General features: G+C 35.6%; 8 protein-coding genes, 1 long non-coding RNA gene, 2 other non-coding genes and 3 pseudogenes across 11 annotated transcripts; 7 read left to right on the top strand and 7 right to left on the bottom strand.

Moving 5' to 3' along the window:
• Nucleotides 1–21,024: 21,024 nt before the first annotated feature.
• On the bottom strand, nucleotides 21,025–26,878 carry LOC114733857 (delta(14)-sterol reductase-like). The gene is made up of 13 exons (XM_028921355.1): nucleotides 26,595–26,878; nucleotides 26,371–26,488; nucleotides 26,196–26,266; nucleotides 25,828–25,884; nucleotides 25,234–25,325; nucleotides 25,017–25,064; nucleotides 24,588–24,708; nucleotides 24,449–24,495; nucleotides 23,751–23,832; nucleotides 22,857–22,933; nucleotides 22,642–22,761; nucleotides 21,621–21,695; nucleotides 21,025–21,517 (listed from the first exon to the last, which is right to left on the bottom strand). The coding sequence occupies exons 1-13, from the start codon at nucleotides 26,640–26,642 to the stop codon at nucleotides 21,364–21,366; spliced, it is 1,110 nt and encodes a 369-aa protein (XP_028777188.1). The 5' UTR covers nucleotides 26,643–26,878; the 3' UTR covers nucleotides 21,025–21,363.
• A 1,020-nt stretch (nucleotides 26,879–27,898) lies between these two features.
• Nucleotides 27,899–30,896, bottom strand: LOC114733858 (splicing factor U2af small subunit B-like). The gene is made up of 5 exons (XM_028921356.1): nucleotides 30,506–30,896; nucleotides 30,253–30,339; nucleotides 30,081–30,162; nucleotides 28,630–28,756; nucleotides 27,899–28,531 (listed from the first exon to the last, which is right to left on the bottom strand). Exons 1-5 carry the CDS (start codon nucleotides 30,743–30,745, stop codon nucleotides 28,138–28,140), a joined length of 930 nt encoding a protein of 309 aa, XP_028777189.1. The 5' UTR covers nucleotides 30,746–30,896; the 3' UTR covers nucleotides 27,899–28,137.
• Nucleotides 30,897–32,668: 1,772 nt separating this feature from the next.
• Nucleotides 32,669–32,751, top strand: TRNAL-UAA (transfer RNA leucine (anticodon UAA)). Its single transcript has one exon. It is a non-coding gene; the product is annotated as a tRNA-Leu (tRNA).
• Nucleotides 32,752–33,509: 758 nt separating this feature from the next.
• On the bottom strand, nucleotides 33,510–38,120 carry LOC114733856 (enolase). Its single transcript, XM_028921354.1, has 17 exons — nucleotides 37,959–38,120; nucleotides 37,545–37,608; nucleotides 37,186–37,250; nucleotides 37,043–37,090; nucleotides 36,781–36,867; nucleotides 36,621–36,701; nucleotides 36,233–36,334; nucleotides 36,077–36,157; nucleotides 35,705–35,779; nucleotides 35,538–35,600; nucleotides 35,373–35,450; nucleotides 34,694–34,888; nucleotides 34,442–34,492; nucleotides 34,241–34,329; nucleotides 34,076–34,127; nucleotides 33,918–33,974; nucleotides 33,510–33,816 (listed from the first exon to the last, which is right to left on the bottom strand). The coding sequence occupies exons 1-17, from the start codon at nucleotides 38,022–38,024 to the stop codon at nucleotides 33,736–33,738; spliced, it is 1,335 nt and encodes a 444-aa protein (XP_028777187.1). The 5' UTR covers nucleotides 38,025–38,120; the 3' UTR covers nucleotides 33,510–33,735.
• A 5,076-nt stretch (nucleotides 38,121–43,196) lies between these two features.
• Nucleotides 43,197–44,406, top strand: LOC114733859 (peroxiredoxin-2E, chloroplastic-like; annotated as a pseudogene).
• Nucleotides 44,407–47,022: 2,616 nt separating this feature from the next.
• LOC114733854 (glucomannan 4-beta-mannosyltransferase 9-like) lies at nucleotides 47,023–51,934 on the bottom strand. Its single transcript, XM_028921353.1, has 9 exons — nucleotides 51,174–51,934; nucleotides 50,961–51,059; nucleotides 50,614–50,866; nucleotides 48,906–49,016; nucleotides 48,637–48,773; nucleotides 48,421–48,534; nucleotides 48,126–48,325; nucleotides 47,822–48,016; nucleotides 47,023–47,727 (listed from the first exon to the last, which is right to left on the bottom strand). The coding sequence occupies exons 1-9, from the start codon at nucleotides 51,501–51,503 to the stop codon at nucleotides 47,565–47,567; spliced, it is 1,602 nt and encodes a 533-aa protein (XP_028777186.1). The 5' UTR covers nucleotides 51,504–51,934; the 3' UTR covers nucleotides 47,023–47,564.
• A 10,907-nt stretch (nucleotides 51,935–62,841) lies between these two features.
• LOC114733860 (uncharacterized) lies at nucleotides 62,842–63,308 on the bottom strand. Its single transcript, XR_003739103.1, has 2 exons — nucleotides 63,223–63,308; nucleotides 62,842–63,134 (listed from the first exon to the last, which is right to left on the bottom strand). It is a non-coding gene; the product is annotated as an uncharacterized LOC114733860 (long non-coding RNA).
• A 10,703-nt stretch (nucleotides 63,309–74,011) lies between these two features.
• Nucleotides 74,012–76,892, top strand: LOC114733853 (uncharacterized; annotated as a pseudogene).
• An 895-nt stretch (nucleotides 76,893–77,787) lies between these two features.
• On the top strand, nucleotides 77,788–79,557 carry LOC114733851 (leucine-rich repeat receptor-like protein kinase PXC1). The gene is made up of 2 exons (XM_028921351.1): nucleotides 77,788–77,870; nucleotides 79,134–79,557. The coding sequence occupies exons 1-2, from the start codon at nucleotides 77,788–77,790 to the stop codon at nucleotides 79,555–79,557; spliced, it is 507 nt and encodes a 168-aa protein (XP_028777184.1).
• Nucleotides 79,558–79,729: 172 nt separating this feature from the next.
• On the bottom strand, nucleotides 79,730–81,606 carry LOC114733866 (cytochrome P450 76A1-like). Its single transcript, XM_028921362.1, has 3 exons — nucleotides 80,674–81,606; nucleotides 79,967–80,587; nucleotides 79,730–79,828 (listed from the first exon to the last, which is right to left on the bottom strand). Exons 1-3 carry the CDS (start codon nucleotides 81,604–81,606, stop codon nucleotides 79,730–79,732), a joined length of 1,653 nt encoding a protein of 550 aa, XP_028777195.1.
• Nucleotides 81,607–88,358: 6,752 nt separating this feature from the next.
• On the top strand, nucleotides 88,359–91,219 carry LOC114733850 (leucine-rich repeat receptor-like protein kinase PXC1). The gene is given in 3 exon segments (XM_028921350.1): nucleotides 88,359–89,047; nucleotides 89,050–89,970; nucleotides 90,220–91,219. Coding segments are annotated over 3 exon segments (2,037 nt in total). The 5' UTR covers nucleotides 88,359–88,605; the 3' UTR covers nucleotides 90,894–91,219.
• A 213-nt stretch (nucleotides 91,220–91,432) lies between these two features.
• On the bottom strand, nucleotides 91,433–95,781 carry LOC114733863 (uridylate kinase-like). Its single transcript, XM_028921361.1, is given in 9 exon segments — nucleotides 91,433–91,904; nucleotides 92,063–92,233; nucleotides 92,365–92,600; nucleotides 93,238–93,329; nucleotides 93,422–93,475; nucleotides 93,675–93,819; nucleotides 95,137–95,158; nucleotides 95,161–95,758; nucleotides 95,761–95,781. Coding segments are annotated over 9 exon segments (1,437 nt in total). The 3' UTR covers nucleotides 91,433–91,806.
• Nucleotides 95,782–98,159: 2,378 nt separating this feature from the next.
• LOC114733864 (pyruvate kinase 1, cytosolic-like) lies at nucleotides 98,160–105,027 on the top strand (annotated as a pseudogene).
• Nucleotides 105,028–107,778: 2,751 nt separating this feature from the next.
• On the top strand, nucleotides 107,779–107,851 carry TRNAR-UCU (transfer RNA arginine (anticodon UCU)). The gene has a single exon. It is a non-coding gene; the product is annotated as a tRNA-Arg (tRNA).
• The last annotated feature ends 521 nt before the right edge of the window (nucleotides 107,852–108,372 follow it).

Genomic DNA, 108,372 nt, shown 5'->3' with positions numbered 1-108,372 from the left:
GTTGCCCATTTTTGGGAGAAAATTTATGTTGCGTTTTCCGTATACAAAGTACCATTTTTATTCTAAACGTAGTTTTGATTCTAAATATAAGTTATTTATAACATATTTAATATTTATTTTTTAATTTTATTCTTATTTAATTTTATTTAAAAAAAAGAGATATGAGAATAATTTGTTAATGTAAAGAGAAAAAAACTTTGACAAGAGTAAAATTAAAAAAATTATTAATTATTTAATATATTTCTTAGTATGCAATAGTATGTTACAAGTAATTTATATTAAGAATTATAGTAGTATTACTTTAATTCTTTTATTTAAAACTCAGTTGAAAAAATAAAAATTATCTGGAAAAAAGATCACCTGGTCATATTTGTTTGAGTTGCATGATTTATAAATTATGTATTATATATATTGATTCAAAACAATGATATACGATCATATATAGAAGCTTTTTATACTATGGTTTATTATTACGAACTACTAGGATTTATTTCTCATTATTTATGATTTATCAATTTTATTCATTATCAATAGCGAGTTAGTTATCCTCTCTTCACCAACATACTAGCATTTTATCAAGCTTGATGGTGGATGCTCCCTACAGCTCATAAAATATTTAAGTTAAATTTTATCTAATGCTTTAGCATCATGCTATTTTTTAATATCCTCGCAATCATTTTTTATAAAACTCACTGTATGATGTTTGTGCAGTGGCCTTTTGCTTTTACTTTTTATCATACGACGCATTTTGTAAAAAGGAGAGCATGATCCTTTTCTATACTATAAGTATAATATTATTTAATTTTAATTCTATAAAGTATGAATTAGAAGAATAATAAATACTCTAAATGTTACTAAATATATATATGACTTATGCTTTATGATAAGAACAAAGTTCAGGGAAAAAAAGATCTTGAGATCGGGGGAATATAGTTCCTGCGTTGAATTAAAAACAAAACAAAAATTAGATATGATAATGAAACGAGGAAATAAAAAAAAAAATCATATATGGACAAAATCACTATTCATGAGGGGGTTATCTTTATTGAAGTCTGGGATAGGGTCACCACCATGTCGACTTCCAGGAAATTGATGCTCACTTTTTCTATTGGAAGGTGCGAACGGGAGAGGACAATTAGTTACTTAAAAAAAAATGAATTGTTACTATTTTAAATTAATTATATTTTTTAAGACTATTTTTATTTAAACTTTTTTGTATTTTTTATTTCCTTACAATGTAATTCATAATTTTAAATGAGTATATTTACAATTTTTTTTAATACATTTAATGATTTAATCGCCTCTGATTAATTTTCTAAGGTAGTAAGATGTGACTCTCTTAATAAAGAAATAAATGAAGTCTTCTTTTTACGCTCACAATCAGAAATGAATGCTCCTTTCATTACATGCACTTGTAAATGATTAAGTAAATATAGGATAAATGTAATTAATTTTGGATTACAAAAAGTAGTTACTTTTGTTCCATACAAATATACAACAAATGACCAGAATAAAGTGACTTCTTAATTAGAAACAAGTCAATGACACAATATAATTAAAATCATAAATTTAAATCTTTAATAAATGAGAAGAAGACGAGATAACAAAAAACATAACACCGCTCCATGACCCTGTATTTTTATATATTTAAGATCAAAAGAAAATATTTTACTGTCTCTAATCTTAAATATAGAATTTACTTGGTAGTTTTAAATTTAAGATCAAAGATAATATTCAAACATAAGAACAGGTGGCCTTCATACACTACAAAATAAATTCTACCTTCAAAACTAGAGGTAGTATTAAGAAATAAAAATAGATGACCTGCCATTTCTAAATATTTAATTCAATGAACTTTTTGAGAGAAATGGACCCCACACTAAATTATCATCCTTTCAACACGTGAAGTAGATTTTCTCTCTCTCATTTTAGTTATTTCAGTTAAATTCGTTAAACTGACATGTAAAGACAAACAACTTCGTCAACTCGAGATTTAGTGCTTGTTTGGTTTTTTTTTTAAAATAAAACACTATAAGATAAAATTTTTTATATATATTTATCTCGTAAAATATAAAATTACTTAAAACAAATTAAAATTGATAAACATTTTTTTGCCATCAATAAACACAATATTGTTACTTTTAATATTTTGCATGCTAAATACTATTTATACCATCTTCCTATAAAGTACATCCAAATGATGCTAGCCAGTAAAGCTATAATAAATCGGTTGTTTTAATTTCAAAATATATGTGTTGATATATATTACTTGTTTCTAAATACTATTGAATTTTAAAATTAGAAATATGAGTTGAGCTTCACTTTAATTCATTCTATTGAATCAAGAACGTGGCGACACGGATCAATTCCCATTCATTACTAGTGTTAGGGGAGCCGAGAAGCCAACCAATGTGTGAGTATATTTATCCAAGGTATTGAAAATCAAACCAGTCAAGACAGTGGATCAAGAGTCAGTGATTCAGATCAAAATCAACTTGGAATCAAATCAGTAATAAAAAAAATATAATTTAAATAAAATGAACAAAAAGCATTCATATTTGACTATTAAAAAACTCATTTTAACTAATGCATTAATTATTAATAAATGAAGTTGTTCAAAATTGTTAGATACGTTGATAAATTATAATTATATATATTTATCATCCTCACCTAATCTTTTTAGTGATGAGTTGTCGTCAATTGAACTTAATTAAACCATTTTTAATTTTATTGGCTACTTTATATTTTGTGAGAATTAACTGGTTGAATCTTAAACATTTATGATTAAATCTTTTTAGTGATGAATTGTCGTTAATTGAACTTAATTAAACTATTTTTAATTTTATTAGCCACTTTATATTTTGTGAGAATTAATTGGTTGAATCTTAGACATTTATGATTAAATATTGTACTTCAAATTTTTAGACACATCACTATTGAATACTCCTCCGATCCTTAATATAAGACCCATTTAACTAATTTGATTAGATTAAGGAAGTTAGGTAAGTTAGTTAATTATAAGAAAAGTGACACATTTTTCCTAAAATACCATAATCATCTTTCTTAATACCCTCTCTCCCTCTTCTACTTGATTATGGTTGAGGGAGTATCCATAGGGGTAATTTAGAGAAAAATGATAAATATGAAAAATGGGTCTTATATTTAGGACCAAAACCAACTCAAAAATTGGGTCCTATATTAAGGACCGGAGGAGTATTATTTTATTTTGTGCAAATTTTTAGGGTTTAATTGAAAACTAATGTTATAGATGAACTGGATTCAAGGGGATCAATTTTTATGATCTTAAACTTTGTTTCTCTTGGGTAAGTTAATGTAAATAAGAATTAGGGAGTTTAAGGATAGTTTTGTTATTTTAGTATTCAATTTAATACTAGGTTTTTTTTTTGGAGGTGGTGGGGCCCACTTTTAGCAATTAGAATCCGAAAGTGACGGAACTAGCGGTAGGCTAGAGGCTGCGGCTGAAGCAAAAAAAAAAGCTAAAATCAAAATGTACAGGAACAAGGTTGCAGACAAGTGTGAAGCAGAGGAATACAGGAGCACGCCCCTGATCTTTTCCTCTCCTCACAAGCCGTTGTTTCTATAGATCCTAGTCTCACAAATCATCGTCTCTCACTCTTTGACTTCTATAAGCTGCTAATGCTTTCATCGTTACTCTCAATTTTTCAATCGCACTCTCTCTGACGGTCATACTCGCCATGAGTTCCTTGCTAAAGCTTCTGTTGAAGGGTTCATGGAATAATTTTCAGGTAATTGCAGCTTGTAGCCTTTAGTTTTTACCCCTATCAATTGTTTCCCCTTTCTTCTTTTTCCCTACTCCATCATCATCTCCAGAGCTGTAAAACCAAGCGAGACTTCTTCCTCCACTCCGTTTGAAAGCAGGCTCTTTGGTGGATGAAAATGATAACCCGATAAACCGCCTAACTCAACGGTTTAGCCAGGTTATGGCCGTTTTGTGCTAAGTTAAGCCAGTTTGTACCGGGTTATAGGTCATCCGATTTAGACAAATGACTAGATTGGAGAAATGACCGATTTGCCGGTTTCCAGTTTAAACTAGCTGGTCCAGGTTTGTTTTTCAATTCCATGTATTTATCCCGGAGTATTATTTCTGGGTACCTACCCCATTCCCTTTTATTCGCCCGGGCTAAACACTTTTAATAAAAATATATTTATTCAAAAATGAAAATAACTTTAGATTTGCCTCTTGCAAATAATAGTAGTAATAAATTAGATTTCTAGACCATGTTTGGAATTGGCACACAGAGTTCATAAGTTATAAATTACAAATAAAATCAAATCACATTTTAATTTTTTATGTCTGCTGTGTTCACGCATATCATAACCTTAAATTTAATTTGACCTTGCATCTATTACGAACGACTTAATTAAGTAATGTTTTTATTTCCAGTTTCAATAATGGCTATTCACCCATGACTATGAGACATAATGTTACGTGGCCTCCTTATCCTAACGACCTAACTTATAGTTTTAACTTATAAATTTGATCATTTGCCAAAAAAGAAAAGAAAAGATTATTATCAAAACGCCGGCGGCGCCTGTGAACTGACCATGCATTTTTGCGAGCTTTATAAAGTATAATGCCGATTGCATGTAATTTTGTTGATCAAATATTTAATTTGTTACCAAAAATTGATTTTATGCGTATCTATGTGGAACCTGATATGGCATAACCGGTTAATGTTTTTTGCTATTTCATGTTGATAATATTGGCTGATGTAAGTTGAATGATGATCGATGTTCCGGTCCAAAAAAAAAAAGTTGAATGATGATCGATGAAGTAATAATAGAATATGTTTTTTTGTGAAAGAAATAGAATATACTACCTCTGATCTTAAATATAAGAGCGAATTGATTAATTTGATTAGATTGAGAAAATAATTTAAGTTAGTTATTTGTAATAAATATGTACTGTTTTTTCTAAAATATCCTTGCTAATTAAATTTATTAGTTAAAACTACAATTGTTAAAAAGACTGTCTTAAAAAATAAATAAATATGAGAGACGAAGTGAATTGAGATTTTATATTTAAGATCAAAATAAAAGTCAAACAAGATCTTATATTAAAGACCGGAGGTAGTATTTATGAACTCAGGAGTGAGGGTTAATATATGATGTAATAATTAAGATGGATACAAAACGGTTCCATAATCAAACGATATATGAATGATGTAATAATTTACTACTAGTTTTTAATATAAGAGTTCTTTTTTATATTTATCTATTTTTTAGAATAGTTCTTGTAATAACTGTATATGGTAAATATTTCATGAAATGATAGTTTTAACTAGTACACTTGATTAACAAGAATATTTCAGAGAAAATAAAATCTATTTATTAGAAACAAATCATTTAACTAGTTTTTTAATATATTTAAATTAGTCAATTAACTCCTGTTTTAAGCAGTAGAGGCAGTAATTTTGATAATTTTACTCCCATAACTCTTTGGTTTGACGTTCCAAGTAATCAGTTATCTCAATATTTAGTTTTGCTTCCGTTCTTTGAATAGATAATATTGAGGCTAGACCATTAAACGAGGAATTGCTTGCATATCACTTCACATCCGCGCTTTTTGAGTAACTCATCGTGAACAGAAAGCGCATTGCGTCAATTATTTATGAATATTCTCTCAACGAAACGTAGAGTTATATTTTGAGAAAATTATAATAAAATCCTATCTAAGAGAATTAAATATAAAAAAGTTCTTTAAAATTATCAAACTAATATGAAGTTTCAAGGGACCTTATCATAATAAATTTTATTTATTTAATTATCAAATTATCCTTATCTTTTTTTTAAAGTACGTATTAACTGAAAGTGTAATCGTTAACAACTTAAGGTGTAATGATTAACAACTATCGTGACAGATATTCATAACATTACTGACAACGCATGCATTATATTTTTGCGATGCGCTGAGAAGATGTGTTGTGAATACCTGCCGTAATAATTGTTAATCATCATACCTTAAGTTGTGAATAATTACTCTTTCAATTATCAATGTGTACTTAAAAAAAAAAAGGCAATTTGGTAATGAAGCAAATAAAATCTCTTACAATGAGATTCCTTAAAATTTCAGAATAATTTGATAATTTTAAAAGACTTTTTTATTTAATTCTCTTAGGCAGGACCTTATTACAATTTGTTCTTATTTTTTTAGTCCCTGGCAAAAAAATAGAGTTGTTTTTTAAGAAGATTTAGTCTTGGGCTTTATTTAGCGAGCCGGTATTTGGGCGTTTTCTCATGGCTTTTCATTTCTTAAAACAATGTGTGCACCCAAAAACAGGGCAGGAAACTTGATCACAAGAAAAATGCAGAAATAATGTAGGCACAACCAATTAAAAAGATATTTAGATACAAATTAAATCATAATTTTAAAAATAATTTTACAACATACAAAATAAATATGTAATAATAATTGTTTCTATTTATGTGAAAATGTTTTTTTAAAAAAAACTTATGGGGTTGCCAAACGCTCCTAAGTTTTCCTGTCCCACAGTGCAATGTTTCAGGGTGCGGATTCTTTTTGGATTACTGGAGCAGACGGAACGGATCATGTGCGATGTGATACTAACAGGGAGCAGACTTCTAAGGGCTGGTGTGCAACTATAATATTAAGGAGGTGTCTGACAATCCTCAAAAGTGCTTCTCAGAAGCACTTTTCTGCAAAACGAGACAAACTCCTCCACATATTTACTTCGTAAACTGTAAAAGCACTTCTGAAACCATGGTTTGGTTTTTATCCAAACACCCTCTAAATAGAGGTAAAACTTTTTTTAAAAAAAAATTTCAGACCATCTTTGAGTTTTTCCCCCTTCTCTTAACTTTAAAAATGTTTATTTATTTTTTAAATTTATGATTTTAATTATATTTTATTTATATTTACTGATAAATTTAAAAGTTAATATGTCGATCTACCTGTAAAATATCTCTCATGTGGATCAAACATTGTAAGTTTTTTAAGTGCAGCAGCATGCACAAACGTCCCAAAAATCATGCGAACCAAATGGACGTAATATCAATAATTTTGTGACGACTAGATACCAAGTGAGCTTCATCATGCTAAAGTGACAGACATTGGATATAAGCATTTAATATGAAAGTTCTACTCCATGCGGGAATGTTTATATGTACTTACATTCAAGGAAGCTTCATATTGTTACGTGTTTGCTGAGAGAATATTTTACAAGTAAATTTGAATTTTAATATTATTTCTGTTTTTAATTATAAAATCTTGTTTATAATTATAAAATATTTATAACTTACATTCATATTGATGATGACTATCGTGTCAGAAAATGCGTGACGTTTAATGATTAGGTTAAAACTATCCTATCATTGAAAGTTCCAACTGGTGGGACTTGTTTACACGTGTCATTTAAACCAGGAGTGAGAAATAGTCAGAGCCCACCTAACTTGATTATGGCCCGCTTCAATGTCAAGGACAGTTTGCTTGCCTTGTGGACTGTGGAGTAAAGTTTTTTTCAAAAAAAATATTGTCCCGTTTTCTGACCTTGATTGTCCCATTTTTTGACATACTAATTTTCACAATTCTCTCTCATTTAATAAATTACAATACACTATCTCTCAAATTTTCTCGCTCACCATCTATCGCTCTTTTTATAAGTAAGGGTACATTTCAAAAAATTACGCTGCATGATCACCTAATTATTTTTGACTCATTTTAACCTATATTTTAATTTATATAATTTGGTTGATTGCGACTTATAGATAAGACTGACGTTATAATCATTATCATGTCAGAGAATGTATGACATTCAATGATTAGGTTAAAATTACCCCATCATTTATGCCCAACACAGCAGCACATTGCATTTGGCATTCACACTAAAATGGAGAAGAATTGCCAGTGCCCCTAGCTTCATTACCACCCATTTTAAAATCAATAGCTATTTTGCTGGCCCTATGAAAGACAGGTTTTATTGGTTAAACAAAAAGTTACCGTACCAAGTACCAATCATGCGAGTGCGGCCTATCGGTTATCTCACTTAATCTCTTAAGTAATGGAGGTTCAAATCGTACCTTTTAGTCACGGAAAGCATTTCTTGACTAGTCGTTTATCTTTAGAAGGCCCGAATGTGTTAGTCACTATTATCAGCAGTTGATATCCTAATATGCACTATAAAACAAAGTTATTAAACTATTTTTTAGGTAATAAAAAAATAGTTATCATTAATTGTCACTACAAAAAAAAAGTAGAATTACCAGCAGAACATTTCTAGCGGTTACAGAAAACCGCTACAAATCAAAACATTTCTAACGGTTTTAAAACCAACAGCAAGAAATTCGTAGCGCTTTGACCGAAAACGATGTGGGCCCCACAATTTTCTAGCGGTGATCGATAAACCGCTAGAAAGTGATCGCCAGAATTGTTTGCGCCAAACTTCTAGCGGTTCAGGTGATGGAACCGCTAGAGAATGCAAATCGCCGTTTCATTTTCTAATGGTTAGAAAAACCGCTAGTAATTCAACAAACTTTCTAGCGGTTTTAATAGAAACCGCTAGAAATTTTTATTTTTCCTAAAGAGTTGTGACACGTGACTGAATACATGGGGTGGTGAGGTGTAACAGCTAGAAATTTCTAGTTGTTTTAATAAAACTGCTAGAAGTTTCTAGCGGTTCCTTTAAAACCGCTAGAAAATCGCGGCCTATATATACCCCCACCGCCTCATTTTCACTGTTTGGCCAATTTTGAACGGAGCTCTGCTGAATTCTCTCCACGAATTATATCTAGATCCAGTTACATACCCATATTTTCATGTAAGAATAGTAATTTATTTATCAATAATTTTTGTTTTTATTCTTTATTTTATTTATTTTATTATATTTTTTATATTAACTTTGATAGACTAGCTTAATTTAGTTAGAGTTAATAGAAATTTTTTTTTTATAGTAGGCTACTTTTTATAGAGTTAATAGAAGTAGTTTTTTTTTATGAGTTAACAGAAAATTTAGATATAGGAATATCTGTTTTCAATTAATATTATTTGATATTATTATTTAGAGTTAACAGAAATAATTATTATTTGATATGATTATTTATTTTGAATAATTGTTAATTGTAAAATATATTTTTTTAACTCCAATTGCTATTTTCTATATTATTAGGATGAGTCGTCGACCAGGGAAGGAGCTGATTGATCCTAAGAGAGCAGGATCCAGCGAGGATTGTGGTGGTGGCGGTCATGATGCTGGTGAGCTATTCCCGAGTATTCATGATTACAACCTGAACGATGAGGATATCCTGAGCTTTATAGAGCACGATGATATCCAGCAGATTGAGGAGGCTCATTTTTCAAGGGATGAACAACCCCACGGTGATGCTAGTGAGCAGGAGGAGCGAGAGGAGCAGGTTCAGGGGAATGAGAATCCCCATATTGAGTAGCGTCCTACTCCTAGACACGGACCGATTTTGAAGTGGATTTTGAAGGTAAGTATTTATTTAATTTTTTTTTAAATTTGGTAACTATTTAATTTATATAGAAATTGTTTTAATTCATTAATATATAATTAATTTCTTAATTAAATTTTGCAGACTCTGAGGGGAACAAGTCTTATAGGAGGCTGACAGCCAGAAAGCTGTCTATGATGACTAGCGGACGAGTAGTTGTGCCGCTGAATGAATTTGGCCAACCGACCAAGAAAGGTGACCAGCTTTATAACAAGTATGTGTGCTTTCTTGGTCAGCAGTGGATCATGTTCCCCATTTATGTGAAGGATTGGAAGAAAATCACTCAGGAGAAGAAGCAACAAGGTTGAAAAATGATAAAGGTAATATAAAATTATTATTTATAATTTTTTAATTTAAATAAATGAATATATATTTTGTTTTTTAATTATTTAATTGTTTGATTGTAATTTTTTACTTATTTAGTTAATTTGTTATTTATAATATTTTTAAATTATTTAAGTGAATATATATATTTTATTTAAATTATTAATTGTTTGATTATGATTTGTTATTGCTGTAATTTATTTTTATTGATATTTTGAAATTAGTTAAATGAATATATATTTTTTATTTAGATTACTTTATTTTTTGATAATAATGTGTTATTTATTTCATTAATTTATTACTTATAATATTTTTAAATAGTTGAATGAATATATATTTTTATTTAAATTACTTAATTGTTTGATTATGATTTGTTATCAATGTAATTTTTTATAATATTTTGAAATTAGTTAAATGTATATATTTTTTATTTATTTAAATTACTTAATTGTTTGATTATAATTTGTTATTTATTTCATTAATTTATTGCTTATAATAATTTTAAATTAGTTGAATGAAAATATATTTTTATTTAAATTACTTAATGGTTTGATTATGATTTGTTATTGCTGTAATTTATTTTTATTGATAATATTTTGAAATTAGTTAAATGAATATATATATTTTTTATTTAAATTACTTTATTGTTTTTTTTTTTTTTAATTACAGAGTAAATTTATACTGGGAGAGGAGTTGAAGGCAGATACAATCAAGAGACTGAGGGTTACATGGAAGAACAGGAGGGCTAACCTGTGGTAGGAGAAGAAAGGTAACGGGACGAGGCCCCTGTAGGAGATACTGGCAGATATACCTGGTGGAGTCCCGGAGCAAGACTGGTCGAGTTATGTTTATTTTAGGATGTCGGTTGACTAGATGGTATGATAATATTATATTAATTATAATTTTTTTGTCCAATTTGACTATTTTAATTTAATTTTTTACATTTTGTTTCAGGCTCTTTCTAGAGAAATACTGGGAGCATCAGGCATCAAGCAATACGTCATAGGGCTGGATCCAGGAGCTTTACTATCACCTATGATGAGATTGTAAGTACTTGAAAAGAATTTGTTAAATATGTATATGTATTTAATTTGTAATTAATAATTTCTTTCATTTCATTTATAGAGGGAAAAGACACGGCAGGAGCAGGGATGCACGCCCACTTATGGCGAGATGTGGCCGATTCTGTACAGACCTCGAGACGGGCCTGCGTCGGATGAGGTTGAGGAGATGGCGGTAAGTCATTAATCAAATATTAATATCATATCACAATATAAATATTATTTCATACTAATTAATATATTTATATTAATTTTGATAGGCGCGAATGACTCAGGTCGATGCCGAGTTGCGTGAGTCTCAGGAGTCTGTCTTGAATCCCACCGCCTCACTTATAGCGGGTCGTGGCTGAGCGCAGCACCCTGGTCGAGTTAACGGGCTTGGTCTTGGACCCACACCAACTAGATTGCCCCGCTCGGGTGGCGCTGGCCTTTATACACTACAGGGTGCTCTTAGGTGAGTACAGGAGCGAAGCAACCGGGTTCCTCATCCTCAGACAAGCTGCGACAGGAGCTCAGGGGAGAGATGGAGGCCAGGATGGAGGAGCGTGATCATCAGTTCCAGTCACAGCTTGACCAGTTGAAGGCAGCTGCTACAGCTATGCGTGATGTGGTGATCACTATCACTCCAAACATCCCGATTCCTGAGATCCCTGATGTACGCCTGCCACCAGTCCCGCCCCTGCACGATCAGCAGCCAGTCCAGCCCCAGCATGATTAGCTACCTGCCCACCCCCAGCAGAACCAGCAGGAGGATCCAGCGGCTGACGATCACGATGATGCTGCTTCTACCCCTCACTCCTGATTTTCCCTGTTTTCCTTATGTAGAATTTTATTTGGATTTGGATTTTATTATCTTATGTTTTATGTGGATATTTATTTAAATTTTATGTTTATTTGTTTACTTTTATTATTTATTTATATTTTATTTATATCAAGTATTACTTAATATATTGTTACACTATATAAAACATACTAAACATATATTCTTTTAACATTAAAATTCATTCCTGAAATATGTATTTTGATATTTAACATATCATGGAATTTTTTAAATTTTATGCATACATATACTATTGATACCTTTTAATACCTATTTATTATTTTAATATTTTTGTAAAATGTAATATAATAAATATTAATTTATTCTAACGGATATTTTGTAGCGGTTATAAACAAAAATGTTAACAATTTATAGTGGTTAATTAACCGCTAGAACATTCACCGGAAATACAAATTTCGTCCTCCCTCGGAATTGCTAGCGGTTATAAACCGTTAAAAAATATATAACCATTGTCACGGAAACTTCTAGTGGTTTTTAACCGCTAGAAAATATATAACTGCTAGGAATTGTTCCTGAATTCAAATTTCTAGCTGTTAAAACCGCTAGAAATTTCTAGGGGTTTAGAACCGCTACAAAAATTTGACCATTATGTAACCGTTGGCAGCCTCCTTTATAAGTTGAAGAACTCCATCTGAAATTCATTTTAACTTCTCTTTGAGCTTCCTATGTCATATGGTCTAAACTATTTCTTGGATTTTGCTTTCACCAATACCGCCGTAAATGGTAAGATTCAGTGTCCATGTCCTAAATGTAATTTCAAGAAGTGGCATCCCAGAGATATTGTTAGAGAACATTTGATCTTTAAGCCCTTCCCGGGAGAGTATGTATTTTGGCAACTACATGGGGAACAACCAGATATGGTTGCTGAGTCAGTTCCAATAGTTTCACGGATAGGAGTTCCAGTAGATGAAGCCGATGGCGTGAACGATGCTGTGCGTGATGCTTTTGGCATTCACGAAAGTGAGGATCCCAACAAAGATGAAGTAGAGGACCTCAACCAAAGTTTCTTAGAAACCAAATTGCTTAGAAATTTTTTGACCTCATGAGCGAAACTGACAAGCCTCTTTATTCTGGGTGCACAAAGTATTCTAAGTTGTCAATCTTAGTGAGGTTATATCATATCAAATCCTTGTGTGATATGACTGACAAGGCGATGTCCATGCTGTTGGAATTACTGGGAGATGCTTTTCGTCAGGCTGAATTCCCTCCATCTTTTTATGAAGTAAAGAAGATTATTAACAAGTTTGGGTTGAACTATAAGAAGATAGATGCATGCCCAAACGGCTGTATATTGTACTAGGGAGATGATGTAAATAAGGAGATTTGTACGAGATGTAAGACGTCTCGCTATAAGTCGGTACGGAAGGGAAAAAGCAGAAGAAGAAACCAGCCAAAATGCTCATGTGCAATTTATTATAATGTGTTACTTGTTCTATCTCTAAATATTCGATATTTGAAATTCTCAATACAATTGGTTATAATATGTTACTTGTTCAATATTTAAATATTCAATATTTGAAATTTTTAATACATTATTTCTTTAGATACTTTCCTTTGAAACTGCGGTTGCAAAGAATGTATATGTCATCAAAAATGGCTTAGCACATGAGGTGGCATGTGACTGAGGAAAATCCAGATGGCAGGTTAAGGCACTCACGAGATTCAGAGGTGTGGAAAACATTTGATGCGAAATTTCCAGACTTTGCCAGTGATCCTAGAGATGTACGTCTTGCGTTAGCAACTGATGGTTTCAATCCCTTCGGAAACATAAGCACAAGTTACAGTATCTGGCCGGTGGTGTTAATTCCATACAATTTACCACCTTCGATGTGCATGAACCAGAGCTCCTTTTTACTTTCCATGATCATTCCTGGCAAGAAAGCACCGGCAAATGATATAGACGTATACCTGCAACCGTTAATACACAAATTGATCGATCTGTGGATGAATGGTGTTGAGGCATATGACTCATATAACAAGAGACTATTCAATCTCCGTACAGCCTTAATGTGGACAATAAGTGATTTTTCTGGTTTGGGAACTTTGTCCGGCTGGAACGTGCATACTGGGTTGGCTTGTCTTAAGTGCAATTTTGATTCCGTCCCATGTCGCCTTCCACACAGTTGCAAGTGGTGCTTCATAGGACATTGACGGTTCCTCGATTCCAAGCACAGATTTAGATTGCAACAGATTCGCTTTGATAGAAAACAGGAGAAGAGAGATTCTCCTATTACTTTGTCTGGTGTGGATATTTTGCGGCGGTTAGAAGATGTTAATGTCAAGTTTGGTAAGAATGTGGATTCCAAACGACTGGGATGATGATCTTGTGGGACATCTAATGCGCAACCTATGCAATGGCGGAAGAGAAGCATATTTTTCTCTCTTTCTTATTAGAAATCTAATTTGTTATGATACAACTTGGATGTTATGCACATTGTAAAAAATATGTGCGATAATGTGCTATATACGTTGCTCAACAAAGCTGAAAAGTCTAAAGATCGTCTCGCAGCTAGAAAAGATTTACGAGCCTGGAGAATCGTGGAGAGACTTGGCCTGATGAAAATGACAAGTTTCAACCAGCTAAATTCATCTTGATGAAGCAGAACAAGGATATCTTTCTTTCGACGCTGAAGAACATAAAAGTACCAGATAGATATTCTAGTAATATCTCAAGGTGTATCGATCTGTAGGCTCGAAAGGTTACTGGGCTAAAAAGTCATGACTCCCATGTTCTTATGCAACAGTTACTTTCATTGGCCTTGAAAAACACACTTCCTTCTAATGTATCAATGGTTTTGGTGGAATTATGTTTATTTTTCAAGAAGTTGTATGCAAAGGTCTTGATAGCGGAAGAGCTTGATCAGTTGCAAAATAAAATAATTCTTACACTTTGTCACTTGGAGATTATATTTCCTCCATCATTCTTCACTGTTACGGTTCACTTGACTCTCCACCTTGTTTGAAAAGCAAAGGTTGCTAGCCTAGTTCACTATCGATGGATGTACCCTATAGAGAGGTACAATTGATTATCTTTTATCCTCGGCCACCTCTTTAAATTTCACATTATTATTTCATTTGTTCGCAATTATTAATGGAATATTAACCTACAGGTACTTGGGAAAAGTAAAATAATATGTTAGGAATAAGGCGTGGCTTGCGGGGTCAATAGCATAAGGTTATTTCAGAGATGAAGTCCTAACTTTCGGTTTAAGGTACTTTGATGACATGGAGACATCTTTTAATTGCCCGCGTCGCGTAGATGATTCTCCTCCTGGTCCTTCCACGTTAACTTTATTTCCTCCTCTTGGAAAACTAGTTAGAGGATATGAATTCTTCAGACTCACTCCTACAGAGAAACTCCAGGCACACAGACATGTTTTGATAAATTGTAGCCAAGTTGAACCCTTCATGCAGTAAGTATTATATAAACTCACTAACTTATACACTTTATATTTGTTTCTCACTGACTCTTCTAACAAATTACACTTCACTGTAGTGAGTTTAGAAGTTACCTCAGGCGGTAGCTACGGGGGCGTGCGCGATCTGCTGATATTGATAAAAGAGTCCATAAAGAGTTTCCCGATTGGTTTACACGTCAAATACGTAATGACAACAGCCCATACACAGATGAATGCAAAGCTCTTTCCCTCAGTCCGTTAGACCATGCACGAAGGTTTACTGCGTATAATGTCAACGGCTTCAAGTTCTGTACGGTTGGAAGTGATCAGGGATTGCTCACACAAAACTCTGGAGTTTGGGGGACATTCGAGACGAGATGTTATGCTAGCAGCAGTGACGGCGATATGCGCTTTGGAGGCGTCACTTACTATGGAAAGCTAATTGACATCATTGAGTTGAGTTACTAGCTTTTCACTGTAACTCTATTCAAGTGCTCCTGGGCAAATATGGCAACTTCACGGGGACTCGCTACTGACCACTTGGACATCACCTCTGTTAATTTCTCAAGACTTATTCATACGGGGGAATCTGAAGATGATGAGCCATATATTCTTGCTTCTGAAACACACCAGGTTTACTATGTTGAGGACAAGAAACATAAAGACGGGAATATGGTTGTTCACCTCAAGCCACATGATCTTTATGATGTGGGTGATGGTGACATTATTTACGACAGCGAACTCTTCCAACCCTCGAATTTTGAAAACTTCTTTCCTCATCAAGACGATAATTTGGCAATTATCAGGTATATGTTTTTTCTTAAATTATTTAAATAATTAGCTACTAATTACTAAGTTTTTCTAAATATATTATAATTCTAACATAATTTTTTTAAATATATCTTTTCAGGTAGGATGATGATCAGGAATAGCAGTTTCAAAAATTTTTATCATTCAAAAAATTTGCCTTTCATAAATAAATATGTATAAATTAAAGGGATAATTAATCCACAGCTCCTTATAGTTTCAACTAATTTTGAATTAGGTCCTTATAGTTTTTTTTCTTTTTATCAGGTCCTTATACTTTCACTTGTTTTTAATTAGGTCCTTGTATTTATTTTTCTTTTTATCAAGTCTTTATAAGTTCACCTTATTTTTAATTAAGTCCCTGAATTTTTTATTCTTTATTTTATAAATTCTAATAGTACTATTATATAAACATAAAATAGTATATATTATTTAATATTAGTTTATAAACAATAATATTCTAAAGATATTGAATTATTATAATGATTTTAATTTTTTCAGCAAAAAAAATAATTGTTCTAAAAAAATTTCCTGAATTAATTAACTTTTTTATTACATAATTATTAATTTAATTTTAATTATTAATATTTATATTTCAGTATTACTCTATTTAATTAAGCTTATATTTAATTAATAAATAAAAATTAAAACTACATGGACCTGATTAAAAATTTAGTGAAATTATAAGGACTTAATTAAAAGAAAAATAAATATAAGGACCTAATTAAAAAAAGGTAAAAGTATAAGGATCTGATAAAAAGAAAAAAAATTATAGGGACCTAATTCAAAATTCATTGAAAATATAAGGACTTGCGGATTAATTAACCCTAAATTAAAATTGGTTCAGTTTACGAAAAAGTAAAAAATGACAATTTGTAGTGGTTACATAACCGCTACAAATTGTGAAACCGCTATCATATGCTAGAAAATACAAGGCCGCCACAAAATGAATCAAAACACTGCAAAAAAAACAGCTACAAATGTCTCACTGATCTCTATAAATAGCACATCACCTCTTCATTCATTTACCCCATCTCTTTTCCTTCCTTCCCATTCTTCTTTATCATTCTCTCTTTTTTCTTACTCTCTAATATGTTGGTTTTTTTCTCTTCATTATATGGTAAGGTGATTTTTATTTTATAAGTATTAATATCTTTTATTTGTTTTTATTTATAATTTACTAACATATTTATTTCTCTTTTTCTTTCAGATTTTTCTTCTTCACATTTGTCATACCTTCCTTAACTGATTTAAACACTTCTCAACATCACAGTTTAGGCTCAATATTATAAACTATCTCACCTTTAATTCAACTATCTTATTAAATTTAATTAACTTCATTTGACACAATCACAACTTAATTACTTATTATTTATTACAAAATTCAAATGTATAACATGTAATACATTAGTAATTATACATATTAACAAAAATTCTCTAATATAATCTACTTAATGGTTTTTAAATTTATAATATTATATTTTTTAATAATCAAACATTTCAATTTATTTTTTTGGCTTGGAATAAACTTTCTAACGGTTTGAAAACCGCTAGAAAATGGAAAAAAGATGGACAAATTTCGTAAAATTTAAATATCCCCCACATTTCTAGTGGTTCATAACCACTAGAATTTTTTTGGTGCTAATTCCAAAATTTTGATTCCCGGCAAAATTTGATATCCCCCGAATTTTCTAGCGGTTATTAACCGCTAGAAAATTTTGACGCCAAAATGAAAATTTTTGTTTTCTGGCAAAATGAAATTTCACTCAGAATTTTCTAGCGGTTAATTAACCACTAGAAATTTGTCAGAGATTTCTAGCAGTTCATAACCGCTGGAAATTTGGTATCATTCTTGTTCTGCTACTTGTTTTTTCTAGTGGTTATTTTAACCGCTAGAAATTCTAGCGTTTTGACCATACTGTGTAGCGGTTCACGTAACCGCTAGAAATCCCTTTCTAGCACTTGATTTTCTAGCGATTTGTCTAACCGCTGCAAATGTTATTTGGAGCGGTTATAACGGCTAGAAAAGTTATATTTTAACCGCTATAAAATACATGTTTTTTTGTAGTGTGTTAACACAGTATATAAAAATAAATTTTTAGGAATACATTATTTATTCATCATTAAGGGTCAGGTACTGGAATATTATTTTACAGTTTATGAAATTCACAATTAAAAGAATAAAAAGTGTGTGCTCTAATTAAATAACATCATATATACATTATGTATTTTTAAAGAGCAATTTTGACAATACATAATTAGTCTACTAGTGTAATGCCGTCCTATGTCTTTTTGGATCTCAAATTTGAGGCTTGTAACAGATACAAGTGCTAGAAAGGACAATCACGAACCTCAAATTAAATTAGTTGATTGTTTGGATATCCGGTAATAAAATAAAAAAAAATGCAGACTGAACAAAAGTATTAAAAAAATTATACATTTTTCATGTCCAAATTAAAAACAATTTTTGGCATGAAAAATGTTAAAATAATAATACTAAAACTCAAACCATCTAAATGTTCTCTCACATTTCTTTACCAACTTTTTCTTACCATGATTACATTAAGGAAAAAGCATCAAGGACAAACTTTTGATTTTAATTTGAAAATATTTGTTATTATTTTTGTTAATGACTGAAGGTTGGATTTTTTTTTGACAATAAGCATAACTATATAGCTTTATTTTCATATAATCATTTGATGGCTGCTATTATTATGAGGTCAAGTTTAAATAATACAAAACTATAAAAAAATAACATAACAAGGCTAAGCCCAACAAGAAATTACTCCTCCAATCCTTAATATAAAGATCTAGTTGTTGAGTTAATTTTGGTCTTACATATAAGATATATTTTTCATATTTATCAATATTTCTTAAATTATTTCTATGAATACTCTTTCAACCATAATGAGGGAGGACATTGAGAAAGATGATTATAGTATCTTAGAAAAAACATGTCATATTTTTTGAATTAACTAACTTATTTAACTTTATTAATTTAATCAAACTAGTTAAATAGATTTTATATTAAAAGCCGAAAAAGCATAAACTATCTATGAAAAATGTGTGTAAAAGGGTAAGCCCATTTGGAGTGGACCAAACAAATAGACATGTCACTCGGCATGAGCGAGTGGTGTTAATTTTAATCGTATTGTAGCTTAATGGCATAAATACTCTTCTATAGATAAAAGATCATAAGTTTAATCCCACAGTCCCACTCATAATTTCAATTTCATTTTTTTTTAAAAATCACACGAATTGAACGGTTTGCATTAAACTTGTTAAGTGACCTGTAATGTTAACCTCGGCAACTTAACAATACTCCGCATAGATGTATTTTAGAGGCGCGATCACGATGGAGACGGAGAGTTAACGGTCTCATGCTGCGATCTTTTCATGCATCCACAGTTTGTTTATTTAATTAATCAAAATTAATTATTTAAAAGCCCAGAATGGGGAGGGCAGGGCAGGACGACCTTTGCGCTTTGGCTCAGTGATTAGTTTCTCACGTGACTGTGGTCTCGTACTTGTCATCATCCACTTCCAAAAAGACGATATTATCCAATCCGACCACTGACTCTTATCTCAATATGACAGGACTGATCCCTCTGTAGCGGTCTCTGCACAAGGCTCTCAAAATTAAAACACCCCCAACCGGCTAAACCATTCTCTTTGAATTGCTGCCACACACTTTTCTTTTTTAAGAAAATCAATTAATCAGGTGGTATAAATAATTATGAAAGAATTGAAATTAGATTTTAAAAAAAATTCTAATTATCTTAAAATCTTAATAACAAGTGAGCAGCAAAAATCAGTTATCATTATTTGTCATTAGTAACGGATTTTAGGGTAATTTTTTAGGATTTGATTGTATTTCTCCCAATAATTATCATCATTTGATTTGTATGAAATTTGGATGTTATTAACACTATTCACAGAATTGAAGAATGAGTTTTGGGGGGGGGGGGAGCACGTGGCTCTAGGAGCAATTTTTATGTTTAGGCATCATTTTCTTATAGTAATTGTTCCCAAATGAAGTTTTCAATTAAACAAAATGGGACGAGGGGGAAAAAACGGAGGGTAAATACCAATCACCTGGACAGGGGCTGTATTCTGAGAAAAATGATGGAGATTCTCTGCGTTGTGGGTGAGAGTAATTTATTTCAAGCACTTGGAAATGTGCGTCAAAGGTAAGTGATAAGGATGAAACGAATTTATCCACCCGCAAATTCCAATGAAGTCTTATCGTCTCAAACCGTCCCTCCATTTTTGTTTTCGCAGCTGTAGAGCTTCCACCTGTTAATGGACCGAACGAGATCACTCGGCACTTGACTCATTTCGCTGCCCCGCGGGGTCCACAATTGTGACGTGCACGTGCTTCTTCCCCTAATGATAATGACAATGCAGCTAAAGAATTCAAGTCACTGATCGTTCCACCAAACTATCAATCAAATATAATTAATAAATTTATTAGACCGCGCCTAATTAACTTTCCACTCTAAACTGCCCTACAAATTTGACTTGATTTTGTTTCAGTTTTTCTTTCTTTTTTTTCTTTTTTCTTTTCACAACTCTTTCTATAGATTTGGCATTGAGCTTCCACATGTGTTTTCTCCACCACACCAACCAAGACCTTCCACATGACTTTTCGGTAGATGCAGGCATAACTGAGTCAGTTGATTCTGCTTAGATGGATCCCTTTGATGCGCAAAGGCAGAGCCAAGAGGTGGACAAGGCACATGCCTCCTGCATCTTCGTTCGCAATCGTGCTCAAGATCATCACTGAGCTTATCAGACGCAGCTATGAGCTACACTACCAGCCTCACGGCCGCGAGGTAAAACGGGTATAGATACTGGTTTTCAGAGAGAGGAGTGTCCATTTTCCCAGCATACAACGAAATACGAGTATGCTTATCTTTTCCTATTATTTCTTTTCCTTTCATGCACCAGTAGATTCTTATCTGAGATCTTCAATTTAATCCGGACTTAAATAATCCTATCAAATTGGAATATGAGCCCGTTTTATGGTTGGGATGTGGAAAAAAATTGATGAAGAAAATGGGTTGAGAGAAAATTGAGGGAAGTGTAAAAACAATGTTCGCTCTTTTTATAATGGATCCAGGACAAGTAAATGCAAGCATCGAATTTCTCCAAGTTCGTATTCATGCAGAACAAGATTAAGGCTGCAAGCTCTCGGTTCTGCTCTTCCTGGCTCAATCTCAAGACATACTGATCAGGGTTAAACGAAAACAACCAATTTGATAATTTCCCTCGCTTCTCGATGAAAAAGCACCACATAATATGCGATGGCAAGTCTCTCGCAAGAGATCCATTTTCTCTTCAATCAAAATGTGATCAAGAAAGCATGGAAGCTTAAGATTCCTGACAGGGGTCTCCTATAGCCGACACATTGAAGCCCAGGTTCTTAGTATACGTAAGGCAATATCCTCCATGGAACAAGTTGACGGTATTGTGCCCATATTTCTCTATACTTCTGTGCACAACGAGCTTCATCCCTTCTCTCTCTCCAGATCAGCAGAATTAGAAGATAAATTGGATAGAAGTATGGAATTGGTGAACTGTAAAAATGAGCAAACAATAAATGCCTGGAATCCTTTTACTGATGGAAATTAGTATCCATATTTTCATATGAAAGTTCACCAACAACATCAAAGAGATCACCTTATACCACAGGGTAAGCTAAAGGAGAGAGCCAGCAGCAGATCCCCCAAGTAATTACAGTGTCTAGCAATGCCCCTTCAACAAAAAATAATTCAATGCATCAATAACTTCCTTGCAAAACAAGATCAAGAATATGGAAATTTCTCCCAACAGTTCTACCGTGACCATGACGTGATACGGTGACACGAAAAAGCATAAACTTCGACTGACAAAAAGTTCAGATTTTCTGCACAATGCCAAAAAAGTGGCATGTTCTAGTGATTGGCGATGCCTTTTTTCTTCCCTCCTCAAATTATGCTTGCCTTCTTAAAAAATTAATAAGAGTAATCATAATAAAAATAAAAGAATTAACATATGCCGACTATGTCATGACCTTGTGAAACATGGGAATGGCAAACTGAATCTATCATTTGTTTACCTTCCAATAAACCTTGCCCTTCCGAATCAGCATTCCTCTTTGCAGCTCTTTTTTTCGGATCTTGTCAAACTAAATGGTACAATCAAGCCGTATAGTCTTCACTAGCTCAATCTCCCTAGATTTTTTAATAACTTATATATATATTTTTTATGATTCTTCCGTTCACCCCTAGATGATGGATTCTCACCATAAAGTGCTATTCCTCCCGTCCTATTCATAAGGCAGAGAGAGAAATTTGTTCTATAAGTCACTTTATTAAATTTTTAGTATGAATAAACTATTTTGTCTTTTACTTATTATAGTGTATATAATTTTTTTTGAAAGTGTATATATTAAATAGGGATAAAGTTAAAAAGTTATTATATTTTAATATAGAATTAGTGCATTTTAAGTTTTTTTTTTGTTGTGCCTTATAAATAGAACCGGAAGAGTATGTGCAAATTAATATAACTTAATAACCTCTGAAAAACACAAATGCACATTGTTTCCAAACAAATTGATGATTTTTTTTAAACTACATAATTTGACAACGTAAAATATAAGGAAGAACAGGAAAATATGCTCATTTCATAATGAGAAGAAAAATATCAGATGAAATCTTACCAATAACCAGAAGCAAGCAACTTGCCTCCAATGACCTTTGGAGGCTTACCCCATATTAGAGCCTTTGGATTCTTTTTGAAATCATGTTTTTGCTTGTTAGCTCCTCGAAATACCATGTATCTATGCATTTTTATTCAACAAAGTAAATATTAATATGATCTCCATAAAGAAATGCTCATGCGCTAATAAGATATTATGGCCTATAGTTAACTTACCCAATCAGGAAGAAAAGGCAATTTGCGATAACAGCAGTGGTTGGTAGCTCCACCTTGTTCCACAAAAGCCACCATCCCTAACAGCAATAACAGATCGTTAACGCATGCAAGATCTGTGGAAGTCATATTATATAAGAAGGTACATCTATGAATAGCTGGGGTAAGTTCCTCTATCCTACCAAGACCAATATAGGCCCAAACTATTTAAGACCAGTTTAGACCATTGCTTAGTATTGGTTAATAGAGAAACATCATTTTCATAAAAGTAAATGAACGACTACACAGAGCACAAATCCAGCACGTGAAAATCTGCCCACACTGAACTTCAGAGTATAAAGAAGGCAAGAGAAGAAGTGCTCGAGCAAGTCGCCCAAGAAAATGATTTTACAACTGCTCAAACTAAATAACTTTGTTTGCCCCCAAGAATTCCGAACAGTTACAGACTATAACACACGAGTTCATAAAAATGTTAATCGGCCCTGGGAAAGGTAAATCTAAATCAAGACCTGCTATTTGAAATAGAAGCATGGCTGTCATGAGGTTACATGCAGTCACAAACTCTCCTCATGTCTTCTATTACTGTTATTTTTTGGGGGAAAAAGTTTATATGCAACCCCATACATCTGTCATCAAGTTCCCAATTAAAACATGACAAGTATATTGTTTTTACACAGAACTGTACGGCTCTCCAATTAAATTATACATGAAGAACTATACACTTATCATGTTTTAATTGGGAAACTTAATGGCAAGGGTATAAGAGCTGCATCTAACTCCAAGACTAGCTTCTTCCTTGCATTTTTCCCAGAATATAGTGAATTTTCTCCCTTTCATTGGCAAAATCTTTATTTTTCTTTTTATTCCCCATCTCAATTTATTGTTCAAGCAACTTGCCTGTATGCTGAAAGTGAAAGGAATCCACACTAGATCTCCAAAGACCAACATGAATCCCAGTCTCTCCGCAATTATGTCCCATCTGCAAAAGAAGACTCACATTATTATCAGTGAATAAGGAAGACTGAGGAAGAATGATATATAGTTGAGTAAAAACTTCCCATTTACTGGCAGAAACAATGCAGGACAAAAGAATTATGTAATGAATTGAGATTTAAGTATTTAATAACAAATCTGTGGGTGTGTGGGTGTAACATCAAAACTCTAACAAGTCGCACTACTCATGAGCCATGAGGTGTGCGACTCATTTCCTGGATTCCATGCACCACATGGGACCCATTCTAGTTTCACTTAAAAGAAACGTAACAGGAGATGTTGAAATAAACATATTACGCATAGAAGCATTTCAACAACATAAAATTCCACTGAAATGCCAGCAAAAAACATAACAAGGCATATATTAATTTGCACACATACAGACGATTACACTAGAATGAAAAAAGGCTTGAGGCAAACTATGATGCAAGTGCGTCTAATCGAACAGGAAATAATGCACATAAAATATTTCTCGTCCTACTGCAGAAGGGATGAGGTGTGGGCAGCAATTTTCTAGCCTAATAATTAAATTAACACGAAGCTCGCGATCTCTTAGCCAAGTCTTTACTGGATCTCCTAAAAATAGTAATTAATTCACTTACGTGGATGTCATGTACTCCTCATGTACAAAGTAGTCCAGAATGTATAACTGGAATATAAAGATAAGAAATTCACACATCAGATACCCGCAGTAAAGATTTTTTCATTAAAGAAAGATCGCATGCATGATTTCTGGATTACCGCACAAAATAATTGGTAAAGGATCATCGGCTGGCCCAAGGTACCATCTTGAACACTCTTTGCAAGAACTGATAAATTGATAAGAAGCCACCCCATCATTCCAGCTCTAACAAAGAAAAACCTGCAAAATATAACTCCATTAAAGGTTTGGCGACATGTTGGATTAAATTATACCCTCACAGCCATTACACTATGCCCATTACACTATGCTAAGCATGTCATATGCTTTCTTCATTGAAAAAGTCAGTCATGATGCATATTAGGATACGAAGTTAAACTTGCATGCATACTTCATTTACCAGATACCTAGATAAAAAGTAATTTCCATAATACATTAGGTAGAAATGACATACATACCACCTTGTAACTTATTAATACACGGGGGGGAATAGAAAAAAAACAAGGGGAAGTGATGAGTAGATCGCGTACTTGAGGTCAATTCCCATAAAATGAGGATTCAGCTGTATTCCAAACCACCTGTTAAATTAGAATACAAAAAAAAAAAAAAAAAAATCAAAACAAACTCAGCTGTAGCATATATGACGCAGGATTAGGGTGTTGGCTGAAAATACATGAAAAAAAAAACCTGAAACCATTCTATCTTGAGTTAATGTCAACCTAAGCATCCTCACTATTTTGCACATACCAGTCATGAATAAGATCTCCACTGATATGAGGTTTGAGAGATGAATCTTTACTGCGTGACTTGCAGCCAGCAAAACAGAGTACCAGAGTCACCTAACATGTGTAAATGGAAGAGACGAACAAAATAACTGAAAAGGAGGTAAAACACTGTAGAGAACAATAAGAATAGATGAGCAGGCATTCAAATGAGTTATCATCACACAACATTGCAGCTTGTAAAATGACATCAGGATTTTAGAAGTTTATAACTAGTCAGAGAATAACCTTGTTTTGCACCTTGGTATAACACTGAAAAGTTGGCTATAGATGTATATTCTTCACCTAATTGTTATCGTTGACATGAAGAGTTTACTAATTAACCTCCGTTAGCATTCAGCAATGCAGCATAACTACCAACATAATTTATGATAATGAGAGGATACAGCTGAATAAAATAAGCAACAGCATCTGCCTCTAAGATATAGACGCCCCACTAAAACTTCATCCTATCGAACTAATGTAGCCACGTGATATTGGAAAGGAAAATCATATCATAGTGAACCCATGACTCAGATTCCACAAGATCTTTTAAGTTGTGGCATTAAGCTTCACATACAAGAAAACTGAAGATAAAAGTTGCGGACAGCAGCTCCAGTCCTCCCTCAGATACAACCTGCAAGGATCATCAACATCATCAACATATATATATATATATATATATATATATATATAATTAAAATCCTAATTATTGTGTTTTTCCTGTGAATTCAAAATTGCTTTCAATTTGCGTGCATTATTTCTCGTTTTTAAACTTTAGATGTGCAATTTAGTTGCCATAGTTCACCATAAAAATTAATAAATAAAATCGGTGTTTGGTTCTGCAGTATTTTATTTGTCACGAAATGTTTGCTACTGCATGTAGAGGAAGACAATCGCACTGAACTGAATTAAGCAGCAGAAGGCTCACACGCAGAGAATACATACAGTAAGCGATATGAAACCCATATTGGCACTGATCCCAAGAAGTGCAACCAACAGAAGTAGCGAGAACAAACCTGGGAAACGCGAAAAACAAATTGTATATTTACTCAAGTCACTTGACTCTCTTCTGTTCGCGTAAACATTCTGATACAAGAAGCATACATTTAATAAAACTGACCATTGCAGCGGTAGTGAAGACGAGTTCCATCCGCCAAAATCACTCCAGGGACAACTTTTCCAGGCACAATGGCTCCAGCAATCGCCAAGTAAGCAAAGAATCCCACTAGCAAAGCAACCTGCTCCAGATAAAAAGGCGGGAAAAAAATGAACAGAGGGGAAATTTCACGTTATGACCAAATAATCGGAATGATGAACACTCATTTCACGAATGGAGGCACTAACGGAGTTCCAGGACGGAATTAGAGCGTGAATCAGAAAACCCAGATCCATCTCTGCCTCTCCCACTAAAATTTTTCTCAGATGCGTGGCCTGGTTGAGTTCAATATTTAGGTTAGATGCTAGGCCACTTCTATCCCTTTGCTCCTTTCAATCTTCCTCTCAGTCTCTCAGCTACTGAAGCCGCAGCTGAGATATGAATCAACAATACGCGCTCCAAACCTTTTTTCTATTTTAAATTCTCCTCTGCGCAGCGCTTTGTATTGTAGTTAAAATTCGAAGAAGTGGGGGTTAAACTGAAGGCTGTGGAATAGCCACCGGGGCATAACCGTAAATTTCGTTTAGAAAAGTTCATCACAGTGAATATGTGATCACCTCCCCACTTTAAAGGCGCAAACGTGAGAGGGGATTGTGAATTTGTTTCCAACACTTGTTAATTCTTTATGCTACTAAATTGGAATTTTAGATTCATATACCTGAATTATAATTATGGATATTAGAGGGCATTCATTGATGTACTTATAGCAGTTGTAGACTTTCCAAAATTAAATTGGAATTCAAATCCCTACCCCAAAAGTTTCGTCATTGTACCAAATACTCTATTACTAATTTCTCCAATCTCAATCGCAGTATCTCCTGTAGGGTTAAAGAGTAAAAGAGTACCAAGTTCTTTTGTTGCTAGATTGTACATCCATCTTCAGCATTTAAAAGGAAAGAAAAAGGGACTTTCGATCGAATTTTTCGACTTTTGTTTTTGGGGGAAAATTTTGGCCTGTTTTGCATATCAAAAGTTGCATGAATGTCCACCTCCATTTTCCTCATCTTTTTCCAGATAATTCTCATTCTTTCTCCATTATTCTATTAGCTCTGTAACTCAACTTCTATTCATGAGTTTTATTATTAACTACTTGTAATTTATCATGAGACACAAGAAGATTTGCATTGTCATGCAAGAAAATAATACAGAATCATCTTTTCATTTTCTCATCTCCATCTCTTCTTTGCACATTCTACTTTCCTAGTTAGTTCACTTTGCCAATACACGTTATACACTTTTCTTTTAAGACTTAATTCTGATATTTTATTCATGTCACTTAACCGCTCCCCGCTCCCCGCTCCCCGCTCCGCTTGGACGCCTTCTTTCATATCCCGGTTGCTTTATAATCAACTCCCCATACCAAAAAGCATTTCAAATTCCTTCATGCCTGCGAAACACATTTCTGACCCAAAAATAGCCTCTCCATGAAAACATCCTCCTCCTCTCCTATTCCATTTTCCTAAAAAGTTAGCCCATAATTCCAAATATGACCTTGGGGTATGAACAAAATTACTGAAAACTGAATTTTATCTATTCCATCTTGGTGCTACCACATGACTTGCAAAAATATAGATATTACAAACTATTATAACTTAAAAACTAAATGAACAATCCAAATTAGGACACACTTCAAAAACTACGCTTACTGGACGTGCAAACAGTACAGACCAGATTACATGCCACACTGACTACAGGGTCTTAATCATTCTGGCCTCAGTGACGATACTGCCACTATATTCGATGGTCATCAAATTCGCCTCCATTCTGAGTAACACCCCGTTCGTTATCATTACAGTTTCTGTTGTCCCTGTTTCCAGATTCTTCGAGTTCCTTCTCCCTGTTCCATTGCTCTATTTTAGCTCTCCTTTCCGCACTACTTTCTCTAACAGGGCTCCTGTCCCTTCCCACAGGACTTCTACTTCTATTTGTTCTTCTCCGAGGACTACGGCTCCTAGGCAACCTGCTCCTACCATGGTGGCCATGTCTGTCATAATCTCTTCTACCTGAACCACGTCCAGCATGTGAACGGTCATCATGATTGCGATGCCTTGGAGGGCTCCTGCTCCTGCTTCCCCCACGACCATTCCACCGCCTGTTTCTCCCAAATAACCGCCTTCTCAACTCCCTAAAACCAGAAAAGCAGAGAGTAAATAGATGATCAAAACAAACATGCCAGTGCCAAAAATGTTTGATAAGGAAAGCCCACTATGCTGAAAAACCAACCTGCTAATCTTCTTCAGGTGCATGAAATTGCAATAGCCACCACGATTGCAAACATTTTCCTCATACTGCCTACAAGTAGCTTCTCGAAAATCCGTCACCGGAGAGAAATCAACAATGATAGGTCGCCCTGGCAGTGTCATACAAAGTTAGAAGTTTTGAAGTGATGATAATTTCAATAGTTTGAAGTGGGGTACAGGGGCCTCAATCACAATACAGTCCTCAGTGTTTCACTTTGCAGATCGGTTTTTTTTTTGGTGGGGAAAAAAAAATTTAGGTGCAGCAAAAATAATCTACACATGCTTATGTCTTGCCGGTGACAATCCCCAAATGTTGGTGAAACTACAAGTATGAACAACACAATATACTTCAAGCAAAATACCATTTTATTCCTAGGAATAATTCTAATGCATGGCATAACCATGCCTTCTTACTACAGGGAAGAGAGATGAAAGGGAGAGCAAGCCAACTAACCAGTCTTGTGAACCATAGTAATCATGCATCCCAGTTAATCATGAACCAGAAGCTAATTTCCCTTTTTTAAAAATAAAAAAAAATCCCACTTCTCCAAAATAAGTTGATAAATTTAAACCAATTAGAGCATCAGATGCAAGCAAGAATGTTGAAAAAAATATAATAACAGGGGATTCATCTGAATACTCGGAAAGACCAAAAAAATTGATCAACCCTGAGAAGAGGCATAAAGAAGTGAAAGTATACTCACATACATATATACATACATAAATACATGCCAACATACATACATGATTGATAGAAAGCATAGGAAAGTTGAAAGCGCACACAATAAATGATTGATATAATTCTCAAGACACTAGACGCTTCACTGATCATATAACAGTGAACACAATATGCTCATAGCTGTCAAGACAAAAGGAGACTAATACAATGGAAAACCTACAGCATGGAAACCCTTTCCATGGAAAATTAATCCCACAATAGAATAGCGTGGGCAGTTTATCAGATTTGACCACATCCAGATAAAATCTACAGCGAACATTACCTTTACTTTCTTCCTGAGTCTTGAACCTCGTCCATACAATGACTCAAACGAGTGAAATGTACGACCATTAAGACAACTCCCGGTCATGTTAGGTCACAATTGATAGAAAGGGCTAAATTATATTTCTATGGAAAAAATCAGTAGTGCCTGAAGCCCATACAAAAAATGGTTCCTTTAATATTTAACTCCTAAGACCCCTATATTATAGATACAAATGATCACTTTAAGGATGTAATATATCAAATACGTTTGCACACTCTCGTTTAAATGGATTACCGCTGACAACAAATACCAGATGAGTCAATTCTTATGATATTCTGTCCACCGCAAATCAGTTTCAATCGGAAATTAAAGCAACCGTAAAGACTAACAAGAGGAAGATAACCTGTTATAAGACAATAAAAAAGGAAAAGGAAAGAAGATTGAAGTTAACCTGAATAAAATCTACCACTCAGATTCATCAGCGCATTAGCAGCATGGTCTTCCTCTTTAAACTGAACATATACGTTGCCAACCTGACCAGCGAAACAAAAATTATTACATAATCAGACCAAGTAGAGAGAAATATGAAAAGAAATAAGCTGAGAGAGAGAGCGAAGGTATACCATGTGATCGGCCAAATTATCACAAATATTCAAGCTCTGAATTTCTCCATACTTGCTCAACTCCTCAAATAGATCTTCATAGAAATCCTGCACTCACCGACAATTTTTGTAATTAGAAATGCCATACTTACTTCTCAGGGCCAGAATTGCCGATTTCAGAAGCCAACAATAACAAAAGTGAAAGAACAAAAATAAATATGAAGAAGAAAAAGAAAAGACAACATCGAAATACAGAGAGAAATGTAATTCGAACCTCGAAGTGATCCTGGACCTTGTCGGGATCCAGTGCTTGTCCTTGGTTAGGGTCAACGACGGGAGTGATCATGTCAGGCCTCTGATACATATTGGAGAGAAGAAGAGTAGGGCTAATGGTGGGCTTAGTGTGAAGTCTGGAGCAGCGGTCACCATGCCTGCAGGCTCCGATCTTGAAGTAGAAGGGGCAGTTCACCCTGTCCTTTTCCGTGCCGAAAATCGACGCCAAGTGCTCCGCCATCGCCTAATGAACGCAGATAACAGACTCACCCTCTTATACTTGGCGTGGCTCCCGCGAGTCTCACAATCTGTGCTGTTTTGGTTTTTAGGGTTTGGTTTAAACAAGCAGAGATCCCCTTCTTCAACGGAGCAGCAGTGAGAGAATAAGGAGGAAAGAAGTGGGGTTTATGAAAATACCTCCTCACCCTATATTTTATATATCGTCTCCTTTTTTTGCCAACATATTTTATATATCGTCTCGAGCTATATGATTTACGAATTTCTATATATCTATTTTGTTATATTACCTTCGATCCAGCTATTCTTAACATTACACACAATTAATTAATTTTAAAATATTAAATAAATTACTTAATTATTATAATATACTCCTCCGATCCTTAATATTCTTTCGGTCCTTAATATTAGACCCATTTGACTGATTAGATTAGATTAAGGAAGTTAGGTAAGTTAGTTAATTATAAGAAATATGACAGGTTTTTTTAAAATACCATAATCATCTTTTTTAATACCCCATCTTCCTTTTCTACTTGATTATGGTTAAGGGAGTATCTATAAGGATAATTTAGAAAAAACTGATAAATATGATAAATGGATTTTATATTTAGGATCAAAACCAACTCAATAATTAAGGACCGGAGGAGTATAAGATCTATTTAACTAATTTGATTAAATTAAAAAATTAAGTAAGTTAGTTAATTATAAGAAATATGATATTTTTTCTTAAAACACCATAATAATCTTTCATAATATCCTCTTTCCCTCTTCTATTTAATTATGATTGAGGTAGTATCTATGTGAATAATTTAGAAAAAAATTGATAAATATGATAAACAAGTCTTGTATTTAGAACCACAATTAATTCAACAACTAAGTCCTATATTAATGACAAGAAGAGTAACATTTACCTGAAATAAACTATATGCTACTAATTTATAAATGAAGTGAATTAATTTAAAAAAAATGACAAATGTAAATATTTTAATGTAATTTATTTAGTTTTTTTAATCTTTTCAAATGACCTAATTTGGTCTTATATAAAAACTAGATGTGATATTTTTTTTGCCAGCAATCTATCTATGTTTATGATTTTTAATATAATAAAAGATACAAAGATAAAATCCTCTCTCCCTCTGGTTTTTTTTCCCCCGCTAACCAAAAAGATAAAAACCCAGACGCGTGTTCCGCTAGCGAAATCCATTCATCCATTCCCGCCTTCTAGTCGTAAACTCGCAATCATAATTTCTGTTTTTATGTATAAGTTCTCTCTGCTAATTTTAAGTTTCAAAAGTATAGTCTTCCGTTTAATTTAAAATTTATTAATTATTAAGTTAAATGCATGTTAAATTTTCTTAGCAAAAATAGAGGCTGCCCTGATATGAAAAAGAATCACCAATATGAGTTAGATACGTATTGAAGATCTATATAGGTGTATTAACAATTGAAAAAAGAGTGAGAAATTTATTCAAATTATAAATATAAAATCAGCTATATAATATTTACATGTGGGATTGTGGGAATGGCGAATCCATATTATGAGAGCCTCTTTCAATTGAAGCCGGCGTGGCCTGAGGTTGGACCGTAATTACGAGGTATCGAACCCATGACATGGTAGGGAAGGTGCCTTGCATTCCTATTTGCGACCAGTCGGACCCGACCCTTGCAGGCTACATTTTATTTGTTTTTAAAAATATTAAAAGCATTTAAAAATGTACCGCTGTCTTTTCTTTTTAGCGCTTAGAAACAATCTTCTAATTTGTTTCCTTTGCTCCCAAATAATCTCCTATAGATGTGAAGCGAAAAGGACTATAGGTGATATTCCTTAAAAAAAAAAAAGGGTGATGTGTGGGGATGAAGGGTTCACTATTTTAGTTAGATTCTAGCTAGGTTTGTAGGGTAATAAGGGGGAGGGGAATCTCAAGGTGCAGGTTTGCCCGAGAGGTTAAGGGGGAAGACTTAAGATCTTCTGCACATAAGTGCGCGTGGGTTCGAACCCCACAGCCTGCAATTGTCCGGAATTTTGGTTTTACTTGTATTCATCATCGCCGTCCCAGTAAGGGAGTGGGCTGGGGTGGGCTCCTTTCTACATTTGACCATGGCTTAGGCCGCAAGGGGTGGAAGGACAATGAGGCATTTTTGGTTTACTCTCTTTACCAGTCTTGCCAAAAGACATTTTTCTGCCTGAATTGGTCTATCATTTTTCATAATGTATTAATAGTTCTCAATTTTAAATTCAAGCAAATCTTTTATTACAGCTTCCTTGGAATTTCAAATGTCTAGTCTACTTGAATTATTTAAAATCCCAGCCATCGTCTCAGTATTGCTTAAACATGTGGACAAGTCAAGTGGGATATTAATGTGAATTTTTTTAATAGGAAAAACCATTTTTGAGGTGAAAAAACTTTTAAATACATGAATCCAAGATTTTGAATCTCAAATCTAAATCCACATTAATCTAAGCCTGACGTAGCCTAAGATTTAACTGGATATTTAAACACTAGCAAGTGCCCGATTTAATGTCCGAAGGCCATGAACTGATAAGGACAAATATTGGCATTCGAAGGCGATAACTTAACGAGAAGGCATTGTAGTTCAACATCAACGCCAATAAATTTTCAAAACTACGTCCTTAACCCCATAAATTTTTCCGCACCATTAAGAAAGTCATAGAATACAACACGAATGACGCAGAGTCGCGTTCCTGGCCTCTTACACCCGGCGCATACACGGTCAAGAGGATTATATAATGCAGGTAACAGAGGGCAAAATCCAAATATTTAGAAGCTTAATATTAACCAACTCGCAAATTAGCAAAATACAGTCTTTGATCCATAAATCAAAATTTAAGAATTATTCGCAAAAAGATCCTGTAAACAACACTCGCGTTCTCTTTCTAACTGTAATCTTATTCACCACACAACCGAAACCATAGCGGCAAACCTCACTGCCCCCTAACTCATGCGTTGCTACATATTTCTCAGCTTAAAAACTCTAGTAGGGTTCAACAGGCGCGCGGAAGGATGCTCCAGCATAGACAGCGTCAGAACCAAGCTCCTCCTCAATTCTCAAGAGCTGCCACGAAAATAAAATAAAAACATTTACAAAAAGGCTAGACAGCTAAATGAGACCTACGAGTAGCTAATATTCAACGAAGGCACATGACCACCACTAACCTGATTATATTTAGCAAGACGCTCCGACCTGCATGGAGCTCCGGTCTTGATTTGACCCTGCTCGAGAGCAAATTATGACAAAGTTAATTTGGAATTTTCGACAAGGCCTTCAAGGAGCCACTAGCACAACTTCTATGAATGATGGAATAAGATTATACCGTGGCCAAACCAACAGAAAGATCAGCAATAAAAGTATCCTCGGTCTCTCCACTGCACCCAGAACATTTAAAAAAGTCTCAAAAGCTAGCGCATTATAAGCTTAGAACAGGCTAATAGGCAATTAAACTTCATTGGTCATTAGCATTTCAAGGAAGAGCACAAACCTCCTGTGGCTGGCCATTACACCCCATCCAGCTTTCTTGGACATCCTGACAGCTTCAATGCTTTCAGTCACAGATCCGATTTGATTAACCTGTCTCAGGATTGTGTCAAGCGGAGATGTATCATAGTATATCTTAGTAATACATGCACCGATAGAGGGTTCCAATGACTTGGACCTAAAAGCATGAAAAGGAGATTATCACCTTGAGCAAAAGTGCATTGCAAGCTTTTACGTCAATTGCCTTCTGAACCCTCTGTTTTTTTTCCCCCAAGAAAAAGAGAGAAATACAACCAATCAGTCAAAGCAATCCTTATAATTAAGATCCCCCACTTCTTCTGCAATGAACTTCAAGTCATTATGCTCTCTCTTAAAGTCCTAACACAACAAAGACAACCCCTCCCCGCCAAAGTAAACTCAATTTTAAAAAAAAAAATCAAGTTCAGCAGGTAGTAACCTTTGGGTTGGTAACCAAGAGATCGTCACCAACAATTTGTACTTTGGCTCCAACCTCAGCAGTTAGCTTGGAGTAGTGCTCCCAGTCATCTTGGTCAAAAGGATCTTCAATTGAAACAATGGGATACTCCGTCGCGAAGGACTTGTAAAGATCTTTGAGAGCATCCCCAGAGATCTTCTGCGAGCCATCATTGTTCTGCATGTGAAACAGAAAATACAAAAACAAAATTAAACAGGCACATATCTACTAAGGAATAACATTAAACCACACACCATTAACATGAGAGCCTTTCAACTTGGAGTATTTGCTTTATATAAACATTGATTGTTAATGATCTTCTCAAGCAGTCAGATAACAAGCATATCTTAACTCCCATGAAAGAAGGTACAATGACACAAACGAGGAAAAACCTTCAGGCACAAAACAGCAACTTAAAATATCAAGAGATGAACTATATGAGGAACTTCTGTTTTCACCATTAACTATTATTACATCGTAGATATCTTTCCTATTGCTCAGGCCTTCAAGGCGACCATCACCTCATAAAATGTGTTAACAAAACCATAATGTTCTTGGATACTGAGGTATGTTAAATCCTCTAAGTAAAATGAATGAGTGGAACTTAAATTTAAACTACCCTACCCCACACTTAAGTGTTTACATAGTACAATGAGCTCACCTCTTCCTTGAAGTTCAGGTCATATGTTTTGTCTGATTTGTAGAATTCAGAAGCAGCAACATCCATTCCAATGACAACCTAAGAATATAACAGAAAATCATCAAATCCCCTTAAATTAAGGGATTAAGAAAGTTTAAAGAACAACAAGTAGAATTAAAAACTTACTTTTCCTGTGTAGCCAGCTTTCTCTATGGCAGTTTTCAGCAGTTCCAGTCCTTCCTTGTTCTCCTGAACACTCGCAAGAGATGCTATTGTCAGTAAGCGACAAACAGCTAATCATTGACCCAAGTTATATGCATGAAAGATCATAAGGAGATTGCGGCTGCATCGACCTGGATGTTAGGAGCAAAGCCACCTTCATCACCAACATTTACTGCATCTTGACCATACTTCTTCTTAATGACAGCCTGAAATCACATAGAACAATTGTCATGATTGAATACTCAAAAAACAGCAGTAGAAAATTTACATTAAAGATGCAAATCAACAGGAACAGAAGAAGATGTAATCAGACAAAGTAACAAAGAAACTGCAGATAATCCAAAATTATGGTAACAGGACCCAAATAAAGCTGGATACTAATGGCTTAATCCTTAAGAACTATAAAAGGAATAAGAGTTACTCATTAGCTTCTATTGACAAAACAAAACATTTGGAAAGCGTTAAACACACTTTGAGAGGCAAATACGTTTACTTCAACAGACCTTCAAATGGTGGTATACTTCCACACCCATCTTCATGGCTTCCTTGAAAGAGGATGCTCCCACGGGAAGAATCATAAATTCCTGCATATATAAAAAGGATCAGACACTCATTGCAGATAAAATCTCTCTCGCTCTCTCTCAGTTTAGATAGCATGCCTGCATGGCAAGCTTGTTTCCGGCATGTGATCCACCATTAATAACATTGAAAGAGGGAACAGGCAACACCAACTTCTTGTTACCTGCAAGATTTGCAATATGCTGCATAAAAAGGCATGGCAATGTCAGTGCCAGACATTGAAATACACACAACCACTACATCCCTCCCCGCCCCAAAAAAAAAAAAAAACGCTTGAAAAATATGGACCAGATCAAATTGTTTTTCTCACGAAGTATGGGTTTGGTCAGACTATAACATTGCGTCACAGAAAATATAAAGTCAGTTGCATGAGATACTAGCTCTCTCGGGAAAAGAAAATTCAAAACAATGATCCACTTATGTACTTTACATGTGGCAAGTTACTCTCACAGCTCAGGCATCATCTACCTTGTAAAGAGGAATCTTCAAGACACTAGCACCGGCTTTGCAGACTGCAAGAGACACTGCCAATATGGCATTTGCTCCAAGCTAATAAAAACATAAGTTGCATTAGGACAATTAGAATTATATGAGTGATGTAAAGCAACAAATCTAATCCGCTAAGCACCTTTTGTTTGCACCAACCCCATTCATTAACAGTTCCATCAAGCTGTTGAACCATGAGGTTGTCAATGACAGTCTGCTGAGTTGGATCCTGTCCATTGTCACAGGGCAACAGTGGCGTGAGATTATGCCTGACAAAGCTACTGAAATCATATATTAATGTACTTAAAAATCCACAATCGGACTATCACAAGATTGCCACACAAGCGGGGGCATACTTTATCCATACCGAAATAATAATACTAAAAGAAAAGAATTTAACCAACCTTGCCAACCAATGCAGGCGCGATAATTTTGTTCACGTTATCAACCGCCTGAATGAGGAGGAAAACAAAGTGAGCATGATACTTATATAGATATATCAACGCGGGAATTTAGCAGGCTATTTAGTGTCAGGGACGAGATTTACCTTCGATACACCTTTTCCGAGATAGTCAGATCCTCCATCTCTTAATTCAAGAGCCTCATAAATCCCTAAAACAAAATCGTTTGTTCGCATAAGGATAGGCAAAATACCATCAAAAGTGTATCTAAAATGACCAGCGTCCAGGGATATAAAGCGTTTGAACAGAACGAGTTTGAAACGAAAAATTAAAATGACAAAAAACTTGAAACATTTCTATAGTCTCTAGCATCGCAGATCAGTAGAGATGACAGGAGAAACACAATTTTCCGTTCATATAACGGGGGCAAAAAGCGCTCGCACTGTCAAAAACCAACACGACCCACAACAAGCGGTAAACCAGATGCCAGACAAGTAAAGCATACCAGTGGAAGCACCGCTGGGAACGGCAGCTCTAGCAAAGCTACCATCGCTGCATGTCAAATCTACCTGTAGTAATCAACACCGTTATCAAAGTTGTATCCGGAAGAAAAACCATTTCTCAAAAAGAAATAAAAATAAAGTAAGAAAGATGAGAACGTTCTTTTCAAACTTCTACAAGACTGTCTACTCAAGTGAATCCAAAGAACTCATCATAAATCCAAGGAATCATTTACATGGAATAATCAAGCTTCGAAAAAAAACACCAACAAACTGCAATAGTAAAGAGCGAAGGATAGAAAGAAAGGAAGACAGTGACGGCGAGACTGTTAACAAACAGATCGGAGTCCTAGAAATGATCGAAATTAAGATATTAAGAAGGGGGCCAATAAGGATTGAGGATGAGGACAGATTTAGACCTCGACGGTAGGATTGCCACGGCTGTCGAAGATCTGCCTCGCCTTGATGCTTTGGATGGAAGCCATAGATCTGGAGTGAGTGAGCGAGCGAAGGATGAAGAAGTGGCGACTTGCTGGAGTTTGTTTATGAGAGCCAGAACACAGAACGCAGTGAAGAGTGGCTTATATAAAACCCTGATTAAGTTTTCAGCTGTATTAGGTTTAGAGCCGGAGAACCCCACAGTTTTCACCCGCACCCAGAGAAATAAAAGTAAAAACCTTTTATTCTCTTTCCTTTTGGCTTGCGGTGAACTTTTGCCATTCCTTCGACCCGATGACAAGTCAGGCACTCGTAACAGTTTTTCTTTACCTAATTTAAAGTTTATTTCCATTCCGTGGCCGATTTTCCAGAAGATTATGTTCTAATAATATCATTTGACCACTTTTTGTGGCACGGATGAAATTATGGAAATGGAAGCAGTTCCCCCCATTTTTAGAATTAAAATTATGTTATTGTAAACTTAATATTTAACAATTAAATAAAACCACCATAGTTGGTAAAAAAATTTGAAAGAAAAAAAATCATAAGTCATGTGATTCAACGTCTAGCTAAATTTACATACATTGACCGCCACTTGAAAATAAAGCCCCATCACAATTATCGTCATCGTATTATTTCGATAATATAGATTACTCCTCCGGTCCTAATTATAAGACCCAATTGACTTATTTGAGGAGATTAAGGAAGTAAGTTAAGTTGGTTATTTATAATAAATAAGTGTTGTCATTCCTAAAATATCCTTGCTAATTAAGTATATTGGCTAAAACTATCATTATTAGAAGGATTATCTTGGAAAAAAATGCATAAATATAAGAGACAAAATGGATTGGGGTCTTATAATTAGGACCAAATAAAAAGTCAAATGGGGTCTTATAATAAGGACCGGAGGAGTAGTTTGGAGCAAGAAAAGTAGTGTATCTTCTTGTTACGAATTATGAAATGTAAAAATATATAGATATTATATGAATGAAGCAATTAACAGTGAAAAGCAGTATTAGAGAGGGGAAGCTTTTCGTTGGCAAAAAAAAAAAAAACGGAGAGAGCGAGAGAGAAAGCTTCTCTCTCTCTTAACCAGCGAAAGGAAGCTTTTCGGTTTTTATTTATAATTTATAAACGAAATCTTACGATTGAGATCAAAGATAATACTGATCTTTCTATTTAGGCAAAGCCAATGGTTTTTTTTTTTTTAAACCAACAAAAACTTTCATTGAAACAAGCGAAACTGAAAAGAGGTTCAACAAACAGCTAGAAAAGAGAGAACAAAACCAGAAACAATGACGAAAACAAAGGCTAAACAAAATCATAAAAACAGCCTATTCCCTCCCTTTTAGCCTCTGAGAGATGCTGATCGAGGCCAAGATCAGCATCAACCAATGCTTCTCGAACGATGATAGTAGCTAAAGGAGGTGGAGATTCAAGAATGAAACCGTTAGGCCCCCAACTCTCTTAAAACTAGAGCAGCCAAATACTCAGCTACAAGTTGCCCTTACAGGAAATGAGAGAAAAGAAAATCATACTTCAACGAGTCAAAGATTTCAGCTAAGCCAGTGCCGTGGAATTTCATTAAATAAATATATATACGCACTCTCCTGATAGTTAATATATAACTTAATTTGAAAGTTGATGTTGATTATATATATATATATATATATATAACTTATTTCACGCATTTGTCAATTTTTTTCTTAATTAACTCTATTAATACTCACGAGGCAATAATCAATAATCAAGTAAAAGAGGAAGAAAAAGAATTAAAAAAGATAATTATAGTGTTTTAAAAAATAAATATCATATCAACTAATTTAATTAATATTCTTAATTTATTTAAATTAGATAATTAAACTATATATTAAGAATCAGACCGGAAAAGGGAGAGTAAGGTGAAACTAGAGCCGAGAAAACGGGCCGAGCCCGTCGGGCCGGCCCTGAAATTATAAGGGTCAGGCTTGATATTTTTCTCTTAAAATGAAACATAAGCCCTGGAGGGCTGGCCTTGGAGGGCCGAGGGTTTAAAAGGGCCGGCCCTGAAGGGCCACGGGCCGGCCCTTTTAAGCCCTTTTATATTTTTTTTATTTTTTAAATTTTTTTATATAATATTAATGTTATTAATTTTTTACATTGTTAATAATATTTCAAATATTTAGTTATTATTATCATTTTAAAAGTAAATTTAGTTTTATATAATAATTTATCCAATTAAATTTTTAAAAAATGGGTTAATTTGGACTTTAATAATGATTTGATTTATATTATATGCGTTGATATTTTTAAACTATATATATATTTGATAATAGAATATTTTTATACTTATATAACTTGTGATTCTATAATTTGAATTAGAAATTCATGAGTTTCAACAGCAATGTTTCTCACATTAAAGTAAAATAATAGTTAGATTGCAAAATTTAAAAATAAAATTCTTATAAAGAAGAAAAACTTGATATTTTTGTTACGAAAGAAAAGTATACTTATGAAAAAAAGTAATTAATTATAGTGATGATGAAGTTTCAAAAGATTAATAATAGTGTTTATTTATTACACAATTGCATTATAGATAAAACTTTTAGATGTTGTTATCTTGTTAATGAATGTTTTAGATGTTGATGAATATTTATATATGATGATATTTTATATGTGACTTAATTTTATTCATATTTATGTCTTTTATTAATAATTTCATTGATTTATTTTTATAAAAAATATGATAAATATAAAAAATAATATTTTTTCTTAAACGGGCCAAAAGCCCGCGGGCCGACCCTGACCCTGTAACTTAAGGGCCGGACCTAGCAAATTGGGATATTTTTAAAATTCCAGCCCTGAAGGGTCGGCCCTTTTAAACCCGCCAGCCCTGAAGGGCCGGCCCTGATTCCCGGCTCTAGGTGAAACAAGTCATGAAAGATGACTATATTACCGGAAAACAGACGCGGGAATTCATTTTTAGGAAAATATTTTGTTTTTACTTTCTATCTTCCAAAAGCGAGGTGAGTTGTTGGTTCAGACTTCGGAAACGTTTGGTAGACACATGCAGCACGTCATCAAGGCAGCAAAACGTTGTGCCACCCACTGTCTTCTTCGCAGGTACCTGGGGCAGGTAAAAGTAATGTATATTATTGGCAATTAATCCGACATGCTAATCGGGAACCCATAGAAGAACAGTTTCGGAGTTTAAACACAGCATTGATTCGATGTCGAAAGAAAATAATCAGTTTTAAAAAATTATCATATATTAATTCTATTACGAATGCTTCCGAGTTACGAGGGGCTGCTAATAATGATTCCCTTAACATATTTGCATGTTCTTTTTTGGCCAAAACGCATCTACATGTCCTCACCTTCACAGCAATGACACTTTAACTGGAAATTAAAAAAATATGTCTTTCTATTTTAATAAAGTAAAATGTGCGCAACTTCGAGGCATAAAAATAAAACGAAGAAAAAGGATTATGATGGATAATTCTGGAATGATGCTGGTTCCTGGACAATGCCGTCCAACCAAATATTTTCTCTGGACATTTGTTTTTTTCCTGATTTTCCTTGCCAAATGCTGAATTTTACGATAGAGATATTTAAGGGAGTGCCCATCTTAAAATATCGCTAATATTCTTTCCCGGATAATGGAGCATCGGCCCCTAGGGGCTAACGGTCAAGCTCAATTTTTGGAATTTCGGTTTTCTTCATTTAATTTTTCTAACACAGATTAATATACCATTTAAAATTACATACCGGTGTTATTTTAATTAATTTTAAGCAAATTATGTGGTTTTAAAAATCATGCAAATATTTTCTTTACTTTCAAGATGTACATAATTTTTTAAATAAATAAATTGCTGTATGGCGATGCTTCAGGCACGCCAATAGCAACATTCAATGCGACGGACGCATCGATTAACGAATATAAATTGGGTTGGGCCCTACTTCAGACGTGAGTATTGTTTTATTGTGGGTACTTTTATTTTATTTGGAGGCACTCGTGGTTTTTAAATTTGCAGCATTGGGCCTCGCTCAAGCTAAAAGGCAGGCTAAGTAGGTTTTTTTTGTTGTATTGTCATGAAAAGGCGCACTATTTTAGTTGACCAACCATAATACATAAACCAAACAATGTTGACGGCCGGCAATTAACTCAGATCATAGATACAAAATTTTAAAAGGCGCGATGAGCAGCACGGGGTGCGTGATTTAGACCTGTGAAGAATATTCTAGCAGCGTGCCAGCTCGCGTCATCAGGCCCTCAATTTAAACCTCAGCCGGGGCCACCTCCAGCAAGCGAAACAAACCATCTGGCCGTAATTAGCGTTTAAAAAATAATAATAATCTTAGTTAATAAATGAGATTCAACCTATAATCTTTTATTTGTAAGCAACTTTTCACACCATATGCTTGAGATTGTTGGAATTAGTTGAGACGCTCACCCCAAACTCATAAAACCTAAATCATTAAAATTTAATCTGAACAATTCGTTTTATTTTTATTTTTTAAAACTATTACTTTGGTGGATGTAAAATAACAATAATCCCTCAGATATTTTTTTCTAAAAAAATAATTTTTATTTAAAAATAAATAATTAGACATATTAAATTTAGACTGTTCAAGTTTAATTTAGATAGTTTAGATTGGTCGCCAAGTGATGAGCTTTGGGCTAAAACCGGGTCCAATATTGTGCCCGAGCCAGAACCAACAATACCACATTCTGTTATTAGGGTCAGGGATGGGAATTAGCTTGGGAAGGCTTCTAAGCTGTTGCATCCCTCAACAAGCTCGATGGCCATCAAGAATCAGATCCCGCCACCACTTTCCGCAGTCCAGTGCTAGCCAGCGTAAAGCGTGCCGCCATACTTGGTACCGTCTTTTTCTCATTAATTCATCAATTTTAAAACAGAAGTTAAGTGTATGAAACTAGTTTAGGTAACCATATGTAAAATGAAGTGTACACAACAGTGGTAAAAAAATTTTTAAAGCAACCCTAAGGAAAACTAACATAGATAGAAAAAAAATTTTATGCTAGGAAATTACTTTTTAATTTAGCAAAAAATGTTTAAAACAAAATTGATTCCGTTTTTTACCAAACACCCTAGCCCTTTGTACCAATTTTCCGCGACAAGCGTTGGATTGTTTAAAAAAGTAGCCAGTATGAAATAATTAGGTATTTATTATTCCTAGTATTATTCGCAGCGCTGCTGCCTGTTTTTGTCTTATCCATCCTCCTAGTCCCACACAATCTCAGCAGGCAGGCGAGGATTTCTTCCCCTTCTTTCTGCCTCGCAGGTGTCGTCTCTTCAGCCTCTCTTCGCTCATCATCCCACTGCTCTCACTCCTCACCCAAAAATCTGCTCTCAAAATCCCCATGGCCGCATCTATCACATTCTCTCGGCTCCTCTCAACCACCGCCACCGCCGCCACATCTCGGCTCCCTCCCCAAGCATTTTCCTCCGCCCTCTCTTCTAAATTCTCTATTACCCCTTCATCCCTCAGATCCCTCAGATTCAACATCGCCGCCCTATTTCCCTCCCACTCTCTGCTTCTTTCACTGCTAAATCCGCCATTTCCGCCACCATCTCCGTCGGCGACAAGCTCCCCGAAGCCACCTTTTCCTTCCTCGACCCTGCGGGAGAAGTTAAAACCGTCACCGTTTCCGAACTCACCAAGGGCAAGAAGGCCATTTTTTTTGCTGTCCCAGGCGCCTTCACCCCAACCTGTTCGCAGAAGCACGTTCCGGGCTTCGTCGAGAAATCATCCGAGCTCAAATCGAAAGGCGTCGACACGATCGCCTGCATTTCGGTCAACGACGCCTTCGTGATGAAGGCGTGGAAAGAAAACTTGAAGGTCAACGACGAGGTGCTTCTCTTGTCCGACGGCAACGGGACTTTCACCAAGGCGATTGGGTGCGAGCTCGATTTGAGCGATAAGCCTGTTGGACTGGGTGTGCGGTCCAGGCGGTACGCTCTTCTGGCTGAGGATGGTGTTGTGAAGGTCTTGAACTTGGAGGAAGGCGGTGCGTTCACATTCAGTGGTGCAGAGGATATGCTGAAAGTGCTCTAAAATCTAAAACCATGGTGAGCTAGGCCTTGATTAGTTTTTAGCTTTGCGGATTATGGTATTCCAGTATGAGATTACTGTTTGCAGTTGGCTCAGTGAATGAGCCTAAATATGGTGAATAAACAGACCCAGTCTTGGTGTTCTCGCGAATAATAACAGGAAAAGTGTTTTGTTGTGATTTGTGATTTCGTATATATGCTTCATCCACTTACAAAAAGGAGATGAAAAGGAAGGAATATAACAGTTTACGCGCAAATGGTCAAGTGTATGATTTGATAGAAGTGCGTTTATAATTGTGAGGCACTGAATTTATAGTGATCATGTTTAAGTTGTGTGGCAAATTTGTGCAAAATCGAGAATTATTCAAACAAAGCTCTATTATGTCGAAAGCACTTTGAAATCTGTATCAGAACACGGAGACGAATACGTTACATTGATTTCCTTTCCGTTGTGCGTTTCCACTTCCACCGTATTGGTGGCAGCTTTCGGAAAGCGTAATTTCCACAATTCATTATCCGGCATGGAGAACTCATTGTTGTTAGTTATTACACGAATTATGAAAGTGAAGTCTGCTTTTGGCCCTCCTAAAACAAGCACGGCCCCCGCGATTTGCCGATTGCTCAGGAAACTCGTGTGCTTCTTAAAGTGTTTGTAAAATGCTTATAAGCAGTTTTACTCAGGGCAAAACTCTCTTCACATTTTTACTTCCTATTTTGCTATTTATAAGACACTCTAAACAAGCCCTCAATCTCCTTATTATAAACATTCTCCTAAACACCTGAATATAACCGATACTCTTCCACGAGCAGAGGGCCACAGGCCACTTCGAAAATGACAGCACCCAGTAAACGGTTTCTTTTACTAAAATTACGGCATCCACAGGGAAAGTGCAACGTGTAATCGTGTATGGAATTGCAGAGCTCTTTCCGTTCTGTGTGATCCATGCAACTTTGGAAGGAGAACAAAAGCAGCGCGCCTTCCCATTTGTGGTGCTTTCCAAGGTCGGTTCATTGTCCGCATAAAACCGCTCTCTCTCATCTGCGGGCTCCGCAATTCTTATTGGACTGTTTTCTCGCTTCACGGTCTGCCAGCAGATTATTACGTTTTCTATTGGGCCTGATCCTTTGGGCCCCTATTTTGTTCTTAACAAAACAAGACTAGGGTTCTCCTTTCATTAAAATGGGGGGAAGAACCAACGAGAATTGGATTTAACAGAAAGGGTTAGTCCCTCACAACGTGATGAACTAATATTTGAGTCTCTACTAGAAGAGGTATCCACATTTAGTATCCGATAGTGCCTTAAATAGGACTGATAAGAGGATACCTATACTTTAGGGAAAAAAATGAGAGGAAGAAAAAGACAGCTTCGCCCCAAAATGAAAAAGCTTGCCTTGAATTGAATTGAATGGTAATTGCAGGCCGAAAAAGAACTGCCTGGTAGTTAAAGTTTGAATGAGATGAGAAGGCAATGAATAGGTTTTTTTGGGGTAAATAAACCCTTCAAAGTGATCAGTCTCTTAGATTTTTTTTTTTTTTAGCGATATTGAAATTATTGAACTTATGTGATACTCACTCTATTTAAAAATATGTTACTATGTAAGGTTATGTTCACAGTTTACAAAATTATGACCCGATTATTGTAAAGTTTGATGTTAATGGATAAAACTGCCTTTGATTAGTGAATAAAAAGTGGATAATTGAGATTTCGGGCAAAAAAGACAAGTGGACGCTTTAATTACCATTATGGACGGTCACTTGTTAGATTATTGCACGCCCCTCAAGTCTTGTCTGACGGGCTGATCATTAAATGAACTGTTTAGTGTGAGTTTTTTTTTTTTATATAGGCACATGTATTCTCTTATTAAAAATAATTCTGTTCAAAATACTGTTCGATACTAAATATCAGCATCTCTTCTCATAGAAATTTAAACTTTAATTTGTCATGTTATACCATTTAACAACATAAGGATAGTTTACATGGGGATAGTGGACAAAACAGTTCGCAACCTCTGTTTTTCTCTTCCCATCCTTTTTCCTGCTCTTTTTTTTTTTAACCATTAGATTAACATATTTCAACAGTTTAGATTTTATTTTTTTTATAAAATATTTATAAAAAAAATTTAAAAACATATAGTGCACTTTCAAATCATTAGAATTAATTTTTAATATAATTTGTAATTTATTATTTATTTTTATAATTTAATATTTTAATAATAGTTTGAAAAAGATTTAAATCTGAACAGTTAAGATATTAATCTAAAGGTTAAACAAAGAAGAAAAGTGAAGAGGATAAAAAGAGAAGAGGAGAGGTTTCCAACCGTTGGACAAAATAGAAAATGTCACGTCGTTAACAGGTATCATGCCCAAGTGATTGTCGGTGCCTTGCTCTGTGAATTTGGCTCATAACTTTCTTTTCTTTTCTTTTCCTTTTATTTTTTTTACTAAACTTTTCTTTTTAGAGTTAAAGACTAAAAGACTAAAATCTACTACGATTGTTTAAAAAAAAAAATTAAGACTAACACTTCTAATTTCAAAAGATTAAAAATTCACTTTTTGAAGTTAAAAAATTAAATTAAAACATTGTATAAATTAAAAGATCAAATCTATACTTCAGTTCCCCCCTTCCCCTTTTTCCTTATAAACCAGGAAGGGAGGTTGGTCCATAATTGGCAGTAGATGTGAATGAGTTGAAGAGTAGGCTCCAAACATGGATCGCACAGCACAGGGCGGCAGGGGGTGTAGGTAGGAGAAGATGGTGGGTCTAATTTCTAGATATGGACCCAAGAAAAAGCACGATTTTCACTTTAATTCATTGCATGAAACATTTTGGAGAATTCATTTCTATCCTGTTATGATGACGCCTGAGCTCTCTCTCCCTCTCTCTCGTATAATCTCACTCTCTCACTAAATCGGATGGAGGAACTGACAACTATTTAGAATGGTTTGGTGGATTGCATTGATGGGAAAGATAGAGAGATGCTTTGGATATGCTATTTACAAAGATCTCTTAATAAATGCATACACAAGAAGAAGTGGGGACGAACCTTTCAACCCCCAGCTTGTTTACTGAAAGAGAAAATATTTGTATAATCTATTCCCATTTCTTCAAACTGTAAAAACGAATACACTGTAAAGAACCCCAAAAAATAGAAACAAGTAATAATGATGAACAGAGTGCTACAAAATCTACCAAACAATCCATCCAATCAACGATGTTTTGCAGGATCCGACGCCCCAGTGCTTTATGTTCTTCTCTTCTGTATGCTTCATTTGCATGGCAACAAATTTGCCTGTAATTTCCTTATCTTTGCTCACTATTCACAAAGAAAACTATTCTTTTCTTTCAAGCTAGTCAATTACTTTGATTCTTGAAAAGTGATCTCCTTTTTCTTTTCTTTTCTTTTTTTTTTTGCACTAATAATCTATAATTGCCAGAACCTTGATGAAAAACACAATACTATATTACAAAGCATAGAGAATCATTGCACAAAAACTGGAATTGCCGAATGAAGAGAGAAAGAGAGAGTCTTCTAGGAGTTGGGAACGAATGTGCCAACATATCCAAAAGCCAAGATAAAGAAGGCAACTGCTTGCATATAAAGGAAGATGAAGTAGTGATTTTTCCCGAACAACACATCATAGCAACCGCAGAAGAAGAGGTAGAATCCAACTCCGAGTTCCAACAAGTGAATCCTAATGATATTTTGAGACAGAGCACGCATATTGGTAAGTGCTTCTGATTCATAAACCTGTGAATGTTGTGTGATAAAGAAGCCAAAAATATTACCTGTCTCCAATCTTGAATCGAGGTTTCTTGGGTGCTTTAGCTGCAACTTTAGCCTTGAGAGCATCTCCAAGCTTCTCAGTGACAACCCATTCATTCACTCGACTGGCTTCTAGCAAACCAATGATTGTTGCCTTTGTTCGATGCAGAGACATGCAATTCTCAAAAAGAATCCAGAAGACCAGCAAGTGAAGCGACCTTAAAACAGAAAACACGTCCAACAAATATCAATACAAGTACAAGAAACAATGCAGAAGTTGTATTCAAGAACTTGTAGGCGGGAGAAAGAGAAAGGAATAAGGTCGACCTTGGAGTTCCGACAGCATTGAGGAGGGTGATGATGGAAGGGATATATACAGCTCCCCACTTTGGGACAACAACCTCAGGCACCAAAACTGTCGCAGGTAACACAATGCAATAGAACACAAATGTGTTGATGTGGGCTACCACCTTCCGAACGAAGAAGAAGCTGTAAATGACATGTACCTTCTTCCACAAGGATACTTTCTGCACAGCATATACATTTACGAACTCAGAGGGATGAATCTTCTTTGGAAAGAAGAGTATATGCATTATGGTTAATACAGGGGAGGCAAATTCACCTTGTTTCTTAAAATCTCCATAACCATTTTCCTGAAGAGATTTGCTGGCCCACAAGACCACCTGTGCTGTTGGAAACGGTAGGCCTTGAAAGTGCTAGGCAATTCATTCTTGACCTGTTGCAGAGTTGACATCACCGTAAAAACAACAAGATATGAATTTGTGGAAATGATAATATTGAAAAGCATACGAAATTTAGAGGTGGGAGAGAAAGAAACCTGGATTTTGCCCAAGTAGAGGAATTTCCAGCCTTTAAGACTGGCTCGAACAGCAAGGTCCATATCTTCTACAGTGGTCCTATCCTTCCATCCACCAGCCTCATTCAGCGCCGCAATCCTCCATACTCCCGCAGTCCCTGATGTTAATATTTGCTTCTCATTTCGATTTCATCGAAGATTGCAGGAAAAAATAATTGAAGTCTCGATTTCTGGGTTGATATAATACTAATAATATATGTATGTATGCATGCACGGATCGCATTAGTTACCGTTGAAGCCAAAGAAGGCGTAAGTGGAAGACCCCACTTCTTGTTCCACGGTAAAATGGTAATCCAGCGACATTTCTTGCATCCTGGTCATTAAACACTCATCGGAATTCACTACAAACCCCAAAAAAAAAAAAGCCACGTCAGCAACGGAGCAGGTATGAGATTTCCAACGTGCTACTCTACCATTTTTACAATTATTTTTGCGGAAGAGATGGACGAAATAAATTCAGTTGTCGGTTAGTGGAGAGAGACAGTGACTGGGGAATGAGGTCCACCATTAAAAGCTGCACATGCAGCTGCCGGGATGCAGAAAGAAGGGAAGGGAAGGGAAGAAGATGATGAATCATGGAAGAGATGAAGCAGCAGAAAATAGTAGAAACAACAATGATGACATCAACGCCACAATGATTCCAGCAAAGAAGAAGGATCGTGTCAATCACATGAGACAGATATACCCGTTCCTTTGAGATACACCTCCTGTTTTCACGTTAATAATTTAAGGTCATGGACCCCCCTCTGAGCTCACATGTTCTGCTTCAGCACATGTTCTTTACTACTTTTGGACACTGGAAATGGACTTTTATTAGCCCTTCTTACTCATCTCAGCATTCTTTAAACCTACTCAATAGCACACATGTTCCTCACAAATAATCATTACTTTTCTGATCTGTTGAAGGAAAAAATGTTTACTAGATTTATAATATCGATGTGATTGGTTGCTTTGGTCGGAAGAGGGGTGATCTGTGTTAATAATATTAGTCTTAAAAGTATGTTACTACAGTGCCCTCAAACAATTTATATCGGAGGATGTCGGAGAATTTATGTCTCAAAGGATTTCCCTCAACAAGGTTGTAAGTAGTGAAGGATAAGCTGTCAAAGAGGGTTAATTACGAAGCCCATAAGCAGAAAAAACAAGGGTTTCTCTATTTTTCCCTCTTCTTGACTAATCTTGAACACGCTTTCCCAAATAGCCATTCCTTTTTTCTCAAGCCTTTCCGGCTTCTATATTTAACTTTTCTTTTCCCACTAGGATGCGGTCCAACTCTCAACTGACTTTCCCGCTCCAAAAGCTAAACAATTAATTGCCGCTATATTTTGGTGTATCTAATTACTGATATAGGTGGGTGAGTCACTCATTCAACAGCATAAAAGGTAAGAACTATTGTTTGTTATTAACAGCTTATTATTACTATATCATGATTAATGATCCATCAGACTATCAGTTCGATCGTAACTTTTCATGCCAGATTGTACAGAAAAGGTTGCCGTGCCCTCTATGCAGGCCATTGGACGAAAGAAAAGAATCAAGACGATGTGATGCGTTGTGTTCACTAATTTTTGTATAATATTTCCTTGGAGGGTAGTTCAAACTTTATAGAGCGGGCCCCATCTCAACACCAACAAAAGAAAATAAAGCAAAGAAGACGATACGAGATGCATACGTGCCTTAAATCGAAGACAACCAAGGACGATTCTACTGTGATTATTGTAATGTCATGGAACCACCACGTAGGACCTACCTCTCCCCGCCCAGAGAGAATTTCCAAAACAAAAAAAATAACCCACCGACAGTTCTCTAGAGGAAACTGCTTTTAGCACGCTGATCGTCAAAAACAAGATTAATGGGAGAGAAGAGAGCCGCCATTGGACAAGAAAAAGAAAAAACCAACAAAAAAATTAACAGGATTAATGAGAGAAAGTTAATTACCAAATTTCCAGCGAGCCTGAACGAGGGCGAGTTCAGGATTGTGAGCGAGGAAAGGTATGGTGCGCCAGAGGAAATCAGGCTCAGGCTGAAAATCAGCGTCAAAAATGGCAACATAGTCGCAGTGCTTCACGTAGCTATGCTTCATTCCCTCTTTAAGAGCTCCTGCCTTATACCCATTTCTGTTGTCTCTTACCTCGTACTTTATGTTTATCCCTTTGCTTGCCCATCTTTGGCATTCTAGCTCCACCAAAGCCTGCAATTTGTTTGTTCACTCCCCACCATTACTCCTTAATGCCAACTTAAACGCACAGTAATATTATAATCAGTGTGGGGATTTTGCCGTTCACCTTGATTGTCGTGTCTGTGGAATCATCCAGAACTTGTATTATGATTCTGTCCGAAGGCCAAGAAAGCCCACATGCTGCTCCAATCGACAGCTGATAAACCTGCATTTACAAGCAGATCCAACAGAACTCAACCCGAATTCTACGGCTGAGAATTAATAATGCAATTCTGATGAACAGTGTGAACTGGAAGCTCAGGTGGGTAGGTTCTAGTACCTCTCTTTCGTTGTACATTGGGATTTGAACGAGGACCATGGGATAAGCCGAGTTCCCCAACTCGAGGTCGTCTTTTAGCGGCTCCCATTTGTAACGCTTCTCTGGTTTTCGCCCAAACAGCTTCACCAAAGTAATGACAACGCCCATATACACCCTCTCCATGAAAAGCATCAACGACATGACCAAACACAGAAACACAGCCAATCTTAGCATTGGAACCACCAATGGCAATTTGATTTGATCCCAGATGAACCCGAGTTGCACGGTAATGTCATCTCTGGCCCCTTGAAATGCATCTGGAAGAACAGTGGTGGATGAAAGACGATCCATTCTGATCCCTCCTTTTTACAGTAATGGGTCGTCAGAGAGACAGAGGAGACGAAACCCCACTAGAAGGATTTAAAGAAGCAAACTTTTGATAAAGAAGGAGGAATATTTTTGTTAGGTATTTTGCTTCAGGGTCACGCAAATCAATGGAGGCAGGGCTGGAATGTTATTCAGTGAGGCTAAAACCCCAGTGAGCTTGAAGAGAAGTGAGGTGGATCTGGAGCAATGAGGCCCCAGAAGTAATAGCAGAAGCTAAAGGAGACAAGAAAGGAAGTTTGTGTTGCTTGACTCTATCCTCTTCTCTCTCCCAGCGTCCTTCTTCTCTGCTTCTGTAATCAATTCAAAGGAATGCAGAAGCAGACAACATTTGCAGAAGCGGAAGCACAGAATTAAGGAGCTTCGTGATTGTAAATATATAACTAATACCAATAATAAAACAAAAATGTGTATGTGAGAGGGAGGGGGGGAGAGAGAGGGGTCAGAAGAGTATTGTATGGGTGTTGTGCGTCTGTGTTGTGGGGCTTTTTATAATGTGTTTGGCTCTCAATGCTTAGTCACCCGAAAGCTATTAGCAACATACAATTCTGTTTTAGCGCCAAGCAAAAATAAAAATAAAAATAGTGATATAGGCCGGAAAAATAAAAATCCCAAAATTGAAGTGGAATTCCCAATAAAGAATCCATAAAAATAATGATATTAATAACGTTAATAATGATTACATTCTTATTCTTGTTGGTGTATGATTTTTTTTTTATTGGTGTCAGTTTTGGACATGTTATAAAAATAGAGACAGAAAAGTCATAATATTCTGCCCATAGTTTTCTATATAAGAACATAGATACAAGAATTAATATATTATAGAAAAGTAAAATAAATTTTTTTTTTTTGCCAACAAAATGAGTATATAACAATATATAGGTATCCATCTATCTACTGAGATGGTAATTTGCGTCGGAGACACGGTATATCTACAGGTTTTTTCAACAGTAATAAATCACGTGTGGCATGTTCTGATTGGTTGTTGCGGGGGCTCTTTGCTTAGTTGATGTGGGCCCAAGAGGATCGGCCTGTCTGAGGGTAAGCCCCATTTTGTGGTGGTGCATAAATCCGACGGTGACAGATGTTGGTGAGATAGATAAAAAGTGATCTGATGGCTGGTTATTGTTTATTTAAATTACGGTGAATTAAAATTTCCATGGAAATGGGATCTTCCTTTTTCCAGTATCAATGTGAGCAATAGCTCATAGCTGCAACAGCAATAATAATTAAAACAACAAAAAAGGTGTGATTGAAATTCTGGCCTGATGTAATGTGCATAATATGTATAGCTTTAGATTCTGGTAAGGCATGAATTTTTTTTTTTGGGGGGGCTTTCTCTATAATTTAATAATTTAATGTAGACTCTGAGATTATGGTTTAAGGTTTCAATTTTGATTTGTGAGTAAGGTTGAAAAATCCCCCCGGGGAGTGGCAGAACAAAGCGTAGGCCTGTTTTCATTAAAAATAAAACTCTTTAAAAAAAAGAAAAAAATCTATTTAAATAAAAACATTTGTTCCTAAATATAAGAACTAGTTAAAATTTTAATTTAATTTTAAATATAAAATTATAATCTATTTTATTTTTTAAGTTTATTTTTTTACCTCGTTATGATAATTGCATGTGTTAGAAGGTTTTTATTTTAATTATCACAAATAATTAACTCAATTATTCTTCTTAATATTTATAAATTAATTATATAACTTTTATATTAATAAGTGGTGGTAGGATACTCAAACCCCAAGTTACGTCGAATTTAATGTGGTTTATTGGAGGATGACAATTAAGAACTTTATAAGGAAATTAATATGAATCGAGGACCTGATTATCATTAAAATTTTTAACTCGAAATTCTGTAAATTGCAACTTGAAGGTTCTTGGTTCCGCCTAGCAGCAGCACATGCACGGTGTGTTTGGATATCCAATGATAAATCCAAACAAGCACTAGAAGTAACGTTTCATTTATTTTCAATAATAATAATTGTTAGTTAATCAATATATCATCAATAAATATGAGAAAGTAAAATGAAAATCATATTATATACAAATCATTAGCGACAAAACTTGTCTCAAATTTTATCAAATTTTTTTTTCAAATGAAAAATGAAAAGACCGCATAATCCCGCGGCAATGACTTGGATGTTTGGAGATGAAAAAGAAATAAGTATATATGGTCGGAAACCAAGGAGACTGTAGATGCCGACAATGTCCATGACCATTTGACCATCCAATCGTCAAATACATTGACCGATTTGCCCTTGCTGGTCTCCGCCTCCGTGACAGCTAAGATGCTTCCCCTACCCACCCCCCTCCCCAAAAGAAAAAGAGTTTTCTTCCAACATTGATTGAAATAAGAAATTGAGAAAATCACGCTTAAATGCCGAAAGATTAATTTGATAATAGTTCAATCCTAAAAGCCCTGTTTCAAGATCAATTACAAATACGATAATACTTTTTTAAATCTATTTATAAATTATTTTCAGTATGTTTCATATAGATAAAAAAAAATCTTAAATTTTATTAACTCTCATTTAAAATTCAGTAACTTTTTAATTTTATCCTTATTTAATATATATTACATCTCCTATAAACAAAGTAAACACAACAATAAATGAAAGGTAAAATTGTATATCTATACAAAAAAATTTTTTTAGTGCCCTATAAATAGAAAAAAATATCTTCTCTCTCTGTCTTATAAATAAAATCAGAGAACTATCAATTACATATAAACTTTCTAATTTATACATCCAAGTATTAAATTTCAAAGAAAATATGGTTGCCAACCCCAGAAATATGGGGTGACCATAACAACAGCAGTAATTTTAAAAAAAAAAATTAAGGGCTGACAAGGAGCAATTCTCAACGAACTAGTATAATAAATTAATTGAAATCTCTGGTGCAGTCATTAACGCTAAACAAAATGAGTTATGGAAGGTCTATACGGAGGGGGCCGCCATACTGCGTCTTCCAAGTTGGTGAGCAATTATAAAATACTCGTATAAATTAAAGTGGTTAGCGAATTGCGATCCTTTAATTATTATTTATTAATTTAAATAAAAAAATGTTATGGATTGTCAACATATTTATCAACCACCCCCTTAGAGGGATTATGGCCCTCGTGATCCTCTACCTCACTGCCAAGAAGCTTCAGGTTCCAATCACAATATATATATTCACCTTGAATAATTTAAATAAAATAATTCTTCCCTTATTTTCGGCATGGTATTGTTTTTGTAGTTATTTATATAATATTACTATTAACTATATTATAAACTGTCAGGGCGCGCGAGTAATCATTTGGTTAACATATGATTGATTTTAGTGTTTTTAAGGTATTTCGAGAATTTCGAATATATTATATCCGAATATTCGCACATCCACGTGTTCCAACTATCGTGGGTAGTTGCCATTTTTCTTTGGTGTGAAAACAAATTTGCAATCTTTTTAGTTTTATTAAATATTTTTTGGCTCGCTATTTTCTTTTGCAATAATTCATTGAATGGTACAAGATGTTTGACTAATCCTATGCAGCTTCTTGATGACTTTCTTCTGGCTCTTGTGCCGACTTTGTGAACATAAATCTTGTTTCCTTATAACTTCCCAAGGCTAATTTCCCACTGTCGTTTATAAGCATATTTTTTAATATGAATAAGTTAAATTAAATTTGACAGAAGAAGCTCATATATTTCAGATAAGACCCTGCTTGACACAAATCTAAATTAACTGGCAATGCTAACTATCAAATAATATATCATCCCAGAAAAAATATAAATGCGAGACATTAGGTGGGTGATAAAAATGAAGGAGTCAAAAGATAAAAACCCAGACACAGTTTTTTTTTTTTTTTTGCCATCTCAGACAAAGTTAAATTAAATGTTAAATGATCCGGCTAAGAGAAGAGTTAAATGATCAAAACAATATTTCCTGCCATCTTTTTTCCTCCTCCCAACAACGGAATGAGAGAGGGAGCAGAGCCAAGATTTTGCCAAATATTCCAAGCTTTTTTTTCAGGAAAAAAAAAACTGAAATACATTTGGTTTCTCTCACCGGGATCACATTAATTAATTAATTAAAACGGCCAGGGCCAGAAACTTCAAGCTGTCTCATTTGGTCCTCCACTGGATGTGGGCCATGCATTTCCCATAGACTATAATATATGGACGGTATTATTTGATTGCCCGCGATTTAATATGTTTTATATGTCATGTTAATATTATACTACCTTCTATCCTGATTATAAGAGCTAGTTAATTAATTTAAAGAGATTAAAAAAATAAGTTAAGTTAGTTATTTGTAATAAATAGATGTTTTCTTTTCTGAAATATCTTTGTTAATCAAGTGTGTTGGCTAGAACTATCATTATTAAAAGGACCACCTTAAGAAAAAATGTATAAATATTATAGATAAAATAGATTGAGGTCTTATATTTAGAATTAAAATAAAAATTAAACAAAATTTTGTATTAAGAACTGGAGCTAGTATAATAATTTATAATCCATATAAGTATTCCACACACCAACCACCCTCCGTCATGATACTAAAGCGTGCTCATGGTCCTTGTTTTGTCCTTCTTCTTCTATCTAATTGTCAAACAGTAGTTAATTATGTAGAAAATACACAAAGACGAACACACTCTTCGCTAACAATACAGTACAACCTCCAATTCTATTTATAAGAACTAGTTGACTAAATTGAGAAGATTGAAGAAATAAGTTAAGTTAGTTATTTGTAATAAATAGGTGTTGTATTTTCTAAAATATCCTTGTTAATCAAGTGTATTGGTTCGAACTATTACTATTAGAAGGACTACCTCAGAAGAAAATGTATAAATATGAGAGATAAAATAGATTGGGATTTTATATTTAAGATAAAAAAAAATCAAATAAGATCTTATATTAAGAATCGTAAGTAGTAGTTTACCAAGTTCATATCCTAATTTAAATAAGCAACCATTTTTCGTTAAAAAAAAATCATACATTCAAATCCCCTCCCCCCCCCCCCAAAAAAAAGGCAGTTTAACATTATCAACTCTCGGGCCCAAAAAAATTGGTACTGGCAAAAATAAAAGAACAAAACCGCATTATGACCCGAATCTGATCCTTTTAAAGTCTAAAAGTAAAAGAAAGTGTATGTTGTTGTGTTCGCTGAACCACTAAAAAATAATGAGCTTTGCTTTAAAAGGTTAATTATGATGGCCGTTGTCCCGAACATTAAATACACGCGCGCGCGAGCACCGCCTTCAAAAAAACTACTCAGTTATGGTGACTGGTGAGCTAGCCTAAAGTACAGAAGAATGCAGATTAAGATCAGCTCAATTAATGTGGCTTTTAGAAATCAATTGTTATTGAGACAGAGAGTGTTCAATTCCATATTACTCCCTCCGTTCCTTATTATAAGAGATAAATAACCAAATTACGTTGATCAAAAAAGTAATTAAAATTAGTTAAGAACAATCAATGTGTAAAAAGTATAATTTTTTTCCCAAAAATGCCCTCATTAATAAGGAGAGAGAGCATGAGAGAGAACAATTAAATTATTAAAAAAAAAGAAGTGAGAGGGAGAGAGTGTGTGAATTGGAAATAAAATAAATATGGGTAAAATAGGAAATCAACAAAAAAAAATAGAGACAACTTTTAAGTGTCTCTTATATATAGGAACATACTATGAGCATCAAATGTCTCTTATAATAAGGAACGGAGGGAGTATATTATTATTTCAAAACACCCACTTATAATGCAATACAAAACTCGATGCTTTACTCGATGATTGATGTGTGATAAACATGGTTTGATTTAGTTAATTAAGTGAGTCTTGTCAATAATATATTTAAATTAATATATTGCAAATGAACCTAATAACAAGACTGCTTTAGATTCACAGGTCAAATAGGTTTCATCTTTTGGGGGGGGGGGGAGCCTCGTCCAGTTCAGTTCAATAATCAGTTTTCGAGGAAAAAGCCAACCAAATTAATCCTAATTAAAACTAACTTAGGTTGTAGTCTTTGCAGGTTATAATCTGGTAGAAGTTAAATTAATCTTGAAGGAGTATGAACTATGAACTGCTTCAATCTAAGCATAATTAACTTAGTTTGAAGTCAGTGTAGGTTACATCAACATGGTATGATTAGCATTTTCTGGATTTAATTTTGCCGTGTCATGTATGGTTTTGTAATGAATACACTAATGATGGGGTAGGGTGGCAAATTAATTATATTTAATCATTTTCAATAGTCATAAATCTTTCTATATCGTCACCTAATTCTCCTTTCTTCCAAGTCAAATACTGCATAAAATTTTCCAACACACTTGCTCAGGCCATTATACATTATAATATATTATCATTATTCATCTAACACTTTAATTACCAATATATTTTTTCGTTTTTATGTCTTTATCACAGAGACAAATTAGCACAGATAAAGTATTACCAGTAACCAACAGCTTCATTGAGTTTAATTAAGACGATTTAAACTGCGAACAAATAGCAATTTTGGTAGATAAAGTGTCATTGAGATTAAATTAAACGCCAAACTCGCTTCCTTTAAAAAATGAATTAACTCATTGTGATGTCACTGTTATATAATAATATGACAGTTTGGTTTCGTGTGGACTATAGGTAGTGTAAATCTAATTAAAATGCTTTCCTATGTAATCAGTATAATTAGTCACAAATCTTCCTTAATCCTCACCTAATTAATATTCAATCACTTGGCGAATTAAATTAAAAAAAATCACAACATACATATAGTAATAACACTAATCATTGAGATAGACTCAAATTTTCAATATCTGAATCATCCTCATTCCCTCAAGACCAGCAAGCACATTCAATTGCATATCCTCCCAAGTACACATATAATCAATTAAACTAGTTCCATGTCTCTGTCTCCCATATCGACAAAATTCCCAGCGTCGGCAATAGTTTTGGCCAATTAAAGAAAGGGACGCATAAATAAATACAGCGTTTTATTGGGTTAATTTGAGTTTAGAATTAAATTAATAAGCATAGGTTGGATGAAAAGCCAAGGTATTGGGTGGAATGTGATGCGTGTGTTTGTTTACTTTATGCTTTAAAATTAAAGAAGAAAGAAGAGATTCGACGTTCCCTTTAATCCATTGATTAGTATTGAATAGCTCGATTACAATTGACCCATATATACAGTGATAGGAAAACTATATACAAATTATTAAAGTTTGAGTATTTCAGAGAAAGCTGCCTAAGACGACAAGAACAGAAAAAGAAGAAAGCATCGTCGGTGGAACCGTAGAGTATATGAAACAGCAACATTTTGAAGGTCAAGAGATAAAGCTGATCGATGTGGGGCTCCGTGGCCACCTCTCTGGTCATAATATTATCGATGAGATGATGATGGTGATGATCTCAATATCGTCTCCATAACTTTTATAAAATAAAATAGTTATTGAACATATAAATATATAGTAGGTATTATTGTTTTATTTTGTGTTATATGAATTGAATGATTAAAATAAGAGAAGGGGAAGAGGGTAAGTGAGTCAGAGCTTTCATTTCAGATAAGTATGTCTTTATTAGAATAACTGGACATGGCACCTTATTCTACACCCATTATAACTTCACTTCTTACGCTTCAATCTTAAGCTTGTCCTCACCTTTTCTTCTTCCTCACTGTGTTGACTGATCTGTACACTGCATCACAGAACCAGAGCTCCCAGGAAAAAAAAAAAAAAAGAGTAGCCCGAAGACTTAGCACAGAAATATATCATCGCCCCAAAACAAGGACCATGGGTAGGGATACATACACGCATACATCTGTCTTTGATTCGAATTAATTAGTTAGTTCATTTGTAATTAAACGTGCTTTTTTAATATTATGTTGAACCGTTGACACGTTTGAATCAGTGTTAATTTGAATTAAATTGGGCTTACCATTGACGGAGGCAAACTCTTTTCATCAATAATATATGCTCAGTTACTTTAATATCATATTATATGACGTTCAATTTGATGCTGTATGCTAGTACCTGATTAAACTATTTCATTATTTAAAAAACACCCCCACAACGAGGCATGTATATGACAATATGTGCATTTGCATCAGCACGAGGTTCTTGTTTTTGTTGCTTTTGTGCCCCCTTTATTGCATCTAAGCTGGTATCCAATTCTCGACGGGGTGCTTTTCATTCACTTTGGATTCTTTATATTTGTATACACTTTTTCAAGAATTATTAGGCTGATAATGTTTTGTCCACACGCACAAACACACCAAACAGAGAGATTCAAATACCTAGCCAATCACGAGCAGAAAAGCTTAATCAGCATATATATAATTTGCTTGATTACATAAAATGCAACCCATCTCTATTCCTTGGCGAAGTGGATAAATGTGCGTACTATATAACTAGGCTCTAATAATAGGATGCCGCCATCGTTCTTTGGATTCATGAAATTAACCAATCGAAACCAGTTAAGGATAAGAAAAGATCGATGCAGATGAGATTGGGTTCAGATTTTGGCTTCACGTAGACGGATCCTCCACAAAACAATCATGAAGACGTATCCATATCCATCCACACACATGTACTGCTACTGATACTATTTCTTCCATCAGAAGATAAAATAAATATCCGAGCCATTAATAAACTTGGACACCCATGTGAGGCCAGCCATGTGTACTCCATCCACATGGAATGTGATGTGCTTTTTAGCCGAAGATTTGGACCAGAACAGCAGGTAGGACAACATATGAGTGTGTCATGAAAGCTAGCTTCTACGTGCTGATCATGAGAACAACTGCCAATCCATGTGGGAACAAGTCCCATCTTATATATATATTTGTTTTGCCTAAGAAAATATTCATCTGCATAAACATGACCTTTTTAATTAAGATAATACTGTCAAACTCACTTCTGTATATAATTCTTACAAACTAGAAGGCCCATAAAATACATTAGAAATCATAAAGATGCTGCAAAAAGACAAAGGGGATGCGTGGCCATATATATATAAGAAAGTTGGGGTTTCCCTTTTGGTGGTAAAAAAAGGAAGAGTGAAGAAGAAAGAAGGAGAAGACATGTTGGAGGGACAGGCTGGAGAACAATGATTGGGGGTGGGGAGGGGGGTTTTCCCAGTTTTGAATATTACGCTGTCAGGGCATATGTTGTTGTCGTCGTTGTTGTTGAGTTTAAGAATTTGAGAGACTGGGAAGTGACGGTATTACACTACGCACAGTCACATAAGTACATGACTCAACAACCACCCTGAAAAATGTCTCACATCTCTCTTTCAAACCCAAATGACTATGTGGCAGCCAAGAGGTCACTTTTTGCTTCCACCGTTCAAAGTCCTTCATCCTCAAGTTAACTGTCGAAGTCTCTGCTTCTTGCTTGTTCCCAACCAATTAAGATGCTTCTTTGCTTCTAATAGAAAGCTCACCCTGATCTCACTTCTCAACCCCCCCCCTTTCTAGTTTTGTCTTCTCTTATCGTCTTTCACTTTCGTCTTTTCTCATCAGTTTCTGCTATGAACCAGACTCAAAAGTGATATTTTTTGTTGTGTATTTTTAAAATTGGAAAAAATAGAGACTTTTTCTTTGTTTAAAATTCAAATTCAAAACCTGAGTCCTCCAAAAATGATCATCCTATAAAAATGTGGGTAAAAGTACAGAGAGTTGAAGTGAAAATTGCGTCGTATAAGGCTCATTCTCATTAAGCAGGCGCAGGACAGAGTAAGAGAGAATATAATGGATATAATATAGATGTAGTTAAGAGTAGTAAAGTGTACTTTGAAGACTATTATTATTTGCATATATATATGTATATATTTGTTATCATTAGGGTAGAATTTCCCATTTCAGCATTGCACACAGACACAAGTAAAAGGAACAACCTTTTTGTGTGAAACTTGGGGTTTATTTAGGGATTAATAAAACAGCAGAAAAGGAGTCGCCACCGATCGTTGAATGACATCTCTGACTTTTATTTTAAAAACAGCGAAGACATAACAACCATCTACGTTGCAGACTACCCTCTGAAATTTCAACAACAGCCCTTTCATTTTTTTTTTTTAAAAGAAAACAATTTATAGTGCGGAAAGTCAGATGATCTTAAATAAACATTTCTTTATGAAACGTGATCGATGATGATGACTAGCATCCACCCAATTCACTTGGTCATTCGTCCCTTGTCGGTATGGTGGTGTTCATCGACCTACATTACAGAATATATATATATATATTCTAATTTGAAGTTTGACAATATCCGAATTCAACCTTGCGGAACTAAAGTGGGCTTTTCCTCACTATTCATTTGGGCTTTGGAGAAACAAAGCCCATCTCACTCTTCATGCCGGACAAAATTGGTTAGAGAAGCAGACACTCGCTTTAATCATGAAATATTTAGCCCAGTCTTAAAAGCAAGAGGACCATTCAAATCACGAACTAAGGATACTGGCCCTCGGGTTCATGCGTCCGTTCAAGTATAATTTTATGAAAGAATCAAAGCTTTTAAAGTTGCGCTGCTTGAACATGCAGTGATAAATACTAGGGAATAAGTCCAGATTGAATTATACCAACTCGATTTATATATAACACAAACGATCACTCTTCTGATCCTTAATATAAGATCTGATTATTAAATTAATTTTGATTCTAAATATAAAACCTATTTTTTAATTTATCAATTTTTTTTAAATTGCCCTTATAGATACTTCATCAACCACAATCAAATAGTTACAGGAAGAGTATATTAGAAAGATGATTATGGTGTTTTAGGAAAAACATATCATATTTTTTATAATTAACTAATCTACCTAACTTTCTTAATCTAATCAAATTAATTAAATAGGTCTTATATCAAGAATCAAAAGAGTATTTAATGGGAAGTTATTCTAATTAATTAACTCAATCATCCAAAATATAATCTTAATTATTTTATTATTTTATAACCCCTGTTCTTTTATTATTTTATTATGGATGCCTTGTCTTTAACTTACTATTATTTTTCAAAGGAAATTGGCCACGTAGATTAGCACAAGGCACCCGGCACCTTATATGGCATCCTACGTGGCTTTGACCCAAATACAACCACAATCTTTCCATTGGATCCGTTAATCAATGTGTTCGATTTTTGCTGCATTCAAATTCCAATCCATCGCTTTGACCCCCAAAAAAAAAAAATTCCAATCCATCACATTATGCAGCCGAGCGCAACAATTTGCCTCAGGTCATATAACGCAAAGGATGAACACGATGACTTGAGAAGGTTCTAAAAAATTCTCACGACTTTGACTTTTACAAGAATTTCTTCTTGGACCTAGAAACAGGTATCATTCATGCGTCAAAGGTACCATTAGCCTCAGAACGCTACTGAGAGAAAACTCATGAATGAGCGGGCATAAGTGAAACAGCAAACCTTAATTAACAAACTTCTACGAGTAATAGGTGATAGTCTCTGATACATTAAAGAACTAGAGATCAAACAAAAAGATGAGTCCTCATTCCTCTCTAATTTCACACAAATATCCTAATACAAAGAAAATTACACTAGAACAAAATAATCTGGTTGTCAAGCCAAAAGGTACCAGTTAGTTTCATTCTGTTATCATGTCAGCCTCCAAATCACCTGAAAAAAAAAATAACTGGTGCTGATGATAATAATGTCAGAAAATACCCCAGCTGACACGATGCTGATTGATTTTGAAGAAGTGTACCTAAAATATCTATCGGGCAGGAAGAGATATGTTGATGTCCGGGTATGACCGTTGATCCGACAAGTGTTGAGAACCGTTCAAATGCTCATTCGCGGCGAGTATCTGAGTTCTGTTTATGGTGAGTGACATCCTCAAATTCTGTCGGGCCTTGTTCTGGTATCTGGGACGTTGGTTTCAAACAGGCCTCACCATTAGGATTTTCGTGTGAGACAGGCCTAGCTGCCATCCCTGCGTCTGGACCACCTGAAATAGGAGACGCCGCTGTGTGTTGTCGGTGCTGTTTCTTTTTATGTTTCTTATGGTAACAACCATTTGACATGAAGCTTCCCATAACAATCTGAAATCCAATCCAAGAAGATAAGCTGAAAATTCTATGTGCTAGGTGGATTCATCATTCATGGGTCGGAAGTTGAGGAGAGTCATTAATATAATACCTGGATTGGACTAGCTGCTGTCAATAAACCAGCAACACCACCTCCAATGACTCGCCCCGTCCGGGCCAGCCAGTGAGACGCTCAACCCACCGGTCCTGCTTGTCGCCACTACCATTGTCGTTCATTGTGAATGACCCAGACAAAGATAAAATCTCAAATCGACCCTGCAAAGAAATAAGGACTAAATCATTCCACAATGCCTAAGCTTTGGAGTTTGTTCTTAGACAGGCAATCCGAAAAAATGAACTTTGAAATTCTGATTTGGGGCATAGAAATATGAATTTGTGAAACTGCAAACTGCAACAGAGTTGGGAGGAGAGAGATCGTGGCCTCGTAAGTCAAAAGCCACCGGAAGAACCAGGTTGGCGCTTGAAACATTAGAGATAGCTCCATGGCAGAAAGAATGCATATTCCTCTGGGACCGTTCTGGGCGAACGAAGAATTCCGGCAACATCCTGCTAGGTAATAATGTAAAGTATCCATCATGTGTCCTATATTATAGCGTGCTATGATCTGAATCTAATGTAGATGACTAAGTATTCACTTGGGTTTTTGCATTACCTCTCCGGTATGAACAGTCACCACATGAGGCGTAAAATCCCCACCAGCTGTGTCAGCGAAAAACCCACCTTCAAAGATGTAAGGCAGATGTTATAAGAAGATCTGTTTTCTCAGACATAATTTCATGCATATAGGATTGTATCAGCATACATTTATGCCGTGCACGAACGGTCTGGTTCAACTCGTTTTTTTAAAATCACAGTTCGTCGCTGGAAAAAAAATTGGAAACCCGACCATTTACTTGCATACAAGAAAGTTCGCTTCTTTTCAGCGATTATGAGCCCCAACTCACCGTTTGTCCAGCCAAAGATTAATTCAGGCAACTTCTCACCCCAGAGACAGAGGAGGTTCAGGACTTGAACTTGGAAAAGGAGCATAATATATATCGAAGTAAATGTAGAGCGAAACTCACCAAAGGATGCAAAGAGGTGGGGAAGAGGCTTGGGTCGAGCCTTTTTGGAGGAGAAAGAGAAGGCAGAGCCAGACTGGTTCTGGTACGACTTCGTCAAATTGCCATCAGAGTCGTATTTTTCTGGGCCTTCCTCTCTTCTTCTTGCCCAACAAATCAAAGATGCCTTGGCCGCCACTCGCCGGCGTCGTGACGGGTTCTGCGACCACTATTGCTCCTGCACTATTATTCGCCACGTCCGTCTTGGTTACTTGAGGCAGAAACGTCGTAAGAGGTGTGGGGTTGAAGCCGACACACTTCCTCCATTAGAGTACTCTACAGAGGTTGTCTGGGTGTTTCGCAGGAATGAGCAGCGACAAGGGAGGTGAATGCTTTGAGTTTGAGGTTTGAACAATGATGTCCCTGGGAATGGCGCCACAATTACCAGGACGCAGAATTTATGTTACCTCATAGGCTTGCTTTCTTCATGAAAGAAAACCAGACTCATGCCATCCATTTTCTTTCCCCACTGCACTGGTGCGCCCCGTAAATACGGAAATTACCTTGGAAATAATCAATTTAAATATATCCAGAAATTGTTGAAATAATCAAATCACGCAGACAAAAAAAAAAAGAAGGTAATAATCAAATTACATTTTCTGTAAATACACTGTTTTTATATTCTGTGTTGAAAAAAAAAACCACCAAACAAGCCACTTTAGGCTCTAATGGCAATTATCACGTACCAGCAATTACAGTCTTCATTGGAATTAAATCGTCGTTTTAAATTATAACTTAAATCTGCACCTAAACTTTTGTCATGGGAGTATGGGACATTTACTTTTACACCTGGGCGAACAAATTCCCATGGCCTGTTCTGGTATTTATGGAAATCCAAATTGACCCCCGCTTAACTGAATCAAAAACATATATTAGAAAACGCGGGAAATTTTTTCCCCCCTCATTAATATGCCTCCACTAGACAGATGGCTCCAAATGGAAAAAAGTGAATCAGATCAATTGGACTTTCATAATCACTCGTGTTATGCAATTATCAACACGTTATTGCATTGATTATTGAAGTATTGCCCAGTAATGTTGCATTAGTTAAGCTGACATAGTATACAATAAGGTTGACAACGGTAAACGTCGAAAATAATATGAGCACCTTTTTATCAAAAGAAAGAATCAAGCTGCATTAGATTTTTTTCATTAAAAATCATTTCTTTTAAGAATAATCTCCTGAGCATATACTATAATTTAGAGAAGCAGTGAGCGGATAAAAGGAATTTAATCTATTACCGGAGTATGATATATTTTGGTGCTTATAAATCGAAATATATAAAATATGGCAAAAAGAGTTAAAGGTTTACTCTCGGTTACGAATATTCTTTTCTTACCAGATAATCTTGTTATGGGGATAGGGATACTTTTTCAACATCAAAAGAATTTAAAAAAAACAAAAACCGAGTTAAACGGAAGCAAGTCACCAGAGGAACATTTTGGTAACGTGAGGGCGATGCTGCCGCTTTTAACTGAAAGAAACAAAAGTAATTTTTGGCCCAAAAAAATGTAACAATTATTAGAGTTTGGAGGGATTCTTGGCTTTAAAACAAACCCTGCCGCGTAAACGGCCCAAAAAAAAAAATTGCAGTTATAAAATATACGAGTAACAATAATTAAAAATTCAAGTCTCTTTGTCACGCTTCCAAGCTTTAACGGAATTTGGAATATATATTTTATTGGTATCACCAGACTCTAATTTTAAAAGATTAGTTATTGGAGCACTTCCTACCGCTCTAGATTTAAATATACTCTTTGACTAAGGTAAGCAAAATAACAATCGCTTGTTGAAATTCAAGAGATGATAAAATCAGTTTTCTCAGAGCATAAAATAAACGAAGCTCACATGTCTTTTAGACCTTAGAATTGCAACCGGCCTAAATTAAGATCCTTATTTTTTTTTTATTATAAGAATTAGTAGTTAGAGTTTATCAAAAAAAAAAGAATTAGTAGTTAGAATCATAACCAAGTTCTGGTGTCTGTTTAGGTAAACATGAAAATCAGAGCAATTTTTAGACACTTAACAATGTAGCTCATTTTTAACGTGAATAAAATCGACTCACATTAAGAATACAATAGAGTATAGTATAGTTTAATTTTAGGGAGAATTAGTCATTCATTTAAGTGAGAAAATTAAATGCAAATATATTCCTGAATTTTATTTAATACCAATATGTTTAGAAAAATTTAGTATTTACGATTCAAATTTTTATATTTACGAATTGAGTCATATGATTTACAAATCAAATTTAATAACTGGCAAAAAAAAAATCAATAATTTTATGTTTGCAAGACAATTTTTCACGCTTACGGGTTAAATTAACTTATTTATAAGTCAACCTCGTAAAATAAAATCTCTTAGAACTCGTTTAATTAAATAAAATTCAGATATTTAAGTTATACTTGAAATCCATCATTAATTATTTCTAATTTCAATGTATTATTTGTGTATTATTCCTCATTAGTATTCTATTTAACTGAGAACGAATCAGTATAGGCCACCAATGTTAAATGGAATTGAAAAATAAATTGTATCCTGCTACTTTTGAATTACAACTGTAAAATTTTCAAATTATATATTCGTATATAGATCATAATAATTTACAAAATTGTTGTTGATTTAGTAAAAACACGTGGGAGAGACTGGGGGAGTCTCGATCAATCCTCAGTCCTCAGAAATAAGAGGATATTTTTATAATTAAATCCTGAGATTTAACAATCAAGACTCAACTTTCTATGTTTACAATTTAAAAATAATTCCCATTTTTTCAACAATTGTTTTACTAAATTCTTGTTTGTTAGCATTCCCGCATACACATTTGGCTCTTTAAAAAGAACAGTGAGATAAAGCTGTCGGTAAGACCGTTGACCGTGCTGACAAAATCACGCCACCCGATTATTATAATTAACTAATGTAAAATTAATAAACTACACAGCCCAACATAAAATATTCATTTGCTGATTTTTGCGCGCTTCAGGAACTCCAACTTTTATATTTTATTTATCTTCAACCACAAGTATTTTTGTCCAATCGCATCATGTGCTAAATTAGTCAAAAGCAAATCAAAATTCGTTTAAAAAAGAAAAAAATAATTTTCAAGTATGCGTTTCGACTTGGGCAGCCGGTTCAATTTTGAAAATCATCAGTCGGTTCACTTTGGTGATAAACTTTTCGTAAAATTAATTGATGGAAATAACGTGGCAATTTTTTAAATAGAGTGTTTTAAAAAATCAGTACTACTACTCTCGGTCCTTAATATAAAACTCATTTAACTAATTTAATTAGATTAAAGAAGTTAGGTAAGTTAGTTAATTATAATAAATGTGACATATTTTTCCTAAAACCACCATAATATCCTTTCTTAATATCTTCTCTCCCTCTTCTACTTAATTATGGTGAGGAAGTATCCATCGGGGTAAATTTAGAGAAATTGATAAATATGAAAAATGGGTCTTATATTTATGACCAAACTCATGGAAAAAAAACCGGACCGGACCGGCCGGTTCGACCGGAAAAACCGGTGAACCGGTCTGCAGTCCGGTCTGGTTCAGGAGTTGAACCGGATCCTATCGAACCGGTAAAGACCGGTTGAACCGGTCAATAACGGTACAAAACCGGGTATCCCGGTTCACTGGGTCAGCCGGTTCCGTTTAAAAAAAAAATTCCTTCTTCCTTTCCTAATTCCCTTTCCCGTCAACTTCCCCCTATTTCCCTCCCCCGAATCTGAATATCTGATTCCCCATTTCCTCTGGCTCGCAAAATAGCATCTCGCCTCCCTCCCTAAACCAAAATCACCTCCTCCAAAATCCTTGCTCCCTGGCGTCACTGACAGCACAGCGATCTCCGGCAGAGCTCCTGTTCGACAGAGCTCCAAAATCGCAATCTCGCAAGTCTGATCTCCAGTCTCCCTCAACCATCTAAGCTGTAAGTCTGAGGGTCTGAGCTCCAAAATGCAAAATCGCAATCATCGCAATTGCCGCAGGTCTAAGCCCCAAAATCGCTTCATCGCAAGTTAGTGTTCCCTTCGTCTTCGATGCATTAAGTTGTGTGTGGGTAAGCTCAAAAATTTCCCTTTCAGCTGGATTGTGCCTTTTTCTCTTTTGCTGTTGAACGAAAGGTTTGGGAAGGAGGAGAATAACCGGTTATTTCCTACGCTGCTGCGCATGTAAAGATTAAGATTGTACCTAGGAAAAGTATCTTTTTTTCGTTTTTAATTTTAACAAGAGAAAAATCTTTAGTTGAGAGACAGAGGATATGATTTATGGCAAAAATATACTTGCCTTGTATTGGAATTTGGAACTGTAAGTAATTAATGTTAAGGCATCGCAACAAATAAGCTTATAAACAGCATTCACCGTTCTTGCTTCTGCCCCCCCCCTCAATCATAACTGATAGTACTTTTAAAGTTTTAAGATTGAGTCAACAAGATACATCGTATTCAATTGATGAGGAGTATATCCTTTACTGGTTGCATTTTTATCAACAAGATACATAATATTATGAATTAAATTATTTTATTTTAATATGACCGGTCTGACCCCGGTCCGACCTCGGTCCGACCAGTAACCCTTAACCCACTGTCTCAACCGGTTTAATACCCGGTCCGGTTTTTTGTTCCTTGCCAAAACTAACTCAACAATTAGATTATATATTAAAGACCGGAAGAGTATTATTTTATGGGTAATAGACGTGTGTGTGTGGATATGCCACACGCGTTACATATGATGTTTGAAACATTAAACCAAAACGCTAATAGATTCTTGTTTGCCAAAAAAAAAAAGATTTTTTGACAAAAGTAAAGTAGTGCTATTTTCACTCCAAGTTATTTTTGTGTGTCGGTGAGAAAAGCTATATTAGCCCGACATGATTTCTACACCTTAAAAAGGAATTAGTTTTCGACTGTCAGGTGGGTTTTTTTATTAAAAAAATATTTACTTTCTCTTTAAACATTGGAAAAATCATTAAAAAAATATTTAAAATAGAAATAAGGATCCGTTACAATATGAATATTAGTTTTGACAGTAATTAATAAACAAATTACAATAATTTTTATGAAATGATCCCTGTATGCAATTTCTTAATTTTTAAAGTCTATTTTTTACAATTTTTTCTTAAACATACTCATTAAAATTTACTACCTCCGATCATAATTATAAAACCTTATTTATAGTCCGTAAATAAAGTTTTATAATTAGCATTGGAGGTAATATTTTTTCCACAAAATAAAACCTATTTTCAATAAGTAGAGATTAAAGAGAAAGAGTGTATTGTTCCTGAGAAAGAAAGACACTGTATTAGTAATTTGATTGATCCGTGGCTGTGAGCAGTTGCCATTCTTTTGAATTTAGAGGCTTCGTTTGCTCTACCAAATGGGCTAGGGGAAAAAAAAAGAAAAAAAAAAAAAGAGAGCTGGGACTTGTATAATTTAGGCATTTATGACGAAGGGTAATTAATTAATTGAGGCCTTTCTTTAGCAAGATTTAACCATGCCGTGCATCTAACGTCCATTTCTTCACCCTCCACCTAAACTCTGCTTCCATATTTAACCTAAAAGCTGGTCAAATAATTGGTAAATCATTCAATTTTTGAAAAGGTTAGGTAGAATGATAAATTGATAATCAATGAATTCATAAGAAGGTTAATATTGGATAATCTTGTTTTTAAAAACAATGCTAGAATATGAAAATATAATGAAGGAAAATTTCATTAAAAAGATACTCAAATAACAAAAATTTTTATTCAGATAATTAAATTTGTCAAATTTCTAATCAAGTCGCGTGATCTAAAGAAAGATGTTAAAATTTTAAAATGACTCTGATACTCTTTTTATTAGAAACCTAGAAAGATAAAGATTTTTATCATTTCTATAATACATAAAACCTCTAAACGAAGGAAACTTGGCAACTACCATTACAAGGTCAGCAAATTGATCAAAAAGATAATGGTAAGTTAGTTTTTATATTAATTTGTCCTCTCTTAGTCTCGATAGTTTTATCCTGAGAAAAAAAATGTTACGGGTTTTTTAGAGTTAAAATGTGTTAACTCTAAAATAAATTGTGTTAATTTACAAAGTTGCATTGTGATAAAATTTTATCAAAAGATTTATTACAAGTACATTATGGAGATAAATTATTGTTTGTTGAGGATTGAAACATGTCTAACCTGTTAAATGAAACATATTAATTATTAAGTTTATATTATAATTAAATTTTATTAAAAAACTCATGCAAGTATATTTTGGAAACAGAAAATTATTAATTCAAAATTAAAACGTATTAATTGCGATATTAAACATGTTAATTTAGAATTCTTCTATTTTGGTTTCTAATAAAAGGGTCATCAAAGTTATTTCATAAAAAAAATTTCTATAATATATGACTTTGTTGGGATTTTGAAAAATTTAATTATCCAAATAAAAATTTGGGTTATTAAAGTATCTTTCTGGAAGATTTTCCTTATAGCGAATCTGAAAGTTTAAGTTGTGATGAGGTTTTGACTTATTATTAATTGTTATGAGGTCAATAGGTTATAACTTATAATGAAATTTTCAGAATTACAAAGAATTATATGTAAAGTTTTTAAAATCCTTTCGAACAGAATAATAGTTTATCTCTGACCCAACACTATAAATTATAACTTTACCTCAAATTTTCTATTCCTAAATTGTAAAAAATCAAGTTCGGGATTTATCATATTCAAAATAAATATATTTGGTTTTCAACCACGACTGCGTTTATTAATTTTCACAGACAAAAAAAAAAACGGTGCAAGTTTAAGTTGAGTAATTTTGATATTTTTATCAAGACTGAATCCCCCCCCCCCAAAAAAATCTTGAGTAATTTTCACAGAAAAAAAAAGAAACACGACCGATTCTATTTAATATTTGGTCAACAGTCAACACGACCCTTTTAAATATTGAATTAGATTGTAATAAATTTTGATCTTTTTTGCCGAGTATAAAATTTCGAAACTGCTGCTGGTCAGAGGACACGAAATACGAAATCAACTCCGAGAAGCCTTTTAAACTCGCCACTAAACATCAAAATTTGTATTTCCGTCCAAAAAAAAACATCAAAATTTGTATGGATGATTCTCTGCCATTAATTAATTAATTAGTAAAATAATAGATAAAATTAACAACAATGAATTTAACTGCGTGACTTTGAAAATTTTAAACGCATTTACTGTCAAGTTTTAAAATTCATCAAGACTATCTGAATATATTTCAACTTTTAAAATGATACTCCCTCCAGTCTTAATTATAATATATCATTTACAGATTATAAAATAAGTCTTATAATTAGGATTGGAGGTAATATTATAATTTTTTTTTGGGTAGCTCATAGTGATTTTGGGCTTAACATAATCTATATCTAATTAGAACATAAAACCCTATTTTATTATAAAAGTCAGATCACACAGATTTAAAAACAAGAGATAGCATAATTTGGCGATTTAAAATAAAGCACAGACAAAAATAAGAAGAAAAGTGGATGACGGTGACAGAAATAAACAATGATGCGACTGCATTTGAACAGTTAATTACTTAAAGATTAAAAAAATAAATCTTTTTTGAGAAATACCATTAATTAACCTAAAACCATGGATCATGTAACTTGCAGTTTTAAAATTGGGAAAACGAGGAGTGAAGTTGAATCGCGCAATCAAGTACAGTTGTAAAAATAGGTTCCTTTCTTTTGGCAACATACATCTCTTTTGCTTTACCAAGCACGCGTCTGGAAAATCATAATCTTTTGGATTTGGTTTACCCATAAATCTATTTTATTATTTCTTTAAATCCAGAAAACCCAAAAGAGCATTCCACGAAAGGTAGATTCTCAAGCCCTCATCATGTGCCCTATCCCACCCCCCTTCTCTCACTAATTTCAAGTTTCAAACTTCTAAATATTTCATCACCGGCTAGGAGAAAAAATTGATATTTTATGTGTGCAAACTTTATATTATACCACTATTTCAATTATGTCATTTTCACTTATAAAATTTTGTAATAAAGTTTTTTTGAGACATTTCAAAGTAAGATTCCATTTTTCTTTCTCATGAAAATACAATCAGGGAGACTTTTCTTTCCCATTGGTGCTTTTGAAGTTTCAAGTTTCAACATGTACAATTATGCAAAGAATGGAAAAGAAATCCCAACCTTGTCGTGACCTAATATAGAGATGTGTGTAGAATATATAGGGACCACAAAGTCTGAGAGAGAGGGAGAGAGAGAACCGTAACTTGGCTTGTAATGAAGAAATTAAAAAATTGCTCAAAAGTTGTAACTCCATGTGAATTCACCTTCGCGCCCTAACCTAACACCCCAATAAATATCTTTGGAGTTGTTCCCATCCACAGCTCTTAATTCAACAATCTGCCTTTATAAAAAGCCCTGCAGCTTTTTGATTAAAATATCGCTCCCTATATTAATTTTGCAATACCCACTTGTCTGTGATTATTCAATGAGGCAGCCTCCACTTGGCATTTCCGACGCATTCATTGCGAACTAGCTCTAGGCCCTTCATAATTTGAAACTAGTGTGGCTTGTGTTCTTCCTAGCTCATGAATAATGTAAATTTATAGAAGATTTATATTACATGTCAAGGCATTGATTGATCAGTAGTCACGCCATTATAAACTATAGTCATTTTTTGTCCCTAAATATGAATTAATCCTGAGGGATTCTAACTTACTTATTCTGATCTGAATCTAGGACTAGGAGTAGCCCGTAAAAAATTTAATTGAGCGGATTATTTATCAATATTGTTTAATGATATGTATTAATTTCTCTAAAATATTCCTTTGTTAAATCAATTTAATTCAGTCAACTTTGTGGGGGAAAAAGTTGTGCAATTAATAAAGACAGCAGGAAAAAAATAATAATGTTTTTTTTTGCATTCATAGTGCTGGCGACCTGGCGCGCGTTGTCAATCAGGAAGGCGTCTACTTTTCTGACCCAAAACTAACATTGGCTAATTTTGCACCAAGCATCTTTTTTGACAAGAACACCAAGGCATTCAAAGTCACCCGCCCAAGCCCCAGAGAAACTATGGCTTGCTTCTCTATCCTAAATTACCTTCTCAATTTCAATAATAGTCAGGCATTCAAAGTCCAAAATTTTCCAGATTGTGTTCCATTTTTCCTGACGGTAATAGTTTGCAGGTTTGACTAGGTGATGAGACGTCACCACTTGCAAGTTGCTGTTGCCAAAAAAAAAAATAAAAATATAAAAAGAATCGAATCTATAATCTCTATCTAGAAACCAATGCCGTAGATCGAACATTTTGACCGCAATCAATCAGACAATGAATAATTGTGCGTGACGGCCATAGATATGCTCCTCAAAATTCCCCAGTCGCCCTAAGGCGAACTCAAATCCGCTGGTCAAGGCTCAAATACAGAGCCAATCTCAGTGAGAGGCTTGAAGGGCCCCCACCAAAGCGGCATCTTCCCTTTGAACTTGATGCAATTATTATCATACCGCACTAACCACTAACTGTTCCCGTGATATCCACATTCCCATAAAGCGCAAACCCATTCCAAACTTCGATATGCTTACCTCCTCCGTTTGGTTGACCCCCTCTTTTTTTTAACTCTCTCTTCCTGACCACTTCGTCCGTCTTCCTCCTTCCTTATCCTCTTTCCCTTTCGGTATTCTGCCCGTTTTGCTCGCTGCCCTGGGCTCTGTTGAAGATGCTTTACTCTTCTTTTCTCTGCCGGACTCAATTTCTTCTTCTTCTTCTTCAGCTCAATGCCGCTTCAGATGCTGACGCCCAGTGATTTTCTCCACGTGAGTGGTAGGTTTATGCTCTCCCCACAACCCCCCCTTCCTGTCATGGTTTTGAATCTCGGGGATTTTCCTTTAATTTTAGGAGCTTCCTTGCTTTATTAGCCTCAGTGACTCTAAAAAGGGAGAAAAAATCGGAATTTTGAAAATGGGTTTGGTACCCGTGAAGGCTCTTAGCGTCACTGAGTGTAGATCAATGATTCGTGAATTTATCTTCTGTTTTTCTCTGTTCCTTTACTGCCAAAACATTTGGGGTAGCGATTATCATTACCGCTTCTAAATTGAGATAATATTTCCTCTATACTGTCTATGGATTTTATCTTGCCTTTTTATGTTTCACAATCACACTCGATATCTACCGAAATCTAGTGATGTATGTACCTTGCTATGGAATTGCGTAATGGATGTGTTTTCACCGTCTGATTTGTGTGTACGTACTGAATTACATTCAGGTTACTAAGTTTATCCTGTTAGTTGCATTGGATTGGGCATTTCAATGGGGGGCGAAACGGCGAACGGGTCATGGTTCAGCGTATTTTGGCCTGTCTCTCGCAAGACTGCTCTTGACAACAAGGCGTCAATCGGAATTTTGGCATCAGAAGTTGCCAGCTTGATGCTAAAAGTAGTCAATTTGTGGCGTTCTCTGAGTGATGTGGAGGTAATGAGTCTGAGAGAAGACATTATAAATTCAGTTGGGCTTAAGATTCTGGTGTCTGGTAATGATGATTTCTTAATGGAACTTGCATTGAATGAGATGCTTGATAATTTTGAATATCTCGCAAGGTCTGTGGCCAGGTTGGGTAAAAGGTGCACTGATCCGGTATACCATCGTTTTGAACATTTTGTTGATAACCCGGCCCAGTATAGCTTTCAATGGTCTGGATGGGAATATAAATCTAAAAAGATGGAGAAGAAGGTTAAAAAAATGGAAAGATTTGCTGCTGCTATGACACAATTGTCCCAAGAGCTCGAGGTCCTTGCTGAGCTTGAACAAACATTCAGGAGAATGCAGGCAAATCCTGAGCAGAGCCGAGTAAAATTGCTTGAGTTCCAGAAAAAGGTCGCATGGCAGCGCCAAGAAGTGAAAAATCTAAGACACATGTCTCCTTGGAATAGAAGTTATGATTATATCGTCCGGTTGCTGGCAAAATCACTCTTAACAGTACTTGAGAGGATCATACATGTTTACGGAAATAGTCATCTGTCAACTCAGCAACAGAATGATTGTCCAGACATGGATGCTAGTCATCTTCCACGCAGCCTTTCCTTTTCTGTTCCAACCCATTCTTCTTTTAACTCATCGTATAATCAGTTTCATGGATTTCATTCAGAACCACTTGGAAGCATGCCAGTGTCGAACTCAGACTCTGTAACTGACAAGAGCAAAAGAGCAAACACGCTTCAACAAGCTCTTAATGCAACTGCCTTACGTGGAAAGCATCTTCGTTCAGCAAGCAAACAATTAGCTCATATTGGTCCCTTCAAAGGATGCATGTGGGTAGGAAATGAGTCTCCTGTTGTACAGAGCTGCATGCCAACAACTGGAGGTTCTATGAGGTTGAATGACTGCCATATGAAAAGTGTTGATAAAATGAACTTGTGGATAAATTATCTCTCTCTTGTAGGAATAGAATATATTCTAGATTATCCATCAAAGGTCGATTAAAGCCAGCTCCAATTACCCTTGGCGATTCTGCTTTGGCTCTTCATTATGCAAACGTTATCATATTAATAGAGAGAATGGTATCATCGCCTCAGTTGGTTGACCTTGAAACCAGAGATGATCTGTATAATATGTTACCAGCAGCTATGAGAAGTGCTCTGAGAGCTAAGCTAAAGTGGTGCACCAAAAATAAGGATGCTTCTATCTATGATGCTAATCTTGCAGAAGGATGGATACAGGCACTCGCGCAAATGCTAGAATGGTTGGCTCCACTCGCTCATAACATGATAAAATGGCATTCTGAGAGGAATTTTGAGAAGGAGTATACCACTTCAAGAGCAAATGTTTTACTTGTCCAAACGCTTTACTATGCGAACCAACCAAAAACTGAAGCTGCAATGATAGAGCTTCTTGTTGGCCTGAATTATGTATGCAGGATAGATAGAGAAATTGGCAGAAGAGATACGGCTGAGTTTGGTGGTGCTAGATCTTGTAATGGTGTTTGTTTGGGAAAGAATGATATCTGTAATGAATATGCTTAGAGTTGGACAGTGACAGTGTAGTCCTCATGGCTCACAGGAAGGTGTGATCGGCATTGTATAGCTCTCATTGCAAATGGGAGGGTAAAGGATTTGCCGTTCAGCACTTTTAGGGCTCCGACATGTTGAAGCTCAGGTTACGTTTCGTTGTATCATTTAAGACAGCGTATGTACATGCATTCAGATACAATCTTACATGATTCCAAGCGAAAGAGGGCTTCTTTTAATATCACTTTAAAGCATTTGATCCCCTTCTTAGTTCTGCAAATAAAAGCAAATTAATTTTTTCCAAGCAAGAATGTATTATAGGGTAAAAAGGCGTTACTCCTTGTGAAGTTTGTTCAATGATTACATGCTGCAGCTTTAGACCCCATCCCATTGAAGTTCAATATGTACAAATACTGACAAAACTTCTAAGCGCAGCTTAGAAATTAAAACAATGCACTCGCTGTTCAGAGTTTTGTGGAATTTGAATAAAAATCCTATAGGTATTAGGTAACCCTCTTGTATAGAGGAGGTGCGGCCAGAGACTAAAGCGTCCAGAAATGACCATCATTTATCAGTAATTGTGAAACCAACCAAACAACCAACCGTACAAATGGTGCCAAGATAGTATCATCAAATGACAACAAAATATCATTGGGAAAAAAAAAAAAAAACAGCACGCAAACTACTAAATCCAGAGGTGTAAAGGTCCATTGCAGCAATCTTTATTCAGTCTCTCTGCTCCGATCCACACCTTACAAGCAAAATAGTATGAAAAATAAAAACAGTGAGATAGATTCTCACCTTATAATCTCATGCCACACAGGTCAATATAGTGGAGAACTAATCTGGAGCTGTTCTTCTTTATGTCTTCTTCACCGCGCTTCCTTTTCAATTCAGCTTATTTGCTTTGAGAATCATTTTCCTCCCATCATGGTTGGGCCTTGAAAATCTAGTTCTTGCAAACAAGGAAGTTAGATATTGAAAGAATAGCATATTAAAATCAAAAGGGTTTGGGTTTGGGATACCTTATTATACTGTCCCCATATGTTACATCTCAAAATAGCAGCAACAGAAAATAGCTGCTGGCGAACAAGGGCTTTAAAGCATCGAAAGGAGCTCTTCCCCATGGGAGTAAGGGTGTATGCGGACCTGCGATGTGGCGTATGAGACAACCTTCTTCCGCGAATCCGAGCACTTCCTCTTAAAAGCTCTTAGGGCACAGCTGTAAGCGGAAAGGCCACAAGGCAAAGGATCAATTACAAGATTAATTTAAATCAACCATCCAGAATCATTCTAAAACATTCAAATGAACCCAGCATCAGTGATCTTGAAAACAAATAGGTCAAAAATCCCCCAAGTGTCGCTCGCAAATATTGTTTGTTCGGGCTCTGATACCAAACATAATGTTCCCAGGTCCTGTCGTAGCCACCTCAGGTATCACTTGCAAATATTATCTGCTTTACTGCAGTCATAGGCACCCCCAGGTGTCGCTTGCAGATATTGTCCGTTTTGGCGTAGCTGCAGCTATCTCATGATTTTATTTCCTTGTGTGCAGCCGTAGCCACCTAAAAAACGCGTCTACGAGGAAAAGGTATCACACCCTTATAAGGCGTGCTTTGTTCTCCTCTCCTACAGATGTGAGACTTCACAATAACACTAGTGGAGGAATCTTGGGCTAATAAAAACACGGCATGAATGTCGTCCTCTTTTCTTCATCTCCTCACGAATGCAATACAGCGTCATCTTGTTCTGAGCAACATGATGGCGCAGAGCCATACCAGAGAAATGATAAGCGGCTGGAGGAATTTACAGGTGGCGGAGACAATAATCGGAGAGAGCAAGGCAAAATGGAGAAATGATGATAGGTGGCGAGGCAGAGGTGAAGAGTTTTAAGAAGTCGTTCCTGCCACCCAGGGCTTGTTTGGATCAACGTTGCAAAAGTGCTTATAAGTATTTTCACGCAAGCTGAGAAAAAACTCATTTCACATACTTACCTCGTATTCCGTAAATCACATTTGAGAAGCTATTTATAAGTTATTCCAAACGAGCCCTTAGTCATTATGAGTTAGTTAGCTGGCTTCTTGTTCCTGTTTCCTCCTTCTTCCTACAGTTTCTTTGTTCTTTATTATTATTATTATTATTATTATTTTTTGGTGTTTGGCGACTACACATTTAATAAATTCTGTTGCGGCTTAGGAAGAAAAACGTCTATTTCCATGAGAATGCAAATAAGAATAATGCCTCTGATGTATGAATATATTAAAATATTTTTATTTATTTTTAATTATTAAAATAAAATTTTAAGTCTATTTAATAAGAATGGTATTTAATTTTAATTTCCACGTGGCGCGGCGTCTACTGCTCCTCCAACGGTCGAGTCGTCGCCTTCTCTCTCCCTTCCCTCAATCTCCGAGGAACGATTGGCTCACTGTCATCGCTTGCGCGCCTTTGCCTCCTTGACCTCCATGATAGTCGTTTAAACGGCAGCACTGCGCCGGTCTCCAACTACACCCGCCTCAGGATCCTTTACCTCTCTCACAACGACGTCTCCGGCGAGTTTCCGTCAGGAATTGCTTCTCTTAAGCATCTACTGAGGCTTGACCTTTCTGACAACAACATCCACGGTCCCATTCCCAACCAACTCTCTTCCTCAGTTCACCTTCTCACGCTTCGTCTACAGAACAATGTGCTCTCTGGGCAAGTTTCGGATCTCTCTGTTCCGCTCGTTAATCTCCCAGACGTCAATTTCACCAACAACGAGCTCTACGGAAGCTTACCCGATGGGATGTTGAAGAAATTCGGCGACAGAACCTTCTCTGGGAACGAAGCTTTGTGTGGCTCAGCCCCATTCCCAATTTGTTCCTTCACAGACAGCCCTTCTTCTGCATCACCATTGGACGCAACCTCCTAGATTCTATCAATCTCGTCCTTTACCAATGCCTTTTTCCTTCACTCGCCCCCCCATGACCCCCCCCCCCCTTTTTCTCTGTTTATACTAATCCGTGCAAATAAAAGCAAATTAATTTTTTCCAAGCAAGAATGTATTATAGGGTAGAAAAGGCGTTACTCCTTGTGAAGTTTGTTCAATGATTACATGCTGCAGCTTTAGACCCCATCCCATTGAAGTTCAAAGCAGGCTTGAGAACTGATATGTACAAATACTGACAAACTTCTAAACGCAGCTTAGAAATTAAAACAATGCACTCACTGTTCAGGCTTCAGACGCAACGAAGTTTTTGGAAGTTTTGTAGAATTTGAATCAAAACGCTATAGGTATTAGGTACACAACTAGAGACAGGAATATCCGATTTATTTTATACAGCGGCATGTCCTTTGTGAGGAACTGGGATGACTCGGAGGGGAAGAGCCTTCCTTAGCGTGATTCCCATTTTCTCAGTCATGTCCATATCCTGGGCCCTAACCCGATCCGCTAGAACCCAATCAAAAGCGTGCAAGATCGAGCCTAGAGCCAAGGGAAGCACACGAGACGCAAGCGGTACCGCAGGGCACATTCTTCGTCCTGAGCCAAATGGTATGAACTCGAATTGGTGCCCCTTGTAGTCCATCTTGTTTGCCTCCATGAACCTCTCTGGCCTGAACGTTAAGGGGTCTTCCCAAGAATTCGGATCCCGCCCGATTGCCCAAACGTTCACAAGAACTTGGGTCTCTTTTGGGATGTGATAACCTAACATCTTGCAAGAGTCCATGGCCATGTGAGGCACCAAGAAAGGAAGAGGTGGGTGAAGTCTCAGCGTCTCCTTGATCACTGCCTTAAGATAAGGAAGGTCCTCTATGTCCTTCTCCTCCAGCTTCTTGTTTAGTTCTAGTTTGCTCCTCAGCTCAGCCTGCACTTTCTGAAGAGTTTTTGGATTGTGTAACAGCTCGGCCATCGCCCACTCTAGTGTGCTTGTAGTCGTGTCTGTTCCCGCAGTAAACATTTCCTATACATCCAAATTTTGTTATATAGTGTCATCAATCGATAATAGTCACAGTAATTAATTAGGAAGAAAAATAGCGAGGAACTTACGAAGACAATCACATTAATAGTCCTTGGAGAAAAACTATAGGTGCCTTTGACTCCTTCTTCACGAAAGTCCAGCAACACGTCTAAGAAGTCTTTTTTTCTCTTGTCATGATCTGCACATTGGCAACTGCCTCTACAAGTCTCCATCCTTTCTCTGATGAAGCAGCCGGCAATCTCAAAGGCTCGCTTTATGTGAGACTGGGACTTCCTCTTTATTCCCTGAGGATCAAACCACCTCAAAAATGGCAAGAAATCTGCAGCATTTGGCTTCCCAGCCAACTCCATCACCTTCCCCGCGTGATAAAAGAATTTTTGCCCTCTCTCTGATTCAGGGTCCAGCAAGTCCTTTGAGAATATGAGGTTCCCAATGAGATTAAAAGCCATTAAGAAAAAAAACCTCCCAATATCAATAGAGGCACCACCAGCACCGGCTTCTTCAATGAAGTGAACCATACGGTCTATGCACTTCCTGCGAACCCCTTGCATGGCGTCTAACCGGCTCGTGACGAAGAACTCGGTGGTGCTCAGGCGCCTCAGCATCTTCCAGTGCGGGCCGTATTGAGACGTTATGAGAGAACCCTCGTGGCCGTAATCATCTTTCATAGCCTCATATATCTTCCTGCCAGCCAGAACCATGTCGTGGTTCTTGAACATGTCCCGAGCCACTTGGCTAGAGGATACGACCACGGTGCACATGGACCCTAACCAGAGGGTCATGATTGGACCATGCTTACGAGCCAGTTGGGCAAAGGACTCGTGCGGTGACCAACCCAGTTGGAAAATGTTGCCAACCACAGGCCAAGACGTTGGTCCAGGTGGAAGCTGAAGCTGAAACCCCACGTTAGTTTCCACCGGCTTCCGCTGCTTTCCTTCCAAAACCCAACTGCCCACCCAAAACAGCATAGCTAGGATCAAACCCACAATCATATATTCCATGACGATACTAAAGATTTTAGCAGTAAATTTTTTTTTTTTTTGATCAACTGATTTTGTTCATGGAGGTGCTTCTTATATAGTCGTACCTGCTTTGGCCAGCTAAAACGTACAAACTGATGTTTGCTTTGGTGCTAACGTACAAGTGTACAAAATATATAATGCATGCTTTGTTCAAGTTATATTGTCAGTTTGTTTGTTGAGCATCTCTTTTTCTTTATGTTAGTGTGATGCCATTTTCATCAGGAAGCAGTTGGGTTAAATCAGAGATGAAGACACGAGCCGGTCTCGAGCTACCCAGCCAAATTCTATACTTCTTTAATTGGCTTATTTTCTGTCTTTCGTGAATTGCTTCTTCAAAGAGTAGAGATTATACGGTTTTATAAATTCATTTATTATTTTATTTGCTTTCGATGTACGTACAAAATAATATTTTTCATTTAGTTCCTTTATCTGTATAATATATATATAGGGATAAAGTGCTTAAATACTCTAAAAGTATCTACAAAAAAGCATTCAGTACCTGAATTTTTTTTTTTTTGCTCTTATATGCTCTGTAAGTTTTATTTCCCAGTATTTTTGTCATGAATCGTTATTCGCTGTTAAGTTTAATCATTAAAGGCATTGCATAATTTAACAGTCAAACCCTATATATTTTTGCTATGAAAATGAACTTTTATGGCATATAATAACTAAAAAACTTTTTAGGTGTTGAGTGCGCTTTCATGAATATTTTTAGGATATTCAAACACCTTATCCCTTATATATAATTTTATTTTGAGGAGGCAATAGTCAATTATACATTCCGATTGCACTAATTATGCTGCTAACCATAAAACACTCTTGTGAAGTTATGAGGATACTAGGATAATATATAAAAATGAAAATGAAATGTTAACTACGACCCTGGTACTTAATCTAAATCTTGTTTGATTTTTATTTTGATCCTAAATATAAAATCTTAATCCACTATGTCTCTCATATTTATCTATTTCTTCCTAAGATAATCCTTCTAATAATGATAGTTCTAACTAATAAATTTAATTAGCAATAATATTTTATGAAAGATAACACCTATTTATTACAAATGACTAACTTAATTTATTTTCTTAATTTACTTAAATTAGTCAACTAATTTATATATTTAGAACCGGAAGTAATATTTGATAATAACTATACCATGATTTAATTTGTGATATACATTTAAATTTAGATTCATGGTATCATGACCAACTTATTATACAGGTCAGTCTCAAATCGTGTGGACCAGGTAATTTATTAAGGATTGCTAATGCAACTTCAAAAGATTTTATAAATGGCATAATACTATGTATTACAGGGGACCATGTATTTCAGGATCACTTATAGGGACCATTTTGGTGTTTATTTAACGTTAATTTCGATACTACCTCCGGTCCTTAATATAAAATTTTGTTTGATTTTTATTTTGGTCCTAAATATAAGATCCTACTTCACTTTGTCTTTTATGTATTTTTTTTCCAATATAGTTTTTCAACAATAGTAGTTCTAATCAATACATTTGATTAGCAAGGATATTTTAGAAAAGACAACACATATTTATTATAAATAATTAACTTAACTTCTTTCATTAATTTTCTCAAATTAGTCATTGACTCTTATAATTAGAACTGGATGTAGTATCAATTTATCGCATTATATATAAAAATCTCCGAGAGTCCAAGCATTCCCCACAAAATCATAATATTATCATATATAAATCGTATCATCCTCAAATGCCCCCGCCCACAAGGATGTCATAGAATTTTGGGGATTCGTGGAAGACGACATTAGCCATTCATAATACTTGACTATAATTATATAATTCAATGATAACATTTTAAAATCCTGCATTATTGACACTCAACTTTTCTCTCCAATTATTTAGATTTAGCTCCGATATGGGTTTTGTCTCTTTAACTCAGTCTTCTAAAATTTTATCTAATTATTATTTACACATATATTATATTAAATCTCGATTAAGTTTTTTCAAATAAAATATTTGGGTTCATGGTTTTTAATACCTCCTCTGTCCTTGTTAGAATTAAAACTATACACATGCCATTCGCCATATGAACCCTATACCCTAGTATAGTTTATAAAAATAATCGCAGTCAACTGAGACTAGTCTTTCATGGGATATTAAAAGTAAAGAGCAGTTGATGTTTACTCAGTTTCACCATACAATTTAGTGACCAGTAAACAAATGTCTTTGGTACTAAATTTTGATTTTATGTTTAGTAAAAAAAATCACAGGCAATATACAATAAAAATAATAAAATTTTTATATTCAATTCCCAACCAATAAAATATAAATTTAATTTTAATAATGATAACTGCATCTGTGCCGATTATTAACTGTTAACCTATTGATTATTTAATAGGTTAGAATCTATTTACTGCATTTTTTGTTATTTGTTAAATAATTCGAAAACAGCTCCCTTGTATATAAATATGCATGCATCTGTATTTAATGTTAATTTACTTTGGATTTAAGTTTATAATCTCATGCATTATGAGCAGGCTCCATATTAACTGGATCAACTCTGTTTTTCCTGATTTTAGGCTTAAAAAATAAGGTTGGTTGTGCTCATCAGGCCACCGGGCTCTTGTTGCCCGACCCAGCTTGATCGTATACAAATAATAGTATTTATAAATTATAAATAACCAAAGAGTTAAGACTTAAGATCGATTGCTCATGAATATGATGATCATCACGTAAAAGAAAACAGCAAAAATGCGGTGATCATAAATTCATAATATTGAATAGTCAAAGTGAAAAAGTCCATAGTGTAAGAACATGAGCTTCACTGGGCCGATTTAAAGATGGGCTGAACATAAATACAGCCCATTAATAATTTAATACTCCTCCGGTCCTTATTATAAGACCCAATTTGACTTTTTATTTGGTCCTAATTATAAGACCCAATCCATTTTCTCTTTTATATTTATGCATTTTTTTCCAAGATAATCCTTCTAATAATGATAGTTTTAGCCCATATACTTAATTAGCAAGAATATTTTAGGAATAACAACACTTATTTATTATAAATAACCAACTTAACTTACTTCCTTAATCTCCTCAAATAAGTCAATTGGGTCTTATAATTAGGACCGGAGGAGTAGTAGTATTCTTTTAGTTTTAAATATAATACCTTTTTTATAATATAATTTATACTACAAAAAATGTTTTATATCTAAGACAGGAGGAGTATATCAAAACAAGAAAATTACAAACTTATCCTGTTTAATAAGCCTAGAACAGTATAGCTTCTTTAGTATTTTGCACAATTATTTATACTCTTGCAATATTTTTGGTACACATTTTAACACCGATGTAAGTAAATAATGGAAAAGTATGTACAATATTTCAAAATTATTATTTGTCCTACACACCGTATGCGCATAAAATTTATTCTTAGCTAGCTAGAAACTTCCTTATCTCCTTAGTTATTTAACGGGTTTATTTCGTTGTTACAATCAGGTTTCTTCCCTTAGGTTGAAATGGTCCCCTAATTATCAGTATTGGATATTCTATTTGCTTATTATGTCAAGATTGTTGATATTTGTTTTATTATTATTATTATTGTTATTATTATTATTATTATTTCATTTTTGAAAGCTGTACCCTATTTTGCTTAAGCTGCCAAGCTGAGGGGTTATCTGGAGTCATGGCATGGATTATCATCATCTTGATGATGTGAATGGAGAAATTTAAAAATGATCTCATGTACCTACATAATACATTCCTTCTTCGTTTTTAAAATATCATTATCAGAGGACCACTGTAGAAAAGAAAAGGAAAGCATTGTGGGGTCTTTGCAAAAGTTGGTTGCATATATTAAGAGGCACGGCCAATGGCTCTCATCACATCATCCCTCACTTTCTTCTCTTCTTCCTTTTTTTTTTTTTAAAAAATAAACTAATTACTCCTCCGGTCCTTAATATAACATTCATTTAACTAATTTGATTAGATTAAAGAAGTTAGGTAAGTTAGTTAATTATAAGAAAAGTGATACATTTTTTTCAAAATACCATAATTATTTTTCTTAATACTCTCTGTCCCTCTTTTACTTGATTATAGGTGAAAGAGTATCTATAGGGATAATTTAGAGAAAATTGATAAATATGAGAGATGGGTTTTATATTTAGGACCAAAACCAACTCAAGAATTGAGCCCTATATTAAGGACCGGAGGAGTATAATATATATTTTTTGAATTGGAAAGAAAGCTAGACTTATTAGTTTCTAGTAATAGAACCCACCACCTCCTTTCCTCTGCAGTCTGCACGAGGATTTTCTTTTCATTTTTAATTTAGAGAAATGGGGATCAACCGCTTGAGGCAAGATTAAATACTCTTCTAGTCCTAAATATAAGACCCTTATACACATTAATATAAGGGACTTATATTTAGAACTGAAAGGGTATATAATCTACTTATAAAAAGTTTTCACGCGGTAAGGCTATAAAAACATTTGCACAGGAGAATTACTTTGCCACTTGTACAATCACGTCTTCGTTTAACTAGGAGGTGTTTGAATAAGCTTTGAAAAAGTGATTTTATTAAGTATGTGAAAAAAAAAAAAATTGTCTCAATTTTTTATAAGCTGTTCGTTTATATTTTGAATAAAAACACACTTTCACTAAAAAGAAAAAAAACTTTTTCTCAACTTGTGTGAAAGTTTTTTTAAGTGCCTGTAGGTGTTTCCAAACAACCCACATTCGTCTACTTCTTCGGTGCTTGGAGTATGCTCGGGAAGTGTTTGAGAGGTAATTTTGACTGGATTACTAGAAGCATATCATCAACAAGTGATTCATAACTTTTGTAGACAGACTGAAAGAATATTAACAGTTTATAGTGCTCCGATGAATCAATTCTAATAAAAACATGAGCAGATCAAAGTTCTTGATCTAGAATCAGTCTAGTGAACAAGCTTTGGACCCACATCCTCATGTTCCCATCCAACTTGGTGCAGATTAAAATGTGATCCAATTCATAGGTAATTTAACAGTACTCTTAATTTCACACTCGCTTTTTGTTGTCTCTGCTCGATGAGCTTTTCTTTTTCCCCGGCATCTAACAAACTTAGTGGCAGTACTGTCTGCGACACGTGATTTTGTCACAAATGTTGACATGCTTGATGCGCTAAATGTGTTATCCAAAGACACAATATGGATCTGGAAACTAAAAACAAGGTCTCTGCCTTTTTGCTAAGCAGGAAGTCCTTGAAACTAATAAAACCCCTCTTCTTCGCCCCATTTTCCGATGGTATACAGCGAAGAACGTCAGAAATTTGGGACGCCAATCTCGGCGCTTCTTTATTCTGCTTTCTCTAAATCAATAAAGCAAGTGGGGGCACAGAAATGGAACACCCAACAATGAAATGAAAAGAAAGCTGAAACATTTCTCTCACTTTTTGCGACATCATGCACAACTATATAATAATAGTACTGATGAACACTCTACACACACAAAGGCTGAGATTTAGTAATTGTGCACCCCCACCATTCTTATAAATAGCTTATCAGGTTTTTAACCCCCCCCCCCAAAAAAAAAAACACCAGAAGACAAACAAGGGGAATTAATATATCATTGTATACTGATCCATGTGGTGGAATTGAAGTTCAGACAATAATTAATGAACTGGGTCACTTTGGAAGTTGGGGGGTGCAAATTGCGGGGAAGAAAAAAACAAAGCGCTTTGCTTCCTCATGACTTAAAGTGGACTCCTCTTTTTTAACCACACAGGAAAAGGGAGGAGGAGGCAAATTAAATCAAATAATGACTTGCTCTTTATTGGTGAGAGCCTCAAGGATTTGTCGAAAACAGAATAATGCATGTTCATTCAGCACAGTGAAAGATTCACAGATCAACTTATATTGCCTATTCACGGTCAGTGCCTCTGTGGTCCATGTCTCTTGAGTTAAATTCAAAAGAACAAAAGACTCTTGATAATATGAACCTTTAGAATAGGCAGGCAAAGAAAGAAAAGCCCGAAGTTACCAAGAAATCACGTAAAGTTAGTCACCGTGAATTCTTCTGCATCATTCTCAATCCCTTCTTTCTGATCTTTATAGTTTAATCTGGAGGGATATGCGGTATGCTCATCATCGTCCAAATCTCGTCACATCGGCCATTGCTGCACATGGACATAATGATATTATGAATAGCTAACGCATGCTAGTTTTTTTAGTCATCGTCGATTCATCGTTACAATATGCACAGTGTCTTTTTGGCTTCATAAGTCAGTAAGTTTGAAGAATGACTTTACCGTAAAAGGACGTCCATTAGTTTCCCCGGCTCGACATTGCGGTAATCAGAAAGTTTCATGATTATTTAGGTTTAATCTTGCGCATGCCGTGGTCCAATTGATTAATATGAAGCCAAAGTCAAAAAGGACTTTGGTTTGAGAAATATTAAATAGTAATCTTAGATCACACATAATTCACTAAGCAGCATATATTTATATGGGAGTGAGTAATGCTGGAGTAATGGAATTCTAACATGGTACCATAAAGATTAAAGAGAAGGAGGATCAAGCAACGTACCAAACTTCTTTTTCTGTGTTTTTTTTTTCTTTTTGCAGAAAAGGGCAAAAGAAAAGCAAGATCTTGATGCTGACTTGACTATTTATCTTTTTTTTTTTCATGGCTGAATAACGGTAATCATGAGCATAAACATACCTTTTTCCAAATCCCACACCAGCTGCCACCTTTAATCATCACATTCCCTCTGTCATTAATTACCAGTCCATTGAATCATAAGAACCAATCCTCACTCACACACACCCTTTAATCATGTCACATCCTCCCTCTATCCCCTTTGAAAATTGAAAATTCTTCGTTTTTTTTGTCTTTGCTTTGAGGTGATGAAAAAGACTTGAATGTCTCTGCTCTGCTCTTTCTTTTGATTTTGAAACAACAATGGCATCAATTCTCCTTCCTGCCTGAATCCAGATTCCGGAGCTATTGCTCGCCATAACATGAACAAGCCTTACGCATTAAACCTGGCTTTCGCCTTCGCCTTCACTTTGGCTTTCCTCTGTTTTACAACGTCTCTGTGTTCAGCTCAGAATGACACCCAAGTGCTTACTCTGTTCCGCCTCCAGACCGACGCTCATGGCTATCTCCTCTCTAACTGGACCGGAGGCGACGCCTGCTCCCCCACCTGGCGCGGCGTCTACTGCTCCCCCAACGGTCGAGTCGTCGCCCTTTCTCTCCCTTCCCTCAATCTCCGAGGACCTATTGACTCGCTCTCATCGCTTGTGCACCTTCGCCTCCTTGACCTCCACGATAATCGTTTAAACGGCAGCATTGCGCCTCTCTCCAACTGCAGCCGCCTCAGGCTCCTTTACCTCTCTCACAACGACTTCTCCGGCGAGATTCCGCCGGGAATAGCATCTCTTAAGCATCTACTGAGGCTTGACCTTCTGACAACAACATCCATGGTCCAATTCCCAACGAACTGTCAGCGTTAACTCACCTTCTCACGCTTCGCTTGCAGAACAATGTGCTCTCTGGGCAAGTTCCGGATCTCTCTGTTTCGCTCGTTAATCTCACAGAGCTCAATTTCACCAACAACGAGCTCTACGGACGCTTACCTGATGGAATGTTGAAGAAATTCGGCGACAGAACCTTCTCTGGGAACGAAGCTTTGTGTGGCTCAGCCCCATTCCCGATATGTTCCTTCACAGACGGCCCTCCTTCTGCATCACCGCCGCAGATAGTTCCTTCAAACCCAAGTTCGTTGCCTGAATCTCAAACAAGCATAATTGTCACACCCAAAACCCAACGGCGAAAGGGGTTAAGCCCCGGAGCTATAGTAGCCATAGTGGTGGCGAATTGCGTGGCATTGTTGGTGGTAACCTCTTTCATCGTGGCTCACTGCTGCGCAAGAGGACGAAGCTCAAACTCGATGATGGGAAGTGAAAATGGGAAGAGAAAAAGTGGCAGCAGTGGATCCGGAAGCGAGAAGAAGGGGTACGCCAATAATGGGGGTGCAGATAGCGATGGGACTAGCGGCACAGACCGAAGCAGGCTCGTGTTCTTCGACCGTAGGAATCAATTTGAGCTGGAGGAATTGCTGCGAGCATCGGCGGAGATGTTGGGAAAAGGAAGCTTGGGAACGGTTTACAAGGCGGTGCTTGATGACAGTTCTACTGTGGCGGTGAAGAGGCTTAAGGACGCAAACCCATGCGCCAGGACTGAGTTCGAGCAGTACATGGACATCATCGGAAAGGTCAAGCACCCCAACATTGTCAGATTCAGAGCATATTACTATGCCAAAGAAGAAAAACTTCTTGTCTATGATTATCTCCCCAACGGAAGCTTGCATTCTCTTCTTCATGGTCAGTCTTCGTTTTGAATTCATAAATTTTGGTTTTTGGACGTATAGACCTCCTCCGTCTTTCACTCCAGGATTTATTGTAACGCGGGGATTAAAATAAATTAAACATACTATTTTGATTAAGAAAGATAATCATGCTGGTGTTAAGGGGTTAATTGGTATAAAAATAAATTAGGAAATAGCAAAGCGCCAAGAAGAGTTCAAATGACATTCCAATCCTTAATTTTCACTGTTTCTTGGTCAATGACAGGAAATCGAGGTCCGGGAAGAATTCCACTAGATTGGACCACAAGAGTAAGCTTGGTGTTAGGTGCGGCAAGAGGGCTGGCTCGTATTCATGCAGAATACAATGCAGCAAAAATACCTCACGGAAACGTCAAATCTTCGAACGTGCTTCTTGACAAGAACGGCGTCGCTTGCATCTCCGACTTTGGCTTGTCCCTATTACTAAACCCTGCTCACGCCATTGCAAGATTGGGCGGATACAGAGCACCAGAACAAGAACAAGTGAAGAGGCTGTCTCAGCAAGCAGACGTCTACGGTTTCGGAGTCCTACTGTTGGAAGTTCTCACAGGCAGAGCTCCTTCGCAGTACCCTTCTCCGACCCGACCCTCGGTCGACCAAGAAGAACAGGACGTGGATCTTCCCAAATGGGTTCGTTCCGTCGTGAAGGAAGAGTGGACAGCGGAAGTGTTTGATCAAGAACTGTTGCGTTACAAGAACATAGAGGAAGAGCTGGTTTCAATGCTGCATGTGGGGTTGGCTTGTGTGGCTTCACAGCCAGAGAAGAGGCCAACCATGGCGGAAGTGGCTAAGATGATAGAGGAGATAAGGGTGGAACAATCTCCATTAGCAGAGGACTATGATGAATCGCGTAATTCACTTTCACCATCCCTCGCGACCACCGAAGATGGCCTCCCTTGACCGTATTTTGCTTTGGCATACATGCTACTCTACTTACGTCCCCGTTTCAGTACTACTCCTCACTGTTAGGTTAGCCGTTGCATAATCTCGCTGCACATCACTCATGGACTTCGCTAGATCCTCCGAATTGTGTCAATTTATGTGTTCTTTTGCCAAAATTTGCCAGCTGTGTACTTGAAGGGTTGCGTGTAGAAAAATCTGATAATCTTGTGTTTCAGGTTAGAATAAGTATTATTTACTTGAATTGTACAATCTATATTTGACGTTTGCATCGGTCTGGAAGACATAACTTGCTTAATTCTATGGCTCAAACGGTTACATTCTCAGAACTTAGAAGCAGCTCACTTTCATGCTAAAGAGTCGGTACCATTCCAGTTTTACCCGTCAGTGGCCCTTGAATTGCTTTCCAATGTTACAGGACCCGAACAATCGTTTACGTTGAGTTTACTGAAAACTTGTTTCGGTTTCACGTCTTTCGACGACTCGCCCCTTCATTCTAAAACCCGTTGGCATTACAATGTGCTCATCTTCTACTGGAATAAAAGGAAAAATGGACTAAACTGAAGTATAATAAACTCATTTGTAGGCCGAATTCGAGTCAAATTCATGCTCGCATATTCTAACAGGGTAATTACTACTATAATACCATAACACAACATCTAGGATCCACTTAAAAATACACATGTATTATTATTATTATTATTATACAGAAGCACATATTATTACAACCAGTCAACCATGCTACCTATAAATAGGGTGTCGCCAATGTTTCTGCTGCCTCCAACCCACTCTGCAACAGCTTCACCACACACAACCTGTCCAATTGTGATATATTTCTTTAATAGGCTCCTCACCAGCTTCACTCGAGTCAACATTATTTGCTCCAGTTTAACTAGTAATATATGTTAAATTATCAGCTCATGGATCCGGTTTGGTCAATTAGTGTACCGACTTGTTCTCCGCACAAGGCTTTTGAGATGTTCCCAGGCTCCAGGAGATTAAAAACCACAACTGTAAAAGAAACCCAGTAAGTAGAGAAAAGGCCGCTGTCTTACTTAAAAATGAGGTTTGAGTGCTTGAAAACTTCAATTTAATTGCTAAAATGTAAGCCAGGGCAATCCATCAAAACCAAAAAGATAACCTTAAAATATCAAGGGCAACATACTAACCAGGAATAGCATTTTCCTCACAGAATGTCAGTGCCGTCATATCCATAGAGGTGGCACCTCTTGAAACCAGCTCCCTGAAGGAAATGTGCTCAAAGGTGAAATTGCCATCCCGGGAGTTGCAGTCATACACACCGTCTACATTAGTACCCTTGAGAACAGCCTCCGCATTAACTGCAGATTAAAAGGAAATTATGCTAAAGCTAACAAAAATTGCAGAGATGCATGTGTTGTCTTTCTTTGTGGAGGAGTGAAGGAGAGATGACGCAGAAAAATAAAGATGTAAAAAATCTAATATGGCATACTCTCAGAAGCTCGAAGAGCTGCAGCTATATCAGTTGAAAAGAGTGAATTTCCAGTGCCAAAACCAATGCCGCCAAATATAACAACTCTGCCTTTCTCAAGATGTCTAATGGCCCGCTGCCTATTGTATGGTTCAGCAAATTCATGCATGGCAATGGTAGTTTGTACACGAGTTTGAACGCCCATCTTCTCTAGAGTTGATTGGAGTAATATAGAATTCATCACAGTAGCCATCATGCTGGAAAAGTTCAAGAACCCACAAGTTCAGATCCCATTGACATTATAACAAAGAACAATTACAGTGAATTATCTTATTAGAAAATATCAGAATCATACACATAAAACAGGTCTTTTCATGGCAAGATAACCGATGCGCTCAAGGCCAAGAAGGCACCAGTCTGTACATTACCCTATTTGCAAGGCGGAAAGAATATGCTAGCATAAAACCATCAGCTAACCTTAAAGTTATAGCAAAAAATGAAGCACAAACACCTACAAGGTACGTTTCTTTGACATTTATATTAGACATGGCAAGTGATTAAATTGCACATATATACTTCATATTTTTTTCATAATGCAGTGTCCTTATTGGTGACTTGTTTCCTTGTCAGTGGGCAAATTTCCCATAGTAAATCTTGTTCTTTGGCGTTCCAATGAACCACACAAGGTAGGTTCTCTAGAACTGCTGTTAATGTAGCCCTCAGCAGCCAAAATTTCTTATTTGTTGTCCTTGGTCATTACAACAAGTAATTAGCATAGAACAGCATAATGAGACTTACATCTTGATAGCAATGTGCTTTGTCATAGTCTTCTTGATAGATGCCAAAGATATGTAATAAACGGTATGTTACAGAGTAAATTTGAAAAGAACATACCCAACTTGGTATGCAGTACATCTTTCTAAACCAGTGGCAGTTACCCATGCATCTCCACAGAAAAAGTTACGACCTCCAACAACAATGGCCACCTGAGATATCATATAGAAACGAAATTGTCAGCTAAATGAAAAAGAACAGCAGGCATCCCAGAATTCAAAGGACCATCAAGAGAATACAGTACCTCCACACCGTTGCGAGAGGCTATGGCAACTTCTTTTGAAATTAACGTGGCCACCTGGCAATTAAAATTAACACGGAAAACAAACAAAATCAATTTAGTAGCAGCATCCAAAGAGAATGTTTAGACTATATCATTACTAGCTAAGAGGTTGAGTCAATTAGCGATGTCAAGCTTGGCAATTTCCATATATGAATAGCCAATTAGAACGATTATTTTCATTTGTAGAGGACATATAATTAGAAAAACCACAAACCTTTGGGTCAATATTGCAGGTAGCAGATCCAGTAAGAGCTGCTCCGCTAATTTTGAAGACTACCCTACGCCATCTAACATTTGACATTGGTTTTGACTTCAAGCTATTCAGCTGACCTCCACTGCTGGACATTGCGACTCCATATCTAAAAATTAAGAGGGGGCATCAGCAATATTAAAAAAGTTATAGATTCACAATCAACAAGAGAATAAAAGAAAAGAACATATATGGCAAAAATAAAATTGAATAAGTTATTGACTAAGATTCTCCCAACCATGACAAGCTGCACTGCAAAGTATCAATTTAGCACGAAATATTCTCAACTTTCCAAATCAAAGACCCCAAAGTTGATTATGTAATTACAGTGACCAAGCAGACTAGCAGATTCAGGCACAACAAAGATAACATATGTCCTCAAATCAGAAAATAAATACTACAATGGATATGAATAGCAGTTAAATACAAGCAGGCACAGAATCACTTATTTGCTATTGAATACACACTTGGCAGCAATCAAAACAACAAGAGAAACTAGGAAGCACCTTACAGATCTTGAGATCCTAAAGAACTTGGTGTCATGAGAATAAGTGGGATGAGGATAAGCAACTTAACCAAGCAGAATATAACTTCTACCTGCCTTGGATAATTAAATCATGCATTTTTCTGCAATTTAAGGACTGGATCTCAGACCTTGAAAAACCAGATCACAAGTCATCCTACTTCAGAAATAGTCATAGCGTCCTACTACATATAATAAACGATATGTCATGCATTCCGTAAGTTGCCCCGTTTAAAACCCCCAAAAGTGTTGCATTACCAAACGTGTGTGATTATTTAGGTAAATGGAAAGGAAAAAGTAAGTTAAATAGGATGCTTTTTATTGCCATATCTAAAATATTCGCTTTTCGCTGAATCAACTCAGAGACGGTGGGAGGCAACCGCGAACAAACTACTAGACCGCATGGAAAATGTATAATACAGACAAGTGAAGTTCTGCCCAGGATTTGGGAAGGCAAAAGATTATGGTTTCTAATCATATTGTTTACAAAGTTCTGAAAAATGGGATTCACTCAAAACGGGAAAGATGAAAATTCTGCAAGTAACCCGACTAAATAATAGCAACAGAACTTTTCAGCTGGTTCTGCTTGACGCTCCATGAAGGACCCTTCATGTGGCCTGGTTTCTAGACAAGAGGAACGAAACAAATCGCCAGTTCACATTGGCTCAGCGTTGTTAAATCTACATAAGCTTCCGCATACTGGTATCTAAAAGTCCAAACTTTTAGTATCAAAAAAAGAGAAGTCCAAATTTTTACCGCTCAAGTCATTGGTATGCTTATGATAACGTTGGGACAGAGGGCTCATCGCAGGGAAAACGTCAGCATGAAAGAAATCTCAACGGCAAGGCATCACAAATACGCACGCAACTGGGCACTAGCAAGCAAGAAATCAGTTTATCGTACCTCTTCGGTTGTCTCGGCGAATTCCCCCAGAACCGATCCCCTTGTCTTCATCCTGCACATACTTTGTAGATAGCGAATTGCCAACGATCTGTTCCATCTGCTTGAACCAAGGCCAATGACTGGCTGAAATGCAGCCATTGCTCATCCTATGCCTTTCCAACTTATACCTCTTCTTCAAATTATCGACTTTATTCTTGCATTGCTCCACACTCTTGGTTTGATTTTCGCACCGCTCACTAACTATTGACGCCACTTCCTCCCAATCCCTCCCTCTAAGGTTCCCGCGATTCAGCTGAGTGAACTTCTCTGTATAAGCCTCAAGCAGGCAAACAATCGCGGCGTCGCTCCACTCCTCCCTATCCTTCCTATACTCCCCGCCGTTCGAAAGCTTGGGCCTTTTGTATCCGTACGACGTCGTACCGTCGCCGGCCTCCTCCCGATCAGTTCGCTTGTCGTTGTCGTCGGCCTCGTTATCAAATCCATAGACTTCGCTGGTGTCACCTACCGGTTCCGACGGCACAGGCGTGACGGCGGATGAGAAGGAATGCGGTGCGTAGGTTTGGTGAAGGTGGTGGTGGGGGCCAGCGCTTGATTGGTGATGATCGTCACTGAGGAGGAGAAGTCGTCGTCGTCGCAGGAGGCCATAAGAGAGGACGTTACGGTTAAGGTCAAGGATCGTGAACGACGACGTTAGGGAGAGAGAATCCAACGTTCAGAGGCGCAGTGGGGGAGACATTCACGGAGCGCTCTTCCGTGAGTGGATCTGCTATTCGCCCTGACGGTCCCGTTAAGTGACTGGAAGCTCAGATCTCGCATCAGCCTACCAGTTCACACGCGCGAGAGCGTGCCATTTTTTTTCCCACCTCTCCAGAAGATGGAATTACTGTGGTGTTCGTGTTGCACACGCACAGGAGAAAATTTAAGATAAATCATAATGTATATAACTTATTAATTTCAAAATAAAATAAAATTTATTTGACAAGGTATATCTTAACAAATTTTTACCAATGCATTTGGTGAAATTAACTTATAAAGATGTCATAGATGTCAACATCAATACTTTACAAAATCATAAAACATTGCGTTATTTGTAAGTTTATGATTTATTCAAATTTTGTTGGACTTGTTGGGAAAAAAATTTTGTGGGACTTATGTTAATTAACTCATATAAGGATTTTCTAGCGACAAAAAAAAAAAAAAAGTACCCCGGTAAAAGGAAAAGAAAAAAGAAAAAAAGATGTAGGTATGTTACAGTAAATGTGATGGTTTGGTTAGTGTAGGATAGGCACCCAATTGGGATTGATGAATTTGGGCCAGGAAAATGTAAGTAAAAGCCCAGTGGAGTATATGGGCTTTTAGAATTAAATTAGAGTAGACCCGCAATCCAAGCGAATTGGAGCTAATAAGGGCCTGCGGTTCGGGGTGAAATTAAAGAAGAGAGTGAGAAAGCGGAAACAGGAAGTGGTGAAAGACAGGTAGGCATGTAACTTTCCATGTTTGACAGCCCACAGAGAGGAGGTTGAAAATTGTACTTGGTTTGAGGAAAGGTCAAAGAGAAAAAAGGGGAAAAAATGGGAAAAAGCGAACGGCGCAGCATGGGACGGGGCTTGCAATACATGGGGCAGGCCGTGCTCAGCTCACGGTTTTTGCAGCTAATGCCGTGCCAACACCCCTGCACGTGCCTACCCACCTCCCGCTTCTCCGTCCCCTTATGCTTCGCTGTTCGCTCCACGCCTCCACCCCAGCCTCCCTTTCAGTTTCTTTATTTGAACAACATATTTTCTTTGCCAACGTATTTTGAGCAACATATGATACAATGTGATCTTACCTGTTTAACAATTAAGCCAAAAGAAACAAATTCCTTTTTTTTTTTTGAGTCGCCAAAAGAAACAGATTCATCTGGAAATACTTCTCCGGTCCTAATTATAAGACCCAATTGACTTATTTGAGGAGATTAAAAGTAAATAAGTTGGTTATTTATAATAAATAAGTGTTGTTATTCCTAAAAATCCTTGCTAATTAAGTAAATTGCTAAAACTATCATTATTAGAAGGATTATTTGGAAAAAAATGCATAAATATAAGAGAGAAAATGGATTGGGTCTTATAATTAGGACCAAATAAAAAGTCAAATTGGATCTTATAATAAGGACCGGAGGAGAGTATATATTTTTCTCATAAAAGTTCCATAATATCCAAATTTCCATGTGATTCCATCAATTCGGCATCTTTCTTTTTCGTTGTTTTCTCTGTTTTGCTTTTAAATCCAGCTATTTGAGTCACATTTTAACAATTGAAAACTATTTATTTGAAAAAATTGACGTTTCATGACATGTCTAGATATAAGATTTAAATCATCTATGTTAATATATAAAATAAATATATATTGAAATTGAGCACTGGAAATGAAAATTAAAAATAATACTAATAAATACTACTCCTCCGGTTCTTATTATAAAAACCAATTGACTTTTTATTTGGTCCTAATTATAAGACCCAATCCATTTTCTCTCTTATATTTATGTATTTTTTTCCAAGATAATCCTTCTAATAATGATAGTTTTAGCCAATATACTTTAGCAAGGATATTTTAGGAATAACAACACTTATTTATTATAAATAACCAACTAACTTACTTCCTTAATTCCTCAAATAAGTCAATTGGGTCTTATAATAGGACTGAGGAGTACATAATTTTAATATAAGACCCTATTTGACTTTTATTTTGGTCTTATATATAAGACCCCAATCCACTTTGCCTCTCATGTTTATAATTTTTTCCAAAGTAGCCTTTATAACAATGATAGTTCTAGTCAATACACTTGATTAGCAAGGATATTTTAGGAAAAACAACATCTATTTAGGACAAATAACTAAATCAACATTTTTTTAATTCTTTCAAATTAATGAGTTAGCTGATTCTTATAATTATAATTAGGATCTTCTATAAAACTAGCAGGGAAACCGCATTTCCATCCATGTCAAAACCCAAAGCCCACAATTAGGACTTGGTTTGGTGGAGATTGAAAAGTATTGAAGCCAGTGACGGGGGCACTGGCATATTCCTCAGACCTCAAACCTTTTAACTCAATTCGACCAGAGTTCGGACTCTTCACGCACGCCTCCTCTCCTCCGGCCTCTTCCTCTCTACACACCTCTCCGCCGTGTCCGGTTATTGTTTCGCTGCCAAACATGCATTCCTCTCACCTGCTTCTCGAGGAACCCATTAGGATGGCCTCCGTTCTGGAGCCATCCAAAACTGTAAGTTTTACCCTCTCTTCTTGCTCCTATTTGCCGCTTTTCTAATTGGACAGTATTTGTTGAATCTCAGCTAAGATGAATCCGTGGCGGGCTTTTCTGGAGCTGATTTTCTCATCGGCTTTCATTTTTGTACGCACTTTTTCTGTATTTTCATTATTTTCTTTAATTCTACAGAGTTTCTTTCCTGCAATGACAAAAATTGTTGGCACACTGGGTCCTAAATCTCGATCAGTAGATGCTATTTCTGGCTGTCTCAAAGCTGGCATGTCTGGTAAGACACATTTTTGTTACTATATGATCATTAAGATTCTCGTTTGGTTCTAGTTATGCGCGTGAGAGCCAGGAAGCTTTATAGTATAAAGCTCAATTGGTGCGCGACTAACATCCTGTTCTCGCCTTTCAAACAGAGTGAAATTTTTTACGGCTTGTCGATTGTTTCTTGTAGTGGCTCGTTTCGACTTTTCTTGGGGCGATGCGGAGTATCACCAGAAACCCTGGAGAATTTGAAGGCTGCCATCAAGGGTACTAAGAAGCTTTGTGCTGTGAGTAGTCTTCGACCTTTTTTTAAGATGTTTTAGATAGATAATATCCTGTCTTTCCCTCTTACAACTGGGCTTGGTTGATGGGGTAAAGGTGACTCAAAGCAGGTCGACCAGTCATTCTTTGGCTTGTTTGTTTTATTGAGCAGGAAGAGAAGAAGCCATTGTCTTTAGCTTTTCATTGTTCGATAGCAAGAATAAGCATATTCTGACTGCATGAACCATATCGGATCTTTTTTTCTAGTAGTTTTCTTTATTCTTTATTAAAATAAATACAATGGAAAATATATTGACTTTTGCTATTCTTTTGCCTTATCAGGTTATGCTAGACACAGTGGGTGCAGAGATGCAGGTTGTTAACAAGACCGAGAAAGCTATTTCGCTTCAGGCAGATGGCCTGGTGGTTCTAACTCCAGACCAGGGCCAAGAAGCCAATTCAGAGATTTTGCCCATTAATTTTGATGGATTAGCTAAGGTTCATTGATATTCTCGTCTTTTTGTGTTTTTGTCGTGATATGATATGACATACTCTGTATCTTCTATTGTCGGTGAGAATGTTAACTTAAAACGATTTGATTTTTACCTTTTTGCATGCTTGAAGTCAATAGTTGTTCTCCTGAGTAAATGCCCTGGGTTGTGTGGCTGGAATGATATGTAATGCCCATTAATTTTTTTTCTACGCAATGCGTCCCTTAATTTGAACCTCAATGTGTCAAGTTCACTTTTGTTATTTACAGGCTGTAAAGAAGGGAGACACATTATTTGTTGGTCAATACTTGTTCACTGGAAGTGAAACAACTTTGCATGGCTAGAGGTAGGTGGTAACAAAAATTCATCGCAGAAGGCAAAATTTATTGCATATATCTTCTTAATTTTGTGGTTCTAGTATTCCTTTGGGTCTTTCCTTTAATTATCTGGTTCAGTTTATGAGTTAATTATTTTGTTAACTGCATCAATATTGGTTCTAACTTCTGTATACAGTGATTTTGTGACATGGAAGTGTTAATTTATTTTGCTTCAATAAGCATGACTTCAAGCACGAAACAGTTGCAGCCAAAGGCCCTGGACAAAATTAGCAACTTTTGAAATTATGCATGCATAATCAATTTTGACTGAAACTTTTGCAGGTTGCTGAAGTCAAAGGACAAGATGTTGTTTGTGTGATAAAGAACTCGGCAACACTGGCAGGGGCGTTGTTTACTCTGCATGTCTCTCAAGTTCATATTGATTTGCCTACTCTATCTGAGAAAGACAAGGAGGTAATTTTTGCTGTTATATTGCGTTTGTAATTAGTTACACATAATTCCACGTGGAGTATTTATCCTTGTTGCTGCTTCCTTAAATTTTCCTCGGTTATTTTTTTAAGGTTATAAGCACATGGGGAGTTCAGAACAAAATTGATTTTCTATCATTATCATACACTCGGCATGCAGAAGATGTTCGTGAGGTAATGTGCATTCCATATTTCTAACTTCTCATTTATATTGAATCCGCTTCAAGCTTTTGACTAACAGAATTAATATGTGAAATGCAGGCACGTGAATTGCTTTCTAAGCTTGGTGATCTCAGTCAGACTCAAATTTTTGCAAAGATTGAAAACGTTGAGGTAAGTTTGTTACCTTAAATGATGTATTAGATAGACTATTATTTCCCTGTAATTCTTACAGCCAATGCTGACTCAGATATTATGTCCTCATCTGTATTTTCTAGGGATTGACCCATTTCGATGAAATCCTTAAAGAGGCTGATGGTATTATTCTTTCCCGTGGAAATTTGGGCATTGATCTCCCTCCTGAGAAGGTTGCTTTCCAAGTTTTTATTCAGTTTGACTATTGTTTTAGTTTTGAAGTTCTTTTGTATTTGTTGTTTTGCGTCTTTAGGATTTGAAGTATTGATTTTATAAATTTCATTTTAACAACATGAACTTAATGCTTTTGGTTCTTTAATGTGAGAACGATGAAAACTAGTCGTCATTGAACAACTTCAAATTAAGTTGAGTTGATAGTTCAATATGTTCCCACAAGGATCAAATGTTTGACGTTGCTTATAATTTTAATTCTTATTTTATTTCTAACCTGTTTTTGTATTACAACATTTTTCTTGAACTAAAGCAGAGTAACTGTTACTTGATTATTTTGTCCCTTGTGACTCTTACATGTTTTCATTTGTCTTCATTCAGTTAATACTGATACTGGTTAGAGCTAAGACTGACTGCTTTGGGGAATATATAGATGTTAATCTACTGCATCCACTTCTGTAGGTATTTCTATTTCAAAAGTCTGCCCTTTACAAGTGTAATATGGCTGGGAAACCTGCTGTTCTTACACGTGTTGTGGATAGCATGACTGGCAACTTAAGGCCAACTCGAGCAGAAGCCACTGATGTTGCCAATGCTGTTTTAGATGGTAAGCCTCTTGTCGTGATATCCTTGTTGAGTGATGTTACCATGCTGTTCTGTTGACGCTAGTTTGTGTGTTATCAACTAAACTGGTAGGTGCTAACAGATAGGAAAATTTTCTTGGGTCATTCACTTTTCCCATTTATTTCAGTGTTCTGCATATTTGTTTTGCATGTTGTCCAATAGCCTACTATACGTGATTGTTATGACATTAGGAAACATTGATCTTGTATTTTCCAGATTTCATTCTTTTTTTATGATCTAGTCCTTGCATCAGTGCATATACATTGTTATTTATTTAGAACAAATTCAAAATATTTATTTTGTTCAACAAATGCAGGCAGTGACGCAATACTTCTGGGTGCTGAGACTTTGCGTGGTTTATACCCTGTTGAGACTATTTCTACTGTTGGAAAAATTTTTGCTGAGGGTAAGTTCTTTTTATAGTTCACTTGTTATGTTTGTTGCTTTGGACTTTGATCTATATGCAGTTCGTTCGGTCGTAATGGTAGGTAGAGCTTGATTGTTGTGATCAAACATCAGTTTTTCTTCTTTTTTATGTTGGATTATGAGCTCATGCTTGACGGTCCTCCAGTTTAATACACACATTCTTTTGTTTTGATGCTCTGGAGCCCCTTCTTTTATGTTTTGAAAAATTAATACATAAATGGACCAGACCAGACCATACTTATGGAATATTATAGATTGAAAATAGTATGAACTCGTTCAACTACTACACCTTCTGAAGAATCATTGCAAGTTTGCTTTCATACCCATTGTTTCTGATGTAATGTAGAATACTAGTATTTTTCAGTTTCATGACTGAAGTTAATCAATATTCTGATATAATGTTGCTTCTCCTTTGACGGGATATAACTCATAAAGGGTGCATACTAACTAAGCTTAGTGATAAGTGGACAAATTTCAGGTAATAACCATATATAAGTAAAATACGCTGGTGGGCCCTTAAAATTGGTATCACTGGATGGTAGCTCCTTTAAAGAAATTCTTAGATGACTTACATTATATGGGAATCAGGTGTGGTAGAGACCAGGTACCAGTACAACACTTCATTTAGAGGTCTAATGACATTAGTTTATATGAAAGTAATTTGCTTTTCATGTTAAGAAGTCGGAATGAGAATTCGCTAAGTTGACTTGAAGATTCCATATGTGCAAATTGGTTTGTACTTGTAGTACTCAAAATCCTTTTTAAGTTCTGGTTGTAATATGAATTGTGTGATGAATTTATTCCAAGATAAGAAAGAACTTTTATTTATTTATTTATGCTTATTTTTATCTGGTTTATTGGTTTCTTCCTTGCTTCTTTTTGGCATCACGTTTGAGGGATTGCGTTGGCTCTCATCGTGGATATGGCATTACCCCTGTAAAATGGAAATCATCGGCTGGGAATTTCTTTGAATCATATCAAATGTTATTTGAATTGTTATTTATCATGTTAGCTGATATTTTCCTGCGGTTCATTTTCCTGTTGCTATCTGCATTATTTAGGCTGAGAAAGTTTTCAATCAAGACCTTTATTTTAAGAAGACTGTCAAATATGTTGGAGAACCGATGACCCACTTGGAATCTATTGCATCATCTGCGGTATATACATTTTCTTGCTGCTCTTTATTTCATTACTTTAATGGTGCGTATTTTATTATTGTCAAGAACGTAGGTTAATTCTATGTTGATTTTGCTTGGTTGTCAATATTCTTGCATTATTGAAAGGAGGCTTCTTATTTATATATAACTATTTATCTACTTAGGTACGGGCTGCTATTAAGGTGAAGGCCTCTGTCATTATTTGCTTCACTTCATCTGGAAGGGCTGCGAGGTACTTCTACAGTGAATTATTCGATTAGACTGTTCATATTGTTATTGATATTGGCTAACTCCTTTAAATGGGGATCAACACACATCCATTATATTAATATAAATATATTTTTACCCCTTTTGACATCTCCACCTATTTCCGAACGTTTTATGACTTCCAAACATGTGGTATATGCTTCTCAGATTGATTGCAAAGTATAGGCCAACAATGCCAGTACTCTCTGTTGTGATCCCACGACTCAAGACCAACCAGCTTAAGTGGAGCTTTAGTGGAGCTTTTGAGGTAATTTCCTGACTTATGAATCTACTTTAGCTAATTTTCTTTTAACTGTCAATATGTGCGACCTACGTCTCTCTGTCCTTTTGACAGATTAGTTTTTTCTATCAACAGTAGCTAATAAGCTTCCCACAAAAGGATCGCCATGAGCTTATGATGTTAATAATGATATCGATATACACTCACTCAAGTAGGTGCTAGGAACTAAGATTTTCCCCCCTAACTGAATTCTCATCACGCTTCTTACATTTAAATAAGAACAACTGGTTCTTTTTCTCTCTTTTTCTTTGTGGTTCAGGAGTAATTTTGAGCCTTGTGAATTATGGCTCTACTCTAGTAGAGGTTAATTATAAGATAAAGTTATGATAATGAAAATGATAGACTCCTAACCATCTGTCATTTATCAAAGGTTTCACAATACTGCTATTCCCTGAATTTTGCCGTACTGGGAGGTGTTTTCATATCTTTTTTCCTCATACGGAAAATCAGCAATGATTTTATTGAACTTCAGAAGATGATATGATTTATTGGCATGATTTTTAACACTTGCTCGTTCCATTGAGTTATCATATTATTGATGTATTTTGTTTATTTGTTTTGGGTCATCCATCATCCAAACTTAAAAATAATTACATGTGTGGCGCAGGCAAGGCAGTCCCTTATTGTAAGAGGTCTCTTTCCGATGCTTGCTGATCCTCGACATCCTGTAAGATACTGTTTTCAATGGATTGGTATTTTTATTAGTTGTTTCATGAGATTATTCTTGCCTCTCTTCTTCTTCTTCTTTTTTTTTTGGTTGGTGAAAATCCTGTCTGGTATTTTGTTGAGCTTAGGTCATGGTGAGGAAGAGGTAGACTAAGGATTGTGTACTAATTGTTATTTGAAGTATAAATTAATAACGGAGAATCAGGATAAGTTTGGATGAACTATTTTATTTATGGTCGCTTCCACGGTTAAGTCTTATAATGCAACTGATTGCCATGTTGGTGGAACATAACCTTCCTCCTGCATGTTATTGCTTTGTTCTGTAGTTATCGGCATAAATCACCAAACCGATGACTGCATGCTGCTTTTTGAGCAGCGTGGCATTAATCGTTTTGATCTGAAAACTCTACGCCTGCAGGCGGAATCAACAAGTGCAACAAATGAATCAATCCTTAAGATTGCTCTTGATCATGGAAAAGCAGCTGGAGTTATAAAGTCGCATGATCGCGTGGTTGTTTGCCAAAAGTGGGTGATGCATCTGTGGTGAAGATTATCGAGCTTGAAGATTAAAATTGCATTTTCCCCGAACAGTTTAGGGGTTTCCTTTATTGGTCAATTCCGATATTTTTGAAAGCAGGGAGATCATTCTGCTCACACTAATAGTTATTTTCCTCTGGGTTGGGTGGCTATATATACAGTTTGCGCATGGGAAAGGAATATGAATGCAATTATTACCGGCTGTCAAACATAAATTATCAGAGGAACATGCTTGCCAATTTTTCTTCTTCTTTGAATTATAGTATGATATAACAACTCATTTAACGAATAGTTTATCTGGTAGCATTGTCAACGATGCAACATTATTTACTGCTCCTTTACGTTCCATTCATGTTTGACATTGGAAGTTCTCAAACTTGCATGGTTGATCAAGTCTGGTAGTGTTGGGTTCCAAATTGCAACTAGATGTGATGTCACGTGTTGCATGAAATCTGAAGAATTAAGTTGCTGGTATGACTTGTTAGATCCATATATTGTCAAGTAATATAAAATGTAACGTACTATGTATGAGAAACTGTACCATTTATATTTGTAAATAACGTTACTTGCTTGGGGGATAAACTGCAGATCTATAATGCAATTTTATATGGAAGAGGGTACTGGCGGAAATGTTCTTAAGCCGCATAGAGAAGTGGTTTGATGATGTTAGTTTTGGGGTGCTTGGTTTTTCCAAAATATTTTTTACGTATTTATTTTGCATCCGTAAATTTGTTTTTAACCTAAACACTTTCTCAATTTAAATGTTGGTTACTTCAAAAGCAGACGTGTTGAGTTTTAGTGAAACTGGAGCTTGTTCGGGTAACCTTGACATTCTCGAGAGGGTGTGATTTAATTTAGGAGATGTTTGAATGAAACTTGAATAGAAACTAAATTATAGTTTTAAAAATATTTTTAAGATATATTATCTCCGATTCTAATTATAAGACCTAGGTACTAATTTGAGGAGATTAAAAAACTTAGTTAAGTCAGTTATTTATAACGAAGATGTTGTTTTTTCTAAAATATCTTTGCTAATCAAGTTTATTATTTAGAACTACCATTATTAGAAGGACTATCTTGAAAAAAGTTGATAAATGTCAGAGACAAAGTGGATTGGGATCTTATATTTAGGGTCAAAATAAAATCAAATAGGATCTTATATCAAGAATCGAAAGAGTAAATATTTTGAGTTTTGTTTTGCAAGAAAAGTGTTTTTCAGTTTCTCTTGTTACCAAACACTCATTTAGGAGGTGTTTGACAATATTGAAAAGTGCTTCTCAGAAGCACTTTTTCACAAAACGAGACAAACTCTTCTATATATTTACTTCGTAAATCGTAAAAGTACTTTTAAAACTAAGTTTGGTTTCTATTCAAACCACCATTAGTCTGTTGTGTCCCCTGGGGAATGTTGTTAATGGGCTGACAAGGACCGGAGCCTCAGTAACTATTACATCGAATTCGGATAGATAATGTAATGTCGTCGCCGTTCCCAGAGTCAACCCTTGTCAGGCGATAGAAAATAGTCAAGTACTTCCTTGCGGACTAAATAATAAGTTTATGAATATTAAAAAAATTAGTCAAATTAATAAAAATTTGTTTTTATATGTGTGATTAATATGATAACTTAAAAACGTATATATAAATTTGAAGGACAATTCAACGTGAATGTTTCACATTTATTTTAATTATTAATTAATTAATTGTCATCATATTATCATTATCCCTTTTTTACATCCAGAGAAAATTATAGAAAAAATGAGGAAATACAAGATTTTTTTCGTTTAGATAGGGGAAAAAAATGTGAGAGAGAAAAAGTAGAAGAGAAAATAAGGTGAACTCCATGTCTTATTTTCTCTCTAAATTTTCTTTTCACATATGGAGAATTTGGGTAAGAAAACAAAATTTCTATGATTGCCCCTCTTCTTTCTTCATCTCTATATTTATTTTCCTTTATTATATTTAAAAAGTATTTACTTTTTATTTTTTATCTTAAAACAATATTTTATTTAAATAATTTGGTTTTAAAACATAATAATATGAAAATGTATATAAATCAAATAACTTGATTTTAAATTATTTGATGATGCTAATGTTAGTACTACCTCGGTTCTTAATATAAGACCCTATTTAATTTTTATTTTGGGTCCTAAATAAGATCCTAATCCACTTTGTCTCTCATATTTACTCAATTTTTTTCCAAAATAGTCCTTCTAATAATTATAGTTCTAGTCAATACACTTGATGAGCAAGGGTATTTTAGGAAAAACAACACTGTTTAGGACAAATAACTAACTTAACTTATTTCCATTAATCTCCTCAAATTAGTTAATGGTTCTTATAATTAGGACCGGAGGTAGTATAATTTTTCTATTGCAATGTTTAATTTAATTTTAAATATGACATATCTTGATAAGGATATTTTAGTCATTTAGATATTGTTAATTTTCTTTTCTTTCTATTTTCTCTCATCCATCCAAACAAGAGGAAAAAACAACTTTTCTCTACTTTTTCCTTCTTCTTGTTTTCTCTCTTCTGATTTCTTTTCTCTCAACTTTTCTTCTTATCTAAGCAAAGCCATAGTCTCGTTGAATAGTCTCTTATATAATTATGACATACCGTCTTAATCTATGTAAATAGATAAAAAAAATTAGTTAAATTAGCTATTTATATAAATAGATTTTTTTTAAAAAAAAATTCTTATTAATCAAATGTATTAGTTAGAACTATCATTTGATAAAATATTTAATATATGCAACTACTATGATAACTACTTTAAGGAAAAAAAATAAACATAAGAGATAAAATAAATTAAAATCTTATATTTAAAACAAAAAATTAAAAGTCAAAATCAACTTCTATATTGAGAAATGTGATTAAAAATGATATTTATGTGTAAAATAAAAATAATGATGCGGCGATAGAGCAGATTGAATGTTTAGATATGCCATTAGTATTTTTCCCCCCTCCTTTGAATTGATGGAATGTGTTTATAATCTTCATCAAATGCATAGCGCATTTAATGCGCACCGGGGTTTCAACCGCTGAACTAAGTTACTTAGAATTTCTTTTAGCAATGCCACCACCCAAGGCGCTCGTGGCCTATTGGATAAGGCGCCTGACTTCTAATCAGGCGATTGTGGGTTCGAGTCCCACCGGGCGTGTTTCACCTTTTTATTTAACTATCAGAAACATATATTTCAAAATCACACGGGGTTTCGAATTCAAGCATCACTCGGCAGTCGCACCATGCTTTTTTTCTTTTTCCCCTTTTCCCGTGCCCTAAGACTAAGTCTTACAATTTCAATAAATTGATAAGATTTACTCAGCCGGCAATACTCTGACCTTCGTCTCCCGGCCATCCAAGCACCTCAAAAAATCGCCCTCCATTCTCTACCATGCGAGCCAAGAGGTGTGATCACCGCGGATACTTCCAATGACCTAATTGATGGCTTCTATGGATGATTAAACTTCCATTCTTTTGCTTTACTATATTCATCGAAAACGACACTTTCACTTTATCTTCGGAAAAATAACACTGCTACTCAATTCTTTCCCTTGCAGTCCTGAAGATGACCATACTATTCTTACAATATACGTGTATTCAAACTCTCAAACATATTGCCATTTCAGCCACCGCGATACATCATATAGAACCACTTTCAGCATATCTGAAAGTTTTAGT

Source organism: Neltuma alba, unplaced genomic scaffold, assembly GCF_004799145.2.
Source record: "Neltuma alba isolate B1F8T4 unplaced genomic scaffold, ASM479914v2 tig00013034_pilon, whole genome shotgun sequence".
NCBI lineage: Eukaryota > Viridiplantae > Streptophyta > Magnoliopsida > Fabales > Fabaceae > Neltuma > Neltuma alba.
The sequence above is the reverse complement of the archived record's forward strand: the minus strand, read 5'-3'. Positions and strand labels throughout refer to the sequence as shown.

Bases quoted from the DNA above. Each gene is read 5' to 3' on its own strand.
- LOC114733866 (XM_028921362.1), bottom strand. From the start codon at position 81,606: ATGGAATATATGATTGTGGGTTTGATCCTAGCTATGCTGTTTTGGGTG. The intron at 80,588-80,673 runs GTAAGTTCCTCG...TTGGATGTATAG, and splicing joins CTATTAATGTGATTGTCTTC to GAAATGTTTACTGCGGGAAC. The intron at 79,829-79,966 runs GTATAAAATAAA...TTAATTTCTAAG, and splicing joins CTCACAAAGGACATGCCGCT to CTGCGTTTAGAAGTTTGTCA.
- LOC114733857 (XM_028921355.1), bottom strand. From the start codon at position 26,642: ATGGATCTGGGTTTTCTGATTCACGCTCTAATTCCGTCCTGGAACTCC. The intron at 25,885-26,195 runs GTATGTATTCTC...TGATCCTTGCAG, and splicing joins TGGGTTTCATATCGCTTACT to GTTGTATCTGAGGGAGGACT. The intron at 22,762-22,856 runs GTAAGTTAACTA...AAAAATGCATAG, and splicing joins TGCCTTTTCTTCCTGATTGG to ATACATGGTATTTCGAGGAG.
- LOC114733858 (XM_028921356.1), bottom strand. From the start codon at position 30,745: ATGGCGGAGCACTTGGCGTCGATTTTCGGCACGGAAAAGGACAGGGTG. The intron at 30,163-30,252 runs GTATACCTTCGC...TTCGCTGGTCAG, and splicing joins ATAATTTGGCCGATCACATG to GTTGGCAACGTATATGTTCA. The intron at 28,757-30,080 runs GTTAACTTCAAT...TGACACTGCCAG, and splicing joins GAGTGGTAGATTTTATTCAG to GGCGACCTATCATTGTTGAT.
- LOC114733851 (XM_028921351.1), top strand. From the start codon at position 77,788: ATGCGGACCTGCGATGTGGCGTATGAGACAACCTTCTTCCGCGAATCC. The intron at 77,871-79,133 runs GTAAGCGGAAAG...TTTAAACGGCAG, and splicing joins AAAGCTCTTAGGGCACAGCT to CACTGCGCCGGTCTCCAACT.
- LOC114733856 (XM_028921354.1), bottom strand. From the start codon at position 38,024: ATGGCTTCCATCCAAAGCATCAAGGCGAGGCAGATCTTCGACAGCCGT. The intron at 36,158-36,232 runs GCATGCTATCTA...TTATATATGCAG, and splicing joins GAAACAAGCTTGCCATGCAG to GAATTTATGATTCTTCCCGT. The intron at 34,493-34,693 runs GTTACTACCTGC...GAAAAAAAACAG, and splicing joins TCTTGGTTACCAACCCAAAG to AGGGTTCAGAAGGCAATTGA.
- LOC114733854 (XM_028921353.1), bottom strand. From the start codon at position 51,503: ATGGATCGTCTTTCATCCACCACTGTTCTTCCAGATGCATTTCAAGGG. The intron at 51,060-51,173 runs GTACTAGAACCT...TTGTAAATGCAG, and splicing joins CAATGTACAACGAAAGAGAG to GTTTATCAGCTGTCGATTGG. The intron at 49,017-50,613 runs GTAATTAACTTT...TGGGGTTTGTAG, and splicing joins TCAGGCTCGCTGGAAATTTG to TGAATTCCGATGAGTGTTTA.